At 41.7% G+C, this 125,353-nt stretch overlaps 2 protein-coding genes across 4 annotated transcripts; one reads left to right on the forward strand and one right to left on the reverse strand.

Annotated features, from left to right (window-relative positions):
• Window positions 1–27,768: 27,768 nt before the first annotated feature.
• Window positions 27,769–52,714, reverse strand: LOC144692708 (fibronectin type III domain-containing protein 7-like). The gene is made up of 11 exons (XM_078561797.1): window positions 52,465–52,714; window positions 48,988–49,242; window positions 48,084–48,344; window positions 44,250–44,504; window positions 41,766–42,023; window positions 40,834–41,088; window positions 39,317–39,571; window positions 28,672–28,932; window positions 28,481–28,510; window positions 28,272–28,325; window positions 27,769–27,779 (listed from the first exon to the last, which is right to left on the reverse strand). The coding sequence occupies exons 1-10, from the start codon at window positions 52,712–52,714 to the stop codon at window positions 28,282–28,284; spliced, it is 2,124 nt and encodes a 707-aa protein (XP_078417923.1). The 3' UTR covers window positions 27,769–27,779; window positions 28,272–28,281.
• A 12,833-nt stretch (window positions 52,715–65,547) lies between these two features.
• stxbp3 (syntaxin binding protein 3) lies at window positions 65,548–119,282 on the forward strand. 3 transcript variants are annotated; one of them, XM_078561705.1, is made up of 19 exons: window positions 65,548–65,652; window positions 71,774–71,823; window positions 75,954–76,035; window positions 78,635–78,711; window positions 82,115–82,193; window positions 84,881–84,981; window positions 92,907–93,073; window positions 95,842–95,932; window positions 96,613–96,737; window positions 100,241–100,342; window positions 103,736–103,793; window positions 106,151–106,216; window positions 107,023–107,103; window positions 107,296–107,434; window positions 109,052–109,155; window positions 109,506–109,604; window positions 116,454–116,539; window positions 117,799–117,944; window positions 118,171–119,282. In XM_078561705.1, the coding sequence occupies exons 1-19, from the start codon at window positions 65,610–65,612 to the stop codon at window positions 118,230–118,232; spliced, it is 1,758 nt and encodes a 585-aa protein (XP_078417831.1). In that variant the 5' UTR covers window positions 65,548–65,609; the 3' UTR covers window positions 118,233–119,282. The 3 variants fall into 3 exon arrangements, with proteins under 3 accessions (XP_078417831.1, XP_078417833.1, XP_078417834.1); XM_078561707.1 differs by having other exon boundaries at window positions 107,026–107,103; XM_078561708.1 differs by having other exon boundaries at window positions 65,603–65,652; window positions 71,774–71,828.
• Window positions 119,283–125,353: the final 6,071 nt, after the last annotated feature.

Here is a 125,353-nt window from a genome sequence, read left to right on the forward strand (position 1 = left end):
TTGAAGTGGAGTAGTAGATTCTGGACAAAATGTCTCCCTCGGCTAATACTATCACAGCGGATAAGTCATTTTATTGCTGGAATATGTTAGTGCAGAACGGCTGCTGAATTTTCCCATGATAACAAAATCAATTACCTGTGCGATGCACATCTGGACAATCTAATATGCTAATAGACTATGCATATATGCAAGTATCTCATCCTTTGCGCTTCTCTTTGAGTCTTCTCATGGATTTTCATGTATTCTTCCTCATTCTATCAGTTATCATCCTGTAAATTGCTGTACCCGTCTCTGCAGTGAGAGATCCAATGAATCAGTTGGGACAATTCCAGTCTCTCTGGTATTTTGTAGTCACCCCCCACACACATTATGAAGAACAGGACAGTTTCACCGTTTAACAATGTGAGGCACATTGGCTAACTTTGATTCCCAGTAGCATTTTTGGTTCTCTTTTGTTGCCAAAGTGATGGAAAGAAGAGCAGATGGATTTGCAGGGGCATATAGGAGAGAATCTTGGAGGCACATGGAGGGGGAGTTGAAGGCACATCTACAAGGGAAAGCTCAGGGGTTAATCAAAATAGCCTGCCCATTAACAAATGCATGTAAGGCACCCATCATTTATGTCCATCATTTGGACACTCAGAAATCAATCAAAACTTTATTGGCCCGACATGATCATTAATATGTTGATGTGTTCTTAATTGATGGTAAATTAATTCCAATCCAATCCATGTTTGGGAAAACTGGTGTAAGCCCACTACTTCCAAACTTCTGGAGCAAACAAAATTTTAACAACGTGACATTAATTGGTAATTAATTTCTGGTAAACTTATTTTCTCTTCAATGTTTTGCAATATGCTTTATCTGTTCTGCTTTCCTTTTCTTTTTCAGGCCACAGAACATTCTCTGGCCAAAAACGCGGAAAATAGACCTGCTCCCAGGGTTCTGAAGCCTGATAAATTAGTAAAGGGGGAGTATTTAGAAAGGTTGGCTATACTTAAAGTTGATAAGTCACCAGGACCAGATCAGATGCAGCCAATGATATGGGTGGAAAATGCGGAGGCAATGTCCATAACCTTATAATTCTCCTTATAAAGCGTGGTGGTGCCAGAGGACTGAAAAATTGCAAATATTACACCTTTATTCAAAAAGGGTGTAAGGATAAGCCCAACAATACATGCCAGTCAATTTAGCCTCAGTGGTGGAAAAGCTTTGAGAAATGATAATCCAGGTCAGAATTAACAATCACAAATGTGGATCAATTAACAAAAACCAGCATGGATTTGTTAAGGGAAAACCATGTTTAATTAATTTGATTAAGTTTCTCGATGAGCTGACAGAGAGGGTTGATGAGGGTGGTGTGGTTAATGTGATGAACTTGCAAAAATCGCTTGATACAGTGCTGTATAACAGGCTTGTCACAAAAGATGAAATCCATGGAATAAAAGGGACAGTGGCAAATAGAATGCAAAGTGGAAAAGTGTGAGGTAATTCATTTGGGGAGGGCAAATAAAGCAGCGGAATACTCAGTAAACAGGAGGAGATTGAGAGGGGTAGAGGAAGTGAGAGACTTTGGAGTGCATGTCCACAGGTCCCTGAAAGTGGCAGGACAGGTGGATAAAGTGGTAAAGAAAGTGAGGTATTGAATACAAATGCAGGGATGTAATGCTGGAACTGTATAAAACGTTGGTTAGGCCACATACACGGCTGGAATTTTGTGTACAGTTCTGGTCACCACATCATAGGAAGGACAGAATTGCTCTGGAGAGAGTACAGAGGAAATTTACAAGAATATTGCCAGGGTTTGAAAATTGCAGCTATGAGGAAAGACTGGATAGGCTATGATTGTCTTCCTTAGAATACAGGAGGCTAAAGGTGTGACCTAATAGAGGCGTACAAAATTATGAGGACCCTATAGGGTAGACAGGAAAGACCTGTTTCCCCTAGCTGAGGGGCCAATTGCCAGGGGGCATAGATTTAAGGTGATTGGTAGAAGGATTAAAGGGGACATGAGGAAAAACTTTTTCACCCAGAGGGTGGTGGGCATCTGGAATTTACTGCCCGATTTGGTGGTTAAGGCTGAAATGCTCAACTCATTTACAAGGTATCTGGATCTGCACCTGAAGCACTGTAACCTGCAAGGCTACAGACCAGGTGCTGGAAAGTGGGATTAGAAAAAGCAGCTAGTTTTTTTCTTTTTTTTTCTTTTTCGGACAATGCAGACACTATGGGCTAAATGGCATCTTTTTACACTGTAACTTTTCTATAGTTCTATGGTTGGCAGCATGATACAAACTTGGCTGAATGACAGGAAACAGGGAGTAGTGGTGAACTGTTGTTTTCCGGACTCGAGGATGGCTATATAGTAGGGTTCTCCAGGGACCACAGCTTTTCTTGTATTTGTTCATGCATGTACTTAACTCTCGGTTGTTAGAGCTAAATTGGACCATGGCCATAGTCATGTGTGAATCCAAATTTGGAGTGGTGTGTGGGCAAAAATTTCCCTTATTTTCATGATGCTTATCAACAATCATTGGTTACGCTTAGGCAATTTATTAATTTCTGTAGAGGGAGCTAGTTTCTGGAGGGCATTTGAGGAAATTGGGCTGGGAAAGAGCAGAACACATTGACACAATACCTGCCTTCTTCAATTTCCTTCCATTCACAGGGCCCACCACATGCACGTTGTACTTAGATGAATTACACAAGTTCCAACAATGGATTTATCTTCCCATAAACTGTGATTGCCCAAAATAAACAACACTTGTATAAAAGTGTTTAAAAGACATTATTGGTTGCTAGGCAGCAATACGTAGGAGGAAGTCTTTTTAAGAACATATTCTTAGGCTTGCGTCCTTGGTAAATGCTGCTGCTGAAGAATTCCTTCTGTTTCTTGTTGTGTTCTTCCTCTGCAACTTGTTAAAAATAAACTCAGCATTGCTGCTAGTGTTATAGACTTTTTAAAATACTATTTATTTTTGTATACTCAGGCATGTAGTACAGGACACAATCGTTTCCTTCAGTCTAATATTTCTTAGTTACTTATTCATCCTTCTTCCTGAGGCTAAACCAGGTCAATCGCAACCTTGGTGTCCTATTTAAACCTGAGCTGAACTCCCAATCCCACATCCTCTCCATTGCCAAGACTGCTTCCTTCTATCTCTGGAACATTGCCTGTATGTACACCTGTCCCAGCTCACTGGCAACTGGAATCCTCATCCATTCCTATGTTGTCTCTAGACTTAACATTTCCACTGATCTAATTGCTGGCCTCCCTCCTTGCACCCTTCATAAACTTGAGGTCATCCAAACTTCTGTTGCCCATATCCTAATTCACACCAAATCCCATTCTCCCACCACCCTCCTGTTTGCTGAACAACATTGACTCCCGATATGGCAACACCCTGACTTTAAAATTGTCATCCTTGTTTTAAAATCACTCCATGGCCTTGCCTCTACCTATTTCTGTAATTTCCGCCATCCCTTAAACCCTCTGGGATCTCTGCTTTAAATTAACGGCAACAACTGCCTCTCCACCTTTCACCCCAGCTCTCCTTGGCCACTGCACTGAGCATCACCATGGGAAATTTTCTCTGTCTACACCTTTAGAAGCTTCTCCATATGGTTTGAGTATGGGTTGATGCTTGTGAGGGACAGTTGTAATAATGGGGATGGTGAATGGGGCATTGCTGAATTAGAAGGACCAGGTCACTGCTGCCATTCTTCCTCTGTTTGTTGCTGTGACACATCTTGGGAAACAGAAAAAAAAGAGAAATGAGCAGAGGTGGATAGCCGTTGCACTTCAGAATAAGTTATGAGCATTTAAGAAGTATGGGCCAGTGAGACAGATATGCAGAGTTTCCTGTCTAATCTGCAGCAGGACTTGGTCTCATCTGTTACTCACTGCTTTCCCCTTTCCCCCACTAGGGAGACTCGGGCAATCTGGATAAAAGCAAAATACTGTGGATGCTGGAAATCTGAAATAAAAACAGAAAGCGCTGGAAAAGCTCAGCAGGTCTGGCAGCATCTGTGGACAGACAAACAGAGTTAACATTTCGAGTTGTATGTCTCTTCCCCACCCCTCCCCTCACAGGGCCACCTGTCACTTGTTTCTGTGTTGTGCTTTCACAGATTGCAGACCCTTGTGTTAATAACACATTCTGCTATCTTAACTTTATGCCACTCTCAGCGCCTTCTTTAGTCTTTAACACCACCATTAGCACTCCCTTTGTCTTGTGTCCATAACATCTTTGTCAATCTCCCCTGAGCTCCCACTCATCCCTGACCTTCTGCTCCAACACCTCTTAAACAGTATAAAATCCATCTCATTTCTACTTCTCTTTAGCTCTGAAGAAGAGTCATATATACTTGAAACATGAACTCTGTTTCTCTCTCCACAGATGCTGACAGACCTGCTGAGTTTTGCCAGCATTTTCTGCTTTTATTCTGGGCAATCTTAAGCTCCTTATAAGCTGAGAGGTTGGAAAGTTGAGTTCTTCCATGGGTGTTGGCTTTGGCTATAGGCTGTTTTCTTCCTTAAGAAGATGGAAGAGTATGTGTAGGCCCACTGTTTGCTGTCATCTGGACTGCAAATGGAGGGTAAGTATTCCTTCATAAAGGTGAAAACAGGTGCAAGAAACAAGTAAATATTGGGTGAATCTTCATTATTTCTCTTTATGTTGAGCTGAGAGGGGAGGAACATTTGCAGTGTAAGAAAATAGCTGTGAGGAGTCACTAATGGTTACTAAAGGATATTTAAGGGCAGCTACAGGTGGTTCCAAACAGGGAAAACAAGGTCAATGGAAATGTTAAACCAGCTTCTAACACTAGGCATTCTAACAGTGGTTCAAATTACTGTCTTTTCTTTTGTTAACCTGGTGAGATCACTATGGTTTTTAATCATTGAGTCAGCATGAAGAGGTTGCTGGAGGTGGTGCCCTGATGCCTTTCAACATGCCCTCCCTATGCCTCCTTCCATCTGAGTCAAATTACTGCTATCTCCTTTGCTGGTAGTTTCCCAATGTTATTTCAATTGAATTGTGTGGGAATTTGGGAGCTCTGTGTCCCACCAGACTCAGAGATAGTAACACTGCTCCAAATTGTTGCTGCCTTGGCCCTTTACATTTTGGAATGAACCAGGAAACAGACTATTTTAAATCTGGTAATGTGTAACGGGATGGGAGTAATTAATGACTTTGTAGTAAAGGATCCTCTGGGGAAGAGTGATCATAACATTATAGAATTTTGCATTGGGACCAGTCAGTCCCAACATAATGTATTGCGGTATAGAAAGGGAAGCACTCATTGTCAGACAAATGCCTACCAACTTAAAGGAGGATCTGCTGCGGAGGTGTAAAACTTTATAAAAGCTCAACCCTTACATTTCAGAATATTTTCTTCTCTACGTAATAGGATAGGAAGCAAGGATGTCAATCTGTTTCTCCTCAGGGAGGTTCAATGGCTGTCACCTGACAAGGTTTTAGCACGTTTCTTTAAACCTCACTTAAGGTTAAGTTATTCTTTGCAGACCATCCATTCCCAGTCTCTCACTGACACGGCTGGGATCTCACATTCCATGAGAGCCAGGCTACTTATCAGACATTTTCCCTTGCCTAAATGAGTTACTCTAGGACTTCAAGGGCTGAGTGCAACCACCTTCAATGTCCAGGACAAAATTGAGTCAATGATAAAGCTAGAATTCTGGGCTGGCTTTTTGGAGGAAAAGAAATTTTCCCAAATACGTACGAATCCCTGAAGACAAATGAACTACAGTTGCAGGATAATAAAAGCAAAGTACTGTGGATGCTGAATTTAAAAAAAGCCTTCGTGGAGAGAGAAACAGAGTTAACGTTTCAAGTCCAACATGACTCTTTTTGGGAGCCCAGTTGCAGGAGTGCTAAAGGTGACATTAGTCAACACCTTCCTGAACTGACGAGGCAATTATGTGGTTATTTTCTCTCAATGGGGAATGCAAACAGCTGGATCCGCTACCCTTTCAAAGATCTTTCTGCAGTATCCATGCTGCAAATCTTGTCAATAAAAGAACAAGAGAATTTGCTGGACATCTCAACTGGTGGCACTGACTCAAGATTGAATTCCAACCAAGGCAATTGGCTGAGTTTTGCGGCCAAGTGCGAACAGATATCTGCGGATTGTCAGAAAGGACTGTCAAGGCTTTAATACCATTTGCTACAACTAACTGTGTGAAGACGCTGAAATGCTATCAAAGTATCACCAGCACCTTTGTGTAGAAAACAATTTATAACTCAAACTGTCACCTAATGTTCCAAACATATGGTCAAACAAACCAAGCTCCTTTGTCACATTAATGGCGAGTTGTACTATAAAGTCATTGTTAAAGTTGTGGATTTGTGTATTATAATTTGTAGAATGGGAACCGCTGTTGTAGGAGATTTCCAGGATTTAACTAATCAATAACATTCCTATTACTCCTTAGTTCTCAACAATCCATACTCCTGTTTGGATTCTAATTGCATTATAGAAAGTTCAATAAAGGAAATGTTGCTTTGTTAACCTGACCCAGTTTCCTAATAGATCCCCAATGCCACATATTGCTTTCAAAATTAAATGTCAACATGAGGAAACTCCACCCCTGCAGCTAATTCAGTGAAACACTGATCTATTTGTTTGAAATGATCTGATCCTTATACCTGTGGGCTGTTAAAACAGATGAGAGAAGTAACATTAAAACACTGACGTCCAAGTCTGAGATGATTATTCATTATAAGTGTTCCTGGAAATTCAATCTAACTTATTTATCTAATAATCTAATTTATTTTTATGACCTTAAAATGTCATCAATGTACTGCCAGTTAGGTGCTGATGTTAAAGTAGAGATGTTAACCTGAAGATAGGACTTGACCTGTTTCTAATTGAGCCTCCCTGAGTGATGGTGTGAGGGATTTATATCTCACATCTCTTCAGTTTGAAAACACATGGAGCATAAATCCAGTGCCAAGCCTGATTTGCAAAATGTTTGAGAGGTTCAGGTAGGAGGAAGGGGTGAAGGGTTCTTGCTGCACCTATAAAAAACGTTGAGCAGTGTGAGGAAAAGACAATGGGATAGGGCTAATTGGGTAGTTGGTTCAGAGAGCTGACATAGACACAATGACTGGCCTCCTTCCTCCCTGTAAATTTCAGTGTTTCCACATTACCTTATTTAAAAATTTAAATTTCTAACTTTAGAGAGACAGTGCTGGGATGTGTGTACTCAGGGATACACAAATTCTACCCTGAACGACTGGATTTTACATTTACTGGCGGGGTGAGAGGGAAAGAACAGAAAGTGATTGGCCCGCTTGCTCGGGACCCCGCCATCTCAGAGCATCGAATCAAGCGTCGGACGGCCAATTAGTGGCTGTCCAGCAGGTAGGTGGTCAATGCCTCCCAAACCATTTTCCATCCAACGTTGAAAAATGCAGCAGGTAATGAAAAATTCCACGCAATTGGGCTTTTTAACAAACCCAATAGCTTGTTAACTGGTGATTTAAAAATGGCAGGCAGGCTTCCAATTCACACTCCCGCTCACCTTGCATAACATTTGAGACTGACATGATGACATATAGCCAATCTGACGTCATCACGCCACATCTTACATTCGAGCAGGGGAGCGGTCCACCTGATTTACAGCCATAAAGTCCAGCCCATAATGTCAGTCTTGGCTTAGTGATAGTACTCATGTCTGAGTCAGAAATCCATGAATTCAAGACATGAGCATATTATGTAAATTGACACTTCAGTGCAGGACTGAGGGAGTGCTGCACTGTCAGAGGTACAGTCTTACAGATGAGGTACCAAACCATGGCCCCGTGTCCCCTTTTAGGTGAATGTAAAAAAGTTCCATGGCACTATTCAAAGAAGATTGAGACAGTTCTCTTTGTGTCTTGGTACTAAACCCTCAATCAATATCATCGGAAAGCAGATTATCTTGTCATTTATCTCAGTGCTGATTGTGAGATCTTGCCTTCTGCAAATTGGTGCCTGGGTTTGTATAAAATCAATGATCACTACACTTCAAAAATACTTACTTGACTTTGAAGCGCTTTGGGATGTCCTGAGATCATGAAAGGCTCCAAATAGTTGCAAGTTCTTTCTCCCTTTCTGCATAGGTTGGTTACAGTTCCAGTCAAGCAATAAGTAAACAGGGTTCTGTCTGTCTGATACCAAAATGCAGCTAATGGCCTTGGACTGGGGGCTGCAGTGTGACTCAGTGTTTACTACAGAAGAGGAATGAGTAAGACTTTGGTCTTTTTTATTTCCCTCTCTGGCTAAGCACAGTGTTTAGTGATTAAACACAGAATACTTCAATGATTATATATGAATATTCCTTGATTGGATGATACTAAATACAATTCACAGTCATCCCTGGCCCACAGCTCCCGATTTTCCCTCCATTGATTTAATTTTAAAAAGTGGAAAGTTGTTGGTCCAAGAATTCCCAGCCCAGCTCCCTGTGAGTGCTGCTCCTTATTAGCAGAAGCCAATCGGCCAATTAGTTCTTGTAACTTTTCCAACCTGTAAAAAAAGAAGTTAATGATATCAATCAATCTGGAATTTAATGAATAAATGAACAGGTGAATCACACATAAATACAACTACACCACCCCTTTCAACCAGATATAGGGTGCAGTCCATCCATAAAGCTAAGTCTCATAGCCTTAATATCCTCCTCAATACAGTTCAACTAGTGTTTTTTAATTCATTCATGAGTGTTGCCAGCAAGGCCAGCATTTGTTGCTCATCATTAATTGCCATTGAGAAGGTGGTGCTAAGCTGTCTTCTTGAACTGCTGCATTTCACATATTGTGTTTTTTTCCTGTAGTGGTTTGATACAACCAAATGGCTTGCTATGCCACTTCGGAGGGCAGTTAAGAGTCAACCACATCACTGTGGATCTGGACTCTTATGTAGGCCAGACCAAGTAAAGATGGCAGATTTCATCCTCCAAGGACATTAATGAACCAGATAGGTTTTTCACAACAATCTCGTAGTTTCATGATCACTATTAATGAGAGCAGCATTTTATTCCAGATTTAATTAATTGAATTTCAATTCCCTCAACTTCCATGGTGCGATTTGAACCCATGATTCCCACTCATTAGTACAGGCATCTGGATCGCCAATCCAGTAATATTGCCACTCTGCTATCATTCCCACTTGACTGCTCCCTTTTGTCTCTGTCTTAGTCTCTTATATGACAGTCTATGCCAATCTATCATCATTCATTCTACTTATATGTCTGAGTAATCTAAGTTGCCTTCCGATAATTTGTTTTCACCACTATTTTACTTGGTGACAATGCATTCACACATTTTATGTTGGTTTGTTCATCATGGCACTTGTTCACCATTGTTTGATAATGCTCCTTTTAAGGGCCTCGGGAAGTTTTACCATGTGCTACATAAATGCAAGTTGTTTTTGTTGCAATATAGACAAGTTCTGGTTGGCTAAGTTCTACAGCTCCAGATGCATTTGCACACCAATGCCCTTATAAATAAGGTGATCCTGGCTTCAAAAGCAGTGTGAAGTATACCAATGCTCTGTGCTGGTAAACTGCGGGTTTAGCTGGTTAAAATCCAGGAATACCCTTGCGCAGGTTTGGGAGACCCTGAACCTTGGCATTTGCCAATCTGCATTTAGCTTGGGTGAGAGTGTACATTACATATCAGGGAAACAAAAACTCCACAGAAATGGATTGGGGATTCTGAGGCTTGAACAGACTGCCACATATTTCAATTATGCAATAAGCTTTGGAGTCAAGGCTGTTAGAACACAATACAGGTAACTTTACATTTTTAGTTCACACAATTCTTGCTCTTGAGATGTTTAATACTGAGAGACTAAAAGTCAAAGTAGAAAAGTGTTCAGTTCATCTGCATTGACATCGCTCACCTTGATAAGTACAAATAGCTTTCTTATCCAAAAGTAATTACAATATTGAAATAATTACAATATTACAAAAGACAAATTGTTACAAAATGGATGGCAATCATATGGTTTTTAGTACAATGTAACTTTATCAGCTAAAAGTCACCAAAATATCCTTTGAATTAATATTTATGGTCGTAATGAGTACAAATACACACCACCCTCATTATATAGCTCTCAGCTATTACATCAATGAGCTGGACTTTGTTTATTCATTGTTCCATTTGCGTGTTTTGCCATGTTATAGGATATGCACCCTCATTAGAACACAGAACATATTTGATTCTCAAAGACAATGCTGTGATGAATATGGGCTATATCAAGTTTCCATTATAACGATACTATCATATATTCTTCCTGTTTCCTCATTTCAATAAGGCCGCATACGCATCATACATATCGTCAAATTATTCTGCAATGTCTTTTCTAATGTCTGAAATCATCTTTCCAAGATTGGCTATAATTCTGTATCTAGTACTTCCTCTGTTTTTCCCCATTACAACTATTGCCCTTAGTAGAGAAGTGGTTACAACCCTGCACAATATTCAGTCAAATCTAATCATTATAGCTTTCTCCGCAATTATCTTTTCCAGTCACTGTTTTCAGCCAATAATAATGTTTTTGTATCTCCCATGAGCTGGAGATTCTTTGTTCCGACAAATCAACATGAAACAGAAATCAGTAAGAATGGAGAGCAGAACTATCAGTCTAAGCTTTCCACCTCTTGACTGAAATACATGTCTGAGAGTGGGGAATCGATCATGGCAGCGTTATCATCTGCCATGGGGGTGCGTCACTGATCTGGCTGTACTTCCAGCCTTGGAGTGATTATCATATTGAAGTCAGTCTGGTTGGGTCTCCTGCTGAAGACAGGGGCAGAGTGTCATTATGATGCAATACTGGGTTGCAAGCAGCCCCTATTCTGTCTGTAACACAACAAAATTGTTTGAAATAATTTCCCCCTCCCCTTTGGGTTGGTGCATGGCGGCAATTCCTGAGCGTTTTCATTGGTCTTGGATGCTCAAAGATTTCTTTCCCCTCCTCTTCCCACCTACCATTGGCCACAAGGGAGCGACAGGCAAGAGGAACTTGAGCATTTCACTTGTGCAGCTCACTACGAATTTTATTCTTTCCACGCAGCCAGCAGACAAACAAAATTTTCAACCCTGTTTCCTGTGTTTAATCTATTACGTCACCCGGTCCTGCTTCCCCCCCTACCTACCCCTATAAAAGCATGTGCGTTAAAATAAGATAGGGCTCCAAAACTGACTCCTGGTGGCCTAATTTCTGCCCTGCAGGCAGGATTTAAAAATGCCACCTAATTCATTATTTGCAGCAACCCATGTCATAGTACTGAAAAGTTATTAGCAATTACTGGTATTCAGGAAGCTCTAAACCTTCATATTTACCATCATCTTAAGCTAAATAGTAACTATTAAAGCATTGGCTCTTCCCCAGTACCCTTTGCAACATTGTGAGATCCCTGTTATTAATAGCCTCCCTTTTGTAATTACACACATTTTCACCTAGTGGTCGAATAAAATTTTAATTTAATTCCCAAGGTTTCATAAATGTAATTCTTGACATCTCATGTTCAAATGTAGCTAATTTCTTTTGATAGCTCTCTGATTTTCCCATTCTTTAAGTAGCAGTACTTCCCTTTTCCTGCAACTAAATCTATCCCTTACCATACTTTTCGACCCATGTCTCTACTAATGGAATAGTTCACCACAGTCACTTTCTATTGTCGTGGAACTGTTTGTCGGCAGTTTCAATGACAGCTTCCCCTTCTTATCAACCTCACATTTGATATTGTCTGTCTCTCTTTACCAACTCCTCAAGACCTTAAATGTCCATGCCATAAATAATTCTTCATTATAGCACCTCTATCCTTTGTCTCCCTCACTCCTCCCCAATCTTTACCAACCATCTAAGACTACTCAGGTTGAATTTACAGGACTCACTTTTCTAACGCACTCCATTATCAATTTATCAAAGAATGCTTTTCCTCTACGATTTTCCATAAACAAACTCCCTATAAATAATGCTATGTGTTTATCCAACCTCTACCTCTCTCTACCATCTTACACAAAAGCTTTGCTTTCAACACTTTTCGTTTCATTACCTGTATTTTAGAGTCCAGCTAATCTATCATGCATACAAAGCTATTATTTTAAGAATGTAACATGAGGAGGCCAATAGAAATTCATCCTGGAATATTCATTTTTTTTATAAAAAGGATTTATTATATTAATATAACAATCTCCTGTGGGAGGAGATAATTTAATTTAGGCCAATAACAACAATACTTCAGGCTTTGAGTCACCACTGGTATTGATAAAAAAAACAGGGATCATTACAACTTACAGAAAATAAGATACATGATCTGGCCTAATTAACTTTAAAGGCTCTGTTCACATCCTCAAAATGTAGGACAATGAGCTATCTTTCTCTTTGTCCTTTAATAGAATTGATCCCTTCATAGCAATATGAGTTCTTTTGTACAGGAAAAAGCTAAATGTCCCAGCCAACCCCTCCCTATTCCAGTGAACAACCACAGCTACCTGCCTTCTTACCCATCTCTCTTAATCACTTATCCTCCCAGAAATGCCTTTTGAACTTATTTTTGCTGTCTGCTTCAATGATCTTTCTTAGTACTTAACTCCATGACTTTGGGTGACTATAGAGTCATTGAGCCATAGAGGTCTACAGCACAGAAAAAGGCCCTTCGGCCCATCAGGTCTGCACTGGTCAAACAAGTACCTAACTATTCTAATCCCATTTTCCAGCACAAGGCCCATAGCCTTGTGTGCTATGGCATCGCAAGTGCACATCCAAATGCTTCTTAAATGTTATGAAGGTTTCTGCCTCTACCGCCCTTTCAGGCAGTGAGTTCCAGATTCCCACCACCCCCTGGGTGAAAAAATCTTCCTCACATCCCCTCTTAACCTCCTGCCCCTTACCTTAATCCTATGCCCCCTGGTTATTGATCCCTCTACCAAGGGGAAAAGTTCCTTCCTGTCTACCCCTATGCCCCTCATAATTTTATACACCTCAATCATGTCCCCCTCAATCTCCTCTGCTCCAGAGAAAATAACCCCAGTCTATCCAATCTCTCCTCATAACTAAAACTCTCCAGCCCAGGCAACATCCTGGTAAATCTCCTTTGCAGTCTCTCTAGTGCAATCACATCCTTCCTATAATGCGATTCCAGAACTGCACGCAATACTCTAGCTGTGGCTAACCAGCGTTTTATACAGTTCCAGCATAACCTCCCTGCTCTTATATTCTACGCCTTGGCTAAGTAACCCAAATGCCTTCTAAACCAACTTATCTACCTGTTCCACTACCTTAAGGGACCGATGGACATGCACACCAAGGTCCCTCTGATCCTCAGTACTTGCCAGGGTCATGTCATGTGTAATTTTCCAAATTATTCCCAACTTTAGTTTTAAATTTGTGTTTCTTGAACCTTTAGCACAATGAACATTTTTTAATCAAGTTTATCAATTTCCCTCATTATCCAGAAAACTTCAGTCAAATGACCTTGCCTTGTACCTGTTGGAGTTTAGAAGAGTAAGAGGCGACTTGGTTGAAACATGTAGGATCCTGAGGGGTCTTGGATGGATGTGGAGAGGATGCTTCCTCTTGTGGGAGAATCTAGAACCATGGGTCACTGTTTAAAAAAATATGGGGTCGTCCATTTAAGACAGAGATGAGGAAAAAAATTTTCTCTGAGAGTGTTGTGAGACTTTGGAATTCTCTTCTTCATAAGGTGTTTGAGGCCGAGTCCTTGAATATCTTTAAGGCAGAGGTAGATAGATTCTTGATATGCAAGGGGGTGAAAGGTTATTGGGGATAAGCAGGAAGTTGGAGTTGAGGTTAAAGATTAGATCAACCATGATCTTATTGAATGGCGGAGCAGGCTCGAGGGGCTGAGTGGCCTACCCCTTCTCCTAATTTGTATGTTTGTAAGGATGTAAGTCTGCTCTTTCCCAAAGAAAACAAACCCCGTGTCATCAACTTTTCCTCATAACTTAATTTCCTGAAACCTGGAATTATCCACATTGATCAGTTCTGTATTATCTCAAGCGTATTTTCCCTGTGATCACAAGAAAATAAATACCGAGAAGGAAAGCTGTGCTGCCCATCTTACCTCATCCATCCAGCAAGACCTTCAATCTTCAATTGCAGAAACTGCCTCTTGGTTGTCTCTAACATGTTTGTCCTCGCTACAATAGCCAGAGACACTTTCCATGTGTTGACTATTTGTAGTGAGATCAAACTCTTTCTGACATCTGACTGAATTCCACCTTTCTGCCAGTTTGATCCTATCGTCCATCGCCCTACCACCATCACCTTGAAGTAGTGCTCTGGATTTCCCTTTTCTGTACCATTTAATCTTATATCCTTCTGTGAAATAATAGGAATCCCAATAGCAATCCTTGGGCACTCGCCTCAGCTCTTCCCCCATTTTATACAACGGTCCCCAAAAAAGTACACGCATTTGGACTTTGGTCAGGTAGAATTTTTCCTTTCCCAAACCATATTGACTGACATTTCCTTGGTTATCGTCCTACAGGTTAATCTCAGCTATGTTCCCGGTCATTCTTTCTATTATTTTTCCAATTTGAGATGTAAGACTAACTAGTTTCCTGGAGTAGATTGGGGTTAACTTCCTTTCACTGCCTTTCATTCCCAGAAATATGGACCTGTATTTCCATCTACACACATAGGGCTGAATTGTGCCCTTGTCGGGCGGGCACGGCGGGCAGACTCAGGGGTTGCCACAAAACCGACGGCTGCCCACGATTGGGCCCCGACCGCGATTTCACGCTGGTGGGCCAATTAAGGCCTGCTCAGTGTGAAATACGGCTCCGCAATGGTCGGGAACGGCCAAGCAGGGGGCTGGGGCCTGTCGGTCGCCAGGTCCAATGGCGACCCAGCGGCCTGTTTAAAAATGGCCCAGGCAGCGCCTGGAAGGCTGCCATCGAAAGAGGTCTGTCTGTGGTTTCAATATCAAAATGATGGAGTCAAGTGCGGCTGGACCTGGCAGGCAGGGGGGCAGGTCAGGTTGGTATTCGGCCCCCCACTTTTCCGATGAGTGCCTCGCCGTCCTCCTAGAGGAGGTGGCTGCCAGGAGGGACCCCCTTGTCCCAGAGATGGGAGGAGGAGGCAACTGCACATCACCAAGAAGGCAAGGGAGGAGGCGGCAGCCTGGGTGAGCAGCCATGATGTCGTCTGGCGCACATGGGTCCGGTGCCGGAAATGCTTCAATGGCCTGCTGCGCACAGGGAGGGTGAGTACTGTGTTGGCATGGGTCAGTGCGCAGAAGTGTTAAGGTGTGGCCGTTCCCTCCCCCGTGGACCTCAGCAGTGCTAGGGTCCGAGCGCCAACTGTCAATCACACCAGAGCTGGCCAATGGGTGAGCCCTGGCTGCTTGGACTGAGTGCATTGCGGCTCAAGGGCCATGTCTCAGATGTGCCCTGGGAAGTGTTCTCCAGGCGGGGTTGACCAGGCTGCAATGGTGCTGCAGGTAGGGAATGGTCTAATCAATACTCCTCTGTCCTTTCAGGAGAAGACAAGCCATAGCTAAGCAGAGAGGTCACATACAGACGGAAGCCCACCCAACCAGCTGCTGCTCTTGTGGTTTGAGAAGGACCCCCTTGAGCTGGAGAGCTGGCACGTTCCCTGTGCAATTGGGCATGGAGAGGCAGGGGTGCCAGATGAAGGTAAGAGTGCGGTGCACAGAGGTGAGACTCTCGGATTGTGCAGCCATTCTAGTGCAGTCTCTTCATTGTTATGAGCCTTGAGCCTGCTGCCCCCATTGCTCATTGGAAGATGATGGCACCATGATGCAGATCTCCATTGTCTCACCAGGGTGCCTGGCATGCACGGTGACAGTGTGATGACTTTAACTAATGACATGTCCATGTTCTCCCTTTTAGGTTCACCAGCAGGCGTCCAATCTGCAGACCCCGTAGGGCCACCCCTGATGCCAAAGGGCCATGGGGCATCATTGTCACCTGCATCACATCCTCTCTCTGAACCAGGCACCAGCGTAGATACCAGCACCTCGGTGGACATTAGTTCAGCAGCTGGTATCTTGGTGCACATTGGTGAGAGCACTTCACACTTGCTTGAGGTATAGGCGGAGGCAGAGAGTGCCCAGGGCACCGGCTGTCGGAGGACTGCTGGAGACCAGGATGATGCTCAGTCAAAGGCAGATGATGAAACCCTGGAGTCGTCCATTAGGCAGCAGATGCTGGATGCCCAGGGGAATGCCCGGGAGCATCTGGCGGAGATCCATGAGGTTATGTGTGCCATGGTCTCTGTGATGAAGGGGTCCATGTGGAGCATGAGCACTGTGTTGACCATTATGGGTGAGTGCATTGCCTCCTCCAGAGGAGCAGAGGAGCTGCTGCCGTCATCCAAAGTGCCCTGAGAGGAGCCCGCAGAGATGACAGGCAGCTCGTGCACCAAGGTAAGGTCGCTGTGGACTTCCTTGCTCACCACTGATGGACGGGCACCTCTCCATGGAGAGGCAGCTCCAGAGAAAGCATGAGGGGTTCCTGGGGTTGCGCTTGGAGGAGCAAGCCCTCACACAGGCACAGACCTCAGGTGGTCAGTGCCTGTGTGGGAGATGGATGATGCACCCAGCTAGGTGCCCGTCCATCAGTAGTGAGCAAGGAAGTCCACAGTGACCTTACGTTGGCGTACGAGCTGCCTGTCATCTCTGCGGGCTCCTCTCAGGGCACTCTGGATGATGGCAGCAGCTACACCTCTCCTCTGCCAGTGACTGTGGCATCTGATGAGGCTGCGGCGACTGGGGAGATGCCAGCCATGGTACTGGCCGCTTCCTCCCAGGCGGGGCCAACGCGGGCTCCACTGGCCAGAGGATACCCCCCAAGGTCATCAAGGCCAATGGGACAGCAGATGCAGAAGGCTGCCTCCAATGCTGGTGTCAACGAGGGGAGAGCACCTAGACATAGCACCCACAAGTGTAAGTTAAAGGCACCATGAGCTCAAGAGGAACTGGTCACCGGTGATTTTGTTAACTTATGTTTAGTTAATGTATACTGGTCTGGGAGGTTGATGTAAGTAGTCTGTACTTGTCAAAATGAGATGAATCTGGTTTTGTCCTCATGGCCTGAGTATGCTTCACCTTTTAACTTCATTGGTGAACTTCATTGGCCAGTATGTAATACTTTTCTAAAAATTAATTCATGGGATGTGGGCTTCGCTGGCTGGGCCAGCATTTATTGCCCATCCCTAGTTGCCCTTGAGAAAGTGGTGGTGAGCTGCCTTCTTGAACCACTGCAGTCCATGTGGTGTAGGCACCCCCAAAGTGCTGTTAGGAAGGGAGTTCCAGGATTTTGACCCAGTGACAGTCAAGGAATGGCGATATATTTCCAAGTCAGGATGGTGAGTGACTTGGAGGGGAACTTGCAGCTGGTGTTCCCATGTATCTGCTGCCCTTGTCCTTCTAGATGGTAGTGGTCATGTGTTTGGAAGATGCTGCCAAAGGAGCCTTGATGAGTTTCTGCATGCATCTTGTAGATGGTACACACTGCTGCTACTGTGTGTTGGTGATGGAGGGGGTGAATGTTTGTGGATATGGTGCCAATCAAGCGGGCTGCTTTGTCCTGGATGGTGTCAAGGTTCTTGAGTGTCGTGGGAGCTGCACTCATCCAGGCAAGTGGGAAGTATTCCATCACACTCCTGACTTGTGCCTTGTAGGTGGTGGACAGGTTTTGGGGAGTCAGGAGGTGAGTTACTCGTCTCATGATTCCTAGCCTCTGACCTGCTCTTGTAACCACAGTATTTATATGGCTAGTCCATTTCAGTTTCTGGTCAGTGATAATACTCAGGATGTTGATAGTGGGGGATTCAGTGATGGTAATGCCAATGAACATCAAGGGGCGATGGTTGGATTCTCCTTTGTTGGAGATGATCATTGCCTGGCATATTTGTGGCGCAAATGTTACTTGCCACTTGTCTGTCCAAGCCTGGATATTGTCCAGGTCTTGCTACGTTTGGACATGGACGGCTTTAGTATCTGAGGAGTCACGAATGGTGCTGAACATTGTGCAATCATCAGCGAACATCCCCACTTCTGACCTGATGATGGAAGGAAGGTAATTGATGAAGCAGCTGAAGATGATTGGGCCGAGGACACTACCCTGAGGAACCCCTGCAGTGATATCCTGGAACTGAGATGACTGACCTCCAACAACCACAACCATCTTCCTTTGTGCTCGGTATGGCTCCAAACAGCGGAGAATTTTCCCCCTGATTCCCATTGACTCCAGTTTTGCTAGGGCTCCTTGATGCCACACTCGGTCAAATGCTGTCTTGATGTCAATGGCAGTCACTCTCAACTCACCTCGGGAGTTCAGCTCTTTTGTCTAAGTTTGAACCAAGGCTGTAATGAGGTCAGGAGCTGAGTGGCCCTGGTGGAACCCAAACTGAGCGTCAGTGAGCAGGTTATTGCTAAGAAAGTGCCACTTGATAGCACTGTTGATGACCCTCTCCATCACTTTACTGATGAAAGAGAGTAGACTAATGGGGTGGTAATTGACCGGGTTGGATTTGTCCTGTTTTTTGTGGACAGGACATATCTGGGCAATTTTCCACATAGCCGGGTAGATGCCAGTGTTGTAGCTGTACTGGAACTGCTTGGCTAGTGGTGCGGCAAGTACTGGAGCGCAAGTCTTCAGTACTATTGCCGGAATATTGTCAGGGTGCATAGCCTTTGCACTATCCTGTGCCTTCAGCCATTTCTTGATATCACATGGAGTGAATTGAATTGGCTGAAGACTGGCATCTGTGATGCTTGGGTCCTCCGGAGGAGGCCGAGATGGATCATCCACTCGGCACTTCTGGCTGAAGATTATAGCAAATGCTTCAGCTTTATCTTTTACACTGTTGTGCTGGGCTCCCCCATCATTGAGGATGGGGATATTTATGGAGACTCCTCCTCCAGTGAGTTGTTTAATTGTCCACCACCATTCACGACAGGATGTGGCAGGACTGCAGAGCTTAGATCTGATCTGTTGGTTGTGGGATTGCTTAGCTCTGTCTATCACTTGCTGCTTATGCTGTTTGGCACACAAGTAGTCCAGTGTTATAGCTTCACTAGGTTGACACCTCATTTTTAGGTATGCTTGGTGCTGCTCCTGGCATGCTCTCCTGCACTCTTCATTGAACCAGTGTTGATCCCCTGGCTTGATGGTAATGGTAGAGTGGGGGGATATGCTGGGCCATGATGTTACAGATTGTGTTTGAGTACAATTCTGCTGCTGCTGGTGGCCCACAGCGCCTCATGGGCCCAGCCTTCAGTTGCTAGATCTGTTCAAAATCTATCCCCTTTAGCATGGTGGTAGTGCCACACAACCTGGACGTATGTGGCTCTGAACTTTATTGCATGGGTACTGAGTGTTCCTTGTGTTCAAATGAAAGGGACCTTTCAGACATCCGGGATGGAGGAGGCAGCCCTGACATGCCTTTGAAGCTGATCTTTGGTAGCCTAGCTGAAGGAAAGTTGGCATCCCTGGTGTCCCTGCCTCCCTGGAGGTTACTGAGGTCTGCCTCCATGTCCTCAGTGATCTCCTCACCGTGCTCCTCTTCTGAGTTACCACTGAACTCATCCTCTGTGGCCTGTGCAGCTGCTTCAAGATTCTCTTCCTCCAGTGGGTTTCCCCCCCTTGCCAGTGCCAGATTGTGGAGAGCACAGCATGCACCCACTATCAGTGACACCCACTCTGGGGGGTATTGTAGTGCTCCCCCTGAATGGTCCAGGCATTGGAAGCTCACCTTGAGAAAGACCTATGTTGCTCTCTGTCATCGACTCGTGTTGTAATGTGTCTCTGCCTCTGTTCCAGGGTGGCAGAAAGGCATCATAAGCCACCTCTTCAAAGGATAGCCCTTGTCACCCAGCAGCCATCCATCCAGCAGGGCTGGAGCACTGAAGAGCCTTGTCACCTGGGAGTGTCTGAGGATGTAAGCGTTGTGGGAGCTGCCTGGGTACCTTACACAGACTTGTAGAATCTGCATCCTGTGGTCACACACTATCTGCACGTTCATGGAGTGGAAGCCCTTCCTGTTGACAAAGGCACCCGGCTGACCGGCTGGCGCCTTGATGGCCACATGTGTACAGTCGATGACACCCTGGACATGGGGGAACCCAGCAATCACTGCAAAGCCTCTGGCTCGCTCAGCCTGGCTGGCCTCGTCCATACAGGAATGAATAAGGGTCATTACCCGCCTAAACTGAGCTTCTGTCACCAGCTTGATGCAACTGTGAACAGCTGATTGGGGGACTCCACACAGATCACCCACTGACCCCTGGAAAGAGCTGGAGGCATAGAAGTTGAGGGCAACTGTGACCTTCAGAGTCACTGGCATGGGGTGTCCACCCACACAGTCGGAGCTGATCTCAGGCCCAATCATCTGACAAATGGAGGTCACAGTCTCCCTGGAGAGGTGGAGCCTCCTTCGGCATTGCACCTCGTACATATTGTGGTAGCTGCATCACTGCCTGTAAACCCTGGCAGCAGGAAAGTGGTGTCTTCTGCAGCCCCTTCCACCTTGGGCTACCTGCTGGCCCTCCGCCCCTTGTGCCTGCGCCTCTCCTCCCACACATCGCCCCCCCGGAAGCTGCATTGGGACACCCGGCCTCCTCTCCCTTCTGCCCCTCTCTTCCTTCTCAGGGGAGGTGCCTCCAGCGGAGACCACAATCCCCGTTACCAGGGTAAGGGAAGGCTGTCTGATACTTGGAAAGGTCCATATGGTCTGAATCCTTCGGAGACCTGGCAGACATCAATGAGTCCTGAAATGAGGTCTGGAAATGCTAAGAATGAAGCCCTGAACAGAGATGAAGCTGCCAAGTACCAATAAGCAGCCAGCTGCAAACTACCTCCAGAATTCCTCACTACTCACACTGGCAATGCTGCTGACCCCTTTTATTCTGCCCTTGGATGAGGTTTGAGGAAATGTTGGTTGGCCGCCTGCTCGACGAGCCAGGTGACGAGCAGGAAATCACACGGACAACGAAAAATCTCAGACAATTGCATTATTAAGGGCTTTAAGTGGCCTGTTAATTAATGGCGGCTGCCGCTCTGGCACCCGCGCATGGCCAACGAGTGAAAGATTGCGAGAGTGAACGATAACATAGGGACACTCAACCGACGTCATCTCGCACTATTTTACTCTTGTTCAGGTCGGGCGCGCGCCTGCCCGATGAGGGAAAAATTCTGCCCATATCATAATCACACACTCATGCACACACAACACATACATATTAGAAAGGACTTGTATCTATATAAGACTTTCCATGACTACCAGATGCACCAAGGTGCTTTTTAGCCAATGTAATACTTTTGGAGTGTAGCCACTGTTGTAATATAAGAAATATGGCAGCCAATCTGAGCAGAGTGAACTCCCACAAAGAGCATTATGATAATGAACAGATAATCTGGTTTTGTGATGTTAATTGAAAGGCAACTATTGGCCAGGATACTGGGGATAACTGCCTTGGTCTTCTTCGAAATAGTCTTATGGGATCTTTTACATAAACCTGAGCAGACTGATGGGGCTTCAATTTAACATTTCATCGGAAAGGTGCGATCGTGCACCTGTGACAGTGCAGCACTCCCTCAGCACTGCTGTGGAATGTCAGCCTCGACTTTTGTGGTCAAGCACTGGAGTGGAACTTGAACCCGGAACCTTGGCCAGGATTTTTCAGTTGGTGTGTGGGTGTGGGCCTGACACACCAGTGCGTAAAATGACGCGCGATGATGTCGGGTGTGCGTCCCAACGTCATCGCGCTGTCTAGCGATGTTTCGTTTGTTGGGCACGTGCCAGAGTCGGCTGCGCGCCCACCGATATTTAAAAAGCCCATTAAGGCCATTAAGAAAGTAATCAAGTTCAACTTTACGCTGCCCGTCTAACCTTACGGTGGGCGGGCAGGCGAAAACGTCAAACGGCCTTTACGCTTTTTAGGAAACCTCATCCACGAGCGGGATGAGGCTTCCTACCGCTTTTATGAAATAAATAAAAAGTTTTTCAGAAAAATAAAACAGGTCCCATTTCATGTGACTGTGTCACATGAGGGGACATGTTTCATTAAATTTTTATTGATTTTATTTATTGTTTTCAAAAGCGCTTCAATCTCCCTGAGGTAGCTCCGTGCCTCAGGGAGATTGAAGCGCTCTTCCGCGCACATGCGTGTATTACGCTGGGCGGGCCTTAATTGGCCCCCTCCGCGTAAAATGGCGGCGCAGAGCCGATCACAGGCGGTGGTCAGTTCAATGACCGACCCCGCCCGCACCCGCCGAGCCCAACCAATGCGGGAAAAGTTCAAAGATAAAACAAAAAACTGTAGATGCTGGAAATCCAAAACAAAAACAGAATTACCTGGAAAAACTCAGCAGGTCTGGCAGCATCGGCGGAGAAGAACAAAGTTGACATTTTGAGTCCTTATGACCCTTCAACAGAACTAAGTAAAAATAGGAGAGGGGTGAAATATAAGCTGGTTTAAGCTGGGGGGTGGTGGTGGGGGGAGAGAAGTTGGTGGGGGGGGTGGTTGTAGGGATAAGCAAGCAATGATAGGAGCAGATAATCAAAAGATGTCACAGACAAAAGAACAAAGAGGTGTTGAAGGTGGTGATATTATCTAAAAGAATGTGCTAATTAAGAATGGATGGCAGGACAGGCAAGGTACAGATAGCTCTAGTGGGGGTGGGGTGAAATAAGACTAAAAGGGGAAAAGTGGGAAAAGTTCAGGCCCTTGTGATTCAGAGACAAGAGTGACAGCAACAGAGTTTCGTGGATTTTATACTTATCATGTCATGATCATCATGCTGAGAAATCAAATATTTTCTATTTTGATGAACCAATGTCAACATAAGGAATCTCAATCAGCTATAGTACGGTTAGATGTACAGTAGAGCTCCAACTACTCTGTCCCAGCAATATATCTCACCACCTCATTTCACTAATGCAACATTTTCCACATTAGCCATCCTGTGGCATGTAAGAATACGATTGCCACTTAGTGCTAAGGTAGCGTTCGTTTTGTGAGTCCAGCTGACTAGGAATTTTATTCTTTCCAATGTAGCCAATGGACAGGGAAAACTTTCAACCCAATTTCCTGCATTCAATTTATTACATTACCACTTCTGCTTAACCCACCCCCATATAAGTACGTGTGCATTAAAATACGATAGGGCTCCAAATTTGACTCCTGGCCTATTTTCAGTTCCTAAAGGTCTCATTTGTTGCCATGCCCGGAAGTTTCCAGCCCCTCTTGCCGATGGGATCTTCCTATCCTGCCAATGTGAACAGAGATCTCAATGGCTCGCCGGCCCTGCCTCAGGGGAACCCGCCGTGGGGGGGGCGGTGCTGGCAAATTCCGGCCTATGTTTCAGTTTTAAACCAATTTTCTACCAGTGCCATGACTCCTGTTCTGTGATTATTGACATTAGCCATCAATCCCTGGTATGGAATCTGACCAAAAGATTGCCAATAAATAATTTTATTTACTTAAGTTAAGAAGATGATGTAGTATCAACTGCTTGGTGAAGAGGAGATTGGATAGAGTCTAAGAGAGGATAAACTAATGTTGGTAAAAATGCTCTGTCACTAATATTAAACAACTTGTTAGGGTTAAGCTGATGCCAGTATTGGGAACAATGTTTATGTGTCTTATTTAAAATTTTTGCAATAGATACATGCGCATCTGAATTTAACTACAACATCATGGTATCTGATATTCATGTTTGGTGTCCATCCCTCAACAGAACTGAAAAGGGTATTTTAGTAAGAAAATAAAATCATAAGATAAAAGGATGTGAAAGAAACAACAGGTATATTGATCAAAGAATGACCTTCACATTGCTTGCATCCTTTAACTTCATATTAGCAAGCTCTTGCATCCTGACTAGAGAGACTGTAGGTGGTGTGATAGAAATGAGAGAATTTGAGGTCTGCTTTTAGCTCATATTTTGTCAAATCTGTTTTTATAACTGTATCCTTTCATATGGCAACTTGTAAAAAAAAGGTCATTCATTTTACTATGGTTCTCCCACAGAAAGCTTGATGTGAGGCTCTGAAGAAGGGTCTTACGGACTCGAAATGTTAACTTTGGGCTGAATCTTACCTATGTTGGGTGGGTTGGGTGGGAGCAGGTGGGGAGTGGGCGCGGAGCCGATTGCCGCCGGTGATCGGCTGTGTGCCACCATTTTATGCGGGTGGGCCAATTAAGGCCCACCCAGTGTAATACGTGTTCCATAGCACTCAGTGCAAAAGAGCGCAGCAATCTCCCTGAGGCACGGAGCTGCCTCAGGGAGATTAAGTGGATAATAAAACTTTTTAATAAAGGGACTAAAAGGTTATTTAAACATGTCCCATCATGTGACAGTGTCACATGAGCTGGGAAATGTTTGTGAATTTTGCAAAATTTATTTAAATCATTTTATACCAGCTTCAGGAAACCTCATCCCGCCTGTGGATAAGGTTTCCTGAAAAATGCCAAGGCCGCTTGGGCTCTTCGCCTGCCCCCCAGCTTTAAGGTTGGACGGGCAGCGTTGTTAACAACTTTAATTGCTTTTTTTAATGGCCTTAATGGGCCGTTGACAGTTCAGCGGGTGCGCAGCCGTCTCTGGCGCGCGTTCGCCGAATTAAATAACGAAATGACGCGCAATGACGTCAGGATGCATGCCCAACGTCATCACGCATCATTTTACATGTTGGCGTGTGGTGCCCGCCCCCGCACGCCAATGGCAATATTCTGCCCTTTGTCTTTCTCTCCACAGATGCTGTCAGACCTGCTGAGTTTTTCTATCATTGTCTGTTTTTGTTTCAGATTTCCAGCATCTGCAGTATTTTGCTTTTATTTATGTGAAGGTTGCTCCTCTTTGTTTTGTCAGATACCCCATGGCTGTATTGCACGTGGCTTCCTATCACTCACCCTGCCTAACACCACCCTCAGCATCCTGTTTGACCCTCAGCAAAGCTTTTTGCTAACATCAGCAGACATCAGATAAGTAAGTACAAACCCCTGAACACACTGGCGACGATGCTGGTCTGTGTGGCTTTGTACTACACTGAGTGCTTCCAAACCACCAGGGAATAAACATTCAGTTTTATAGATCATTGCTTTTATTCAGATTTTAATTATAAGTTTTTAATTATAAGATTTTAAATAACATGGTGGGCTGGATTTTATGGAGCGGTGTGTTCTCTGTCTCTCCTGACAACCGCCAACGCCACCCCTCCCCCACCACCCCCCACACCCCCTCAACCCCCCACACCCCCCACCCCCCACCCCGTAGTCCCAGCAAAGCCAGGTTTGAGCGGTAGCCACTGCTGGGACTACAACCCGAAACCTGAAGAAGAGGTTATGGAAGCCAGACCGAAGGTAAGTCCGGGGTATGTGTTTGGGGCTTAGCTGTCAGGTCCGAGTGAGGAGGGTGGGGAGATAGGGGGCTGGATTTGAGAGGCCGGAGGTAAAGGGAGTCATGACCTTGGGGAGGTTGTCTCCAATATGCATAGGGGACCTCCCCCAAAATAGATCCCCCCGCTTCCTGCCCTATAACAGCTCACCCAGTAAAATCTGCCGTGCTACCTGCTTGGCCTGGGCTGCCCCTGCAATGGGTAAAATAGTGGCGGGTCGGGATGAAAACAAGAAAGCAAGAGAGAAAGATTGATTGAAAATGACCAGCTAAATAAACTTTAGCTTGTGACATTTCTGTTTCCCAGCTTGCTAAACTGGAAAAGTTACTTGCTGCAGATAAGTTGACCTTTCGGTGTCCTTGTTTTTGTATTTCTGTATTTTGATTGACAAGGGTTCCAGATGTCCACTTAAACCAGGAAATGGCAGTTCCTATTCTGCCATTGTTCAGTGGTCATCAGGGCTGTGGTGCAAAATTTTGAAGTGCCGGAGCTCTAAAAAAATGTGTTGGCAATGTCATTTCTAAATCTACTATTATGTTGTTTTCCTATGTATTAATCATTGGAGTCCCCAAAAGTCAGCAAAACTATGATTTTTAAATGAAAAATATTAGTGCCAGTAGGCATTTTATTTCGAACCAAGTGGTATTTTGAATCATTAATCTTTAGCGTAGCTGAAATTTAATAATTCAACAGTTTAATTATTTAATTCAAGCCTATTAAAAACAGGGAAAATGTTGAGGAGTGGGACGAGCTTAGTTGCTGTTGCAGAGAACTGACACAAAGACAATGTGCTGAATGGCCTCCTTCTGTGCTGTAACTATTGTATGATTCTGTCATAGATATATTCAGGGAACTTTGATAAACACATGAGGAAGAAAGAAGCTGAAGGTTACCCTGACAGTGTGATCGATCAAGAAGGATGGGAGGAGGCTTGGGTGGAACACAAACACCAACATAGATGAGGTGGGCCAAATGGTCTGTTTCTCTCCTGTGAATTCCATGTAAAGCTGCCAGCAGGGAATACAAACACTATACTGTGTTTCACATCCTCAGGCTAGCACAGCCAAGGAATTATTGTTCAGTAGCCAAACGCAGCAGGGTGTTTGGGGATATCGATGCTGCTTTAGATCCCGGGAATCTTGAGCTCCAAAGACCCTGAAATGCCTGTTCATGAGAAAGCTGTGTGCAGGGAGTTGTAAAGTCTTTTTTTTCACAGACAGGGAGCTGTGCAGGGTGGGTACTGCTGTTGCTGCTGCTGCACATTGACTCCGAGGCACTCAGCAGCAGAAGTGCGAGGCCCGGGACCCTGGGCCCGGTCTTCCCTCCACCACCATGAGCTGTGGACATTCAGGTCAACTCCTACCGTCCGGCCTGAACTCAAACTCCAGGAACCCGTGGCCAAACTTGCCCTCCTGCTCCATATAATAACATAGGTAGAATTCACTCAACACGGTCCCCGTGCGGGAGGTCCTGCATGGTTGCAAGAGGATTTCCCTCCTGTTCTGATTGTTGCCATTAATGAGCCAAATCCCCCTGCATGTGTTACACCTGGAAACAAGTAGCTACAATATTGGAGGCAATGAGGATTAAAATCAACAGTCTTACAGATTGAATATCCAGTCAGACAATTAATGGAGCAGATTCTATTGAGATCAATGGAAAGAAAAATTAGTTGGGGCATATAACAGATAGCCAATCCCAGCAGCACTACAGCCCTGCCCTCCCCTCCCCTCCCTCCAACCTCCCTCTCCACCTCAACCCCCTACAACCTCCTCCCCACTCCCCTCCTCCGAACACCCCCAACTCCCCCTCTCCACTCCCCAACACTCCCAACCTCCCCAAAAGCAGTACAGCAGCGAGTGAAATTGATCTGAAAGACAGGCTTCAAAAAATCGGAACTCTTAGCCCCACAAGGTCCCAAGCCCTGGCTGCTCAGCATAGATGATGAGAACTCTATTTAAAACACAGAGCCCGGGACCCCCCCTCACCCAGCCATGGGTCTTGGTGTTTGGACACTCTACACCCTCCTCTCCCGGGCCCTGGTTGGAGGTGCCAGAGGGGCATTTCAGTGTGCTCCAGCAGCACCACTCCCCTAGTAATCATGATGCGACATTTATACCAATGTTTAATAATATTAGGTATGATGCAAAGTGGCTTTAGAAGTAGTTGGTGGACCCATGTTTGTGCAGCACAGAGATAACCAAAACCTAAACAAGATTCATGGGCACACAAAATACAGAAATTATAATTGCACGCAATAGAGAGAAACATCTAGATTTGCTTTTATTTTTAACATCACACGTACAACAAGAAAAAGTCAATGTTTTCCAATCATCACTGTTCATGTTTCCTTCTTCATGCTGCCTTCAGATTTTCTTCATTTGTACAGATAGGATAAAAAGCAATATGTTTAAACAAGATACAGAAAATTGTTTTTTTCCTTTTGTCCTCATCTTGTTTTCACTATCTTAATCAGAACCACTGTTAATTTTGCAAGATATATAGTTAATGTAATGAATGTTTTTTGTTAATGTTAATTATATAATGTTATTTTTTTTCTTGATTAAGAGTAAGGATGTGCTTAAACAGATGTGCTGTTTATCAGATCAACAGATTAGTCTCCAGCATGTGAAACAACATGCATCAAAATGATTTTCAGAATAATTATAAGGCAGTTTTTTTCCACAGTGTTCTCTAACGTAAGTGTAAGTGAGGAACATTATATCGCATGAATTTCTGTTGGGATAAATTGATGTTATTGATCTGTAATCCTGGCAAAAGAAACATGTATTAGAAAGTATTGCAACATCGTGTGATATAGTAAAACACGTTACATACCAAATTGGCACATACAAAAGAACTTTCACCTTGTCCCTCCTAAGCTTTGTTATGAAATAAGCTCCTCTTCCCTCGATAAATTACTGAATAAATAAAGAAACTGGTCGTTAATAACATTCAAACATAAAAAAAAATGTATAAAGTTTGACACAAATTATTGAATGAAATGTATGTTAGTTAATTTATATGTAGAAACTAGATTCAATAAATAGCTAAATATAGAGGATATGATTCTTACCCATTGCACCTGAATTCATAGAACAGGAGACTAGGGGGAAAAAAATAAAAAGGGTTAAAATTGAGCTTTTGTTTGCCTTAATCTTCCTGATAGTGATGTTGTGCAAGATTTCTGAGAATTCTGAATAAATGATGCAATAACTGAACACAATTTGAACTGACTTCTGATTTCAAATTATAAGATCACATTACCTGAATACATTTTCATCGGACAAAACATAACCATTGATCCATCTATGGAAACTGGAGAGACGATGACAGTGTAAATGTCCCCGCAGTAAATCTCACTTATGTCACAGTAAGTGTATCCAGACATCGGGGAGCAGGTGAAGTTTCCATTGTCGCTGGTAACATTTACGATGTAGTTCACAGAACCAGCAGTGGCATGCCAGTAAACTCTTAATGCATTGCTGCCTAACCTGTAAAGTTTAACTGCAGATGGACAGCAACCACCTAATATAAATTAAAAATGAAAGTGCGTTAAGCATATTGACCTTATAAATAATTAACAATACATAACAGTTCCTTACATTTGACATTAAGTTAGCTGGTTTTATGATCATATTAAAACAAAGGATCCAAAAATATACTAAACTGAAGTAGATCCGGGTGAATTAACTCAATTGGACACATTCATAGATTGCTTCAAGGTTAATTATCATAAATCATTAAAGTTAATATGCTTGCTTTACGACCATTGACCCAAAATTTTAAATCTATAAAAGATTTTGAAAATGAATTATCTCTGGCCTTATGATACAGTGCAAACTTCTCCACGCTAACCTGATTTGCCCATCTACCCAATGTCCATTGAATAAATAATAAATATTGCTGAAAAAAGAGACATGTCAAAGTTTTTCATCCTGCACTCATCATGACACTGCAAGAATACAAATACAAGGGGAAAACAACAATTTATACTATGTGAGAAGACTATGGACAGAATCATCCCAGATTTTCACTAAGTGTGGTAGTGGGCGTGAAAAAAGTTGTTTTACCCACCAGCCGCAGTAGTGGGTTTTCACGCCACATTGTCCCCTTCCCACCTCATAAATGATGCAGTCACGGGATCACTGGTGGCAGGCCTCTGATTGGCCAGCCGTTAACTCGCCTCTTCCTCATGCCGGGCGCAATATTTAAAATGTAGCTGTGCGCACACCTCTCATTGCTTGCAGCCCAGGACTGCTCCGCTGTAAACATGGCCCCAAAAGCCAGGAAGATTGCAGTCCCCCAATTTAATGATGCATCCCTGGGTTACCTTCTGGACACTGTGGAGGCCCACCGCAAAGTCCTCTACCCCCACTCTGGCCGCAGAAGGCCCATCAGTCTCACCACTCCGGCTTGGGGGGCGGTGACAGTGGTGGTCAGTGCCAATGCTGCATGAAAGAAGTTGGCCATCCAGTGCAGAAAACTGATGAATGACCTCTTCCGTGCCGCCAGGGTAAGTCAACCATCTCATCAATCTCAACTCATTCACTCACAAGCCCATCACACATTCACTGGTATCTCACTCACTTCCATCTCAAGGGATATCACCACTCACTCTCTCACATACACTCTCACATCTCCATCTAGCCTCATCTCCTCTGGAGATCGCCTCCTCATCATGTCCATGGCTCCAATCAGCACACACACATGCCTGGCATCCTTCTCATTTGGCCCGGCATGCACCTTGCTCATAATCTCTCCATCAGTCTTTATGCAGGGCAAGATCATGCACAATCACCGGGAGAGGTCCCAGACCGGGAGTGGAGTGCCGGACATCAAGGTCCTCATTCCATTTGAGAATCGAGATTTGGAGATTCGGGGATGTCCGGCTGATCCAAATCCCCTCTTCCTGTGATCCTATCATCTGCGGCTCCACAAGCCAAGGAGGTGCACCTGGCCCACAGCAGGACACCTAAAGCATGCCGGAGCCCTCCAGGTCCCAGCCCTCCAGAGGACACCACACATGGTCATCACAGACTGGGCGTCGCAGTCAGCAGGCTGCCTCCAACTCCACCGGGGATGTCGGGGGAGCACCAAGAAGTAGCAGCAGGAAGGTTAAGAAGATGTAACTTTTTTGAGTCAAAACAATTCAACTAAATTAACAAAATCAGGGACAAAGTGAAAGCAGCCCCTTAAAGGGAAACTGCAAAACAAGACAAAATGCAAAGGAAACTTATGAACATCAAATCAAAATATGATTAAAGGGGTCTATAAAGGTCCCCACAGAGCCCACCGAGAATGGAAGGCCTCGACAGTGCCAGTGGACACTGTGTGCTCCCTCTCCAGGGACACCCGGCTGCGAACATAGCCGCGGAAGAGGGGCAGACAGTCGGGTTGGACGACCCCCTCGATCGCCCGCTGCCTGGACCTGTTAATGGCTAACTTGGCCAGGCCCAGGAGCAGGTTCACGTGGAGGTCCTCCTCCCTCCCGGCCCCCCACTCCGCACTAAGTGCCCGTAGATCAGGAGCATGGGACTGAAGTGCAAACAAAACAGTAATAAAAGCTCTTTCAAGAAACTAAAAAGGGGGTGCAGCCTACAACAATTAACACATGCATGGTCCACAAGGCCGCAAAAGACGCAGGTATCTTGGGAGTCCGTGAACCGACACAACCTATGGTTATATGGGACTGCTGCGTGCAACACCCTCCACTCCAGGTCCCTGATGGAAAGTGGGAGCCACCTCCGTAGAGGGTCCCCCCAATTGGGACCTCCGCTGCCAGACAGCAACAAGGCGTGCCAGGGCGTGTCTGGGCAGTGGGCGAGGTCAAGGAAGTGAAGGGTGTGCAGCAGCAGCCCATACAAGAAACCCCTCCACGCCATGCTAAAGGACACAGAGGGCATTTCCACAAGGCAACTCAGGTTGCAGGGCACCAGCTCCTGAGGGAGGGTTCGGGTCTTGGGGCCAATGTGGAATTCCATCCGAACAGGGGTACGCTCAGACGGAAGACCACCGCGCACCTACACCACCTCGAGACCCAGAATGACGTAGGAGCCGAGCACGACCGTCCTTAGAAGATTTAGCTGCACAGCCTGGGCACAGGTATTAATCACTTGTACATACTGTTCACTATTGTCTATTCACTATTCACAAACTCCCAAGTTTGTCTCCTTGTCTATGGCTCCTTGTTCTAATGAGCAGTGTTCGTGTCACTCAGATGTGAAACCTTTCTGCACAAGGTAAAGGCAGGTGTCTCGGTCCAGGGCCTCTTCCCTGCGCAGTGTGTAACCTTCAGACCAAAGCGATGGTCCAACTTTACACTCACTGGACACATTAGTGATGCCTGCACCGCGATGGTGCTAGCCATTGCTGCTAGAATGTCGTGAGCAGGCACCACAGAGTTCCCTCATTCTCTCTGTGTGCTCTCAGAACCTTTGAGGTGGGGCTGGCCCCCATCTCTTCAGCATCTGTGACCAGTGATGCTGTGCTCCTGAAGGGGTCAGGTGCTGAAGGCAGACAAAGGATCAGGCACGTTTAATGTTTCACAGCTGTGGCTCCATGATATGACCCTGATCACAGAGTGCAAGCGAGCTGCCCTCAGCTAGACAGGAATCAGACCTTCTCAAAGGCAACATGAAGATCTATGGAGTGTCCTCACATCATCCTTCTGGAATCTAGCGACTATTAGGGCCTCCACTGCGTCACCATGACATGAGCCTAAGCACTGAGGGTATGTGTGCTGCCATCAACCTCCCTCGTCTGGCCAGTGCGATGGCTTCCTCGCCGGCATCCTCATCTTCGAGCACCTCATCGGAGGAGAGGTGCAGCTCTTCCATCTCCCCCTCAAACAAGTCCTCCTCTTGTTGCAGCGGCAGGTTGTGTAACACGCAGCAAACCACGATGTTGCGTGGCACCCTCAGTGGATGGTATTGCTGTCATCCACCATACCTGCCAAGGCACCGGAACCTCATTTTCAAAATGCCTATTGTTTGCTTCACCAAAGTCCGGGTCGTGGCATGAGCCTTGTTAAACAGTCGCTCTGCTGCAGTCCAAGGTCGCTGCATGGGTGTCTCTGTGGGTAGTCTTTGTCGACTAGAAGCTAACCCTGCAGCCTCTGTGGGCCCTGGAAGATGCCAGGGATCTGAGGCCTGCTAAGGGTGTAGGTGTCACGGTCAATCCCTGGGAATCGTGCGCAGACCTGCAGGATGCATTTGTGGTGGTCGCACACCAGCCAAACATTCAATGAGTGGAAGCCCTTGTGGCTGATAGAATTGATTGCTTGTTGCCATGGATGTCTAAGCACCACGTGAGTGCAGTCGATGACAGACTGCACCTGTGGAAAACCAGAGATCTGCACAAATCCCAGCGCTGTTGCTCCTGGCTTTCCTGATCCCGGGTGAAATGCACAAAGCTGTGTGCCTTTGCAAATATGGCTTCCGTGATTTCCTGGATACACTTGTGGGCGGAGGTTTGCGGGTTCCCTGTGGAGCCCTGAAAGGAGCCATTGGTGTAAGAATTGAGCACTGTGGTCACTTTCACAGCCACTGGCAGTGGATGCCCTCCATGTCCCCGTGGCACCAAATCCTGCAGCAGGTGGCATAAGTGACCAACCAGTCCCCTAGATATGAGCAGTCTTTGGTGATACTGGCTCTCGGTCATTTGTAGAAATGACAAGCACTGCCTATAGACCCTGAGCCTAGCCAGGCTACGAGCAATGACTTTTCACCTATGCAAACACTGCTGGCCCTGCCGCCCCTTCATCTTGAGGGAGGTGCTCCTCCCTTTGCCGAGCCAGGCACCTCTGTCGCACTCTTCTGCTTCTTCTCTGCTCCCTGTAAGCCACGAGCATACCACTAAATCACCAGGCTCCATCATCCTGATGTTCTCTTACTGCAGGATCAAAGAGAGAGACATGTGTGTTAGCATAGGTGTCCTAAGAACCTCTCTCATTTCTTGTGAAGTCCTTTTCAAGCATGCCGGAGAGTGCTGGCCACCGCTTGGATGGCCAGTGTGTGGTGCGCTCTTTGGCTGTCCGAAACCCCACCCACCTCCGCTCCACTCCACTTGACCGATTGGCGGCAGCTTTGCCCAATGAACTGTAGGCTGTGCTCTCAGCTCAGGAATTCTCCTAAACCGCACTGCAAGGCTGTGCTGTTATCATGAAGCGTGAGGAATACTGGTCCAAACCTTAATAAAGAAATTGCAAGGGGCTGTGAGCGCCTCCACCATTGACTGCGCCATGGCCGCTTTTCGCAAGGGGATTGTACAACTTGCCCAGTTGGCCGATTGTTCTGCTGCCCCCTGAAATGCACATCAATTTGCAGTCTGTGTCCGAGGGGTGAAGAGCTCTGGAGAATTTGGTGGCACTTTAATGCTTTTGCATTGCTTGAGTGGGCAGAAAGGTTTCAGAGGCCCAATTCCAAGCGTGTCAATAGAGCTGCTGCTGAACGGTCTCAGCTGTGGAAAAATGCTCACTTTTGACAAGCTTTTCCAAGTGCAGGGCCGCTCCCCTCACCCACCTCTTCCCCCCCCCCACCCCCCCACCCCCACCCCCCCACAACATGGGCTTGAGTATTCCTTCAGTCTGTGCTGTCTTCCCCCACCGCTCCCCCATCCCTGGCCTGTCCTGCATTAGAGCCCTTACCCTGGCACCGCACTGAAAGCCAGCCAGGAAAAAGCGACTTGCCTGTGCACTCCCTGAATTGCAGCGCCTCTTCCTTGATGTCCTATGGGTGATGCTCGCGAGCGCTGTGCAAGGTTAACTACACTCACCTCTGAGATCCTCTCGAAGTTCAGGTCGCCAGGTGCACGCCTTTTAAAGGCAGTTTTGAAGCAGGCCGTTCTGTAGTCATGCCAAAGTGGGCAGTAAATTTGATGTGGGGGGGGATGATTCCAGTGAGCAAAGCTTATAATGAGATGCTAAAGTATTGAAATTAGGCTCCTGACGTACAGCAGTGGGAAACTCGGCCCACCATTGACGGGTGGAGTAGATGATCGCAATCGGTTTCACGATGGCGTTAAAGGACTTTTGGCCTTTTCACCATATAGTTTCCCCCCCGCCCCCTTCCCCTCATCCACCATGATGCCCGCCAACGGGACCAGACAATTCCGCCCTATATGTCCCAACACCAAGGGAACCTGGGCTCAGTGTATTAAACGGAGTTTTCATCGTCCATGCTGAGCATCCAGAGCTTAGGACCTGACAGACCAGCTTAAAAAGTTTTCTCATACAGTATAAATGGTTGTTTCCCCCTTATATTGGTACTCTTGCAAGATGAAAAGTTTTGACATGTCTCTTTTCTTAGCAATACTCAAGTACTGTACTACCAAATGACTAAATAAGAAATAATATTTGCAGTGCCTTTTCACATTGCAACATATTAAAGCACTTCATAAAAAGAACACTCTTAGAATGCAGTGACTGCTGTTAAGAAGACAAATGTTATCACCAGGGAGGGACTGTCAATTCTGAATCTTTAAAAATCCCCTTAAAATAAATCATGTGGTTGCATGACCATTTTTAATCAATTGGCTAAATAACTTAAGATGTAGAATAATTAAACTGTAAGTTGGCAATCTGTGAATCAGTGACTACAGATCAAAACTTCCACTATCACCCACTTTGCGCTACTACTGGAAAACAATTTCATGCCCATGACTGTGCAAGACTTGCTGTACCTGCATACTAACTTTTTGTGATTAAAAACCAGGACACCCAGATCTCTCTGCACCACCAAGTTCTGCAATCCCTCTCCATTTAAATAGTATACTGCTTTTCTATTCTTCCTGCCAAAGTGGACAAGTACACATTTTCCCACACTATACTCCATTGGCCAAAATTTTGCCCATTCACTTAACCTATCTATACCCCTTTGTAGACGTTTTATCATCCTTTGACTACTTAATTTCCTGCCTATCTTGGTGTCACCATCAAATTTAGCTACCACACATTTGGGCCCTTCATCCAATTCATTGATATAGATTATAAAGAGTTGAGGCTCTAGCACCAATCCTTGTGGCATTCAACCATTTACAGCTTGCCAACCTGAAAAAGTCTCAATTACCCCTACTCTCTGCTTCCAGTTAGCTAACCAATCCTATATCCATGCTAATCTGTTACCCCCATACCATGAACTCTTATTTTATGTAATAACCTTTGATTTGGCACCTTATCAAAAGCCTTTGGGAAACCCAAGTACACCACATCTACAAGTTTCCCTTTATCCACCTTGCTTGCTACTTTACTCTAATAAATTGGTTATACATGATTTCCTTTTCACAAAACCATGTTGACTCTGCCTGATCCCATTATGATTTTCTAAGTATCCCGATATAACCTCTTTAATCATGGATTCTAACAATTTCCCTACGTCATATGTTAGGCTAACTGGCCTATAGTTTCTTGCTTTCTGTCTCCCTCCTTTCATGAATAAAGGTGTTACATTTACTATTTTCCAATTTGCTGGGATCCTTTCAGAATCTAAGGAATTTTGGAAGATTATAACCAATGCTTCTACTACCTCTGCAGCCATCTCTTTTAATGCCCTAGGATGCAGACTATCAGGTCCTGGGGACTTTTCAGCCTTTAGGTCTAAACTTTTTCCCTGGTGATGGTAAGTTCCTCCCTCCCTTTCACTTCTTGATTTTCTCAAGTATCTTTGTGACATTTTCTAAGTCTTCTACAGTGAAGACAGACACAAAATATTTGTTTAATGCCGCCACCATTTCCGTATTTTCCAATATTAATTTCCCTGACTCACTCTTTGGAGGACCAGCTATCACTTTAATTACTCTTTTCCTACAAATACTTGTAGAAACTCTTACTATCTGTTTTTATATTTATAGCTAGCCTCCTCTCATAATCCTTTTACCCCTCTTTATTATTCTTTTAGTCATTTTTTACTGGTTTTTAAAATCTGTCCAATCTTCAGGCCTAACATTAATCTTCGCCAATTTGTACTATGTTTCTTTCAACTTGATACTATCCTTAACTTTCTTATTTAGCCATGGATGATGCATCCTTCTCAAATAGTCTTTCCTTCTCGCTGGGATAAATCTTTGCTGAGAGTTATTGAGTATCTCCTTAAAAGTCTGCCACTACATCTCTACTGTCCTACCTTTTAACCTAGTTTCCCAGTTCACTTTAGCCAGGTCTGCCTACATACCCTTATAATTACCTTTATTTAGATTTAAAATACTAGTCTTAGACCCACGCTTCTCACCTTCAAACCGAACTTGAAATTCTATCACGTTATGATCGCTATCACCTAAAGGCTCCCTTACTATGAGGTTATTGATTAATCCTGTCTTATTGCACACTACCATTACCAAATAGCCTGCTCCTGGTTAGCGCTAGAATGTACGGCTCTAAGAAATTGTCCTGGACGTACTTTCTGATCTCATTTTCCAGGCTATCTTTACAAAGCTGATTCGTCTAATCTATATGTAAATTAAAGTCACCTATGATTATTGCAGTATCTATCTTACATGCCTCATTTATTCCTTCCCGTACACTCTAACCTACAGTGTAACTACTATTAGGAGGCCTATAAACTACTCTCACAAGTGACCCCTTACCTTTTCTATGTATTATCTCTACCCAAACTGATTCTACATCTTGCTTTTTTGAGCTTAAGGTCATCTCTCACAACTATACTAATGACAACCTTAATTAACAGGGATATCCCACCACCTTTTCCTAACTTCCTGTCTTTTCAAAACGTCAACTACCCTTCAATGCTCAGGTTCCAGCCTTGGTCACCTTTCAGCCCTGTCTCTGTAATAGCTATCAGGTCATACATGTCTATATCTAAATGAAATTCAATTCAAATTCATAAGAAAATGAATTTGTAACAGCATTTTGTTACAAATGCTGTGCGATTTCAAATACAATGCCTTTAGCTCTGTCTTTTTACCAATTTTACAATCTCTGGCCTTATCTGCTGATGCAATATTAGGTTTGTACGCTCTGTCACTTCTTGTCTTACTCTGGCTATCATTACCCAAATTGCTACCCTGCTCTATTACCTTGGTTGTTTCCCTTTAATTTACCACATTTCCTTCATCACATCTTCCTTCTCACTATTTACTTTAAAGCCCTCTCTACCACCTTAGTTATATGATTCACCAGAACACTGGTCCCAGCACAGTTCAGGTGAAGACTGTCCAAACAGTACAGCTCCCACTTTCCCCAGTACTGCTGCCAATGCCCCATGAATCAAAACCCAGTTCTCCCACACCAGTCTTTGAGCCATTCATTCATCTCGCTAATCGTATTTAACCTACACCAATTTGCTGTGGCTCAAGTAATAATTCAGGGATTATTAGCTTTGAGCTTCTGCTTTTTAATTTAGCCCCTAGCTACTCATAATCCCGAAGCAAACCCCTTATTAGTACTATCAATATCATTGGTACCCACGTGGGCAATGAGTACTGGATCCTCCCCCTCCCACTGCAAGTTCCTCTCCAGCCCTGGGCTGCTCCCCAAAACCATGGCACCGGGCAGACAAGACAGCCTCTGGACTTTTGCCCTTGGCTGCAGAGAACAGTATCTATCCCCCTACTATACTGTCCCCTATTACCACAACATTCCTATTTACTCCCCCGACCCCCCTACCCCCACCCCACTTGAATGGTGTTCTGTACTACGGTGCCATGGTCCGTTCGCTCATGCACCATTCTGCATCCATTCTCATCCATAGAGGCTGCAAGAATCTCGAACCTGTCAGACAATTGCAAAAGCTGAGGTTCCTCCACTTCTACCTTCTCGATCCCCAGACCCGCCTCACCTGCAGTCACAGCTTCCTGTCCCAGACCACCGACCGAATCAGACGACCCTATCCTAAGTGGTGTGACTGCCTTTTGGAACAAAGTGTCCAGGTAGCTTTCCCTGCTCTGATGCATCACAGTGTCCATAGTTCAGCCTCCAACTCATTGGCCCTGAGCCAAAGCTCCTTGAGCCACAGACACTTACTGCTCTATGATTTCCTTGGATCACACTAGTGTCCACCAGTTCCCACATACTTCAGCCACAACACATCACCTGCCCTACCATCTCTGTGTAAATTAATTTATTTTTCTTAATGAATTTGTCATTAACTAACTACCCTACTCCTAACGAGCTTTACTACTAAAAAACCTCACAATTACTAATAAATTACCCGAGTTTCAGAATGTAAATGAGAAAAGTACTCACCAATCATCATTTACCTGTTTCCCTGTAACATTACACTTTGATTTTCTCAGAAAGTGGTCAGTACTCTGTGCAGCCACAAACTAGCCTCTGCCACGCTCTCCCTCTTGTGCACTTTTATGGTGTCTCATTGCTCTCTCTCCTCTTGCACTGTTTTATGGTGTCTCATTGCTTTCTCCTCTCTTGCTGTTTTATGGTATCTCGCTGCTCTCTCCTCTCACTGTTTTGTGCTGTCTCACTGCTCTCTCTCCTTTCGCGCTGTTTCACAGTGTCTAACTGCTCTCCCTCCCTTCATGCTGTTTTCTGGTGTCTCCCATCATAGGAGTCCAATATCTATTTTCATTGGGCCCACCACCTTACTTCAGGTGCCACTCTGGCTGCCCAGCAGTAGACCCAGATGATCAGTACTGTGGGCATAGTGGCAGTAGCGATGGGGCTATAGGTCAGTGCCACCACTTTTGGGATGCAACTGCTCCATTTTTGCCAGGCGTCATGGAAAATTCAGCTCATGATATCAGGGTTAGAACTGCAATAAAAATAACTACAAGTGGAGCACCTCATGGTCAATCTCAATGAACCCATATGGGTCACACATGATGTTAAGTTTCACTGCTTGATAAATTCATCCCATAAATGAATTTTAAAAATGATATATATTTATATGAGGAATTATGTTTAATAATTTTTATAAATGGAACCTCTCTGTTCTTTACTTACTTGATGAATATCCTTGGTAGTTGCACATTGACATCAACCCCGTTTCACTAATGGCACTTAAAGACACTGTATAGTAGGTGCTACAAGTTATACATCCAAGGAGGCAATGGGTTTCTCCAGTGTGGCATTTAGCCTGCCCTTTATATGATTCCAAGAGTGTAGTATATGACTGTGCTCCAATTGCAGCAGTCCAGCTAACATTGGTCATTGACTGTGTAATCTGTGTGACTGAGAAGCTATTTGGGCAGCAAGGTGCTTGGGAGGAAAATAGAGAGTTTACAGTTAAACATGTGAATCTTTATCCCTGCAATACAGTATTCACTTCCAAGAAATTCCTTTCCAGTGATCCTTAAAAAATTACGAAAATATGAGGCTATAAGAAAAACATCATGATAAAATAAAATTAACAATTAAAATACTGAGAATACTGTTTTTGTCTCTTACATACTTGGACCCAGATTTGCCTATTTTAAATGATCATAAAAATGGAAATGAAAGTAGAAGATTACCGAGACACTTATTAGTGACAAATCACACTCATAATAAAACTTCTAAAGTGTAAATATTTACCCATATAAATGATTTGGGAGGAAATGTGCTGCTCAGACTAAAGCAAGTGGAAACATTAAAAATTTGAGAAATTATTGGGTGTACTCAGGTTCCCAGTTTATCTGCACCCCCGTCATAAACTTTTTTCCAACCAATTTGAAAGCAATTTTCCCTCTCACGGGTACCAATTTCCTCCTCTCTCCATCTCTTCCCTCTTGCAGGGGTTGAGACACTTTGCTAAGATATTGTTTCACAGACACCTGTGTCAATCTCTAATATTTCACTTGTGTAGCCATTAATCACGTGAGCTTTAACAGATTATTGAACTTGAGCCTGAGAGCATTTTGCTGTACAGTCCTGTCCTCACCCAATATCCATATATTACTTTTTAGGTAGGGCCTGTTAGACAGAAAAAATACTTGGAGTTATGAAACATTTCTAAAAAACTAAGGATGTCCCAAAACGTTTCCCAGTCAATTAAGTCCTTTTGAATTGTTGTATTGTAGGGAAATTCAGCAACCCATTTCTCTACAGCATGGTCCTACAATAAGATAAATGACAAATTCAATGGTAGTGCATTTTGTTGCGGGATTAATGTTTGGCAGGGCATTGGGAGAACTTCCTGGCTCTTCTTTGGGTAGTACCTGAGGTGAGATTTCATGCACAAATCCCAGAGTGGGGCTTGAACTCACAAACTTCTTATCAGAGGTAACAATTTTGGTTAATTTTTCTCCGTACTAACACAGGATTGCTGAGGGGAACCACAGCCAATTTATTCCTGAGAGCAACTGAGATTAACTCAGAGCAGATCAGGATTACGAATCTGCGAATTGCCGGGTCTATGTGGTTCAGTAACTGTGTAAATCAAGAGAGGATAGAATATTCAGCAATTATTTTTCACAGTGTCCATTTCAATGGAACATGTTTCGTACAAAATAAATTTTCTAAACAAATTGTGACGTCTTTACCAGTTTCTACTGGTAGACTGTAGCTGGGTAAACTCTTCCCTCCTGGAGTTGTGGCCACTGCACTGACAGAGAATGTAGCTCCACAGGGGAGGTTAGCGATTTCACAAGAATTTCCAGAGCTATTGCAGGATCGGACCCCTGCCTTTCCGAAAGCAAACACCTTGTACATGGCATCACGATTATTTTGTTGCCATAATACGTTAATGGTTGATGGATTCACTTTTGTAATAGTCAGAATGCTGGGACTGCATGGTCCTGTGGGGGAAAAAAAGCTATTTCAAACTCTCAGCTATTCAGGTAAATTTCATTCTATATTTTTTTGCTTCAATAATTATTAATTAAATTAAAAATGTGATAAATTAATATCAGTATATATCCAAAGGCAAAAACCATAATCACTACTAATTCACCACTTGATTTTATGATAACCATGTTTTTTTATATTTGTTCCTGGGATGTATGTGTCGCTGGCTATGCCAGCATTTATTGCCCATCTTTAACTGCCCTTGTTCAGAGGGCATTTAAGAGTCAACCACATTGCTGTGGGTCTGGAGTCACATGTAGGCCAGACCAGGTAAGGACAGCGGATTTCCTTCCCTAAAGTGAACCAGATGGGTGTTTACAACAATCAGCAATGGTTTTGTGGTCACCATCAGAATTTTAATTCCAGGTTTTTTTATTGAATTCAAATTTCATCATCTGCCATAGTGGGATTCGAACCCAGGTCCCTAGAACATTACCCTGGGTCTGTGGAATACCAGTTCAGTGACAATACCACTATGCATCCCCTATTATAAAGCACAATGTAAAACAACATGATTGGAGCTAGATTCTATTTGCGTCAGCATTTGTCCTTAACAGTTAATTTGTTTATTAGAGCCCAACTAAATGTTTGATAGGATGAAGTACACACAACCCATTTGTCATTTTACCTGTGGTGATTGACTTTTTCTGACATGAATAGTTGAACCCCCTTATATCACTGTAAGAATATATAGTAATATTGTAGATGGTGTTGCATTTCAATCCAGACAATGTACAGATTGTGGAAGTATCATTACAGAACACCGCTGAGCTCACATCTTGGGCTTTGGTTTCATACATCTCGGCTCCACGAGCTGGATTCCATTTCACCTCAATGGTATCGCTTGAGACATACAAGTCTTTAACCTGCATTGGACAACAAGGTGCTAGGACGCAAAGAATAAACATTTTGAAACAAGTAACAGCAACAACTTTTCCAAAAGTAATGTAATGTTTACAGGTACAGAGTACCAACTGATAGATAGTGCCTGTGGTATTACGTATTAATGCACAACATTTATAGTGCAGCAACTGGTTATTTGGATTAACATGTCTATGCCAGTGTTTATGCCCCACACAAGCCTCCTCCCAGCTTACACTATCTCACTCAGCAACATACCCTTTATTCCTGACTCCCTCATGGATTTAACTGGCTTCTGCTAAAGACAAGCCTTATATTGATAATAAAATATTTGATAAGGGTATTAAATCCAAACGAAAGACACCTGAGATAAGAATAGCAAGGGCATCTAAAGATAGTGAAAGAGTAGATGTTAACTGCAGGCATAGAATGGGCAGGCAGCAGGAGAAAAGCCTACCATTCTTACTGGCAGGAGACCTGCTCCATTTTGAGGGTGAGCTTTAACCATGTCCCCATCAAACTGTAGGCCCTGAACATTGTTTTCTTCCAGCTCACCAGCTCTAGGCCAGCATAATGTCACAGCAGCTGACCCAGCTAGGAGGTAAGTTGGTCTGGGGGCAGTGCAAGGTGGCAGCAGCCCACAGTTTCCCTACAGAGCCTGGAGAAGTCTGTCTGTTCTTCCTCAAAGAAATAATTCCTTGCTTACATTATTGAGGCCGCTTCCTTTAAATCCTCCGCCCAGTGGTTCCTATGAATTATATTGGGGTCCTATGTGCTTCACAGGACTCTAATATTCAGGTGGACACCTGGGTAACCAGGTGAAAGGTGCCAGTAAATAGAGCAGCAGAATGGTAATAGGGCAGTAAGTGGCGCACATCAATTTCAACTATGCTTTTGCCCTGTTACCACCAGGCCGGCCATGTATTAAAATCAGCCCTTACATTTCAATGAACATCCCCCATTAAATACAGTACAGAATGGAAGTGCCTTTTTTCACTAACAGGATCTCATTGCGATCTCACAATATGATGTGTCATTGAGTCACTTTCTTTTGAGTCAACTTAATTGCAATATCTCAGCCCATTAAAAATGGGCCAATGAAGCAACAAAGAAAGTGTCTGCAAAAATATGTGAAGCAATGGATTATAATTATTTGTGTTTTGAATGCTGCTAATATTAAATTGCTAGCTGAGATGGTCAAATTGTTTTACCTGTTCAGTTGTAGAAAATGTTGTGTTACAATGATGAGGTTTATAAGATTTTTATGTTTTGGGACTGCCTTTAATTTAAGGTAAAATGAAGGAAATCTTGTGACCTGTCCTGAAGTCTGTCTGACACAAGCCTGGGTAGTTTGAAGGTTAGATAGAGCCCCAATTTTTTTTACTGGGAAGAAGGTGCAAGGTGTTTACACTTGGCCTGTGTGCTAAGAGTGGATAGATTGTGAGTCTCCAAAGTCCCAGAAAGATGTTGAGAATGTTGGGTTGTAAGCAGTTGCCCTTTAAACTGTCCATTTACTTCCAAGATAAAAGAGAGTTGGCGTTTCAAGTAATCAACATTTCTTCCTGGATATAAGACTCATGGTTTTCACATTGCCATGGAGATGGGCTTTGAGACGGGAAGGTCGAAGATATTCCTGAAAACTTACAGACAAGGTTAGTCTGCCAGGATCCAGGAGAGGGAAAACAACTCTAAGCAGCAAGATGCTGCCTACGCAGGAATGCAGGTGGGAGCTCGTGCTCTTATTGAAAAGACCGAATTCATGAGGGGTTAAAACAAAAGTGGAAGATTCATCTAGCTTGCGCAGTAGGAAGAATCTCCAGGGAATAAAACCTCACTGTGAAAGACAGCTCTGAGATTAAAAGTTCACAGGCTGAGAAAGGAAAAGAACAGAAATAAACCCTCAGGAAGTAAGGATCACCTTGGACTGGTTCAGGGAGAATTGAATGTAAAGTATATCTGCGAAGTATGGTTCTGGTTGTGCTGAAAGGAAAAGGGGGATGTTCTGTCTTGTGGTTTTAAGTAAAAGTTGCCTACAAAGATAGCATTTACTCAAAATGTTTTTAGTATTTTGTTACAGTAAAAGTCTTAAAACATGAAACCTTGTCATGCCATCCTTTCTGCTATTAACTGAAAGTTTGAATTTTTAAAGAAAGTTATCAGTCTCCATGGAGAACCTAACAGCTGGAATGGTAAGATTTGGAGAATTTGATGAAATTATCCTGTTAAAATTAACTGCTAATGTAATACTTGCCTGTTGTATAATTTAAAACATTGCCTGGAGGACTCTGCCCCACTTTGTTGTATGAAAAAACGCTGATAAAGTAAATAAATCCGCATTCTGACTGGAAATAACAGCTTCTTAGTGAAGTGTTGCACATAACTTCTAGGCCATCGTCTCTTTTCACAAACGTAGTATAGTAATCACTCAGAGGGGATGCGGACCAGGACACTGTCAGATTGCCAGAGTGGATCTCCTGAATTTTAATGTCATTTGGACTGCAAGGTACTACAAAAAAGAAACAAAATTACAAGTGATTTTAAAAATAAACAAATTGTTTCAATAGGCAAGGAATGCATAATATAAAAGCAAAATACTGCGGATGCTGGAAATCTGAAACAAAAACAAAAATAGCTGGAAAAACTTAGGTCTGACAGCATCTGCGGAGAGGAATACAGTTAACGTTTCGAGTCCACATGACTCTTCATCGTACGGACTCGAAATGTTAACTGTGTTCCTCTCTGCAGATTCTGTCAGGCCTGCTGAGTTTTTCCAGCTATTTTTGTGGCAAGGAATGCATACTGTTTTCATATTCTAAGGTGTTGTATTTTCCGTACATGATAATACATTTCATCCTAATAAAGGAAGACATTTTACTGTACCCACTGGGCAGGAACAACATATAAAATGGAATGGCTCCAATTCTTGCTCCGTTGTCACTGAATTCTGATTTGATGGCAGATGAAATGCCCACCAGACACAAGCAGGACCCTCATGCATAAATTCTAACTGGGGTCCTAAGTCAGAGAACCCTGATACTACTTTAAATACGCAGAATTGCTTAATGTGCTTTCCTTGTGGAAGAACTCCTAATATTTCAAGGATACCAACCTTAACTATCATTTTCACTTTGGTTTCCAACAAAAATCACACTTGCCTAATCTCAATAAGATTATTCGTGGAAAGAAGGGAAAACTACACATGCATTTTCTTTGTATACTTGGGGAGTGAATTTCTTGCCTTCACTAATTTTGGATTTTTTAAACAAAGGTAAGAGGCAACATTCCTACTTTTTATCCTGTTTAATTTTTTTTGCTGCATTTGGCTGAGATAGGCGTTTGCACCTCCAGTGTAGGGTGCTTGCTAATGAGTCAACCGGAAAGTACCACTGATGTCAGCTATGGTGATTTGGGAGAGAAGAATTCAGCAAGCTCTTTTTAAACTGAAATATTCTGGTCATTGTTGTGTTCATTTTTGTATATGAAGTGGCATAACAATAGGTGCAATTGGACGCGAATGTAACGAGGACAAAAGAATCCCTAATTCTGAAAATGCAAAAGGATTGAGTGCCCAATGATAAGCCTAAGTTTTTATATATCCTAGTAAATGCTCCCACGTCTCCTGAATCATTTTAATGTGACACATCTGCATCCAAGGATCAAGACTCCACTTTCAAGGGGTGACTCTGGCCATCATCTCAATTGCTATCACTTTGAGAATGGCAATTGTAATGAAGTGACTACTTTAAGGTGGAGTTCTAACTTCATGATAGTTTCAGTGAGTCATTCATCCCCAGGGATTTGTCAGTTCAGCTCCTTCCTATTCTTCATTTGTAGACACGTCCATGGCAGTGATATTCCAGCCCCATTGATGCAGGAGGCCAACTTAGCAGGGGAGAAACAGGGAGTAATGAAATTAAAACAGGTTAAGTTCTTTGCTGTATTATTTGATTTGTTAAATGTTTGCTTCCTTATGGCTACAATTTAGAATAGCATAAATTAGATAGTTTTATGAACAGCTAATAAAATAAACGCCTAGAAGTTAAAAGTCAAAACACATGTGGCTCAAAAAGATTTAAAATAAAGAAAAGGATTGAATGTCAGTGGAATCAAAGTTGAGTTGTAAATGGTTAGTGGCTTGTTTTTACTTAATTCTGATACTTGCCACTTGTAAATTCTGTAGGATTTGAGGCATCAGATGCACCTGCTTCATTATAGGCGATTACAGTGACATTGTGCTGTATACCACACTGGATTGGAGAGATGATGCAGGATGTGAATTGTGATGTGCAGTTGTGGACTAGATTCCGAGATTTTCCAATGGGCACAGCAATGTAATATGTTGAACCTTCTGAGGCATTCCATGTAACAACACAACCCAGAGATGTGCTCATTGATGCACTGGTAAGAAAAGCTCGCACAGATTGTGGCGCATGGGGTCCTAAAATAAAGAAATCATTCAAATTACGCTGCTATTTCAGAAACCTGTAAATAATTTCAGTGAAACATCTTATTGTCTTTTTGACTTCTGTATCTGATTGCTTGGTATCTATTGTAAAATATTTTTGAATTGCATTCGATTAGCACACATCAAATTCACTAGAGTCTTCAATGCCTATTTAGCATGATTGCTAACAAAAGATGTTAACACAGTGTTGTAGCATTTCCTTGAAAGAATGACTAAACTGCAAGAACTTATTGAGCTTCCACATCCAAAAACAAGCTAAATTGCAAAAAAATCTGTCATTATAAAATTGCCTGCAATTAAAATAAGCATAAATCTTACATTACAACAACTATTTATATTTATACAATATAGCACCTTTAATGTAATATAAGGCCCCAAGGTGATTCACAGAAGGGTTTTAATGTAAAATTAAGCACCAGGCCATACAGGCAAAATTAGGGCAGATGGCCAAAAGCTTGGTCAAAGAGATAGGTTTTAAGGAGGATCTTGAAGGAAGAAAGGGAGAAAGAGACTGAGAGCCATGATCTTATTAAATGGCGCAGCAGGCTCGAGGGGTTGAATGGCCTATTCCTGTTCATTGTTTGTATGTTCGTATGAGAAATGTAGGGAGGGAATTCCAGAACGTTAGGGTGTAGGTAGCTGAGACACAATGACTAGTGGTGGAGCAATTAAAATGCTCAAGAGCAACGCTCAAGAGGCCAGATTAGATGAGTGCAGACATGTCAGAGGAAATGGCATTCTGCTGAAAGGTCAAAGACCTGAAACATTAACTTTATTTTGCTCTCCATAGATACTGCCTGCCCTGCTGAGTATTTCCAAAATTTTCTGTTTCTATGTCAGAGGGTTGTGGGGCTGGAAATAGGAAGGGGTGAGGCCAAGGAGGATTTGAAAAGAAGGATGAGAATTTTAAAATTGAGGTGTTGCTTGACTGGGATCCAATGTAGGTCAGCAATCACAGGGGTGGTAGGTACACAGGACCTAGCATGAGTAAGGACATGGGCAGCAAAGTTTTGGATGACCTCAAGTTTACAGAGGGTGGAATGTGAGAGGCCAGCCAAGATTACATTGGAATGATCATATCTAGAGGTAACAAAGACATGAATGAAGATTACAAAAGCAGATGAGCTCAGGCAGGGGCAAAATTGGGCAATGTTCCAGAGGTGGAAATAGGCGGACTTAGTGATGGCATGGGTATGTGGTCGGAAGCTTATCTCCGGGTCAAATATGACATCTAGTCTGCAAACAGCCTGGTTTAATCTCAAACAGTAGCCAGGAAGTGGGGTGAAGTTGGTAGCTATGGAACAAATTTGGAATGGGGACCGAAGGAAAAGGCTTCAGTCTTCCCAAATTGAATTGAAGGAAATTTCTGCTCAGCTAGTACTGGATGTCGGATAAGCAGTCTGATAATTTAGCAACAGTGGAGGAGTCAAGAGAGGTGGTGGTGAGGTAGAGTTGAGTTACATCAGCGTACGTGTGAAAACTAACTCTGTGCTTTTGGATGATGTCACCCAGGGGTAGCATGTAGATGAGAAATCGGAACGGGCCAAGAATAGATCCTTGGTCTCTGGACAATCAATTACTGATAAGTTTTTTTTAAAAATAGAATTGTTTGTCTCTTACTTGTTACTTGTTCTTTAATCTTGTCATCTCCAGGTATACCATTGGCATCCAAAGCATGTGCTTTTATAGTGTACCAAGTACCTGGGTCCAGGTCAGTGAATGTTACATTGGTGGACGTTATGGTCTTTTTAATCTTGTTGCCTACAGCGTCAGACCTGATGATAATGAAGCTGTATTTCACTGCTTGGGACACAGGCTCCAAATTGACCATTATCGTCTTGAAATTTGGTGAAAATGAGTGGATGACAGGGGCAGCTAAAACTGTAAACAGATAACATTGTTCTTAGATTTGAATTAATAGGCAATACTAATCATCTATCATTATATAATAAAAACCTGGCATTTGATGCAACTGATTAAACACTAACTTTAAAATACTCTTCAGTTAACCAAGAAATTAATTTTAAGCTGTTCTGATGTCTTCATATTTCCATTATTTTGTTCTAAGTATCTGATCCCTCTTCCCTACTATGTATGTTTACAAATAAAGAATCTTTTTTAAAATTAGGACATATTGAACTTTTGAGCCACGTGTGTGTACATAATTTGTACTGTTTAAAATGCCTGTTGGGGTTTCAAATTCAAACTAATTTTGTTCCTTTTTTAACAATAAAGGCTCCTTGAAAAAAAAAATCAACTTCCACTGAAGTGGTTTGGAATTTGACTGTCAAAAGGGCCCCATTTTAACCATGTGTACATGAATGGGTTAAAATTGGGCCCTAGTATCAAGTTTAAAAGTTGTTATAAAGAAGACCTCAGCTTCCAAGGTCACCTACAAATTACATCGTATAGAAATGTACGGGAGAAGCTTGCATATTTCATTTTGACCAGAAACCCCTTGAGTCAACACAGGTTTAGGTCCACTTTTTCTCATCCCACCAGACTGAAAGTTCTTTGAATGTACCTGTTCTTGTTTCTACAGGTGGTGATGGTTGACTGTTTCCTCCAGCATTAGACGATTGCACAGAGATGGTGTATAAAGTATACGGCTGCAACCCCGTTAGGGTCCCAGATGAATCATTGACAATGGTTTGAATGATTGAACTGCCAGCTTTTGCTTTCAAGACATAGCCAGTGGCTTTGGGAATGGCTGACCAATTCACAGTAATACTGCTGCTCGTCTTTGAATAGGCATTTATGTTTAAAGGGACATCAGGAGCTATGAAACAAAATCACAATTAACTCAATGTCTTCTCCAAATATTTGGCAATATAAATGATAAACATTATTTCAGTTTTAATAATAAGCTTGCCTTTTATTTAAGAATATTTTTGCAATAGTTTATTTGCATCATTTTAATACCTACTGACTGTTGTGCTTTGTCGGTGATTACGTCAGCCAGTAACCATTGAACTGCAGCAGGCCTAAGGAAATTGAATGGCTGTTTACAGTTCACCCAATTTAATGCTGAAACAGCACCTAATATTACACTGTACATAATGGGTAATTTTCTGACCTAATGTTCCCAGCAACAAGTCTCACCCATTGAGATTACTCATTGGAAGTTTGGCTATTCACTGCTCACAATCTTCTGACTAATCTAGCACAATACATCTGATTTTCTGATAAACATTAGAGGACATGCAATTCAGACCTTTAAAGCTCAGAAACTCAGATAATTCTGGTCGTCTAGTTAAACTGGTGTGTCATGAGGTATTTCAATTATGTGTGGAGACTAGAGAAGCTGGGATTGTTCACCATATTTTTTTGTCTTTTTCTTTTTTATCGTTCGCCTCAGAGTAGAGAAGGTTAACCAGAGATTTAATAGAGGTGTTCAAAGTTATGAGGAGTTTTGATAGAATAGATAAGAAACTGCTTCCACTTGCAAGAGAGTCAGTAATTAGAGGACACAAATTTAAGATAATTGGCAAAAGGAACTGGGGGGAGATGAGGAGAATTTTATTTTGTGCATAGACTTCCTATGATCTTGAAAGCATTGCCTGAAAGGATGGTGGAAGCAGATTCATAGGAACTTTCAGCAGGCAATTGGGTTTTTACTTAGAAAGAAAACATTTATAGGACTATGGGAAAGAGCAGGGTAGTTGGACCAATTGGCTGGTTCTTTGAAAGAGCTGACACAAGCATGATGGGCCGAAAGGCTTCCTTCTGTGTTGTATGATTCTAGGACACAGTAAACAAGAGGGGGTGGGTGGGTGGAGGGGAAGATGTTATCTATGTGATACTGTAATGAAATTTTAACTCATTGTTAAATGTTGGCAGAACACCAAGAGGGTTCCCTTGCTCTTCTTTGACTAATGTCACTTGGATCTTATACATCCACTTGAAGGAAGACAGGGCCTTGCCTTAGCATCTCATCTGATGACAGCACCACCAACAATGCAGCATTCCCTCAGTACTGCATTGGTGTCAGCCTGAATTGCATGCTAAAGCATCAGGAGTGCGGTTTGATACCATGACTTTCTGACTTGAGGACAAGAGAGATACCAGCTTAGCCAAGGCTCACATCATAAGTACAATTGGTATGAAGAAAACATTTCAACTGCAAGTTTAAAAATTTCAAATGTTTTATTTTAGTGGTTGCATTATCCATTTTAAAATAAGTAATTTAATGTTTCTCTAAAATTACAGAGAGGGGAATTCAACAAAATTTATTAAGGATTCAATGATCAGTATCTCAGTATGGTCTAGAAAATACTATTTGCCATATAAATAGGCAGAGTTTTAATATCTTTGAATTGCATCTGCCATTCTGCAATGCCAAACAAGTTACTACCTTGTTTAAAATAATCAGATTAATACCTCTGTTAAATAAGGGAACAGAGGAATGTCACACCAACACATTATTGTCATCGCAACATTCCAGACTCAATACCGAACTGATTTCATTGCAAAAATTAAAGGGGGCAGTTAAGATTATGGTTACAACAAAATAAATGATACCGAAAATATATTGGTGAATCTAATGCTGTCTATTATTAGTTAGACCAGCTTGAGCACATTTAGGTTTTAAATGTCTTGTGTGGCAAGTTGCTGAAACTGATACTAGCGCATTGAGGAAAATGGGGCATCTGGGATGTGGGTAAACAGGGATCTCCTTAAACAATCAGGTTGAAGGGTTGTGAAATTAACAGCACAGTTACTGAAAAGCAGGTGAATTCAGCGTCAATTCGGGTACAGAAAGAGAAAGAAAGACTGAATTGTCACGCCGAGGGGCAGAGGTGCGTTTGGAGGAGGCGTCTCGGTAATTTCTCACTATCGGCTGGCATGCTGGTCTGCCGGCATGTTCCTGCCACTGGTTTATTTTCAGGGAGGAGGCTTCTGAGAGATTGTGGATAGCCAATTATGCCAATTAAATGCCAACCAAGGACACTCTTCACATGTCATCTGAATTTTCCAGACGGAGCATGGGCCCCCTGATATGGCTGGCACCTATAGATGTGACAACCTCCCCGTGGCAGGCTGGGGTGAGGGAGGCAGAGCTGCATCCTGCAAATCAACCCATCATGGATCCATTGGGCTGTGAGGACCACAGCCGCGGCCACAGGCCACCTTGTGGAAGCGTTCCCCTCTGCAATGATGGCCTGGCAGCTGTGACCATGTTACAATTTGGACAATTTACTTAAAGCGCCTTCTTGGATCGCCTACCCACAGCGGCAGCACCCACCTCTCCCACTGGGGCTGCCCGGTTCCTAGTGCTTTTATCCTAGTGCCTCCTACTGGTCCTCCTGGCTGTGGAGCCCAACTGCCATCCTTAATTGGATGGGGATCCCAGAGGCACCCTCTTAATTGTCCACCACCTCAAAAATATCCTTTAGGGTCCTATTACCACCATTTCTGGTTCGCAACCTGGAATTCAGTGCATTGTCAGGATCGGGGCTGTGGAATTAAAATTCAGCCCAAAAGGAAGGGAAAAAAAGATGGGATTAAGAAAGAGAAAAAAAGGATCGAAAGTAAAGGCAAAAATAAATTACATTTGCCAGCTTTTAAAATCTCTAATAATAATTAAAACCTGTTGGAATGAGACTCTGCACTTCTTATAGTTAATTTTCAATGCCAGAAGGGTTGATCGGCAGCTATCAATGCTTAGCATGTCTTTAAAAGGGCACGTAGACTGGAATGGACAAGATTCGACTTTCTGCGGTGAGTTTAGTTCATATTTACAGAAACTTCACACCACTCGACCCCTTTCCATGTTGAAACAGACAGAGAAGTTTTCGCGAAGCTAATGGCCGAACAGCGCATATCAGACAGCAACTTTTGGATTTTCACGGTTTAATCTCAGGTTACCCTCCCATGACACCTCATTGCAATTTGTATAGAAACAATGGCGAGTGCCGGTCGCCTCGCAGTTGCTTTGAGAAGAAATTGACGCCCCATCGGATTAGGGACTGTGAAATGTAGATTTGCTGAACTCACTCACCTGTTAGTTGTTGTGTCTGAGCTTCGGCCAGTACATTACCGTCCCCATCGAGAACCTCTACTTTGACATTGTACAGAGTTGCAGGTAACAAGGAGGAGACTGTACCGAGGACAAACCGATTGTTGAAAATAACGAACGCTGGCTGTCCCATAGCTGCGTTGGAGGTTGCAGAAAACCTGTAGGAATGTGCTCCCACATATCTGCTCCAGCGGGCTGAAATACTCCTGGATGTCACGGTGTAAATGGTCATAGTGAAATCTTAAAATGAAAAGGGGACAGGTTAATGGTTTTGTTTATATAATGTGCGCGCAAGCTTGTGTGTACATGTATATAATAGTATATATGTATATGTAGAAACAGTGTGTGTGTCTGTAACTATATAGTATATGTACTTATATTGGTTATAACTTTTTTATGACCATATAAGTTCCCGTATCCTTTTCTTCCGTCTTTTTTATTCCGTCTTAAGTGTTTATCCTTTTTTTTAAATGTACCACAAGCAAAGGGATATGTTTCGTTTGCGGCCGCAGCGATACGTGGTTTCATGCAATGTAGTCACAACATGTTTCAGTCATCCTGTTCAAGCACCAAGTTTATCCTTGGAAGGAAGAATTGCCTTACCCGTGCTTGCCGAGGACATCTGGAAAAAAAAAAATAACGTTTGAATAAAATAAAGGCACTGGGTTCATTACATGTTAATTTCACTTTTCACTTACACACCAGGGGATGTCTAAACTAGTAACAAGTAGTAAGGGTAGGATCAATGCCAGGCGGGTCAAAGAATATTGTTTTCTTTTTTTCTAATAATCAATTTTATTCCTGCAATTTCCCGGATAGATCAGCGACTGTGTAAAACTGGGACAGCAGGAAGGCACAAGTTTTCACCTTGTCACCGGTTTGAGTGCAGGGTATAAATATCACATTTCTGTTTCCCATTTCCTTTTTGAATCTCTCTGTTGATTCAGAGCGCAAGGCTGGGAGACGCTGACAGCTTTTGAAAGAACCAGTGTTCTAAGGTTCAGCACCGTTTCCTCACTGCCGAACAGGTTCTTCTGTGAATACTCGAGTGTTTCAGGCATTCAAGTGCATTAACGTTAAGGCATTTATATTTAAAACGTTTAAAGGTATTTATATATGTGTATATATGTATATATATAACTATTAATAGCGGAGTTAATTAAATTTGATCACATAACTACGAAAGTATTGTCAGAGACTAGGAATTCGACATTTGGCAAAGTAACTACATTAGTCGAAACTTGAAACGTATCTTTTTGATACGCACTTGTTATAACTCACGTTCGCAATGCAGGCTAACAGCACATAAGTCAATCCTCTGATGGCCATTGTTTGATAGATTTCTCCACCAGCAGACTGTAAGCAGGTTGGTGCAAAGGCGGCGTGCGGTTTCACTGAAGATCAACAGATTCGAGATGTCACTTTCTGTGGAGCTCACTTACAGCTGGAAATGCCTATAAATCCTGGTCTCAGACACCGCCTCTTTTATTCCACCCTGTCCAATGAGAGATTGCAGGCCCGTGTTTGTACTGTGTTCGCAAGCTATTTACCTGATTTCAATCCGACAACCTTCACAGGGACTGGGCACAGCTGGTTTGGTTGGAGTCATATCTGTTTAAGGCCACCTTTTCCTCAAGGCACACTCAAGCCAATTGTCATTCTTGGCAATAAATTTACTGATTGAGCAGCTAACAACCTTTGAGTGCTGAGCTGCACCAAAAAAAATGCCTTCTGCGTCTTCAGTGCCTCTCTAGTTAAGGATAGTGTTAGTGCAATAATGTTTCTCTTGCTCTCCTCCACTTCTACTTTGCATGCTTTCCTCCTCCACCTTTAGTTGATCTCGCTCCACCCATTTTATTTCTTTCCCTCCTCATTATCACCTCTCTAATTCTGTTCTCCCTTTCTCCACTTCCGTACATCCCTGCTTCCATTTCATCTCGAGCTCTTCACCTTGGATCTCCACCAATTTCATCTCTCTCCCTTTCATTATGTTGCTTCTCTCCCCCTTCACTTTTGTTTCTCACCTCCCTCGCTTTCATCTCTAGCTCCATTCTTACTTCCCACATCCCTTCCCACCCCCCCTCTTCTTTTTGCTTTGCCAGTGGTTCCCCTCACCCTCACCACCCCACCTCATCACTTCAGCATTAGAACTGCACAGCCAGAGATGGAAATGATCAGCCTTAATCCATGTGCCATTGGGTTTCCAATGAATCATACCCCAGCCAGTACAACATTGAACTTTACTCTGTATCCATATATCATGGTCATACCCATAGTGAACCCCCAATGGCTAACAATTGGTACACATTTGGACTGCTTCCCAACTGCAGTCAAATGGTCCATCTCACTAAAATGGCAGCAGATAAACAACCTCCAGTCTACTGAAATAAAAGCAAAATACTGTGGATGCTGGAGGTCCCAGATAAAAACAAAAAGTCAGGAAAAGCTCAGCAGGTTGGGCAGCATCAGTGGAAGTAGAAACAGAGTTCACGTTTCAAGTCCAGTATAACTTTGGGTACCAAAAGAGAGTCACATTTGTCTTGAAACGGTGACTCTGTTTCTCCCTCCACAGACGCTGCCTGACGTGCTGAGTTTTTCCAGCATTTTCTGTTTTTATTCCAGTCTATTGATATTGGTTCAGTCACAGTGGGAAAATACGTTAGTTTGAAAATATTATGTAGTTAAATTAACCAAAAAATACTTTAAAGCCTTGTCTCTATTGTTAGTCTATTATTAACTACACATGAATCAACAGCAGCTCGAACAGGAATAGGCAATTCAGCCCCTCAAATCTATTCCTCCATTCCACTAGAACATGACTGATCTCAACCCCATTTACTCACCTTTGACTAATATCCCTTAATATCTTTACCCAACAAAAATCAATTGATCTCAGCCTTGAAAGCTTCAGCTGACCACAGTCTTTTGGGGGTGAGGGTTCCACTTACTAATACCCTTTGTGAGAAAGAAGTACTTCCTGATTTCCTGAATGGCCTTGCTCTTCTTTTAAGGTTATATCCTTTTGATCTAAATTCCCCATCAGAAAAAAAGTAGTTTTCTATATTTATCCCATCAAATGCTTTTATCATCTTAAATTCCTCAGTTCAATCATTCCAAACCTTCGAAACTGAAAGGAACACAGACAAATTTGCGCAGTCTGTCCTCATAATTTGTCCCTTTAACCTCCTAGGTTTTATTTTGGTGAAACTGCAGTATGATTCCTCTAACACCTGTATAGGTAAAATTGGCTCTGAAGAAGAGTCGTACGGACTCGAAACTTTAATTCAGTTTTTCTCTCCACAGATGCTGTTAGACCTGCTGAGTTTTTCCAGCATTTTCTGTTTTTTGTTTCAGATTTCCAGCATCTGCAGTATTTTGCTTTTATCTTAGGTAAAATCAGTGCTGAGGTGCAGTATCTATGGCTGAATGCAATACCCTAGATGGAGTTTTATCAAGGCTCTAAACAACTGAAGTACAAATTCCACCTCTTTGTATTCCAGGCCATGTCCCAGAATCTCCTGCAATGGTGAGAATGGTGATGCATGCCATAAATTTGGTGGTCTTGTGTACCTACATCAGTGCTGCTAACTTAGTCCAAAATTTCCTAAACAAGCAATTAGAATATGTCACAGTGAGCATACCTAGTGCTGGCACAATATTGGGCTCCTAAATACGAATAGAAAAATCTAATATTTTTAAAAAGGTGAAGATTACTAAATGTTGGGATTCAGAGAGATTTGCTAGTCCTTGTACATGAATTATTGAAAGTTAACACGCAGGTACAGAAATCAATTAAAAAGGCAAATGGTATGTTAGCCCTTATTGCAAGGGGTTTACAGTATAAGAACAAGAAAGTCTTGTTGCAATTATATAGGGCTTTGGTGAGTCCACACTTGGACTACTATGTGCAGTTTTGCACACCTCACCTCAGGGAGGATATACGTGACTTAGAAGCATTGCAATAAAGATTCACTAGATTGATTTCTGGGACAAGATTGCTGACCTGTGAAGAAATATTGAGTAGAATGAGCCTGAATCCTCGAGTGTAGAAGAATGAGAGGTGATCTCATTAAAATATTTAAAACTTAGAGCATTTGACAGGGGAGATACTGACAGTTGTCGCTCCTGCATGGAGAGCCTAGGGTCACAGTCTCAGGATAAGGGGTCAACCATTTAGTATTGAGATGAGGAGAAATTTCTTCACTCGGATGTTCATGAATCTTTGGAATTCTTTACCCCAGAGGGTTGTGGGTGCTTGTTTGTTAGTTCAAGATTGAGGATGATTTGGGTTATGAGATTCGGACAGGAAAGTGGAAGTGATATAAAAGTTCAGCATTTTTTTATTGTATGGTGCAGCAGGTTCGAGAGGCTGTAAGGCCTTCTCCTGCTCCTATTTCTGCTGTTCTCATGTTATTAAGCACTGATAGGTAGCATGTGGCTGGGACCCAGCTGTAAATCAAATATTGACAGGTCAGTTCAGTTAAGCTTTACCAAAGAAAACACAGAGAACAATGAGACTTAATACCCTTAATTAGCACATTCCTTAGATAATATCACCACCTTCAACACCTTTTTGTCCTTTTGTCTATGACATCTTTTGGCTAACTCCACCTATCACTGGCCTTCTATCCAGCTCTACCTGTCCCACCCACCCCCCTTAAACCAGTCTATATTTCACCTCTTTTCTATTTTTACTTAGTTCTGTTGAAGAGTCATGCGGACTCAAAACGTTAACTGTGTTCCTCTCCGCAGATGCTGCCAGACCTGCTGAGTTTTTCCAGGTATCTTTGTTTTTATTTTGGATTTCCAGCATCTGCAGTTTTTTGCTTTTATCTTTGAGACTTAATGCAGTGTCAGCAAAGTTTATCTTATGTGGTAAGTTCTTACCAGAAATTTAGATTATAGGAGCTGTATCTAAATAATTCCACTGGCTTCCGAACTGTTCTCTCACAAATTACTTAACTGATAAGCCAAATAAATTAAAATGTCTGAGTAAAAAGATGGCTATGTATTTCATAAATAGAAATGGACTAAGAGAGTGGGCACAACTATTGTAGATGGAGTTCAATGTGGGGAAGTATGAGGTCATCCACTTTGGATCCAAGTAAGACAATTCAGAATATTTTCTAGGCACCTTGGAGGAGCAAAGGGATATGGATGTCTAAGGACACAAATCACTAAAATCCAGAGTACTAAAACAATTTAAAAAAATGCTAATGGAATGGTGGCTTTTAACTTAAATGGGTTGGAATAGAAAAGTGAAGAAGTAGTGTTTTAGTTCTATGGAACCTTGGTCAGATCTCATTTGGAACAGTGCATTAGTTTTGGGCACTGAACCTCGGGAAGCATATATCAGCCTTAGTGGAATATACTGCAGAATTATACCATGGTTTAAATAGTTAAATTATACGGATAGGTGGCCTCACTGACTGACTGAGTAAATAAATAAATGAAAAGTTCCATCATGATCTATTTGAATGGGGGAGTGGGCTCAAGGGGGCCACATAATCTATTCCTGCTCCTATTTCTTATGGTCTTATAAACTTGGTTTGGATTTTCTTAAGCTCAGAAGACTGACAGGTGATCCAGTTGAAGTTGATAAAGGGATTCAAAGGGGTGACGAGAAGCACTTTTTCACACAAAGCACAGTGAAAATCTGGAACTCTCTTACTCAAAAAACTGGCTAAATTGTAATTTTCAAGACTGATATCAGTAGACTTTTGCTAGATAAAAGCATCAAGGGATATGAATGTAAGGTGCTAAATGGAGTTGAAGCACTGTTCATCTACGATCTAATTGAATAATGGAACAGGCTCAGGGCTGAATGGCCTACTCCTGTTCCAATTTTCCTGTGTAGAAATAGTTGCTAGTTTCAATCTCTCTGATAAAGCATAATTATACAGACAACATTTCTATTACATGGTAGTAATCTATTTTCATTGAATAGTTTTTTAAAAAAAAATCTATTGGCCCCTGAAGAATTTCTTTCACCATTCCTCAGGGTGGAGCAAATCATCTTCAAGGCCCATTTGATTATTTTGAAAAGCCTTTACTTGCATAGGTTTCATTGTTCTCCATTCAATTATCTTCAAAATAGCCCCAGGACAGGGTTTAATATATTAATCTTTATTAAAAAGATTAGGGCCCTTTTAGATGCAGGTGCGCAGCAAGAATTTTGGCATCAAGTCACTACTGATAAATATACCACGCGAAAATCTTTTGTTTTTACTGTAACAGCACTAAGAGTCTAATTTTTAGAAAGATTAGAGTGGATGATAACTGTTTCGAAAAGAAAAAAAATGTAATTTAATGTTAATCTGTGACAAAGGAAGGGAAGTGACTCAGGGATATTGAATTTGCAAATAGTCTGACCATATCTGATTTCTAACTTTTTTAAAAAAGCAGTATTAGTACTTACAAATCTTCAAGAATTTGCTTTTCTTTTCATTTTTTTGGAAAAGGAATGCTACGTTTTTATCATTTAATTTGCTTTTCTTCTCCTTGGAACGAATAAACGAAACACCTTTAATCCCAAAGCTTCACAAAGTGTGAGATTAGGAGGGATAACGAAAAGCTTTGTTAAAGAGGTGTATTTTTGAAATTGGCTGAAAGGAGCAGAGCAGAGAGGGGGAGAGTTGGCAAGGTTTAGGACAGGAATTTCAGAGAGTGGGATCTGTATAAATGAAGGGATGGACACCAATCATGGGCTAAAGAAGGAGGATGCAAAAATGTCAGAGGAACAGAGTGTTTGGGGGGGCTGCTGTAATATTGGAAGACATCAAGGAGATGAGGGAAGGAGAGGCCATAGAGGTACACTTTGTTGAGTTTCTCCAGTGGTATAACTGTGGTACAACAAGCCTTCCACTTCAGTGGTGCTCACCTATGATTATTTTCAACCTAATATCTGATGTAATGTTGAACTAATCATCTGCGAAGTGCTACATTTAGTGGTTCCAAATGTGTTTCATGGGACAACTATTTGGACTTTAAAATAATTGTTTTTGGATGGATAAGGGTGGCACCTTATTTGCACCCCATATTATATCACGTTTTTGACATTATCCAGAATAAAACAAGATATTTGATTTAAAACAAAGGGGCAATATTACTTTATTTCTACCATTCTGACATAGAATTGTATAGAATGTGCAGCACAGAAACAGGCCATTCACCCCAATTAGCCTGTTCCAGTGTTTGTAATCCACATGAGTCTTCTCCTATTCCATTTACATTATCTCAATCTTTCAGTCTATCTTTCTATTATCTTTTCCCTCATTTCCTTATGAAAGCACCTAAGTTATCTGCCTCAACAACTTGCTGTAGTGGCAAGCTCCACATTCGAACCATTCTCTGAATGAAGAAGTTTCTGCTTCGTGAGTTTTGGCTTCTCCCACAAGTGGAGAGATTATCTCCACATGTACAAACAACCCGTTCACAATTTTAAAGGTTTTAACCAGGCCTCCTCTAAGCCTTCTCTTTACTAGAAAATCTGCTCAGTCTTTCCTGATAGCTGTAATCCTTTTGTTTTGGAACCATCCTTCTATAACCTATTTGCATGTTCTCCATACAGTGCTTATAATATGGAGACTGGAACAATTTGCACTGTACTCTAAGTATGGGTCCTAAACAATTTTAACATAATTTCATTATTTTTTAATTCTATACCCCTAGAAATAAATCCCAGTGCTTTATTCATATTTTTAATTGTTGTGCTGACCTGAGGTGGTGCTTAATGATTTGTTATTGACATCTGTCCCACTGCTCTGGGCAGTCATATGTTTGACTTGAAAACATGGACACAAAACAGAATGTGATCCTGAGTTAAAGAGAGGAAAACAAAACAATTTGTGCTGAAGCTGGATTTGCTTTGGGTCAGTGATCAGAGTGTTACGAATGGCTTGAATATCTCTCCCTGAGCTGGGGAGAGGGAAAATCAGCCTGGTTTCCCCATTCCTGATCGTTATTCAGTGACCCCGCCCCCCGGCAGACAGAAAGGTGGAATGCAAAGTGTGGACATTAGTGTTGAGAATTTCTGTGGGGCTTCTCTCGATTGGCTTTTTAAAAATTTATTTGTTCATGGGATGTGGGCTTTGCCGGCTAGGCCAACGAATTGATTGCTGATCAATAATTGCCCTTGAGAAGGTGGTTGTGACCCACCTTCTTGAACCGCTGCAGTCCATGTCTTGTAGGAACACCCACAGTGCTGTTAGGGAGGGAGTTCCAGGATTTTGACCTAGTGACATTGAAGGAAAAGTGATATAGTTCAGAGTAAGGATGGTGTGTTATTTGATGGTGGTGGTATTCGCATACATCTGCTGCCCTTGTCCTTCTAGGTGATAGGGGTCACAGGTTTGGAATGTGCTGCCGAAGGAACTTGGTAAGTTGCTGTAGTGCATCTTGTAAAAAGGTACATACACTGTGTCTTGGTGGTGGGGGTTGAGGCTATGGATTGTGGTTGAATACAATTCTGCTGCTGCTGATGGCCCACAGCACCTCATGGATGTCCAGTTTTGAGTTGCTAAATCTGTTTGAAATCAATCCCATCTAGCACCGTGGTAATACCACATGACAAAATTGAGGGTATCCTCAATGTGAAGATAGACTTTGCAGTGGTCACTCCTACCAATACTGTCATGGACAGATGCATCTGCAACAGGTAGATTGGTGAGGACGAGGTCATGTAGATTTTCCCCTCACCACCTGCAGCTACGTCCTTTAGGACTTCGCCAGCTTGATTATTAGTAGTGCTACCGAGCCACTCTTGGTGATGGATAGTGAAGTCCTCTACCTAGAGTACATTCTGTGCCACCCTCAGTGCTTCCTCCAAGTGGTGTTCATGTATCTAACCGAGATTTCTTCTGATCTTTCACGAGGAGGTTATGGATCAGGATATAGATGAGGGCACTGTACATTCATGGGATGTGAGCATCGCTGGCTCAGCTAGCATTTATTGCCCTTCCCCAATTCCTCTTTGTTCAGGGGAATCAACCACATTGTTGTGGGTCTGGAGTCACATGTAGGCTAGACCAGGTGAGGATGGCAGATTTCCTGGGGCATTAGTGAACCAAAAGGGTTTTTATGACCATCGGCAATGGTTTCACAGTCATCGTTAGACTTTTTAATTCCAGATTTTTATTGAATTCAAATTCCACTATCTGCCATGGTGGGATTCAACCCAAGTCCCCAAAGCATTACCCTGGGCTTCTGGTCCAGTGATAATACCACTATGCCATCACTTCCCCTCTGTGGCAAATAATTCACCAGCACTCATTGTCCAGACTTACATATGAAAAATAACAACTTGGGCAAGGTTAGCAGAGGGCTCCTGATGCTCATGGAACTGGAACCCGTCTTCAGGAAGGAAAGAAAATGGGGGAAAAAAAAACGCAGAAAATAAAGTCCAAGGATAAAGCTAGGGAATACACAATGAACAGGAGGATATTGGGAGGATTAGAGGAAGTGAGAGACCTTGGAGTGCATGTCCACAGGCCCCTGAAGGTGGCAGGACAGGCGGACAAGGTGGTAAAGAAAGCATGTGGAATGCTTTCCTTTATTGGAAGAGATATAGGATACAAAAGCAGGGATGTAATGATGGAATTATATAAAATGCTGGTTAGGCCACAGCTGGAATTGTGTGTATAGTTCAGGTTGCCACATTATAGGAAGAACATATTAGCTCTGGAGTGAGTACACAGGATATTTACAAGCATGTCGCCAGGGCTTGAAAATCGCAGCTATGAGGAAAGATTGGATAGGCTGGGGTTGTTTTCCTTGGAACTGGGGAGGCTGAGGGGTGACCTGATTGAGGTGTACAAGATTGTGAGGGGCCTAGATGGAGTTGATAAGGATGCCCTGTCTCCCCTTGTGGAGAGATCAATTATCAGGGGGCACAGATTTAAGGTGATTGGTAGAAGGATTTGAGGGGACATGAGGAAAAACTTTTTCACCCAGAGGGTGGTGGGTGTCTGGAATTCACTGCCTGGTTTGTTGGTGGAGGCAGAAACCCGCAACTCATTTAAAAGGTACCTGGATCTGCACCTGAAGTGCTGTAACCTGCAAGGCTACGGACCGGGTACTGGAAAGTGGGATTAGAAATGGCAGCTAGTTTTTTTTATTTTTTCTTTGGCTGGTGCAGACACCATGGGCTGAATGGCCTCTTTCTGTGCCGTAACTCTTCTTTGGTTCTAATGGTGGTAAAAATCTCTTAAAGGGCTAAGTTGTGAAGTAATAGTTCAGGTACATTTCTTGCAGAAATTAAACTAGAGCGTGCTTGAAGAATCTGCAGAATATTTGGCATGGAAATTGCAAAATAAAATATTCTGGTCTTCAGCGGAGGATAAAACACTGAAATCCCCATTCTCCTTTTATTTTCTTTGTTTTTCAAAACTATTTAGTTCAGTGACCCTGAAGGTTTCTGGTTTGTTGCAGTGTCTGTGGATCCAGTGTGATTCCCTGAAGGTTTCTGGTTTGTTGCAGTGTCTGTGGATCCAGTATGATTCCCTAAAGGTTTCTGGTTTGTTGCAGTGTCTGTGGATCCAGTGTGATTCCCTGAAGGTTTCTGGTTTGTTGTTCGCACTGGCTTCATTGTCTGCAAAGGTCCGAGACTGGAGTTTGCCTCTTTGCATTGGGTCCAGCTGCAAAGTCCTGAGTTTGGAATTTGCCTGTTGCCAGTGGGTCCAAGTGTCTATAAAGTTCCTGAGTTTGGAATTTGCCTGTTGCCAGTGGGTCCAAATGTTTATAAAGTTCCTGGTTTGGGATTTGCCTGTTGCCAGTGGGTCCAAGTGTTTATAAAGTTCCTGGTTTGGGATTTGCCTGTTGCCAGTGGGTCCAAGTGTCTATAAAGTTCCTGAGTTTGGAATTTGCCTGTTGCCAGTGGGTCCAAGTGTTTATAAAGTTCCTGGTTTGGGATTTGCCTGTTGCCAGTGGGTCCAAGTGTCTATAAAGTCCTGAGTTTGGAATTTGCCTGTTGCCAGTGGGTCCAAGTGTCTATAAAGTTCCTGAGTTTGGAATTTGCCTGTTGCTAGTGGGTCCAAGTGTTTATAAAGTTCCTGGTTTGGGATTTGCCTGTTGCCAGTGGGTCCAAGTGTCTATAAAGTTCCTGAGTTTGGAATTTGCCTGTTGCCAGTGGGTCCAAGTGTTTATAAAGTTCATGGTTTGGGATTTGCCTGTTGCCAGTGGGTCCAAGTGTCTATAAAGTCCTGAGTTTGGAATTTGCCTGTTGCCAGTGGGTCCAAGTGTCTATAAAGTTCCTGGTTTGGGATTTGCCTGTTGCCAGTGGGTCCAAGTGTCTATAAAGTTCCTGGTTTGGGATTTGCCTGTTGCCAGTGGGTCCAAGTGTCTATAAAGTTCCTGGTTTGGGATTTGCCTGTTGCCAGTGGGTCCAAGTGTTTATAAAGTTCCTGGTTTGGGATTTGCCTGTTGCCAGTGGGTCCAAGTGTTTATAAAGTTCCTGGTTTGGGATTTGCCTGTTGCCAGTGGGTCCAAGTGTTTATAAAGTTCCTGGTTTGGAATTTGCCTGTTGCCAGTGGGTCCAAGTGTCTATAAAGTTCCTGGTTTGGGATTTGCCTGTTGCCAGTGGGTCCAAGTGTTTATAAAGTTCCTGGTTTGGGATTTGCCTGTTGCCAGTGGGTCCAAGTGTTTATAAAGTTCCTGGTTTGGGATTTGCCTGTTGCCAGTGGGTCCAAGTGTTTATAAAGTTCCTGGTTTGGGATTTGCCTGTTGCCAGTGGGTCCAAGTGTCTATAAAGTTCCTGGTTTGGGATTTGCCTGTTGCCAGTGGGTCCAAGTGTTTATAAAGTTCCTGGTTTGGGATTTGCCTGTTGCCAGTGGGTCCAAGTGTTTATAAAGTTCCTGGTTTGGGATTTGCCTGTTGCCAGTGGGTCCAAGTGTCTGTAAAGTTCCTGAGTTTGGTATTTGCCTGTTGCCAGTGGGTCCAAGTGTTTATAAAGTTCCTGGTTTGGGATTTGCCTGTTGCCAGTGGGTCCAAGTGTTTATAAAGTTCCTGGTTTGGGATTTGCCTGTTGCCAGTGGGTCCGAGTGTTTATAAAGTTCCTGGTTTGGGATTTGCCTGTTGCCAGTGGGTCCAAGTGTTTATAAAGTTCCTGGTTTGGAATTTGCCTGTTGCCAGTGGGTCCAAGTGTTTATAAAGTTCCTGGTTTGGGATTTGCCTGTTGCCAGTGGGTCCAAGTGTCTATAAAGTCCTGAGTTTGGAATTTGCCTGTTGCCAGTGGGTCCAAGTGTTTATAAAGTTCCTGGTTTGGGATTTGCCTGTTGCCAGTGGGTCCAAGTGTTTATAAAGTTCCTGGTTTGGGATTTGCCTGTTGCCAGTGGGTCCAAGTGTTTATAAAGTTCCTGGTTTGGGATTTGCCTGTTGCCAGTGGGTCCAAGTGTTTATAAAGTTCCTGAGTTTGGGATTTGCCTGTTGCCAGTGGGTCCCAGTGTTTATAAAGTTCCTGAGTTTGGGATTTGCCTGTTGCCAGTGGGTCCAAATGTTTATAAAGTTCCTGAGTTTGGGATTTGCCTGTTGCCAGTGGGTCCAAGTGTTTATAAAGTTCCTGGTTTGGGATTTGCCTGTTGGCAGTGGGTCCAAGTGTTTATAAAGTTCCTGGTTTGGGATTTTCCTGTTGCCAGTGGGTCCGAGTGTTTATAAAGTTCCTGAGTTTGGGATTTGCCTGTTGCCAGTGGGTCCAAGTGTTTATAAAGTTCCTGGTTTGGGATTTGCCTGTTGCCAGTGGGTCCAAGTGTCTATAAAGTTCCTGGTTTGGGATTTGCCTGTTGCCAGTGGGTCCCAGTGTTTATAAAGTTCCCGAGTTTGGGATTTGCCTGTTGCCAGTGGATCCCAGTGTTTATAAAGTTCCCGAGTTTGGGATTTGCCTGTTGCCAGTGGGTCCCAGTGTTTATAAAGTTCCTGAGTTTGGGATTTGCCTGTTGCCAGTGGGTCCCAGTGTTTATAAAGTTCCTGAGTTTGGGATTTGCCTGTTGCCAGTGGGTCCCAGTGTTTATAAAGTTCCCGAGTTTGGGATTTGCCTGTTGCTGCTGTTATTCCCCAAAGGCTGGAGCTGCCGGATTGAACTTTGCGATTCGCTCTGATAATCCGCGTCACTGGAGAGCTCGCCCGGGGGAGGGAAGATGGCAACTGCGGAGCACAGCCTGAAGAGGACAGTCTGGCAGAGTGAGTTACAGGGGCGGGGGGGGGGGGGGAGCGGCTGCAGATCCCCCGGGGGGGGGCTTATAACCCGTCTCCCCCTCACCCCCCACCCCCCTCCGCCCGGAGCCCGCTGACTAACGCGGAAGTGGCCGGTCGGGGGTAAGAGGTTGGCGGAGGCAGCCCCGGTCCGAGAGCCCAGTTCCCGGTCACTCCCTGTCGGCCGGCCCGAGGCTGCAATGGGGGAGATCGGAAAACAAGTTCCCCCCCTGTGGCTGAGGCTATAGAAAGGTCACTTTAACAGGGCGGGGGGGGGGATAAAGGGCCAACACATCAAAGAAGTTTCTGCACAATCTTCCGCTACATCGTCACTGTTTTAATGGTTGTGGGTTTAGGCACCATTATTGTGTGTGTGGGGGTTTTTAAACCTACAAGTTGGAAAATCCAGAAGCTGAGTGAAAGCTGGCGGGTGTTGCTGAGCTCTGCAGAGTGACAGCCCCTGTCCTGCTGCACTCTGCCCGGTGTGTGTTAGACACAACCCCCCGCAAAGCTGGAGCGACCGTCCCTCACTTTCCCCAAACTAATCAGAAAGTTTGGTCAAGGCTCACCCGGGGCTGTGGGCCTGTTGCTGAATTGGCCGGTGGGACTGACTGACCCCCCCCCACCCCCACCCCTTGAATTAGGGACTGGGCACTTTCTGCTTTGTTAACTTGGAGTGGAAGTCAACACCCAGTTAGGCCCAGCCAGCACCAGGCTTGCTTGTGATGCCCTCCTCCCAATGTTGAATAACATGAAGACACTTTACTGTCTAGGCTTTTCCTACACAGTAATTAGTTTGGCTGAGGTGACAGTGAAATTATGCTCTTGAGAGGATTAGATCAAGGGAGAAAATTGACAGGAAAGGAAATAATGAGAGGTTGTTTGGCCTGGCTCTGAAAGCAGGGACGTAAGGTGGAATAACGGGGTTGGCCATTTAGGACTGGGCTGAGAAATTTCTTCACCTGGGGGGGTTGTGAATCTTTTGGAATTTTCCACCCTATAAGGCTGTGGATGTTCTGTCATTTGAGCATTTTCAAAGCTAAATTGATAAGCGTTATGGACTCTGAGGAAATCGAAGGACTGGATGGGAAAAGTGCGGTTGAGGTCAAAGATTGGCCGTGATCTTACTGGATGGTGGAACAGGCTTGAGGGGCCATATGACTTCCTTTTTCTTACTGTTTTAAGAAACAAAAATAAAATCAATCATCTATATTTCTCATGGGCCTAGTTCACTGGAAAAAAACCTCTCAGGATGCATACAATGCTGGCAAAAGCCTTGTTTATTGCCCATATTTAATTCCCTGGGGAAGATAGATCTTTGAGCAGTGCTTGTGGTGAATGTAGTCCCACAACAGTATTAGGTTATGACCAGTGACAAAGGCGCAGAGGTGTATGCTCAAATCAGGGCGTGTAATTTGGAATACCATTCAAAGGTGATGGTATTCCCATGATTTTGCTCCTCTTGGTCAGGTTGCAGGGCTGGGAGGTGTTGGTAAAGTAATCTGGTGAGTTGTTGCGGTGCACCTTGTTTTATGGTACAAATGTAGCTAATGTACTAGTGGCAGTGGGGTGTGTACATTGAATTCAATGGTGGGATGTCACTGAAGTGGGCTGTTGTGTTCCGGATAGAGTTGAGCTCCTTGTGTATTGATGCTGTTGCACCATCCAGACAAGCATTCAATTTGCAGTCACACTCCTGACTTGAGTATTGCAGATGCTGGAGAGAATTTGAGCGGTCAGACTTGGAGGAACCTATTGCAGAGCATCCTGCTGTTATAGCCATGGCACGCCTGCTTCAGTTATGTTTCTGGTGGTGGTGACCTTGAGGATGTTGATGTGAGAGATTTGTCAATGGTGATGCTCCTGAAGATCAAAGGGATATGGTGGCAGATGGTCATTACTTTGCACTTGAGTTGCATAATAGTTATGTGTCTTATGGATGTTATCCAAATCTGACATGGTTGCATTACTAAAGTAGTTGCAAGTGGAACTGAGCACTGTAGAATCATCAGTGAGCAGCCTCACATTGACCTTATAAATGGAGGGCAAGTTATTTGTGAAGCAGCCAAAGGTGGTTGAGGTAACAGGGCTGCCTTGATGAACTCTTGCAGTGATCCCCTGGGCCTGTACTGATTGTCCTCTAACGACCTCTATATACCATCTTCCTTTGAGTCAGCAGTGACTCCAATCGGTATTGACTTCAGTGTTGCCAGGGCTGCTTGGTGCCATAATGAGTCAAAAGCCGCTTTGATGTTAAGGATAGCATCTTTCATCTTTCTTCTGGAATTCAGCTCTTGCGTTTGTGACTGGATGGAGTTATGGTGATGTCTAGAACCAACTGGTTCCGACAGAATATGAACTGAGCATTGGGGAGCAGGTTATTGATGAATAGGTGTTATTTCATGGCTGTGATCTTCCATTATTCTGTTAATAATTGGGAAGACACTGTGAATAGTAATCAGATATTTATCCTGATTTTTGCGGACAGGACATACCTGGGCAATCTTCCACATTGTCAGGTTGATGCCAGTGTTGCAACTGAACTCAGGGCTTGGCCAAGGAATATCTAGTTCTGGCGGGCAGATTGTAGCACTGCAGCTAGCATATTGTCAGGATCCATAGCCTTCACGGTATCTAATGCAGTCAACCACTTCTTAACGCCATGTGGATTAATCTAGAAAGATCCTGTATGGCTCCAGTGTTAAAATGCTAGGATATGTATTGAACATTTTTACGAGGCACTGTTTCCATCTTTGCAGGCACTTTAACTGTTAGGTATATATTGTTCACAAGTTATTGCAATAATGTTTGTGTAATGCAATATTGTATTTAACATCTGAGTATTTCTTAAATGATTTTGATCAATTGTACCATGTAACATCCATTGCTCTGTTCAGTATAGCTTTGTTACATAAATATTTCTACTAACATTGGAAGCTAAATGCATCCGTGTACAGTGAGCTCTTAAAGTGACTTCAACAGTAAATCAATTCTGACCACTTGATTCTGTCTTAAGAGATGCAATATATCATTTATCTGTAGAGACTCAACTCAGTTGTGTAAATGATATTAAAAGGTTGAGGTATCGGTATAATAATAGATGCTACAAATTTAGATCAGAAAATGTAACTACTATATCATGTGTCCCTTTTCCTTTTAAGTGTGTCCAGTTAATTAATTAACAAGGAATTGTTGTGGCATTTTATAAACAAAGATAAAATTAAGTTAACATTTTTAAAAATACCAAAAGGAGATTTAGCTTTGTTGTGTAGAATGTGAAGTCGTATGTAATGCAGTTGAGCACAGGTTTTGGAAAAATGGAATGATAATAATTGAAAATTGCACTCTGGGGATAACAGCTGATCTCCTTTTGAAATGCACTGAAAGAAGGAACTGCCAGACATCAGTCAGCAATCATGTGCAACACCTTAAAACGCAGGTTACACTAGCTCCAGTGTGTGGTCAGGTTCAGGAAAGGCCTGACAAATTGCTCCACGGTTCCACAAAACAGTTGAGCACATTCCAGAAAATGCATGTCTGGCTGAACCTAACCTAGCCTCACATCCTGACATGCCCTAATACAAATATACGAATTAGGAGCAAGAGTAGGCCATTCGGCCCCTCAGGCATGCTCCGGCATTTGACAAGATCATGGCTGATCTGATTGTAGCCCTCAACTCTACCTTCCTGATTACCCCTCAATAACCTTTGACTCCCTTGTCAATCAAGAATCTGTCCAATTTAGCCTTAAAATATTCAATGACCCTGCCTCTACTGCTCTCTGGGGAAGAGAATTCCACAGACTAACTATCCTCTGAAAAAAAAATGTCCTTGTCTCTGTTTTAAATGGGAGACCCCTTATTTTTAAACTGTAATCCTAGTCCTAGCCTCTCCCACAAGGGGAAACATCCTCTCAGCATCTACCCTGTCAAGCCCTCTCAGGGTCTTGTATGTTTCAATAAGGTCACCTCTCGTTCTTCTAAACTCCAATGGATATAGGCCCAACCTCTCCAACCTTTCCTCATAAAACAATGTTGGCCTTCCTCATGGGTTTATCAAGTCCATTTGTCTATAAGATTGAAACACACTGTAGTTAATACTTTCTATTCCATGGGATAACAACCCCCTGAGAAAATAACACTCCTTGACATTCAGTGTGATGTTTTGCCAATCTATTATGTAGACATGCTTTCCAGACTTGCTATCAATATACACTTTGAATATCTCATAAAAACTGATCTTCATAATTTAAAAAACCCTAGTCATATAATCTGAGTCTACACTTATCACTTCTAATTCTCCAAACTTTTTTTCCAAAAGATGTAAGGTTAATGACCATTGTCCACCATGGGCTTGATGGGTTGAATGGTCTCCTTCTGTGCCATAATGACTCTATGAACAGCTTTACTGGATATAGTAAAGCAGGACATAGGAACAGGAATAGGCTACTCAGCCCTTCAAGTGCATATCAAAGTACTTTTTGAATGCGATGAGGGTCTCTGCTTCTATCACCCTTTCAGGCAGTGGGTTCCAGATCCCCATTACCCTCCGGGTGAAAAATAAATAATCTAAACTCCCCTCTAATTATTTTGTCAATTACTCTAACTGTATGCTCCCTGGCTATTGACCTCTGCTAAGATAGGTCCTTTCTTTCTGTTAAATCTAGGCCCCTCCATTTTACACACTTCAATTAAACCTCTCTGTCCTCTCTACTCCAAAGAAAACAGCCCCAGCCTATCCAATCTTAAAATTTTTCTGTCTTGGCAACATGTTCATAAATCCCCACTGTACCCTCTCTGGAGTGACCATATCCTTCTTGTAATATGGTAGTGCACAAGTCAAACAATTAATCATATACCTGTGAAAACATCTGTGTCTCACCTGCGAAGTAAATTATACAGGTAAGAAAATGGGCTGTTTTCTCACACAAAACGCATCGTTCGAAATTTTTCAAATTAGAAACACGACAAATTAAAAATTGAGGTGATATAGCCTTTTCAGGGAGACTGTGGGTGGCTCTTAAAAGAGTCGTTGTGTTTTGAATGTTTTTCAGTCTGTTGTGGAGTTTTACTTGAAACTGGTGTGTGTTTGTGAATTACATCAGCGAAATAAAATGATGATTTATGGTCATACAGTAGTGATTAGAAATTACTTTTCTCAGTCCGACTCCATGTTCAGTGTCTGTCAGATTGAGAAACCCCTAAATGGAGTTTATTTTAAATAAATTAGGCTGCCCTAATATAAATTTGATATAGTTCATAGGAAGTCTTTATATTATTGAGAAATTTTAACTCAGCAACTGTACATATTTCAGAAAGGAGAAAATGCAGAATAGATGTTAAAAGACAATTCAGAACCTAGTACGGCCACTCTAAATACTGGGATTCATGGCAATTATGTTATGATGTAAAATATGATGTTGAATCTTATTTCCATGATTAATTGTAATTAAGAATTATGAAATTTCTACTGTCTTATAACCAAACTTTATCAGTTGTATATAAGGGCGAGTGCCAACTCTCGCCTCATGTTTGCATAAGGTAAATGTAGAATATTGCATATCACTTTGTTACTAGCTCTAACTTCCTCATAAATGGTTTTCATGTTATCTGTTACACTGAGTTTCCTCCTGTTTAACACTCACATTGTTTAATCTCAAGTTATTATTTTCAACGGTTGGGATTTTAGCCCCTTGAGACAGCAGAAGCTCTTCTGCACTATAGATAAATTAGGCAAACTTTATGATAAATTGAGAATTTTTTTGCATTTTTGTAGACCTGAAATTTTTCGCTAGGTAGTCAATGTGATCATAAGGCCAGATTAATGAAGTTATCCAAAATAACCGTTTGAACCGCATGGGAACTAGTCCCTCCAGGTGTGATTAGCCATATATTGAGCATTGCACTATTTGGTGGCAACTGATAGACTTGGGTTAAAATGATCTTATAGAGATGAAGACCAGACTATGATTCCAGAAAATATTATTTTATAAATCTGTGCTCAAATGAGATGGTATTGAAAATGCACCAGAGGACCATCTATCGTCGGCTAGTGAATTAAGTTTCTATTTGATGAAGAAAGTTTCAGCTGCATTTTTTTTTCTTTATAGAGATCAAGAAACTTGTGATAGATGACTGTATGAAAGAAGGAGAATGGAAGGTCTGGCAAGTACTTGATTACTAAATATTATAATTGATTTAATGTCTTAACATATTTGAATAATTTAGCACTTTTTAAAGAAAAAGTCATTGAGGAGTTAAACAATTGATATCTGCTGATTCTGGTATGCCAGCCATGCACCATGGCTGACTGATGGAATTTGGATTCCATTTACTCGCTCTGCTGCATCTAAAGTATCTGTTGTTCTGAATGAGGAAGGGAAAATTATTTCCAGTAGACCACCTTGTACACAGCTCAGATGACTAGTTGAGAGCAGCAGTGGAGAACAGGCTGCCTGTTTCTCCCTTTTTGGAGGTGGAAGATGTGTGGTTAAAACGAGTTAAGACAGAGATAAAACAAAAGTTTGGAAACTTTGTTCTTGCAGGAAGCCTTGTACTGTTTTTAAAAAAAAAGTAATGAATGCAAGACATTATATATTTTGAATTAACTGAGACATCTGCAGTACACTTTTACCATCCACTGTGTGTGCCAACAGCACATCGAAAGGCTCTGTTGATACCCTTATCAAATGTGATATTGAAGGAGGAACTAGTCATCTGTGAAACTGTAGGAATCATCACCGATTTAATCGACCTCAGTAGTGTACACAATCAGTCTCGGTTTATCCAAATATATTTGGAATGCTCAAGTTTGCTACAGATTGCAAATATCTGGATTAATTTTATACCAAATGAAAATATTGTATGAAGAAATGGAAAAGAACTTAAATTCAGCATACTTTTTTTTAAAACAAGTAGACCCACACACACCAAAATGCTAGCAAATAGTTGTTGGCAGATTAACAGATCTAATAGATTGTAGCTGCATATAACCTGCAGTAGTTTAAACTTTATAATTTGATTGTATCATGGCCTAGTTACCTGACTAACAATGATTATTGCCCTGTAAAAAGTAAATCATTGTGTGAACAACTTTGGGATGTTTCAAAATGAAAGGTACTATGAAATTCTAAGGTTTTTCTTGGTAACTGCTTAAACCTGGATAAGAAGCTTGAACTGCAATCAAATTGAATTGTCTCTAATGCTTCTTATCAAATCTGAATAGTTTCTAACACTTCTTCTAGCAGTTCAGTGAAAGTACCTTTTGTGCTGAACTGTCTTGATCCTTGGTTATTTTGACTGTCCATAAATTTAACATTGTTAGTGAGATGGCTAATGTTAGGCTTGGATGTTGCTTGTTGTACATAAACATTGAAAGACATTGCTAAAAGTTATGGAAAATGTATTGGGTGACAGATCTGGATTATTTTCCCTAAACTCGCTACTGTTCTCAAGGTTGTTGTGAATATTTGTGGCTAGTGTGTTTTAGAATATAGCTTTTAGTTTTGGGAATTAAAGACCTAACTATAGAAATAGGATAAATGCAATTAAAGCAACAATGGGGCCATGTTGACTTAAGAGGTTAACAGCTATAAAACAGCAGGTGGGCTTATTTAGCTAAGGAACTGGAGAGGTGATGTCTGCAATCCTTGCAAACTAGGGTAATCCAGAGAGATGTTTTTGTTTTGGAAGGTAGAGCTAATTTGTTTCAGAAGTATTCTGTGAACCCTGAAAGTTGGTAAAACTTGTTTACTTCTTCAGAGCAAAGAATAAATTGTAAATGAGGGATAATTACCCAAAAGGTCAGTTTGAGGACATCCCAGACCAGGTTACACAGTCATGGAGATGGGGTGGAATTTAGGGAGATTCTCTGGTTTCAATTTACCTGGGTGTTTGCGGAGAGAGTTGCAGCTTGAAACTGGTGTGTACAGTTTGCAGCTCACTGAGAGAAAATGTCAAAGTAAATAATAGTTAGCTAGGTGTGTGCAGCAAGCAGAGTAAAAAAAACTAACTTCACCATCGTTCATTATGTGGAAGACAGGTGGGGCTCAACTTTAGTTTGAGTTTTGTGAGGGAATAGAAGCTGGAAGTTTGTCTGGTTTGAAACAAGTAGAAGAACCTATAGTGGTCCTTCACACGAGTCTTGTGCCAAAGAAAGCAGCAAGCAGATTAGCTTGGAAGTATTGAAAAGTAATCAAAACAAGGGACTGAGGCATCCACAGTCACAGATGGTAAGATTTACCTCTGAGAATAGCTGGAGCACTCATGGGTGGTCGCTACGGAAAAAAATAACTTTAGGATTGGTGTGCCTTAAGAGAATTCTTGGGGGACGTAAAATGTAAACCCCAGTGAATAACCTATGTAGTTTTAAAGCTATAGTGCTGACTTGCACTTATTTGATGTTTTAAAATTTGTTCTGTGTACAGTAAAGTTTCTTTTGTTTTTAAAAAAAAATTGTCTTGTGGCTTAGTTCTATTGGTTAAAATGAAGTGTTAGGATTTATTTTTAAATATTAACTGTCCTTAACGGGATTGTAATAGGGTTCATAACAAAAATGAACCAGATGCATGGAAAAGCATTGAGCTTATTATTACACAATCAGGGCAGGAAAGTGCAGAGACAGCAGGATCAAAAGAATGTGTTAATGGGCAGAAAATCAGACTAAAACACAGCTAATTTAGTTTAGTGAGCAGAGAGAATAATGGGGATTTGCCATTTGCATTCAGCTAATTTAGTTCTGATTTGGATTGCAAGGTTTTTGAATTACCCAGGACATTTTATAATGAAAAGCATCTGTCAGTAAATGGAATGTGAGATGTTTGATTTAATGAATTGGGGGATAAATAAGGCTGACTGTAGATAATTCAGTTTGAAAAGGGCCCATTAATGCAATGTTCTTGAAACCTTGGTGAGACGTTTCTTACCTGTTGATTGGCACACTACGGATGAGGCTATTTCTTACCACTGGTGGCCTTAAACTGTCTTCCTTTAGATCCCCTGTTATTCTCCATTCAAAATGCACTGATATTCATAGTGTAGAAACAGAAAATGCTGGAAATAATCAGCAGAACAGGCAGCAGCTGAGGGGAGAGAAGAGAAACAGAGGGCTGAGTAATATGAAGGGTGTCGGGTGGATGGCACCCGGAAACTACATCAGCATGGAGCCAACCCCCTTCACATTGCCCCGACCCGCAGCCACAAAGTGCTGCAGGGCTGATTAATGAGGGCTGAGTGTGACTTTGTCCCTCATTGGGGTGGAAGTCCCGCCCTCTGGAGCTGCCAGCTAATCTGATTGGCCGGCAGCTCCATGAGTCCCAGTAGCACCAGGAAGCCATCAGTGGCCGCTACCGGGACTGCTGGTGAAGAAAGGACCCTAAGGCCTTGGTTCCCCAGAGCAGGTAAGTATGGGGTCTTGGGCTGAGAGGGTTTGGGTGGGTTAGGGAGAGGGGCAGTGGGGAGGGGGTGGGTTTAAGGGGGGGTGGTAGTGGATAGGAAGGACGGAAGGCGATTTGTGATTGGCAAAGGGCCGCCCCAAAGAGTGAAGCTCTGCTTCCTTCCCGTCATCTAACAACTTGAGGTGAAAAATTGGGATTCCTGCTCCCACCCTGCTGCCTGTGTCCAATGTTTTATGGCGTAGGCAGCGTATTATCAGGGTCAATTGACTTGATAATGAGCCTAATTAATCCTTGACTATTCATTTGAATATGACAGGTGGGTTGCTTATTTTGGCACCCACCTGCCCTCCTGTATTATGGGGGTGGGAGGAAGGTGGTGGGATCAGAGGTGATATCAAGATTATGAAGGGGTTTCACAGGGTAGACAAAGAGAGATTGACCAGAATGTTCTGTTCTAGATTTTAAGTTCGGTGACAGGCATGGAAGTAGGAGTGATTTCTGCTGAGGGGGGCTGGGGGTGTGGGGGCGGGATGGCTGACCAGGCACGATCTTGCGCAGTTCCGCTCATTAAATATGCATATTTCTCTCTCCACAGATGCTGCCTGACCTGTGTATTTCCAGCATTCTCAATTTCAGATTGGCAGCATCTGCAGTATTTTACTTTTGTTCTGGTCATTTATACCTTATTTCATGTGAGTGATATGTTAAAGATTCATATTTTATAAGCAATTCAGAAATGGGATTATTAACACTGCAATTGTACTTTATAATCGTGAAATGTTAGCGATCACAGAGTATTTCCAAAGAGTTTAGCTTGCTATTTCAACTGTTAATCAACTAAAAGTTCAGTAAACTTTACATGCAAGATAGTTAGGATGTCACTTTTCACTTGCAGATACTTATTTTGGACCATTATACCACAAAACTTCTTTCCTCTTGTTGCAAGATGTCTAATCTTATGGCTGAAGGGATCAGTGGTATGTACTTGCTTTAAGAACACCTATTATTTTATGACTACTGGATAATCTTGTATTTTCTTTATTTTAGTTGCCTCTTTTTTTTGTAAACTCACCTATTACACAACTCCTAAAAGGGACACAGCTCTTTTAAGATTTGTTTCTTCCCTTCCTCTGTTCCTGGTTTTATTTATATTTTACCAATTTGTAATTTCTATCTAGGCACATTACAGTCTTCCAGACTCAACATGGAGCTCAGCAGTCTCGCAGAATAACCCCCGTCCCTTTCTTCTGGATGACAGCTGTTGCCAATGATTTTGCTGTTATTTCTTTACTTGTCTCGTTACCATTGCCTTTTGCCTTGCAGTATTACCCCTTTTGTCATTTACTCTCTTCTGCCTTCCATCCTATCTCAGTCCTTCCCTTTTGTTCTTCCCTTTGCTCTCCCAACCTTTTCCTGCCCCTGTACATGCTAAAAAATGGTTACATCTCTAATTTTTTCCAGTTCTGATGAAAGGCCAAAGACCTGAAACATTAACTCTGTTTTTCTCTCTCTGTAGATGCTGCCATGTCTGCTGAGTATTGCTTCTGTTTTTATTTCAATCTTTTAGTTGATCCTCTATGTTTAGTTCTTCAATTCACTCATTTTACGTAGGAAGTGAAAGTTAAAAGAACTATTCTACCTCTATATTTGGTTGCTCTCACAGCTGCACTAACTGTCCTTACTCCTGAAGCACTTCTCATTCTTCCTGTGCTGATGACAAGAAAGGGTGAACTGAATTAGCAGTTTAATAATCCTTCAAAGTTATGGTTTGAAAATTAGCATTTCTTTACCATGGCAGTGGGAGGGGGAAAATGACTTGAATTTTCAGTAGGATATTTAATTAAAAACAATGTTAAGGATTTACATTTAAACATTTAAATTAAATAGAAGGTCCAAGCTCATACATAAAATAATTGAGACCCATTGTCAAAGTAGATCAACTTTGTTTTGTAGATCAGGAAGACTGGGGCCTGAAGTAAGGATGTTATTTTTCTAACATTATGCAGTGATCCATGTACCCATATGGAAGATCTTAATCTGTCAGCACCAATCTTTCTTTACAAAACTGCCCTAAATTTAAAACGATTGAAATAAGTGAAAGGCGAATTAGAGTAGCCATGCAAAGACAATGCTATATTGCTAACTAAATCAGATCTGCATAGATACATGTTGAAGCATTTTGGTGCTGTTTTTATCCTACTAGTGATTCTGATTTGTGTTATTTGCAAGTGACATATTTTGGACCAACTTGCAGTTGATGTAATAATCTGTTTTATCCTAGAAGTATGTCTGTTTGAGTTTAATAAATCACGTTTTTAAAACATAATCCAAGCTGGCCCTCTTGTGCTATACTGAGGGAGTGCTGCATTGTCAGAGATGCTGTCCTTCAGATGGGATTTCAGCACAATCCGCCTATTTCAGTAGTGACAATATTCAAAGAAGAGCAGAAAGTTTTTCCAGTCTGTTGGCCAATCTTCCTTCCTCAATCAACATCAATGAGAATAGATTAATTAGTCATTTATCTCATTGCACAGTAAAGCCCCACAAACAGCAAAATGGCTGCAACATTTGTGCACAGCAAGGCACTGCTCATCATAGTAATTAATGGTATACAAATTGCTTTGAAATGTTTCTGATACTATATAAATGTCGGTGTCAGCTGTGGCTCAGTTCATAGCACCCTCGCCTTTGAATCAGAGGGTTGTGGGTTCATGTCCCACTCCCGGAAACCAAGAACTGTGATTGTACTCGAAAGAGTTGCAATCTGTGACTGTTGATAACTCGAAAGAATTTTTTTTTACTATATAAATGTCCTTCTGCCTTTTTCTCCCAGTTTTGTGACTATTGCTTTTCCCAAGCAGTTGTGTGGTTGATGTCAGTGGTTACAAATAAAAATAAAATTAAAATTCTTTTAATCACAAACGTGAAGGAAATCAAATTGTTCTCTAAATGTTTTTACCCACTTAAGATATGCAGTGGATGTCCATTTTATCCCTTCAAATGATCTTATAGCTTGCATGATGAGTTGGCCTGTATTTTATATTTTACATTCAACATCTGAATGAAATAAATTGTTCCACTGTTCCGAGCTTATGTTGTGTTTACGCTGTCCCTATGAGAATACAAACACAAAATTTTCTTTGGAACCTTTTTGTTTTAACTTTATATGTGCAGTTAATATTGCAGCTGCATAATAATTTGTTCCAGGCCTCCTCCCTCACTCCCCTGATGGTGGTGAAGCTTGCTGGGGTATGACCATTAGGGCACAGATAATCATTGGGCTCTTCTTCCAAATGACCATTTTTCATGTGTGAGCTTCCACAATAAGTATCTAGAAGATATTGTACCATGGGAGTGTGCCAATCCTGTCATCTCCTCCTGTCAACTCCTCATTAGTACTAACTAGATAATAGTAATTAGTAATAGTAAATAGTAATAGAGATTCAGGTGGAACAACCTGGCATGTCTTTTTGCAAGATTTGTGTCGGCACACAATTGTAAATCTGCTCATGACGCAAATGTTATATTTGATTTTTCTCAAACGGCGATCTGTACTCTGAACTTCTCTGTTCACAGTTGTTGAAGACCTACACAAGAACCGTGAGCCAGTTCCAAACTTGAAGGCAATCTACTTCATTACTCCAACAGAAAAGGTATCATTTTCAGAATAAATTAGGAAATGTCCCACAAGGGGTAAAGTGTGCTTCTGATGCAGGTTTATAGAGCTATAACTCAGAATACTTATTTTCACTGCTTCTGCTGAACATGGAGTTTGGGGGCAGGGGTACAATGTAAGCTTTTCTATATTTGTATTGTAAAAACAGCTGGAAAAGAGAAAATAACCTTTTACCAATTTGTGTACTAAACCTTATTGTTAAACTAAATGCACCTCGACTCTAGTTTTGGCGAAGCTGATGCTCTGTTCCTTAACACTGTTCAGTGTTTAATACTGAAACATCTTGAAATGCAGAACGAGTTTTTATAAGCATCTAGCTGCATCACCTAGAATCTCTTGTATTTTGGAAATGTTGTGCAATGCCTACATTAAAAGGGAAGGTGAAATGAAGCATGCCCATTGACTGCCTGAGGTTTTGTGACTTATTCCATTCCTTTCAGAAGCACTATGTCTCAATGTTTTCATGGTGCAATAGCTACAGTTTTGACAGTTCTAATTGGTATGGTATCTTTTGCCTCTTTTGTCTGCCAGCCAAGTTGCTGATTTACAAATAGGACATGATGGAAATGCAGTCACTGGTCGAATGGTGCACCATTATAAATCTTCTGTTCATGCCTTTCGCCATCAATGGCTAACGGCCTTCTCCTATGTCCTTGCCTCTGCTAGCCTAAAACAAGCTGCTAGGAGTTGAGGAAAGGAGGCTTCAGGGTGTGGTGAATGTTGTGGTTTTCCCTTACCTGACACCCTTTGAGGAGCTCAGCACCTCTTCATGATAGGACTTGCCACATGGTGAATTTTGAAAATTCTGCACTACTCCAGCTCTTTATAAAAATTTTGCCTGGGTCTCTTTGTGTTTTACAAAGTCAGCAAAATTATTTCAAATTTTCACTTCTTTCAATCTTTCTTTGGTCTAACCTATAGCTAAGGTTGTTTTTCAAATACAGGGTATTGTTATTATATATGTATGTTATATATGTACGCCCAGTTAATAATTTTCTAAGTTGGTAATTTTAGTGATTGCTTTTCATGTAACCACTGAAAGAAGTTGAGAACGTTTGCTTGTAAGGGAATTGTCTGGTTGCTTTTGTGACACTGACTGGTTCTTTAATGATGACTTTGAAACAAAATTCAGTGATGAATGGATTTTGAAGTAGAGTCACCTTTGACTTGAAATGTTAGCTTTGTACCTCCCTCCAAAAATGATGACAGATCTGCTAAGTATTTCCAACACTTTGTTTTCACTTTTTAGATTTCCAGCATCTGCCGAATTTTATGTTTATTCCAGTCATAAATGGGTTTGTTTTGTGCCAGACATTGGTTGTTGATTAATGGCTTTTCGAACTGTCTAAATTATGGAACCATTTTTGAATTGATTCAGATGTCTTTCTTACTAAATGCAAATCAATCAGCATGGTTAGCACTTAAATAAGAAATAAGAGCAGGAGAAGACCATGCGGCCTGTGGAACCTGCTCCACCATTCAATGTAAACATGGCTGATCTTGGGCTTCAACTCCATTTTCCTGCCCACTCCCCATATCCTTTGATTCCCTGTGAGACCAAAAGTCTGTCAATGCCAGCCTTAAATATATTCAATGATGGAGCATCCACAGCCCTCTGGGGTAGAGAATTCCAAAGGCTCTCAACCCTGTGAGTAAAGAAATTTCTCCTCATCTCAATTCTAAATGATCAGTCCCTTGGCCTCTTATTCTAGATTCCCCAGCCAGGGGAAACAACGGGTGGAATCTTCCGGTCCTCCCAGCAGCGGGAAGCTTTGTGGGCAGGGGAAGTTAACTGAGGCCAAAACTCAGTTTCCCAACAATGAGATGAACTTCAGCAATTATGTTCTCGGGACTTTAAAGGCGACTCAAACTTCCCAGTGAACAATGTTGGGAAGTCCTTGTACGTACATTGGCATGTCACGCATGCTCAGTAAAAGGCCAGCTCACTGGAATTAAGTTCCCGCTCCAAATTAAGCTTCCTGCCAGCGAGAAATTAGAAGGTTCACTTTTACGACTGTACATGATTGGCTGGTGAGGTAGACTTCTTCCATGCTTAATGGTGAGTCGCCACTGCAATGTCCTCATTGGGGAGCCTCTGTAAATGCTTGCCTGTGCTTGCGACTGGGTGTTGGCAGTGCAAGTTGGGTGAAGGATGACCGAGGAAGGGTTAGCGGAGGAGGGTGGAGCACTGGCTGGGCAAAGGGGCAAGGGTTAGCACAGGCTGTCTGGGTGCCCTTTAGATATGGCGCCTGGACCTTTGACCCAATGAGGTAATGACTTCCTGCTGTGAGATCTGGCAAGTGCCTTGTGGATGCACATTTATTAGCATAACTGCGCAAGATTGTGCGCGGTCAACCATCCCCCTCACCACCAGCTCCCTTCACCAGAAATCGCTCCCACTTCCACACTTACCACTGAACTTAAAATCCAGAACAAAACATTCTGGTCAACCTCTGTGTCTACCCTGTGAAACCCCTTCAAAATCTTGAGATCACCTCTGATTCTCTAACTCTAGAGAATATAGACCCAATTTACTCAGCCTATCTTCATAGGGCAACCCCCTCATCCTAGAGACTAATCTAATGAACCTTTGTTGTTCTGCCTCCAGTGCAAGTATATCTTCCTTAAATGTGGAGACCAAAATTGCACACTGTATTCCAGGTATAGTCTTGCCAAAGCCCAGAACAATTGTAGCAAGACTTCTTCATTCTTGTGCTCCAATCCCCTTGCAAAAAGGCCAACATGCCATTTGCTTTCCAAATTGCTTGCTGTTCCAGCATGCTAACTTTTTGTGTTCCTTGTACGAGTACACCCAAGTCCCCTTGAACATCGATGTGTACAAGTTTTGTGTCTTTTAAAATTATTCTGTTTTTCTATCTTACAACCAAAGTGAATAACCTCACATTTCCCCACGTTATACTCCACCTGCCACTTTGTTGCCCACTCACTTAATCTGTCTATATCTCTTTGCAGCCTGTTTATGTCCACCTCACAGCTTACATTCCCACCTAGTTTTATATCATCAGCAAACTTCGATGCATTACTCTATATCTCTTCATCTAAACCATTAATATAGATGAACAAATCGGTTTAAATAACCTGTGCTGGTTTTCTGCCCTATATTCAGATGATGTATTTGTGGTTTTGTTCACTATGAATGTGTGCTAGATGCAAGACTTATTTATAGAGATAATCCTAATTGCTTGAACACATATGGAAAAAAAAATGTTAGTATTTAAAGACTTGTTCCAACCCCAAAGATGAAAAAAGTTGTTGTCCCTTGAGACATTTAATTATCAATGAAGGGAAAATGTATTCGAGAAACTATTTGTGCTTGGAAAGGCAATGTTTGCTACACCATTTATTCTTTTACTTTTCAGTCAGTCAGTGCACTGATAAATGACTTCAAAAAGAAGTATTCCTACAAGTATAAGGCGGCCTACGTTTACTTCACTGATTGTAAGTAGCTTTATTGTTATCCACTATGCTTCCTTTCTAAAATAATGGAGGACTGCACGACATAGTATGTGTCTTAACCTGGGCATGCCCAAACCACCTCCTCAGCAAGCACACCATGGCCATCAAAGCCTGTGCAAAGTCTGTACTAGAATATTGGTTGAATTTTGTGGGCCTGGAGGCTTGGAAAGGATGGTTCTTTATCTTACTGCCTCATTGGTGGTTAAAACCGAAATCAGAACTCAAAAATCTGATTGTGCCAGTAGCCTGAGATACATATGCAAAGAAATTGGGATTTGAACTTGAGCTTTATATGTAGCCCTCAAGGTTCATGATAGGCATCTAGCCTGGAAAGACAAAGCCCTTGGGCTTTCTTCCCTTAAGCACATTATGGCCTATTTTGCTGGTGTCAAAGGAACAATCAACTACATTTTGGAAATGTAATATATTTTCTTTGTTTCAAATATTTAAATAACCTGTTTTGTGGATGAAATGTTAATAAACATTGATTTTAGAGCTGTGTGATCCCACATGGCTAAAACTCTGCATAAGATATCTGAACAAAACATGTACCCTAGTCTGATATTTTGCTGGTGATCATTGTCTAATGAAGCTAAAATATTACGGATCGTGAAACATTATGTATAGGAGCATAATGTTTCAGCAGGTAATTTTTGTTTGAAAAGGAAATTATAGATGACTAAAATATATAACGCTGCATTTTCTTATGAATAAACTGGAGCTCTAAATGTTTAACTGGCACATGCAGTGACTTGTATTAACACTAAATGAAAATTAATGTTTTAATTGTTTTTGTGATTAACTTTCTGTATCCAGGATTTTAACACCAGAAGGGATTTGCACTGGTTTTATGTTCATTCCGGTTTATTAAAATAAACCACAATTTGATTTGCTGCGGTGTCAATATACTGAGTTCAGTTACACGGAGCCTTAATAAACAGTTGCACAGATTGGAAACTTGGGCCTTGTTTTCTTTATATTGCAAAGGATCTGTGCAAGTCCATTAGGGAACCAGGCAGCCCTTGCAGTTTATAGGTATGTGGCCCACAACTTCCTACTAGCCACAGCGTTTGGCTGGGGTTGGGTGAGTCACAAAGGCCTGTCTTATAGTAATTTGCAGGGCATCCTAACCATTCCACATCTGAAGTGATTTTGCAGACTGTCAAAACTAGGGAGCTGGACTGTCACTGATTAGGCATAAGGTATGTTTTGAAGTTTGTTCTTGTATCAATACAGCATTTGATGTGTTATCTAGGATCCTTGGAGAATTGCCTAAACAGGGTACCCTGAACTGACAGGATAGCTTGGTGGATTAAATATATTTGAAAAGGGATTTCTCTGGTATGGCTTGGACCATAAGGAGCAGATTCTGAAAGGCAATCTGTTGCCTGGTGTCAACAAGGTTGATGTTGATGGGACCAGCAGCTAGGCCATGTCTCAAAATATCTATTATTATACACATGATGTCTTCCGACTGAATGTCTACTACAGTCTTCTGTGAGGGGGAGAAACTAAACCACACAAGGGTGGAATACTCTGGGTTTGCCTCATGTTATTTTACAGTAGAGTTTCTTAGTGACTGCACATTTATTTCTGGAGATGAGCCAGCTAGTTTGCTGATCAAGTTGTTCTTGCCTTTACCTGTAGTAGGGACTTTAGTGCTCCTTGAAAATAAAGGTACGGTCCAGTGTTTCAACCAGATGCACTGGCCAAAGTCTAGCCTTGTCCATTCAAGAAGATGTTCAGCCGTTTGTTGGTATTTGTGTGGTTTATACGCAAACAGCTGGAAACTGTCTTTTTGGCCCCTGTTTTAAGACTCCATCTTTTGTGATAATGGGCTATCTCTAACAAGTCAGCATTTAGGAATTGCTTGTGGGTGACTGAAATCTTGGCCCTGTACTGTCAGACAAATGTTGCCCCCATAAATAAAATGCCTGTTAAGGGTGTTGGGATGAATATTTGTAACCAGGTTTAAAAGTGTCAGTGCTAGAACAGAGCGCGGAGGTAGCCTGTTATTTTTGGACTTCAAGAAGTGTGTGATCAAGTGAAACTTGAAACCGAAGTCCTATCAGCAAAGGTTTCATAGCCAAGATAACCCACTGCAGTAGGACCAGTGACAGCTTGTGCAGTAGACCTGTATACTAGATCAGGTTACAGGCAGCGGTAAGAGCCAGGAATACTTGCTGTCTTCTGCCTGGCCTGCAAGGCACGGTTGATGTAGGTGATAATGTCAGCAGGTGATCGAGGCACCCTGGTTAGGTCTGAAACATGTTTGATCTACACCTTTGGGTGTCATCATCAATGCGGCATTTCTTTGAAGGATAAGCCTATCAAGTGTTTTGTACCCACCGCTTGGCAAAAAGGTGAGGCCGCCATTTGCTGCAAGTTGATAGTCATTTTCAGGGTTTGCACTACACTATATCTTGGATGTCTTTTTCCCTCTGGATAACACTGGATAAAAATATGTTCATGCAGGGTGCTTGCAGGCTATCTGAATTTTTCTGAAAGCTCTATAATTGTGGATATAGACACATTCTGTGTCACTGCCTCAATATATTGACATTTCCGGTTTAATCATGTTGATATTAAGGAATAAATTTATTGAACCTTAAAGTGCAGACTGGCGGATTTACAGTTTTGTTGAAATAACCTTTTTTTTGAAATTCTAGATTGCCCTGATAACCTTTTCAGTCAGTTAAAGACCACATGCTCAAAAGCCATCAAACGTTGCAAAGAAGTTAATGTTTCCTTCCTTTCATATGAATCTAAGGTACTTTACAAGTATGTCTCTGCTAAAAATAATTTCTGTGCTAAATAGCTTAAGTGTACAAATGTTGTGGTGCATACTAAACAAATCTGTTTTTGCTGTTTAGGTAGAAACATTGTAATAACCCTTCACTTTTTACTCAAATGGACAGGAAGGTTTCATACAACATGAGTAAATGCATTGTTTAAAAAAAGCCTTATAGGGCTTACATTAATTTTGCCCTGATATTTGCTTCCTGTGCAAAAGACTTGGCTCTAGATATAAAGAATACTCAAATCTATGGACAGCTCCAGCTACTGTTGATATGCTACTTGGTTGGCTAGTAGGATAGATCTGATTCTTGCTTCTTTGTATATCCAAGATGCTGAAGGTGAGAGTCATGCGTATCTGCCCATTTTTTTTTGCTGGATCTCATGCCTGTGAACTTGCCCTTCCTGACGCTTCTTGGGAAGGGCAAAAAAAAAACATGAGACCCATTGTCAGCACAGAATTCTGTTTAAAATTCCTCTCCAATCTCTTCAGAATTGATCAATTAAGCCAAATAATATCCCAAGCCCGTTGGTTGCTTTTCAGAATAATTAGTTTTGCCTTTGATATTCTGTGATCACCTAATTTTCCAAACATTTGACAAGCATAACATAACGTAAGAAATCAGGGCAGGGCAGGGCAGGCCATAAGACCCCTCAAGCTTCTCTATTATTAAATGAGATCATTGAGCTTCACTTCACTTTCCTGTCCAACCCCCATGTTCCTTGATTTCCTTAGCATCCAAAAATCTATTGATTTCTGTCTTAATATGCTCTGACTCAGCAAACACAGCTCCCTGGGTGAACAAATTTCTTCGCATCTCAGTCCTAAATGGCTGAACCCTTATCCTGAGAGTATGCCCCCTAACTATAGGCTCTTCAGCCAAGGGAAACAGCCCCTCAGCATCTACCCTGTCAAGCCCTCTCATAATCTCACATTTTAATGAGATCTCCTCTCCGTCTTCTAAACCCCAGAGATTATAGGCTCATTCTATGCAACCTCTCCTCAGAGGACAATACTCTGATCCCAGGTTGTGGAGGATATCACTGAAGAAGAGAGGCTATTGTTTCCTTTCCATAGCCAAGATGATGAAATGAGAGAGCAGAAGAGTAAGAAAAAAAGTTTAAAATTTGAATTAAGAAAAACTCTAGAATCAGTTTACTATCTGCAGGAAAGATTCTCCACAGGCTCAAATTGTTCCCTTTCCAGGTCTCTTTGGCTTAGTAGGAACATAAATCTCATCAATAAAGGCATCCTTATGTTGTGAAATAGCAGCCATAACTTTCTGCATCTGTATGAATCATCAATACTTTTGCTGTTCATTTGTGATCTAATTTTTTTCTGTGTTTCCTGTTATAGCTGTAGATTCTTTGGTATGGGAAAACTGAAATGCTGACATAAGTTGAATATTACCCAATCAGATTCTGAAGTGGTGGGTGGTAACCCCACATTTCACAGGGATCTCAGTTACATTAATCCAATAAATGTCCTTTTCACTTTAATCTCATGAGACATTTAGATGGGGGCAGGCAGATTTTTATCTCAATGACCTGTCTGTCAGCTTGTTTCCTCAGATGAAACATTCAACAGATTTTTAAAATGTACTTTGCTGCAGCCCATTCTCTCAGCTTGAGAAGCGAAAGTGATCTATTACTTCCCTCTCCTAAGTCTCTGTTCAATAGTATTCTTGAGTGGCTGTTTGTCAGGGTAATTTTACCTACAAAGAAAAATTGGCACATAACTGTCTGGGGTGAGTAGATTTCTTTCATGCACCAATTGCTTAATAATTGGATGTTAGGCCCTCTAGCCCTCATTAATTACACTCCTTCACCCCTCCCCCCCATATGCCATCTCCATGTTAACTCATGCCCCCTGCCACCCAATGCCCCCTCATACACCCCATGCCACCTCCATGCCAACACTTAACCATCAAAGTTCAAAACGTAGGATGTGGACACTGCTAAAAAATGGGCGGACTTGAGATAACCAACTGTTCTTTTGCTTGATTCTGTACATCATTGATTTCAAGGGCGTTTATAGGTAGAAGAACGATTGCTCCACATATTGTCCAAATCTATGATTCCGAAAAGGAAATTCTATTAAATTATAAACAAAAAATAATGGCTTAGTATTGACTCTTCAGCCACTGAAAACTGAAAGTATTTCTTTAATTACTCTGTCTAAATCCTTCATAATGTTAAACACCTCCATCAAATCTCCTCTTAGTCCTTTCTGTTCTAAGGAGCACAACTCCAGCTTCTGTGGTATAACTGTAACCCTTCATCCCTTGAATCATTCTGGTGAACCTCTTTTGCACCCTTTTGAAAGCCTTCATGTTTTGCCTAAAGTGTGGTGTTGAAAATTGGACTGGGGCTGATTCATATAGGTTTAGCATTATTTCTCGGCTTTAGCACTCTCACGGAGTTCGAAAGACTCTGTTGGCCTTTAAAAATGGCAAGTGGGACCTGGATGTGGAAGTCCCACCTCCATTTCTGACAGATCCAATTTTTGCTGGCGGTGGGAGGGAGATGATTCACACAGGAGACAAACCTGAACTCAGCAGGGCCATTTGAACTTGGTGCTGAGTTTAAACAGACCCCCATTTTGGCTGTTACAAGGGCCTTCAGCTGCAGTGTGGGAGTCATGAATTAATGGAGTAGACGTGAACACTCTTGAAGGGCGGATAAGATGTATTTAAATGACCTGAAGTTTTTTAAATCCCTCTTTTTAAACAGGAAAAAACAGGCTGAAGCTGTCAGAGTTTAAAAAAAATCCTCGACTGGACTGGTTTGATTGACAGGATATTTGGTGTAGGTTAGAAAAAAAATTACCATCTGGGCGCATGTAGTTTCAGTAGAGGTCTTTGTTGGCATTTCCCTAAGAGCTATTATTATGTCATTATGAATGCTTGGCTGATTTTCTAAAGCTCCAACTATCTCAGCAGGGGGTTCTAAGTTAAAAGTTTGAATGACAATTTAAAGAGGTCATTAAAGGGTTAGCCATCTTTGATACCAGGTCTGAATAGAATTTTTTTTTTGAGAGATTAACCACTTAAGCAAATTTAAAAACTTTGAATTGGTTTCTTTAATGGGAGTTTTTCACTATCAATTCAGAACTGTGTTAAAATGTCAAGATTAATATCATTTCTACATGGCTCCTGAGGTCTGCCCTCACCCCACTGGGTAAGTGGTTTTGAAGGGGCATGGGGGTATGAGGGGGCATAAGAGGTGAGTGCGGTCATGAGTTGGCATGGAAGGTTTGAGGGGTTATGGGGGATGGGTGGGAGGCTGAGGGCCCGAGGTCCTAACAGTGTCTAAAATGACAAAGAACCAAGGTGAGGTTTAGCACTCGCTCGCCCCCATGGGTGCCTAGGATCTGCTTCCAGGGTTGGCATGCCTGCCGCTATCCCATCCACGTCTCCCCAGAGTGAAAATTGGGTCTAATGGGGCTCTTTAAACTGAGGCAGGCTTGCTGAGTCTTAATTTCTCAACTTGAGTTAGCCTTGGTAGCGACAATCTGACCTCAGTTTCTATTTGTCAAGCTCAGGCTCCCATATCCTTTATTAATCTCATTGTTAATCTACCACCTTCAAAGATTTGTGCACAAACACAACCAGGTCTCTCCTTTCGTCCCCTTTAGAATTATTCCATTTAGCTTGTACTGTCTTTCCTCATTCTTCCTACCAAAACATATCATCTCACACTTCTCTTCATTAAGTTTCATCTGCCATGTGCCCACCTATTCCACCAGCCTGTCTATGTCTTCTTGAACTCCATTACTGTATTCCTCACTGTTCATTATACTTGCAAAGTTTGCGCCACCTACAAATTTTGCGATTGGGCCCTGCCCACCACCCTCGCCCCCCCACCATGTCCATGTCATTAACATATGTCAAAAACAGCAGCAGTCATATTACTGAGCCTTGGGAAAAATCCACTATATACCTGTCTCCTATCTGAAAAACAGCTAGCCATTCACCATATTGTTCCCTATCCCTTAGTCAATTTTATAATATGGCTCCTACAACTGCTTTTAACCCATGGGCTTCTATTTTGCTAACAAGCTTAAGATTTCGTACTTTATCAAATGTCTTTTGAAAGTCTGTACACTCTGCACTGTAACTGTACTGCCCTCATCCAGTCTCTCTGTTACCTCATCAAACAATTCAGTCAAATTAGACAAACATGATCTGTCAATAAGAAATCTATGCTGACTATCTTTTATTCGTCCATGCTCATCCAGGTGGCTGTTAATTTTCTTCAGTATTATTCAGTGGGATTTTCTGGTCCTGCCTGGGAATTGTCATGGGTGGGACTGGAAGATCCCGGCCATTGTCTCCGAAAGTGCCCCCGCCACTAATGTCAAACTGACCGGCCTGTAATTGCCAAGTTTATTCCTTTTCCCCTCTTTTTAAATAAGGATATAACATTTGCAATTTCCCAGTCCTTTGGTACTGCCCTTGTATCTAAGGAGTACTGGAAGATTGTGGCTGGCATCTCTGCAATTCCTGCCCTTTCCTCAGCAACCTAGGAGGCACCCCATCTGGACCAGGTGACTTACCCATTTTGTGTACTGCTAGCCTTTCCAGTACCTCCTCTCGATCTATTTTCATCTGCTGCATCCTGACAATTTCCTCATAGCTTTGGCAATGCCTTCTTCTCTTGTAAACACTGTTGCAAAGTACTCATTTAGCACTTCAGCCATGATTTGTGCCTCCACTAATAGATCTCCAGTTTGGTTCCTAATCAGTTACACCATTCTTCTGTCAACGTTTTTACTATTGCTATGTTTATAGAAGACCTATGAATTCCCTTTAATGTTCATCACCAAACTATTCTTGACAGCCGCTTTGCACACCCCACTCATCCATTTCCCTTTTCACTTCTTTTCTGTACTTATATTTAGTCTGTTTTTCCATTGTATTCTCGAGCTAATAACTGTCAAATGCCCCTTTTTCTGCTTGATCCTGTTCTCTTAATTTCTTCATCATCCAGGGAGCTCTGCCTTTGCTTCTCCTTGTTTTCTGTCTTGTGAGAACAAACCTAGGCTGTACTTAAATCATCTCCTCTTCAAAGGCTGCCTACTGCTCTATTACATTTCTGTCTCCTAGCTTTTGACTGCAGTCTACCTGATTTTTATCCTAGATTGCTCACCCTTCTCCATAACTAATGTAAACCTTGGGAATAGTGATCATGCTATCCTAAGATGCTCTCAGACTGTGACTTCACTTTCCAGGACTAGATCCAGCAATGCCCCCTTCTAAATTGGGCAGGAAACATACCGATTATGAAAATTCTCCTGAACGTACTTAAGAAATTCCTTTTCTTCGCTGTCCTTAATACAATTACTGTCCTATTTAATATTGAAATAGTTGATGTCTTCGATTATCATTACTTTTGTAGTTTATACAGCCATCAGTAATTTCCTTACAAATCTGCTTCTCGGTCTTATTCCCACTATTTGCTGTCTATAAAATACACCAAGTGGTGTATTAGCTCCTCCATTGCTTCTTAACTCCAACCAAATAGATTCTGTCTTTTACCCCACAAGGATATTCTAAGACTAGTATTTTCCGTAACATAAACTGCTACCCCACCTCCTTTTTCCCCATCTTTCCTGCATATTAAGCATCCAATCCTTGCCTTTTATGAGCCAGTTCTCAGTTATTGTCACTACTTCATATTCTTTCTGGCTTCTATGTCCTATTGTTGCTCCAAGAGATGACATCATTTTTAAATATGTTGGATTGTAGTTATTTATTTATCTATTGGTAAACCTATTATTAAGGAAGTCTTAACAATGCACTTGCATAGTACGCTTAGAACAAGTCAGTTTGATTTTACGAAAGGAAAATCATGTTTTGCAAATGTATTCGTTTTTTTGAGGATGTAACTAGTAGGGTAGATAAAGGGAACCAGTAGATGTAGTATGCTTGGATTTCCAAAAGACATTTAATAAGGTACCATAGCAAGAAGTCAATACACAAAGTAAGCTCATGGTGTTGGGGTGATACATTAGCATGTACACAGGGCTAATTAACTGACAGGAAGCAGAGGGTAGGGATAAATGGGGCATTTTCAAGTCGGCAGGCTGTGACTAGTGGAGTGCCACAGGGATCAGTGCTGGAAGCTAGGCTATTTACAATCTATATTAATGACTTGGATGAAGAGACAGAGAGGAATACGTCTGAGTTTTCTGATGACACAAAGCTGGGTGCAATGCAAGCTGTGAGGAAGACACACAGGCTGTAAAGAGGTTAAGTGAGTAGGCAACAAGGTGGCAGAGGGAGTGTGATGTGAGGAAAAGTGAAGTTATTCACCTTGGATGTAAGAATAGAAAAGCAGCGTATATTTTAAAAGGCATGAAACTTTTAAATGTTGAAATTCAGAGAGACTTAGGTGTACTCGTACAAGGAACAGAAAAAGTTAGCCTGCAGATACATCAAGCAATTAGGAAAGCAAATAGTAAATAAAAACGGATGGTGCTGGAAATACTCAGCAAGTCTTGCAGCCTCTGTGGAGAGAGAAATGGAGTTAATGTTTCATGTTGAATATGACTTCTTCAGAAAGCAAATAGCATGTTGGCCTTTATTGCAAAGGGTTTGGAGTACAAAAGGAAAGAAGTCTTGGTATAATTGTACAGAGCTTTGGTGAAACCGCGCCGGGAATATTACGTGCAATTTTGGACTCCATATTTAAGAAAGGATATACTTGGATTGGAGGAAGTACAATGAAGGTTCACTAGATTGGTTCCTGGGATGAGAGGGTTGTCCTATGGTGAGAGGCTGAGTAAATTTGGTTTATATTCTCTGGAGTTTAGGAGAATGTGAGGTGAGCTTGTTGAAACCTTTAAGATTATGAAGGGGCTTGACAGGGTAGATACTGAGATACTGTTTCCCCTGGCTGGGGAATCTAGAACAAGGGGCACCGTTTCAGGATAAGGGGCTGATCATTTAGGGTGAGATGAGGAGAAATTTCTTCACTCAAAGGATTGTGAATCTTTGGAATTCTCTACCCCAGAGGGTTGTGGATATGTCATCATTGGACATGTTTAGACAGATATTTAGTTTCTCAAGGACTCTAGGGATATGGATGGGAAGTGGGCAGGAATGTGGAGTTGAAGTCTAAGATCTGCCATGAATGGCTGTGCAGGCTCAAAGGGCTGTATGGTCTTCTCCTGCCCTATTTCTTATGATCTTATATTGACAGTCAAGAGTCTGAAATAAGGTCTGATGTGCTGCTCTGTTCCTTTTGCAGATGAGAGAAAGATCCTTTGGAGGGATAGGGTAACTCTAGTAACTAAAATAATAAAGATCCTGTACATTGTCCTAGCATATTGTCTAATGTTTACCTGGATATTGCGGTTAGTGAAAATATTTTCACGTTATAGGAAGTTGGGACTCACCTTTGAGAAAATCAAAAAGATGGAAGCAAAAAATATTTAGATTAAGAAGAAAGTATCTAAAAATGTTAGAGCAGAATATGCTGTTTCTGAAACTGTGCTGGTTGCCACTTGCATGCTATACTCATATGTGTGCTCACTAAATTTGTTTCTAGTGATCAGTTCAGTTATTCTTCCAGTTACTGATTGTGTTATTTTGCCAGTTATTGACATAGGCGTGTAATTACTGATTTGGTTTTATTATCTTGAAAATAACTGCCACGTTGTCTTAATTCCAGTTGAATGGGACACCTCCAATACGAATTTACTACTCCCTCATGCTGACTGTTAGCACTTTTATTGGATTCTATCTAGTCTCACTTAGCACCTCTGGTATATAACACCCAGCTTTTGGATACGTATTGATTTTTTGCATTCTTACCCTTGGACATCTATGCATGTGACATCAAAATCATTCGGCTTACCTGTTAAAATTTCCTTTTTTTTCTATCCTCAACCAGGTGTTCGCCTTTGACATTCCTGATGCATTTCACTCTATTTATAGTCCAGCATCAACAGATAAAATTGCCACATTGGAGATGGTGGCTGAAAAAATTGTGACACTATGTGCAACTTTGGATGAAAATCCTGGAGTGCGATACAGACATGACCGCGGAAATGATTACAGGTCCGTTATGATATTATTAGAGTGTAGATCTGCTCTTTGTTCTCCTTGATTGAATAGCCAGTGAATGAATTGCACTATCAGTATTTAGTTTCTACCCTTCTTGGGTGAAATGGTGACTCCATAATGCTTCTATAGCTGCATATTTAATTGGATGACCTAAAACCAGCAGAGTTCTATAGCAACAATTTGATTCAGATGATGTTATTTCATTTAATTGGGTACCACTTCATCACTCAGATTCCCAATGGTTCTTCATAGATTTTTTTGCACTGTGTACAGCTGGGCCATACAAAGTAGGTCCAAAGTTCTATTACCTTTTATGCTGTTAGCTCTCCTCAGACAGGGCAATTGTTGTAATTGGCTTCAGAATCCTTGGCATAGGAAATCAGCGAGGGCACCTGTTCATGGTTGCTTTCCTATTGGAAAGTTTGCATGTGTGGGTAAGGATTAAGGGCAGGACCATGTTTCCTGTGAATGCTCCCTCGTACGAATAAGTGATCTGCCAACACTCACTCACTGTCTAGGTTCATATGGAAAATGGCTACTTGGGCCAGGTACGATATATGTCCTGGTTCTGTGGAAACTTACCCTGACATGAGTCTGCACCTTTGGGGCAGAAGATAATTGGACAGTAAGGGAAAAAAATTCTTTAATACTTCCATCATATTAGCATTCAAAAAACATCTTCAGAAATGTTCCTCCGTGATGAGATGCGGGCATGTGCTTATAATGCACTGAACACAATTTTGTTCTCTGTTCTGCTGAGGCTTTGCCATTCCCTGTAGGGAATACCTACCCATGCTGCTTGTATAATGCAGGTGGCTTAAGAGTAGCATTACAGGAGCTTGGGAGCAGATTACCCATTTTGTCAGTCAGAGAATTTCCTGGTGAAGATGACGACTAAAAGGTGTTAGTGATGGCTTCGCTGGTAACACTCTTGATACTGAGTGAGAAGGTTGTTGGTTCAAGCCTCACAACAGAGACCTGAACATAAAATCTAGGATGACACACCTAGTGTAGTACTGAGGGTATGCTGCACCATTGGAGCTCCTGTCTTTTGAATGCGATGTTAAATCAAGGCTCCTTCTGTCCTCTAAGGTGGACATAAAAGATCCCATGGCACCGTTTCAAAGAAGAGCAGAGGAGCTATCCCTAGAATTTTGGTCCCTCAATCAACATCACAATATCAGCAATGCAGTGACTGGATAACCTGTTTGTGGGAGTGTACTGTGCACAAATTGGCTGCTGCCCTTCCTACATAACAACAATGACATCACTTCAAAATACTCCATTGGCTGTACAGTGCTCTGGGGCATCCTGAGGTTGTGGAAGGTGCAAAATAAATGCAAGTCTTTCTTTAAAAAGACACATTAAAATAGGGCAAACTCCACATTCCCTGCTACTGATATAAAATATAGCTCTGTTGCTAAGTACACATCCTGCATTGTGACCTGTGCAAACTGAACCTTGGTCCACCTTGGTGTATATGACACAATTGCACATGGGGAAAACAAATTTGCTAGCAGCCATTGGGAACCAAAGTACCATTTAACCATGTAGAGGAGTTAGAAAGAAAACTATTTTTCTAGAATTATGAGATGTATCAGTTACAAAAAAATTAGGTGCCTACTTTCTACTGAATACTTCTGGGGTATAGCGGTTTACTCGTGGTTAATTATTATTAACAGATCTAATGTAGCTCTTCATTTATATGTTTGTTCCCAGGATTGTAGATTTAACTTATGTTTCAGTTAACAGTTTCATTAAGTATAATGCCTGTAGTTAATAACTTTCTTACTAAATGATTGAACTTTAAAATATGTTTTGTACATGCTGTTTTGCAGTTATTTTTTAATCAAACATGGATTGTATCTTTTTGACTTGGTTCCTATTTGTTGATCACAGGTTTAGCTCACAAGAGAAACATAGACGGGGAAATCACTTTGGATCATCTTAATTCGTGCATTGTAAATAGCCAAAAGTGTCCCTATTAAAGTGTCCAATTGGTTTTTAAATGATAGGTTCTCATTTGTTGACCACAAATTGTTAAATGGGCAACTGACCTCACCTTCTGTCAGATCCTGTGTAAATACAAAAGGGGTTTCAGCAGTGATAGGAAGTAGTCTTTGCAGATCTGTCATCCTTTATAGACCCTGTCTGATTTTCCTTGCCATTGACTTTAGTAGAAGGGAGAATCAGGCAGGATGTATTGCGGGCAGCTGGTCTGTTAAGAGGTTGTTTTCTGCCACCACAAAGTCAAAACTGGCCCCAAGAATACTGGAAAATGGAATTAAAATCAAAGTGCAGGTTGGTCTGCATTTAGGGGAAAAGAAAACTGGTTTACTTAAATTATAGATTAGTTATAATTGGGCAGAGCATTACACCCAAAATACCGTCTTTCTTTTTCTGATGCGATTGACTTGTTGTCCATCACCAGTAAATTCTGTTTTTATTTAAGGTTTCAGCATTGTTTGACTCCTCCATTGGTTGTTTCAATCTACAGCTGTTTTCTCCTGTGGTTTTGTTTTATGTATTGATGTTATTTTGGTGTTAAGATGTTGCAGGCCAGTGGAACAAAATGCAATGACAGAGTTGTTTACCCAGCAAGAACTGATTATTAAACTACGAAACTTCGTTAATTGGTTCTAATGATACAAAAGTTTCAGAGGTGACTTCTAATTCGTGACTCATTTCTGTCAAGGTAGGAAGATGAATTGAATCAGAATCTTCTTTTTCTTCCATTCTGATATTTTTGTCATTGTATCCAGGGAGACTGAAAATAATGCAGAGTGTCTTGCAAACATGGTCGAGGAAAAGTTAGCAGAACATTACAAAATAGATGAACAACGCATTATAAAGGTAGGAAATGTTTAAAACTTAATAGATTCTGATTCAATTTAAAGTTTTCAATGCTCATTTTGTTGTAAGACTGCCGAAGCAAGCTTATTGGTTGATTAGCTCTTGCGTCATATCAGTGCCCTCAGCATGCAGTTGTGCAGCTTGGTGTCACTATAGCATTTTGGGATCAGTCGGGCCTTTGGTGAGCTCAGCCCACATATACCACCACCAAGTCTGGGGCTATCACAGCTCCATTGTGGCTTGGCTCCATAACCATTGCCTAAAACGAAACTTATTTTGTCTTTAACGATAGATGAGCCTTGATGTCTCCCATCATTCAGGTCTTGCTCCAACAGAACCACAAATGTTATAAGTGTAAACACATCTACTTGTTTCACACCTCATCATGAGTGACACCCTAGTCATATTTTGGCTAGCAGTATACCAAATGACCTGCTGAGAATGTGAATGCAAGCTGCTGTACTCTCTCTAGGTGCCACTTGTTCTGTGTACAGGACAAAATGTAATAAAGCTGACCAGGACACTAGACTGGATGGTATACAGATGCACACAATGAGTCCTGTACAAAGGTAGTTTGAAATTCAAGCATATGAGGGAGGGTGGTGACTACTTGATTTGTTTACCTGTCTGCGCAATTTTATTGTGTGTTAATAACTAATTTGTGGTGTGTAACATTCCAGGGAAAAACCCAGTCACAGCTTTTAATAATTGACCGTGGCTTTGATCCAGTGTCGACAATATTGCATGAGCTAACCTTTCAGGCCATGGCTCATGACCTAGTTTCAATTGAAAATGATATTTATAGGTAAGAATTGGAGAACCTTTTTAATACAGTACTGCTCTGATACAACATCTTGATGGGGTGGAAGATGGGGTTGGGGGTGGGAGAACCATAAAATAATTGTTAGGAAAATATTATGGACTGGAGTTTCTGTTTTTTAAGTAAATAAACTGTCTTCACAGAATCACAGACTTGTTACGGTGTAGAAGGAGGGCATTCAGCCCATCTTGTCTGCATCAGTTTTCTGAGCATTTTAACTTAGTGTCAATCTCCTGCCTTTTCACCGCCATTCTGCACGTTGTTTCTATTTAAATAAAAAAAAATTTAAACATTCAATGTCATCTTGCATGCCTCAGTTAAACCTGCCTCCACCACACTTCCAGGCAGTGCATTCCAAACCCTAACTACTTGCTCTTGTGAATAAGTTTTTTCTCACCTTGCTTTTGCTTCTTTTGCCGATCCATATACGAGCGGGAACAGTTTCTCCCTATCTACTCTGTCCAGGCCTCTCATGACTTTGAAAACTTTTATCGAGTCTCCTCTTAACCTTCTCCTCTCCAAGGAAAACAGTCCCAACTTCTCCAATCTTTCCTCATAACTGAAGTGTCTCATCTCTGGAACCATTCTTGTAAACCTCTTCTGCACTCTCTCCAATGCATTCACATCTATCCTATAGTGTGGTACCCAGAACTGTACACAACACTTCATCTGAGGTCTAACTAGTGTCTTATATAAGTTCATCAAAACCTCCCTACTTTTGTATTCTATGCCCCTATTATTGAAGCCTAGAATACTGTATGCTTTAGAAACAGCTCTCTGTACCTGCCCTGCCACCTTTAATGACTTATACACCCAGGTCTCTCTGCTCCTGCACACCCTTTAGAATAGTATCCTTTATTTTATACAGTCTCTCCATGTTCTTTATATCAAAGTGTATCACCTCACACTTCTCCGCATTGAACTTCATCTGCCACCTACCTGCCCACTCCACCAATGTGTCAATGTCCTTTTGAAGTTCTGTACTGTCCTCTTCACAGTTTACAATTCTCCCAAGTTTTGCAAACTTTGAAATTATCCTTCACTCTGTATCCTATTCCTCAGCCAATTTTGTATCCACGTTGCTACTGTCCCTTTTATTCCACGATCTATAACTTTCTTCACAAGTCTGTTGTGTGGCACTGTATCGAATGCCTTTTGGAAGCCCACATCCATGGCCTTGCCCTCGTCAACCATCTCTGTTACCTCTTCAAAAAAACTCCAGCAAGTTAGTTAGACACGATTTTCCTTTAACAAATCCATGCTGACTCTTCCCAATCAATCCACGTTTTTCCATGTGACTATTAATTCTATCCCAAATAATTGTTTCTAGGAGTTTTCCCACCACTGAAGTTAAACTGACTGGTCTATAATTGCAGGGTAGATCTTTACAACCTTTTTGAACAAGGACGTAATGTTTGCAATTCTCTAGCCCTCCGGCACCTTCCCTGAATCCAGGGAACATTAAAAGATTATTGCCAGTACCTCTGAATTTCCACTCTCGCTTCCTTCAATATTCTTGGATGCATCTCACCCGGTCCCGGTACCTTATCAACTTTAAGTACCAACAGCTTATCCAATACCTCCTCCTTATCAATTTTAAACCCTTCTAGTGACTGAGCTTCCCCCACTGTCACCATGGCCTGAGCAGCATCTACCTCGTAGATAAACACAGATGCAAAGTATTCATTTAACACCTCAGCCATACCTCTTGCTTCTGTGTAGGGCCTTTTTGGTCCCTAATCGGCCCTACTCCTTTTTACTATTGATGTGCTTATAGAATACTTTGGGGTTTCCTTTTATGTTAGCTGCCAGTCTTTTTCATAATCCCTCTTTGCTTCTCGTATTTCCTTTTTCACATCCCTTCTGAATCTTCTGTATTCAGCTTGGTTCTCAATTGTATCTTCTACCTGACACCTTTTGTAAGCACTTTTTCTTATTTAACTTAATTTCTATCTCCTTTGTCATCCAGGGAGCTCTGGATTTGTTTGTCCTACCCTTCCCTTTTGAGGGAACATATCTTGACTGCCCAAACCATCTCCTCTTTGAAGGTAGCCCATTGTTCAGCTACTGTTTTTCCCGCCAACCTTTGGTTCCAGTCTATCCGGCCCAGCTCTGTTCTTGCCCCGTTGAAGCCCGCTCTCTGTCAGTTGATTATTCTTACTCTAGATTGACCCCTGTCATTTTCCACCGTCGTCCTAAACCTTATGATACATTGATCACTGACCCCTCAATGTTCCCCCACTGTCACTTGATCTACTTGGCCCAGCTCATTCCCAAGAACCAGGTCTAGCAGTGCCTCCTTTCTTGTTGGACTGGACACATACTGCTGTAGGAAATTCTCCTGAACACAATCTAGGAACGCTTATCCCTCACTGCCCCTTACACTACCACTATCCCAGTCTATATACGGGTAATTAAAGTCCCCCATTATAAGTAATTTACGATGTTTACATTTCTCTGATTTCCTTGCAGATTTGTTCCTCTCTATCCTTCCCACTAGCTGGTGGTCTGTACATTACACCGAGCAATGTAATTGCAACCTTCTTATTCCTTAGCCCCAGTCAAATCGATTCTGTCCTTGAATCCTCTGACACATCCTCTTTCTCCAGTACTGCAATACTTTCCTTAACCAAAAATGCCACCCTCCTTTTTTTCCCCTTTCCTATCTTTTCTGAACACTTTGTAACCCAGTTCTGCCCTTCCTTAAGCCAGGTCTCCGTTATCGCTACACCATCATAATCCCACAAGGCAATCTGTGCCTGTAACTCCCCAATTTATTAACTATACTCTGTGTATTCACAAACATGCAGTGTAACCCTGATTTAGACTTCATTACTTGTTCCCTTACTCTGACTCCATCTATTAACTTACTATTCTCTATTTTAGTGCTATCTGCCCCTCTCAACATTCCATGCCTGGTATTACTTTCTAATATTCTGTCCTGTCTCCCACACCCCTGCTGAGTTAGGGTACAATGGTAAAAGGAACTGGCACTGGTTTTTGCCTCAGCAGCTCATCTGCTGTAAATCTTTGTTTCACTGTCAGAATGTAACAAATGCAATAAAACCAGATTAAATGCCAGTATTACCTGTTGGCTCAGAGAGATGAAGTACTACTTGTATCAATGAGAAGTTGCAAAGTGTCAGTGTTGATATTTTTCAGTTCGTCAGGTTCAATCTGAATTTAGGACTTGGTATTGTGGGGTAGTGTGTAAAGTACTTAAGGGGTTTAAGGCATAAAGTCACAAGGCTTATTCATATGTTATCCTTGGTTATGAAGGTTGGTAGTTAAGCGACCTTGTGGGATAAGAGAATAGAATCTGGTTCCTTCCTCACCTGACATCTGCAGCTACACACTGGGGGTAAACTTGCTGTTTGAATTGAGGTGGTGGGGATTGCAGCTCTCTGAATTACAATACAATTAATTTTTATTGTATGGGAAAGGAATGACAGTAAATCCTGCATTTTGTTATTTTAAAATTTTATTAGGTATCAAACAAAGGATGACCCCTCATCCAAAGAAGCCCTTTTGAATGAGGATGACGAACTGTGGGTAAAATTGCGGCATTTGCATATTGCAGAAGTTGTCGAGTAAGTATAAGCCCCTTCTGTTTTGAATTTGAAACCTTAAAACATTACAAATTTCTTCTCTCTTCGTGCCCTGTAAAAACAAAAGTATGAATATCCGTATCTATTTGGAACTAATTGGCAGCATTGATATGTTGAAACTGTTAGCCACCATGCCCCAAGGTACAGCTTGAACAAGGATTTTGTGTCTTACTGTTTATAATTTACAAAGGAAGCACATGTAACAAAATATTATTCACAAAGTTTGGTTTTGGACAAAAGAAACTTGAAACAATAACTAGCAAGATGCAAGTTAAGTAAAACAACATCCAGCAGTGATGTTGCAGTTTGTGCTGCTTGAATAATACAGACAGCGTTATGGAGTGACTCACTGAACTGCGGTTTAGTGCACTACAGTGTCTGACCTTTCCCCAATTGTTGTCATTCCCCCAGTGCCAGCTAACTCCGCCTGTAAGGATATCACTTTCTTTGGTGTGCTTTTCATATTCTACAAGGCAATTATAGATTTGTTCATGTGCTTAGTTTGAAACTTCAAAAATTTGCTATTGGGAGTTTTCAAACTTACATTGTTATATTGTAATCATATACTGTCAACAAAAGCACATAAAGTCTGGGCTTGTGTAGCTTTTTACTTTTAATCTAATGTGTCTCACACACATGATGTAGCTTGTAGGAAAAGTCAATTAACCTGAAACTTTGGGTAGAATCTTTGGCACGAAAGTGACACTGGGTGACACTGCATCCCGACGTCACTGGGCATCATTCAGGTTTTCAGCTCGGTGGGTGTGCAGCCGACTCGGCTGTATGCCCGCTGAACTGTCAAAGGCCTATTAAGGCCATTTAACAATCAATTAAATCATTGACCTGAGCTGCCCTTTCAACCTTAAGGTTGGCGGGGCAGGCGAAGAGCCCAGGCGGCCTTCACATTTTTCATGGAACCTGATCCATGGGCGGGATGAGGTTTCATGAAGGTTTTTAAAGTCTTGTAAAAGTTTTTAATAAAATTAATAGACATGATCCAGCTCATGTGACAGTTTAACATGGAGGGACATGTCTTAAAATTTTTTTTTTCCTTTATTATATTTTCCTGAACTTAAACTAATTGCCCTGAGGCAGCTCTGTGCCTGAGGGAGATTTCTGCACTTTTTTGTGCACATGTGCGAAAGAGCATAGGCCCCCACTCAGGCACCCCCCTCAGCCCCTGCCTGCACAGGGAGTGCTCAGCGCTTCCGGGCGGGCCTTAATTGGCCCGCTCACGTAAAATGGCAATGCCCAGCTGATCGCGAGCAGTGATCGGCTGCGCCCGCTCCCGCCCAACCCTCCCGACGGGGAGAAAATTCTCCCCTTTGTTTACTTAATAACAGTTAGACATTGATGCCTTAAAGGGATACAGCTATACCTTAGCTGCAGAATAATATGTCGTCCATTTTGTGGTTCAACACTCTTATCCAACTAAATAATATAATATATATTATCTCTCCTGTCTTCCACCCTATCAGAGACCTTTCTATCCATTTCACCCACCTCTTGCTCAAATCCAATTACATCTCTAACTTTTCCCAGTTCTGATGAAAGGTCATTGACCTGAAATGTTGGGCTGAGTTTGCATGTTACAGGTGGGTAGCAGGACTCAGGAAATTTTTGCTCAGCACGCCTGCCTTGGGAGGTTGGGAGGGTTGTTGCGGAGGTGGGAGTGGAGGTGGGGGGTGCTGCGGGGGGCAAGTGCCTCGAAAGGTGCAATTTTCATTCTAGGAGACTGGGTGATTGCTGGAGTCGGGCCCACCGACCCCGGAAGCAGTTCGGAGGTGGCCACTGAGGCTGCTGAGTGCCGGGACGGAGAGGTGGGTGGGTTGGTTAAAAGGCCCGCCTTAGTTCTCTGGGACTTTGCCCCAGTTGCTTTCAATATTAAAACCTCTAGCCCTCACCCCTCCCCTACCTGCTTGCTGGAAATGAGGGTGGGTCTTTGGGATCCGGTTCCACCTGCCTTTTTAAAGAACCCCCAAGAATCTTCCTGACTCTGCGGCAACCCAGTCCGTTAACTGTTTCTCTCCACACATGCTACCTGATCTGCTGAGTATTTCCTCTACTTTTTGTATGTATTTCAGATTTCCAGCATCTGCAGTATTCTGCTTTTGAATGGTATGTCCTCTGACTCACTATGAGCAATACCACAGAAAATCCAGTATTCCTTTAAGACCCATAAAGGGCTGGAACATCAACACTGTATTAGGCTGTGGTTTTCTGCTTGGAGTGTTCACATTGCGACTTCCCAATTACTGTTGTTAGCCAGGTGGAGGGTAGACACTTTCTCAAGAGATGCAAAGAAATGTTAAGAGGGAGAGTTATGCATGTTAGGGTAAATAAAATCTACAATTGGTGAAGTACCTGTAGCAGGTTTCCTTTGTGGACTGAAGAGGATTGTAAGTATTGTTTTGAACAGTTTTAGTAAGACAAAATTAATCTTATAGTTAAAAAGAGCTACAAAAAATGATGCAGCACAGCACAATATTCTTCATGGGAGGGAGACCTCCCATGTTTAATTTATTCCTCTCCCTTGCCTCCATTTCTGATCTTTTGGTCCCAGCCACAATAGCCTTGTTGTCTCTCTGGAGGAAGAGAATTCAAAGAGCCTGTTTTCACTGGGCATCTCTCCACCATAAATGGTATAAGTAGGGAAGAAGAAATCGGCTTTAATACCTTTTCAAGATTGTAGAGTCGATAAGCTGTTGTAATGTTACAGTTTGAGATCATTTTAATTGAGGGCATTTAGCTGACTGACTAATTAATGAACAATTATACAGTACAATTAGCTGCAGTAATTTGGTTCTGGTTAGTTATTGTAATCACTTTTCACTGCTAGAATGCTGAAGCAGCCACAATCTGCTGTGGTGCAGATTGCCTGATAACTGCTGACTGCTCTGGTGTGCAGAGATGTTGACCTAGACCTGTTAAACCTCAAGCTGAAGTTATACTGCAACACCGAAAGAAAGATTAAGGGGAATTAGACATTTTTTAAAGATATCAACCAATGATTCATGATCACGGCCAATAATATGAAATACAATAACCATCACAACACATGAACATGATTAAAAAATTCAAGTCAAAGCATTGAAGATCTTTTTTTTTGTTTGAGAGATAACAGTGCATTCGTTGTCATAATGTTGCATGCAAGTGAAGTATTTTTTTCATGAAGATGTTGCTTGTTTTAATAGTTACTTATTAATTAGCGATCAAGTTATTAACATTTAAATCTGAAAGTACTCTCTGTGATCCCAGTAAGATTAGCCCTGCAATTTGATTACATTAATCCCAGGTGTAACAGGGACAAATGCTGAAGACGTCAATTATTTTGACTTGAAAAGTAAGCATTCTATTAACTTTTTTTTTAAATAGAAAAATACCCAAGTTGGTAAAGGAGCTTTCTAAAAGCCAGCAGACAACAGAAGGAAAGGTAAGTATTTATGCACATTTCCTATAATGAGCATTCTATAAGCTTTACATGGAGACTCCAAGAGAGTTAGACTGACAGGAGAACTGGTATCAAGGGCTGGCCATGGGCTGCCACTTTAATTGCTCCACTATTGCCAACTTGACTGGCAGAGCAGTTACAGCCTTTGTAATTCAGGCAAGTGTACATTCTGGCCTGCTATCCCTGGATGAAGGTTAACATAAAAAGTTTGAAGTGACTATACCTCCTGGCAATTTCTGCATCTATTTCCGAGTCAATATCCCTCTTTCTGAGCACAGCTTCTTGGTTTAGTTGCTTTCTTAACAAAGAAGAGGGAAGGAACTATATCATAACATAAGAAACAGGAACAGGAGTAGACCATTTGGCCCCTCGAGCCTGCTCTGCCATTCAATAAGATCATGGCTGATGATCTTGTGTTTCGATTTCCACATTCCCATCTCACCCCGATAATGTTTGATTCCCTTTCCTAACTAGAATCTATCTACCTCTGCCTTAAAAATATTCAATGACCCCGCCTCCACCACCTCCTAAGGCAGAGAATTCCAAAGTCACACAGCATCATCTCTGTCCTAAAAGGGTGACCCCTAATTTTAAAACAGTGCCCCTTAGCTCCGGACTCACCCACAAGAGGAAACATCCTTTCGACATCCACCTTGTCAAGGCCATTCAGGATCTTGTATACTTCATTCAAATCACCCCTCACTCTTCTAAACTCCAGTGGAAACAAGCCCAGTCTATCCAACCTTTCCTCATAAGACAACCCACTCATTCCAGGTATCAATCTAGTAAACCTTCTTTGAACTGCCTCCAATGCATTTACATCCTTAAATAAGGAGACCAAAACTGCACACCATATTCAAGGTGCGGTCTCACCAATGCCCTGTATAACTGAAGCATAACATCCTTCCTTTTATGTTCAGTCCCCCTCGTAATGAAGGATAGCATTCCATTCCATTAGCCTTCTTATTACCTTAATGCCGTTTATAGATTCCATCATTGCCTCTACTCCTAAATGACTTTACTCTGGTTTTAAAATTATCCCCACTTGTTCTGGATTCCCCCCTCCATTGAAAATAGTTTCTCTATATCTACCCTATTGTATTGCATTATCATTTTAAATGCCTCGATTTGGTCATCTCTCAACCTTCTAAACTCAAAGGTGTACAAGGCAACTTTCGGCAGCCTGTCCTCATACTTTAACCCTTTAATCACTGGTATCATTCTGTGAATCTGTGTTGTCCCAGTTCAAACCTCCTATGTCTTTCAGGAGGTCTGAGGCTCAAAACAAAAAGTACGTCTGATGGGGTCTGACCAAAGTTCTGTACAATTGAAATATCACTTTCTCACTTTTGTATTCCCATGATTCTCTTCAGATAATGACTAACATTCTATTCTCCTTTTCAAGTACTGTTTGTAGCTGTGCACTAGCTCTTAGGCATGTGTGTATGTGGACAATAAGTAATTGTAATCCAGATATTCAATGAAAGTAGGAAAATTTGCAGATGATATTAAAGTAGGAGGGACAATTGAGGAATTTCAAACGACCTGGATAAAATACGTAACTGGGGTTGACCAATAGTAGGTTAGTTAAATATGAACAACTATACAGTACTTCACAGAGAGAGGAAAAATAAGAGAGATTCCAAGAAAGGTGGTGTTGAAACAAATAAAGATGAGGATGCAAAAGACCAAGGAATCTTAGTCTACTCTGCATTAATTGGATTTGTTGAGTGTAGTGTAACGATCAATCAAACTATAGAATACAAGTTAATGGAAGGTGTGGACAACTCTCCAGTGCTTTGGTCAGAATACATCTTGAGTAATGTGTCCAGTTCCTGGTTACCAAGTCATGAGGGAGAAATTGGAAGTGCTGGAAATATTGCACTGAAGAGCTGCAATGTTGATCCCTCATTGTTTGCACCTTAAACAGAAAGAAAAACCAGAGAGACTTTTCAGCCAGGGAAGGAGGCTTTTGAAAGATCCCCTTTGTGGTGTATAAGCTAGCTAAGGGAGTGGAAAAATTAGATCTGGAGCATTTGATAATATTACAGGTATGGAAATGCAAGTGAAAATCCTGGAGTATTTCAAGAAAAAAAATTAGATGCTGAAAGGAGGTTTTAATATGAATGGATGGCTGAATCGCCTTCCCGATCCATAATTCTCTTGTGAAATAACAATCCTTTTATTCAATTACTTAATTTTATTCTCACCCTAAACCTGCAAAATCTGCAGCAATGTGAATTACGTCAGCTAGACTGAATGCAGTAGTTTCTAGTCCTTAACCTCATTACTGAATGCTTGCTTTTGATTTTTTTTCTGGAAATGTTTTTGTCTTCCAGCACACCGTAAACTCTTTATCTCAACTGATGAAAAAGCTGCCTAACTACCGAAAGCAAAAGACCAAGGTATTATTTTTAAAAAGCTGCTTTGAATTCCACGTATTGTATAATATATTGTAGTGAGATAATGTTTGAGAGAGATAGTTAATCTGTTTGCACTGAATGTTTCCTCAATGTCTGTATTCATTATCAGTCCTTAATTCATTGTAATATGTGTAATGTCCTTAAATTTTTTTATTTCCAGTATATACAGTTATTGTAGAATAATCTTACCTGAAAATAGCAGGGGACTAAAACTAAATAATCTTTCCAATGTGATAAGTTGTATATTTTTGGAGGTGGGAGAGTTGGGGTAACATTTTGCATTGTTTTTAGTGAAATATCCCAAATGCTTTACAAAAAAAAGTGAGCAAATTCAGCCACCGGGGTTTGGGAGGCGATAGGGAAGGTCATGGAGGTAGTTTCCCAGATTCTGGGTTCCAGGAGGCAGGGTGATGGTGGGAGGGGAGGTTATGGCAATGTAATGAGGTCATGCTGTTATAATAGGCATGCAAATCCTAGCGAGCTTCTACACTTATCATGTGTACATGTTAACAGTTTTGGCATTCCTGCTGCACACACAGGCTTAAATACACTGCTGTGTATTATCTATTGTCCTATTAGTTAAATGGCACAAAGTAGAGAAAAAATTATAATAACTGGATCATCTGTACACTGAGCTATTCTACAGTCAAAAGCTGAAAGGGATTGTCCTTAAGTCACTACATAGCATCTGAGCGTGAAATTTGGAATGTGACTTACTGGGGCTTTTGTTTAAATCTGATTTAGATTGAAGGTGTTTTCTTTAACTGGTCTTTTTCCCCCCACTGTAGCAAACAGTTCACCTGAGTTTAGCTGAAGACTGTATGAAGTTTTTCCATGGGACGGTAGAAAAACTATGCAAGGCTGAACAGGTAAACAGTGTTCTTTGAGCATCCATATATGCTGGATGTTACAATATCGCAAAGTAAATGATAGTTTATCATAGTTTTTGGCAATTAAAAGATTGAGGCATGTTTTTGACATAAATTGTCAAAATAAGCAACTGGTTCAAGGATATATTGAGCATTGACTTCTATTAGTAAGTAAATTTCTCTTTTCTTAAGGACCTAGCCATTGGAATTGATGCACAAAGGCAAAAAATTAAGGACCCCATGAGAATCATTCTGCCTATTATGCTGGATAAGTCTATTGAAAGTTTTGACAAATTAAGGATCATCTTACTCTATATCTTCTACGTAAATGGTACAGTAAACATGACATTTGTTCAGTATCTGGTGCTCATTTTGTTTCTTTCTTGTGAATCCAGTGGTGTGAAAGATTAACAGTTTTACAAGTTAAAATGCATATGTAAATGTTTCATGTCAATGGCACCAACTCGTGATGTTTTCCAGATTTTGTTTTTATATCAAGGTAATGAGCCTTATTCAAGGGGTGGAATTTGTCATTGTTTCGCATGAAGCAGATACAATTTTATGATTAGTGGCACAAGTAATTTAGTTTATTGTTCATGGCAACTGGTGCCATAATACTTTTTAATCTAGGTTTAATTAAAGCTGCTAGTAGTGGAATAAAATGCAACAAATTTACAGTGCAGCACGAACTTTTCTTGGTCTTGAAAATCTTCCAGAGCTCCCTGCTTAAAGGACATAGCTGGAATCAATACAAACAACACTTAACAGATTTTTACTTTAAGCAGATAAATAGGGATGGGAAAGTTTGGACTCATTGTTTTGTGTTCTGCATTTTGGATTGAGACAGACCTGAAGTTTCTATCAGCTATCTTTTAGCTTTGTTTTCCTGTGCTATTTATACAGGTAATTTCCCCTGTAAAACATGGGATTTCCTGTAGTTTTTCACTGCTGAGTTTAAAAAATGCATACACTTAGCCTGAGATACACGAGAATCATATTTTGAATCAAATTAATCTATTTAAGTGTAGAAATTCAACTAATCTAGAAGTACAAGATGATAGTGTTTTGTTGCAGTCTATAGCCAGACACAACGAAAATGTAAGATTATTATTGACCTTAGTCCTTTGTGATTTTTTTTTTCAAAAGATGCGCAGTCACATGTTGCCCAATTATTAAAATAATGTTTGAAATCAAGTTTTAAACTGACCCAAACGTGTAAGTTAATACAATAACAGTGTGATCTTGCAAATTTGGATGAATTCTGCTCTCTGTCTTGAAGCAAATAACAGTGGAATGTTTATAGGCCCTTTAGAGAAAGCCACTAAAGCTATGTGACAAGGGTCTTCAGCTTTCATGCTTGGTCCTTGTAGTTTGAATACTGGATCATTAAAGTTCCAAATTTCATTAGACCTTCCCATTTTTGCACATCTGGAATGCCAAGTAAATTGTTTGTGTACCATAGATAATAACGTCCTATCCCTTTTACCCTACTCAGTTAAACAAAGTGATATTTTTGGTGTGTTGACTGTAAGCCTGAACTAATTTATTTTGCTGCAAAATAAAGGTGATGGCTATTTTTATGAATCTTTTAGATCCATTCTTACTCTTTCCTCAACTTCTGCACAGAACTTCCAACAGCTGCTTATACAGTACTCTGAAATAATGTGCTTCTATCTATCTAGCAGCTTGGATAGGCACATAAGAAAACCTTTTTAATGGTTTATCATGCATATTCAAACATATTGCCTGTTGGAAGTTGGAAAGAATGGTGTGTGTAAGTGTTGATATAGGTTTGAAAAATAAAATTGATGGGATTCCATTATAAGATGATCACTGGTACTATGTGGTAAAGTTTTTAAATTGACACCACTGATAATGTTTAAAAATCACAAAAAATTAACTGTATTCACTGTGCTTTTCCTATTTGTGCTTTTGTTTCCTGTTAAAGGCACCACAGAAGAGAACCTTAGCAAACTTATCCAGCATGGCAAGGTTACAGATGACCGTGACATCATTGAAAATTGGAAATATCTTGATGTTCCCATCCTCTCTGTAAGTTAAACTATCAGCGTAATTTATAAGTTGCTTCACATTTTAATGTTTCATTTTAGTTGGACTTTAGTCTGGAACTCAAGCAGGTCCTGTCACTAATTTTTGAAAACCATTAGAACCATTTTCTTGTCTTGGAGAAAGTGTGTTGATGGGCAGCTTTAAATTAACAGATGCATTTCACTGTCATTAGCATTCTTCCACCTTTTTAAATATTTTTCCTTTTGCACAGATTTATCAATAACTACTTTAAATGAAACATTTAACTTAAACCTGTTTAAAAATGGTTTACAATGAAAATTGTATTAAAATTTGCTTAATGAGTCGTAATTCTAATGCGCGTATATTTCCAGTCGAATGTCCAGCACCGTAAACCTTCTCGGAAAGATCGCAGTGATGAAGAGAGCTATCAGCTTTCCAGGTGGACTCCATTCGTTAAAGATATCATGGAGGTAATATTAACCGTAGCATTGAACTCGCTTGGATATAAATGCTTATTTTGTTTAAAGATGCAGCTTTCGAGAATTAGCTTTTTAAAACTTTATTTTCATTTAATTTACAAAAATGAGAAAAGAGCTTTCTGAATATAGTGAAGCAGCTACGGGTTACATTTTTTTCAATTAGCGCGTTGCTCTATTTTGAAACCTTATAAGTATAACTTAAACATATAGTCATTTGATAGTACAAAACTTGAGTATTGCTGAAAAAAGAAACATGTCGAAGCTTTTCATCTTGCACTTATCAGGACACTTTTAATACCAATATAAGGGGAAAACAGCAATTCATATTATATGAGAAGTGAATGCTGATTGGTTGGCAAGTGGACTCTGATTTGTAGAGGCATTAAAAGGCCTCTTTAAATTATGTGTCAGCACCTAAGACTGACTACATTCCCTTCAATGGAGAAAGTAACATAGCTCCTGATTGGATTAGGCCTTTCATGTTGATTGCCTGATTAAGTTCATCATCAATAAAGCTGAGACAAGAATGGTTGCAATGGAGAGAGAAGCATGTTGGAAACAGGAAAGAGAGGTCACATGTCAAGCAACAAACTTTTTTCTCTATCTTATCCAGGAGCCCCAGAAAGATGGTGAAGTCTTCCAACATAGGAAAAAAGGGTGGGATTTAATGTTCATGATGGGGTTCACGTCTACAGGCTGTAAAACTGGTGGGAACCCCACGTCAAATATTTTCAAGGCAATCTGGCACTTAGCTGAATAGCATCGGACCTCCTGTTGAATTAAGCCCCGAGGCCAAAATTCCCGCCCTTGAGAATTGCCAGCAATGAGAGTCCAGCAGCTCTCCAGTACCGGCAGTGTCACCGGGTATGATGGCCACGACTGGTATTGCACTTGGGCTCTCAAGGGGACTTTAGATTGACTTTGGATCCCTATGGAGAGAGGTAAGTATGGACGGGATGAGGGTAATGGGTTGGGGATGCCAGCGAGTGTGGGGGAAAGGGATTAACAACTAGGCTGGGGGTGGAGATTGCTTTCCTGCAGGGCACCCCCTTCCCCACACCAGGTCCCTCAAATGGGCACTGAATGCCTGAGTACAAGGGAATCCTCACCCCCTCAGTACATCACAGGCAAACCTGACAGGGTTTGCTGGGCGGTGTTTCTGAATGCCAGGTTCCTTGCTGCTGCTGTTAGAATACCAGCAATGACGGGATGAGGTCCTTAAGCGGCTACTTGAGGGCCTCAATTGGTGTCTGGGCAGGAAAGCCACCCTCCACCCAGAGCTTGTTCGAGGTGAGTTGGGAAGGCGGTGGTTTCTCCAACCGTACCCTCCCACCCAATCAAACACTTCGCCCTGAATCTAAACGTGCCTTGTATTGTGGGGTTGGAGGTGGGGGAGCGGTGAGGCATTGAATTTTGCCTATGGTCTTGAACTAAAGAATTGTTGAGGAGAGGGAAACATTTGGCTTGAAACTGTAACTAGACTTCAAGGGGACACTTGGGAATTATATTTGACAGGAGTTAGGGTTTTCAAGGTTGTCAAAACTTAGTTTGGTTTGAGGTTGTTGGGAATTTAGATATTTAGCAACTGTGTGCTATCGAATTCAAAGCAATGAGATTGCTTTTGTCCTGACAAGGAGATCAAAGAGAAATAGAGGTTGTGTGCAGTAAGGGCATGCGATCTGAAAGAAGTTAATGAACGGACAGCAAAACAGTGGATAAGATTGAATGAATGGTTGGTCATTCTTAATATCAGCAAACTCCAGGAAGAGAGTGAAGACTGCTTGGGATCTCTTGGATTGGTAGAACAGAACGATCTCAACTACAACACACACAGAGTGATTTTAGAGGAATCTCGATATCCATGAACATCATTTTGGTGAGAGACCAAATGATAAGTTGTTTTGAAATGCATTGAGAGTTAGTAGCAGCTTCTGTGGCTTTGCAAAGTAAAGATTTAAGTTCATTGATTGGAAAGTAAGACAACATAACATCTGAAATGGGAGCAGGAGTAGACCCTACAGCCTCTTGAGCTTGCCCCACCATTTAGCATGACCATGGCTGATCATTGGCACTGCTCCATTTTCCCGCCTGCTCCCCATATCCTTTGATTCTCTGAGAGAACAAAAATCTGTCTATCTCAGCCTTAAATGTATTCATCGATGGAGCATCCACTACCCTCTGGGGTAGAAAATTCCAAAGATTCGCAACCCTTTGAGTGAAAAATTTCTCCTAATTTCAGCCCTAAATGATTGACCTCTTATCATGAAACTGTCCCGATGTCTAGATTCCGCAGCCACAGGATGCAACCTCTCCATCCTGTCAAGCCCCTGTAGAATCTTGCATATTTCAATGAGATCACCTCATTCTTATAAACTCCAGAGAATATAAGCCAAATTTACTCAGCCTCTCATCATAAGGCAATCTTCACATCCCAGGGACCAATCTAATGAACCTTCACTGCATTGACTCCAATGGAAGTAGATACTTCCTTAAATATGGAGATCAAAATGGCACACATTATTCCAGATGTGGTCTCACCAAAGCCCTATACAATTGTAGCATGACTTCTTTATTTTTGTACTCCAATCCCTTAGCAATAAAGGCCAACATGCCATTTGCCTCCCTCATTACTTCCTGTACCTGCACGTCAACTGTTTTTGTTCCTTGTACGAGTATACCCAAGTCCCTCTGAACAGCAACATTTACAACATAAGTTTCATGCCTTCCAAAAAATATCATGCTTTTCTTTGCTTACCACCAAAGTGAATAACCTCACACTTCCCCCACATTATACTCCATCTGCCACTTTGTTGCCCAATCACACATTCTATCCTTACAAAAAGTAGAAAGTTAAATGTAGGCTATTTCCAAGAAAAATAGGTGTATTGGGAGTATTGAAAGAAAATAAATGAAGTTCTAGCTGTTGCTTGGAATCTCGGATCCCAAAAACATAATTCCGGAACTGGATACCGAAAATGGGGACAGACATGGCAATTATACCTAGTTTCCTGAGATTGAATTACTTGTCCTTCTGACAGCTTATTGTAGGAGAATATTTGGCCAGATCAGACCCCACTCTTCTGCCAGTTTGCAACTGGAGAATGCCTCTTGTGTTAATCTGGTTATAGGCAGTCTACTGTTGGCACAGAGATCTTGTAGAAAGGGGTTGGTAGGTTAGTGGATTTACTTGGAAAGATAGACATTCACAATGAATTTACAAGGGTTCAAAGGTTTTGATTCTCTTCCCGCAAATTATTGTGTTCAGTTTTTTTTTGAAACTGTGCACTCCATTCCCTATTCTCTTGTTCTCTATTTGTGCCACATACCATTCCTCAGCCCAGAAATTAGGTAGGTATCCTGTTTGTGTGGTGCTTGTAACTGGCCGCAAGGTGATCTGCAATTCCTGTGCCTTTTGGAACAAGTATCTGGGCTCAATCTCCTCTAGCCTAAAGTTTTCCTTTGAAAATCAAGAAACTCCATTAATATCATTAATATTACCAAACACAGTTATTTTGACAATTCATAATTACCATATTCTCTAAGCCCTTCCAAAACATTGAGTTAGTGGTAAGAATATGACCTTAAGTAATGTTGCAGCTTGAAATTTAAACCATGTAATCCTGGAATAATGCTTACTGTAGACTCAATCTGTCACTTATGTCAATTTAATCCGAGCAGCTGCAATTTGGGGAAAATATTTACAGGAAATAAATTGATACTCTTGATTGGTGATTTTCTCATGGCTTCTGAAAGGACATTTTGAGTTGAATGCGGTTTCGAAAAGGGTCCTGACACAATTTTCGGATTAATGCCATTAAGCATTGGGGTGGTATGCACAGTGAAATGGAGTTATTTGAAATACCCTCTAAAGTGCTTCCTCTGACATTTCTACATTATCATGGATTTGCATCTTCAGAATTTCAGCCAATTCATTTTGTCAGCTTAATATGCTTGAGCATACTTGAGAGAAGTACTGAATATTTTGAAGATTTACAATGTCACTTGTGGCATATATTATTTATTTACGCATATATATTATCCATGCAATTAGATTCCATTGCTGGAGGATTTTTGTTTGCTTTCCTATTTTCTTTCATATGGATTGGGTTGGTTGCGGTTTGTGCTTCACTCTTAGCCTAGATCAGTGTCCCTCTGCAGAACTGAAGGGGCCCTGCCTTATTTTTTTTTTAAAAAGGTGCTATCCTTCAATTAAACCATGGTCCAAGCTCCCTGCCTGCATGGATGTTAACCCTGTTCCACGATTCGAGCAGGAAGCCGACTCTGCCCTATGTTTTTCCCTAAATCATCGTAACCAAGACGACTAAACCAGTCATTCTTCTCATTTGTTGCTTGCCTATTGTTGATGTGTGCAAAATGGCTGTCATGTTGACCTAGATCCAGTGACTGCTTTTGAAGGACATTAAACACTTTAGGATGCTCTGAGAAATATGATCAGGTACTATAAAAATGCAAGTTAAGGAAGGCAAGTGTAAGTCAAGGTAGTGTCAGGACACTGTGGGGTCTTCACAGCTGAGACTGATCCTTACTAGGCGGCCAGTTGCCAGTAGTGTTCACTGGACAGTGATTAAGAAGCAGGAACCGGGATGAATGCTGCTGCTTCTCTCCCTGACCAGAAAACCTTGAGCCTGACTGTAACATCTATAATGCTTCCCTAGCAGAGATTGTCTAAGTCAGCCCAGACTGGAGACAAAGTGGGAGCTTTCTGGTCTGAAACACTCAGTTCTACCTATGGTACTTATACCCACTGAGCCATTAGGACAGTCCAAAAAAAAATATATTTTTAACAGGGGCAGAGAATAAGCTCACAGAAACTTGGGTCAGGATTTTACACCCAATTGAGGCCCTTAAGTGGCCACCTAAGGGCCTTTTCCCATCGCCGCTGCTATGTGGGGAGGCTGACAATTGAGCCCTCGTGGCTTTGGTGTGGGCCTGAGGGTGGTCCCTCCTATTAGGCACACTCTAAGGTGTTCCCTGCGCCTGCTTGTCCCCCCCTCCCTCCTCATGGTGGCTCCCAACTCCCTCCCTCGTCGGACTCTACCACACTGGCCCAGGTGAAACTCCACCCCCCCCTCCCCCGCCCACTGATCCCTCCCCAGCACACTCAACTTGTTATCCAGTTCGTTATCCAGTTCCAGTGACGCTGTTCATTGGGGATTGACTACCGTCCCAGCAGTGGCTCCCAGTGGTGCTGTCGAGACTGAAGAGCTGCCAGCCAGTGAAATGGCCAGCAGTTCTCAGAGGTGGGACTTAGCTCCCAGATGGGGGCAGAAGTCTCACCCTGAGCCATTTAGCAGCCCTAAAATTAGTTTGGGGTTTGCCCCCAATTTCTCAGTCAAGAGTGAGTTGGGGTGTGGCAGAGCTGCCACCACAGCATAAAATTCCAGCCAAGGGGATATGATTCATATCCCAAGAGTAGATTTAACCCGTTAACTCAGTTGTAAGTCAGACATGGTTAGAAGTTTATTGATCATACCCAGGAAATACTCATTGTATACTCTGCTTAATATGAGAAATTAGAACAAACCTTAGATGTAAATCATAATTTAAATAGGAACTGTATCCATGTACAGGTTGCAGATAGAGTTGCTTTCTTCCTGGTTTTGAACTGGACAGTCCAGTTTTGGTGTGGGTTGCCTAAAATTCTCAAAGGCGGCATGGACACCAAGGGTGAGGCTTTGCAACTCATCTGCAAATTATTTAGCAGATCCCAGACTGATCTGAGTAGGACCAAAAATAGTATGGTCTTTCCTATCGCTTCAATGATCACAAAGGCCTTGAGAGTTAATGCCAAGTGGGAGAGGGGAGAAATTGCCCATTAGTTTTTAATCTCTCTGGAATCAGTATATTTCAGCTACCACAAATGATTTTAAAACAAAAACAGAATTACCTGGAAAAACTCAGCAGGTCTGGCAGCATCGGCGGAGAAGAAAAGAGTTGACGTTTCGAGTCCTCATGACCCTTCAACAGAACAAATGATTTTAATGTAGATTTGAAATTTTCCAAAAGATCACTACAGTAATACTATTAATTGTAACTTGCTGTTAGATGGAATTTGTGATAGTTTAGATTTTGCTCAGCTGCAAGAATGGCACCTCTAAGGTCCAAGGGAGCTACCAACAGAATTAATACATAAATGTTCAAGTTTATTTTGTAAACACAGCACTTTTTCAATTGATATTTTTGTACTGGCCTGGAGGGAATCCAGCATTAATTCACCAGGATTAGGGAATTTGAGTTCAATGGGATCAGGATAAACTTCTTGTTAAATTGCCTGGAAAAGGGGAGATTAAATAATGATTCTATTGGGCTATTTAAAATACTGAAAAGAATTGACTAACCAGACGGGAAATCACTCGAACTTCTGATACAAGGGGATGAAACCTTAGACAGGAAACAAAGCTGGTTAAAAGCAAATCCAGATTAAAAGAAAATCAGGCAAACATTATGAAAGTGGGGAGTGCACTAACCAAAAGATCATAGATGCAGAATGCACAATAGAATTTGAAAGGGATGTAGATTTTTTTTAGGGAAGTAAGGGTTTTAAAGGATATGGAGAAAGGTAAGGGAAATGAGATGAAGAGCTGCCCTGACTAACAAAATAGCACTGCAGGTACAATGGACCTACTCCTGGTCCTTTTGTTGCTAGTTTACAATCAGTAATTCAAGATTAAATTTCATACTTGTGTTTCAAATAGCTGCCCTAATCATTACTATCATCTTTCCAGTTGCCTTTGCTACACATTTTGCTGTCTGTTTGGAACGTCAAAGCATTGAACACTTTTTTATCATCATGTATTTGATTTGTCGTCTTTTGTACAGGATTTCATTGCAAACAAGCTTGATTCCCAGGAATGGCCTCATTGCTCAGGCTGCAGCGCTGCTTGGAACGGTTCAGGAGCTGTAAGGTATACATTTTCTTTAACCACAAAGCTGTTATGAATCTTTTTCAGCAACTTTAATAAAGTTAGCAAAAAATCTGAAAAGAAAGGGCAAATTGTTAATCATAAATTTATCAAGTATTCCTGTAAATGTAAGTTTTAACCTTTTAGTGACTAACTTTAGTACAAAAAAAATGTTCTAAAGTGTTTTCTGTGTCCCACCTATTTAATTAAATTACATGTTATTGTTTCAGGTGTACCTATAGGAACTTAATAGCTGGGCTATTTTAAAATAGTTATGGTGGTTTGGTTATTTTTTAATGAAAGGAGAATTGGAACTTTGCCAAAGAACCTTGGACAGATTTTTTTTATGTTATACTTTTGGACTAAAAGGTGAAAATTTGCAATTCAGTAATGCAAGTTTGCTCATGAACCAGTAACATGTGGATGAAATAAACCTCTCAATATTTTAGATGAAGTGTTGCATACAAGCATTATTGTTTTGTGATTATTGTTGACAGAATGTGTACATAGGCTGTAATGGGCTGGGGTGGAAATGTTCCAAAAGTATAGCATTGAGATCAGGCCAAAGAGTTGGTTACATGGCATCTTCTTAGTGAAGTTGGACATCTCTTATTTACATTGCCGTTTGTAATGTCGTGTTGAATTTCCAACTTTCGTTGCACTTTTCTAAGAAAAATCCAGATAGATGAGCGTTTTTCCAGTTAAAAGGAGAAGTGTATATTCTAGAATTGCTTGACCTCCATAGGTCTATGGTATTTAGTAATGAATACCTACGAGTATTTTACATTCAGAATATTATACTCCAGAATCATTGAATAGTACAGCAGAGTAAGAGGTCATTTGGCCCATCCAGTTTGCACCAGCTCTTTCAAAGAGCAATCCAGTTAATTCCCCTCTCCCCCCCCCCCCCCGCTCTTTCCCCATATCTATGCAGTTTTTCTCCCATCAAGTATTGAACACAGTTTCTGTTTTTTTCCTGTTCCTACGAACTTGCTAATTTCTTCAAACTATTAGATTTTAGACAAAAAAAAAAATCATGTAACCATGGATCTGATGTTAACTAAATATATTCTTTCTTGGAAAAACTCATCAGGTCTGGCAGCATCGGCGGAGAAGAAAAGAGTTTCGAGTCCTCATGACCCTTCAACAGTTCTTCTCCGCCGATGCTGCCAGACCTGCTCAGTATTTCCAGGTAATTCTGTTTTTGTTTTGGATTTCCAGCATCCGCAGTTTTTTGTTTTTACTTTTATATTCTTTCTTAGTGCCCGTCAGGGGAACAAAAGCAATCTTCAAGATGACCGAAGAGGTGTAAAACTAATTGTATTCATAATAGGAGGTGTAACTTACTCAGAGATGCGCTGTGCATATGAAGTTTCTCAGGCCAGTAAGTCTTGTGAAGTGATTGTTGGTAAGTACTTCTAAAATCACTTACTTAACAGTTTTACCTTGTGTATTTAGGCTTATTCTAGTGTTGATAGTGACCTAATTTAAGCATAAAGTACAGGGTGAATATTTATGCAAGAGTGGAAAACTAAACTGGACTGGGTGAAGAATAATCAAGTTTTAAACCAAAGTACATAAGGATCACATGCAGTTGCATATTGCCAAGATTGACTTATATTTTTGTCCCTCAGGGTCAACTCATATTCTTACCCCCAGAAGACTACTAGATGATCTGAAGAAACTGAGCAAATGAAAGTGCCACGTTTGAATTAAAACCAGCCAGTTGTATGGATTTCAGTTAATATGAAAGACAAAGATTTAACATAAGAATCTGTGCAATTAGTCGTCTTTGCCTAAAATATTTTGATAAATGGAATATGTGAATTATTGACCAGAGCACGGTTCCTAACATGTAATTAAAATACTGTAAATTAAGGCTCCCGCAGAGTCAATAGCAACAAAGTATTTCTCACTTTAGACCTACTGCCTAAAACATCCTGGGTTGTACACAAAAGGATGCCATACTCTAATTCGTAACTCTGATATCACTAGTAATGCATGTGTTTTTTTAAAGTGATAAGTATATGGCAGTATTTTCAGAGATTTATGTTGATTGTAGCTCTTGTACATTTTATAGCAATGTTTTGAAAATATTGTCTAAAGTATATATTTATGTCTAACATGGGTCTTAAATAAAATTGTAAAATTTGCAACTTCCAGTTGTAAAAAAAAATTCTATGTAATGTTGCAATGTAAATGCTTTTGCAAATACTTTAAAGCTTTGTCAAACTATGACTTTATTGTGGAATAAATCTGTTCTTTTTTTAAACAGTTTAAAAGTGTGCAACCTTGCCAAGTAAACAAATTTAGGTCCGGTTGCAATCCAAAATGCTATTTCAGCACAGCACCGTAATAGTGGAAATACACATCAGTTACACATGATCCTGGAAACTATAAAGTTATATCATTATGTTTCAGTAAAATGCAATTCATATCTCTTCCTTAAGGCATTAATCCAATTATCCTCTACCCAGAATGTGCAGGTTTTTTTCTTAGCTGTGCCAATGTGACAAGTGTACGTGCAAAGGGTGAAGGGTGGATGATGTGGATTCTTCCTGTAAGTCTTGAAACTATTTGCATAGGCCTATTCTAACTGTCAATTTTTTTGATTCGCAATTAAATGCTAGAAAGGGGTAAGTGTTTCAACATTTTGTTGTGCAAAATACTGAATGCCTAGCAAAGTAATAAAATGTTTTGAATCCAGTACATGCCTTCTGACTGGCTAATAAACTAAAAACTATAATGAAGTGTGTGCGAGTATGTTATTGTCATGACATGAACACCTTTTCTAAATCAAACAGAATGTGTTTTGTCCACTTTCAACTATCTAATGAGATGTTTATGAAGGGTACATTTCTGTTATGGGAAATCTTAATTGAGCAATTCAACCAAGCAAACCAGTGAGCTAATATACTATTTCAGGGAGTGGTGTAACATGGGTTTTTGACTTTAATCTTTGCACACTGAGCTCTTTATCTCAGCAGTGTTTGAGGAAGTTGCAAAGTGGATGAATCCATTTCAAAGATGGACAAGAAAAGTTTAAAGACAGACCAACATGGGCTCTTTCCAAGGACAGATCTGTTTTTCTGGTTGGTTTGAGGACGGCAATGGAGGGGGAAAAAAGCACAAAGTAGACTATTTAACTCATTAGAAACTATTGCATGCCCTGTGAGGCAGGTTTTTAATGTTAGAACTGTATTTTAACAGTATAACCTCAATTCTGTCAGCCATGGCTCAGTTGGTAACACTGTTGTAAGAACAAGAGGGCAATAATAGTAGGAGACTTCAACTATCCTAATATCAACTGGGATTCAACAATATAAGGGGCACTGAGGGAGAAATATTCACGCAGTGTGTCCAGGAAAATTTTTCCAACCAATTAGTGACAAACCCAACGAGAAGAGATGCAATTCTAGACCTAGTCTTGGGAAATGAAGAAGGGCAAGTGGGTGAAGTGACAGTTGGTGACCATATCGGAGACAGTGATCACAATTCAGTTAGATTTAGCATTACCATGGAAAAGGACAGAGTTAAGGCAGGAGTAAAAGTCTTGAACTGGGGGAAGGCAAATTTTGCAGAAATGAGAAGGGACTTGGCTGAGGTGGACTGGACAGCACTGCTGGAGGATAAAACTGGAAAACCAGTGGGAAGCACTAAAAAGCGAGATCCTAATTGTACAAAGTAGACATGTCCCCTACAAAAATAAGAGTGGTACTGCCAAATCTAGACCCCCCCCCCCCCCCCCCTCCACAACCAGGTTGTCTAGAGGAATACAGGGAAGATCAAACAGAAAAAGCGTACGATAGGCACAAAAAAATAAGCACTGCAGATAGCCTAGACGACTATAGGAAGTGCACGGACGAAGGAAATCAAAGAGAGGGCATGAAAAAAGATTAGCAAGTAAAGTTAAAGATAATCCAAAGATGTTTTACCAATACATTAATGCTAAAAGGTTAGTTAAGGAAAAAGTGAGACCTATCAAGAGATGAAGATGGAAACTTGTGTGTAGATGCAGAGGCTGTGGGAAGGGTTTTGAATGAATGTTTTGTCTCCATGTTTACAAAGGAAAGGGAGGATGTAGATATAGTAGTCCAGGAGGAACACAGCGAGATATTGGACGGGATAGTCATAAAGAGAGAGGAAGTCCTCGAAGGGTTGAAATCCTTGAAGGTTGATAAGTCACCAGGGCCAGATGGATTGTTTCCGAGGCTGCTGAAGGAAGTCAGGGAGGAGATGCTCTGAGGATGATTTTCCAATCTTCACTAGATACAGGGGAGGTACCGGAGGACTGGAGAAATGCAAACGTAGTTCCATTGTTTAAAAAGGGATCAAAGGAAATGCCAAACAATTATAGGCCAGATAGGAGTAACTGTCATGTGGAAAGGCATGAACTAGTCAGGGATGGTCAGCATGGATTTGTTAAAGGAAGGCTTTGCCTCACAAATTTGATTGAATTCTTTGAGGAAGTGACAAGAAGGGTTGATGAAGGTAGTGCAGTGGATGTTGTGTACATGGATTTTAGCAAGGTATTTGACAAGGTCCCACATGGCAGATTGGTCAGGAAAGTAAAAATCCATGGGATTCAGGGTAATGTGGCAAACTGGATAAAAGGTTGGCTTTGAAACAGGAAACAAAGGGTAATCCTTACTTTTATATTCTATACCTCTGCCAATGAAGGAGAGCATTCCATATGCCTTCTTTACAACCTTGTCTACTTGAACTGCTGCCTTCAGGGACCTGTGTACTTGTACGCCAAGATCTCTCACTTCATCTACCCCTCTTCGTATATTCCCATTTATTTTGTAATCCCTGTAACTGTTTGACCTCCCTAAATGTATGACCTCACACTTCTCTATGTTAAAATCCATCTGCCACTTTACCGCCCACTCCACCAACCCATTGGATGTCCTTGTAAATGGAAAGTTGTCTCAAGTGGTGTTCCACAGGGCTCGGTGTTGGGACCCTTGCTGTTTGTGTTATATATTAACAATTTGGACGTGAACGTGGGGGGCACAGTTGGGAAATTTGCAGATGACACAAGGATTGGCCAAGTAGTGGATAGTGTAGAGGATAGCCATAATCTCCAAAACGATATAGATGGGTTGGTGGAGTGGGCGGTAAAGTGGCAGATGGATTTTAACATCGAGAAGTGTGAGGTCATACATTTAGGGAGGTCAAATAGTTACAGGGGTTACAAAATAAATGGGAATATACTAAGAGGGATAGATGAAGTGAGAGATCTTGGCGTACAAGTACATAGGTCCCTGAAGGCAGCAGTTCAAGTAGACAAGGTTGTAAAAATATGGAATGCTCTCCTTCATTGGCAGAGGTATAGAATATAAAAGTAAGGATATAATGTTGGAATTGTATAAAACACTGGTGAGGCCACGACTGGAGTATTGTGTGCAGTTCTGGTCAACACATTACAGGAAGGACGTAATAGCTCTGGAGAGAGTGCAGAGGAGGTTTACAAGAATGTTGCCAGGGTTAGAAAAGTGTAGCTACAAAGAGAGATTGGATAGGTTGGGGTTATTTTCCTTAGAACAAAGAAGGCTGAGAGGTGATGATTGAGGTGTACAAAATTATGAGGGGAATAGATAGAGTGGACAGGATAAAATTGTTTCCCTTGGTGGAGAATTCTAGAACCAGGGTACATAGATTCAAGGTAAGTGGCAGAAGGTGTAGGGGGGACATGAGGAAGAACTTTTTTATGCAGAGGGCAGTGGGTGTCTGGAATTTGCCGCCCAAGTTGGTGGTAGAGGCAGAAACTCTAAACTCTTTTAAAAAGTACCTGGATCTGCACCTTAAGTGCTGTAAACTGCAGGGCTATGGGCCGGGTACAGGAAGGTGGGATTAGAAAAGGCACCTGGGTGTCCTCGGGCTGGCATGGACAAGATGGGCCGAATGGCCTCCTTCTGTGCTGTAACCTTTCTATGGTTCTATGGAGTCAGAATGTTGTGGGTTGAGGTCTAGCACAAAAATCTAACTTGACATTCCAGTGCATTACTGTGGGAGTGCTGCACTGTCGGAAGTTCTATCTTTCAGGTGGACGATTTCGAAAAAGGGGAGTTTGTCCTGGCCAATTGTTATCCTTCAATTAATATCCCAAAAAGATATCATCTGGTTATCACATTGCTGTTTGTAGAAGTTTATTGTGTGCAAATTAGCTGCCGTGTCCCTGCATTACAATCATGATTCCGCCTCAGAAGTATTTCATTGTCTGTAAAGTGCTTTGTGATGTCTGATGGTCATGAAAGGTACCATATAAATGCAAGTCTTTTTTGAAAAGAAGAATTATAACATACAATACAATTGGACAAATGGCAGCAGGGACCATTGCTTCCTGCTCCGCATTCAGACTGGGTTTAAAATGCAATGCCACCATTGACATGCTTAAAGATTATTTGCTGATAGTCATGATTTGTCATAGCTGATTCAGGATAGTGAACTATTTAAACATTCATTCTGTAATTATTCCGAAAACCAAGAATCATGATTGCATAATAAAAGGCTTGCTTAAATATGGCACTGCAAAAATGCATAGTGGTCTGGTCACAATCTGAACAGAAGTATATTGTATCTAACACAGCACAAGCATAGCTTGTGCTCTAGCTTGACATGCCAATTCATAAAACTGTCCACATTTATAGCACAGAAGGTGGCCATTCAGCTCATTGATTCTGGCTTTTTGCTGGAGTAATTCAGAACTATTCCTCCTGCCTTTTTCCATATTCTTGTATGTTATGCACTTGCAATAAGAAATGGCCATCAAGCTCGGAAGCACTTGTTTCACTTCTGATGGACTCATTCCCATCTCCCCATGATTCCTTTCACCACCTGCAATAGCAACAAAATAGAAACAGATACCTGCAGTTAATTCAAGAGCCCTGTGTCAAATATTCCTGTCTCCTCAAAGGTGGTCAGGAATAGCCCAACACACTGGTTATTGCCCAAAGTGTTTTCTCCTGCCATAATTTGCTAGTTTTCTGAAAATGTGTTCTAACACCTTCTTCAGGTAGTGAAAAGAGTTGGTCCTCACTGCAACCTGTGGGCTGCTGTTCAGCAGATCAGTCACCCTTTGAGATAAATAAAACTTTCTCACATTTAACCTCACTCACTGCTTCCTTAATTTAAATGGGTGGCTGTTAATGACACTCGACCCCCATTACATCAAATAACCTTATCAACTTGTATGTTATCAGTGCCCTAACTCAGATCCCAAATAAGTCTGTACATCTCCAGCGATTCTAAAACATTCTATAATTGTTCCCAAGTCCTAACATAAGCAAAAGAAAAAATTGGTTTCTCATTACTTATGGCTATATTCAAATATCAGTTATAGATTAACTTCTCTTTCCATTTTATTTATTGTTAACTTTTTTATCCTTATTCAAATTTTACTTGAAAGTAATAGTTTTTAAGCTGAAGGTCACCTAACCAGAGGTGACAACAACTTGTACTTATATAACATCTTCAACATGTTAAAATGTCCCAAGGTGGTTCACAGGAGCATTATCTCACAAAATTTGACATTGCGCTACATTAGGAGATATCGGGGCATGTGCCCAAAAACTTGGTCAAGGAAGTAGGTTTTTAAGGATCGGAAGCAAAGGGAAGTGAGGTAGAAAGGCAGAGATATTTAGAGAAATAATTCCAGAGTTTATGGCTGAGGCAACTGAAGGTGTGGCCATTTTCAGTGGATCAATTAAAATTGGGGATGCTCAGGAAATCATTAGAGGAGTGCAAATATCTCAGATGGTTATATGATTGGATGAGATTATAGAGATAGAGGGCAGGGATTTGAAAACAAGGATTAGGGGCTGAATTTTCAATCCCGTATAGGGTGAGTTTGGCTACGAGTGGACCCGGAAAATCTCACACGGGGAAGGTGTCACCTCTGTAACCTGTTTAGATTTCCAAAGGGGGGGGGGGGGCGGAGTCAGCAACCTGCATGCCTCTAATTCATTGATTGTTGAGCTTGTTGTAGCACTCATTAGGAGTACGAGGAGCAACAGTTAGCAATTTTCTAATGGTAAGCATAGGGAACATGGAGGGTCTGGGACACATTTGAGCATAGCCGTCAGGGACACTAAGGAGCCATTGTTGCCATGACTGCAATATGAAAAAGTTGCATAAAAAAAGGAGCGTGAAATTGAATTGCTCACGTAGTGCTAGAGTTGCTATCACTGGAGCTGAGAGGCTTGATTTTGTGAGGAGTGGACTTATCAGAGGAACATGAGATTGCTGGCATCCATGACCACTTTAAACCATGCCTGCTTACACTGGCTTTCTGGAATGTTCCTTCCAGATGGAGGGAAAGGTACAGCTCTCCTGTCTGCCACAGCCTCAATTAGGGCCTCCGAGGTATTAGAAAAAGTTATGCTACCTGAGAATGGTTGCCATTGCTAGTCCTCTGCTCTTCCTGCTCAGTCATTTCCAAAGACCATGGCTGGGCCAGTCACAGTTGTTGTACGTTTTTAAATTATCCCTCCATGCTTGGCTTCCTTCTCCTGCCTGTGCCCGACGCTCCTAATTGGGCACTGGACTCACCTCTGGTCCAATTAGTAACTGCCACTTTTAAAAATTGCTTTGTGTAGTGTTGCTTTGTGTCACTGCTGCTGACACAGTGTGGGGTCAGGATCTGGAAATGTTTTGGGTGTTGTGCTTTGAACCTTGGAATGGAAATTCACCCACAGACGTTTGAAATTCAGGTGTTGCTTAACCAGGGGTCAATGTAGGTCACAAGGATGGGTGAATTGGATGGTGCAAGTTAGGACATGGGCAGCAGAGCTTTGGATGCCCTCGAGTTTATGG

The sequence above is a fragment of the Cetorhinus maximus genome, chromosome 17 (genome assembly GCF_964194155.1).
Source record: "Cetorhinus maximus chromosome 17, sCetMax3.hap1.1, whole genome shotgun sequence".
Lineage (NCBI taxonomy): Eukaryota > Metazoa > Chordata > Chondrichthyes > Lamniformes > Cetorhinidae > Cetorhinus > Cetorhinus maximus.

Coding starts and splice junctions, on each gene's coding strand:
- LOC144692708 (XM_078561797.1), bottom strand. CDS start 52,714: ATGACCATTTACACCGTGACATCCAGGAGTATTTCAGCCCGCTGGAGC. Junction 48,345..48,987: donor ACCTGTAGAAACAAGAACAG/GTACATTCAAAG, acceptor ATCTGTTTACAG/TTTTAGCTGCCCCTGTCATC. Junction 28,511..28,671: donor TCCGATGAAAATGTATTCAG/GTAATGTGATCT, acceptor TTTTCCCCCTAG/TCTCCTGTTCTATGAATTCA.
- stxbp3 (XM_078561705.1), top strand. CDS start 65,610: ATGGCAACTGCGGAGCACAGCCTGAAGAGGACAGTCTGGCAGA. Junction 84,982..92,906: donor TCCTTTCATATGAATCTAAG/GTACTTTACAAG, acceptor ATCCTCAACCAG/GTGTTCGCCTTTGACATTCC. Junction 107,104..107,295: donor AACTATGCAAGGCTGAACAG/GTAAACAGTGTT, acceptor TCTTTTCTTAAG/GACCTAGCCATTGGAATTGA.